At 37.6% G+C, this 144,120-nt stretch overlaps 3 protein-coding genes and 1 pseudogene across 8 annotated transcripts in view; 3 read left to right on the top strand and 1 right to left on the bottom strand.

Moving 5' to 3' along the window:
- ly86 (lymphocyte antigen 86) overlaps positions 1–3,663 on the top strand; it is a 7,669-nt gene extending 4,006 nt beyond the window's left edge. For both annotated transcript variants that reach the window (XM_041247892.1, XM_041247891.1), the window contains exons 3-5: positions 1,463–1,591; positions 2,397–2,449; positions 2,750–3,663. In XM_041247892.1, coding sequence (XP_041103826.1) covers positions 1,463–1,591; positions 2,397–2,449; positions 2,750–2,833 — 266 coding nt within the window. In that variant the 3' untranslated portion in view covers positions 2,834–3,663. The remainder of the gene's footprint in view (positions 1–1,462; positions 1,592–2,396; positions 2,450–2,749) is intronic.
- Positions 3,664–35,865: 32,202 nt separating this feature from the next.
- LOC121314518 (ras-responsive element-binding protein 1-like) lies at positions 35,866–98,669 on the top strand. 2 transcript variants are annotated; one of them, XM_041247890.1, is made up of 12 exons: positions 35,866–36,323; positions 70,932–71,054; positions 71,845–72,017; positions 73,921–74,010; positions 75,077–75,240; positions 85,323–85,464; positions 86,146–86,285; positions 92,356–92,545; positions 92,669–95,339; positions 96,216–96,380; positions 96,865–97,620; positions 97,956–98,669. In XM_041247890.1, exons 1-12 carry the CDS (start codon positions 36,284–36,286, stop codon positions 98,423–98,425), a joined length of 5,124 nt encoding a protein of 1,707 aa, XP_041103824.1. In that variant the 5' UTR covers positions 35,866–36,283; the 3' UTR covers positions 98,426–98,669. The 2 variants fall into 2 exon arrangements, with proteins under 2 accessions (XP_041103824.1, XP_041103823.1); XM_041247889.1 differs by having other exon boundaries at positions 71,818–72,017.
- Positions 38,984–42,900, top strand: LOC121315204 (annotated as a pseudogene).
- A 19,634-nt stretch (positions 98,670–118,303) lies between the features above and the next one.
- LOC121314517 (translocon-associated protein subunit alpha-like) lies at positions 118,304–127,233 on the bottom strand. Of its 4 annotated transcripts, none has more exons than XM_041247884.1 (9): positions 127,082–127,233; positions 125,015–125,127; positions 123,776–123,905; positions 122,610–122,872; positions 122,269–122,345; positions 121,757–121,835; positions 121,479–121,572; positions 120,681–120,695; positions 118,304–119,654 (listed from the first exon to the last, which is right to left on the bottom strand). In XM_041247884.1, the coding sequence occupies exons 1-9, from the start codon at positions 127,155–127,157 to the stop codon at positions 119,587–119,589; spliced, it is 915 nt and encodes a 304-aa protein (XP_041103818.1). In that variant the 5' UTR covers positions 127,158–127,233; the 3' UTR covers positions 118,304–119,586. The 4 variants fall into 4 exon arrangements, with proteins under 4 accessions (XP_041103818.1, XP_041103821.1, XP_041103820.1 ...); XM_041247887.1 differs by having other exon boundaries at positions 123,809–123,905; XM_041247886.1 differs by lacking the exon at positions 120,681–120,695 and having other exon boundaries at positions 127,082–127,231.
- Between the last annotated feature and the right edge of the window lie 16,887 nt (positions 127,234–144,120).

The raw sequence follows: 144,120 nt of genomic DNA, 5'->3' as shown, positions 1-144,120 counted from the left end.
ATATCAGGGATCGTCAGCGCAGCTCATTTGGCCCACAGACAAACATGTGGAAAAGTCTAAGGCCTGTAATAGTTAAAGGGTCTGCAGAACCGGATTATGGAATTTAAAAATGGTAATAATAATAAAATAAAAAAAAACTTCAGTTTCATTCAAATATAGCAGCTTGATAAGATTTTAATTTGAAATACAGTAGTTTTAAAAACATTTAAAAAGATTAAATGCAACTAGGCATTGTCAATTACTTTCAATTACTTTCATTCAATTGAATGAAATTACTTTTATTCATTGAAAGCCTGCTTTTATGGTGGAGACATTAAGCGCTTTCAAGCTCTAAACAGTGCAGTTTCCTGGGCTTCACAAGATTGTATATTTTATAATTCATTATAAACTTCAGAGTATTTTAAATAAAAAAAAAAAAATCCCCAAAAATCCATAAAAATCCATATTCACCTTTAAAAAAAACGTTATTAAATTCATACCTCCAGAAGTCCCAGGGTTAGGAATAAAAACCTCTAAATCTGGAGGGAAAACCTCTGATATGGCAACACTGAGCACCTAAGAGAGGAAATAACCATATTGGGGGGGGGGACTCTGGTTGGCCGAGAGTCAATAACAATGTATCTGTTCATGTTTATCTGTTCAATCTTTCTGTTCAACTCCACCAAACAGGGGAGTTTACCTACTTGGTTATTTACCACTACACCACAGACCTGCTGTTTAACACCTAAATCTGGGGAATAACACAAGGATACAGCACAGTAATGCAATACTCATATTGTTATGGTTCTGAAGTCTTTTAAATGGTACTATAAATGGAACAAGGCTAAATTTAAGTTGCCAATTAATTCTGCCTACTTCATGACCAGAACACCACTAAGAGTGCCTATCTGATTCCATTTCACACATAGTCGAGTGAGTGTATACTTCCAGCTCAAAGTGGGGTGTTTGTTCAGCTGACCTGTAAGTTTGTAAGTTTGCTGTTCGTAATTCTGAGGTTCTACGGTAATGGACTTACTATAAAACATAATTATTAAGATGGCAAAAGACAGCTCTAGTTTCTTTTATATGTTATTATTATTATTATTATTATTATTATTATTATTATTATTATTATTATTATTATTATTATTATAAGATTTTTGTAATTATGCAAAATCATGTGTTTCTGGCCAGAATTTAATCAGCCTTTATTTGAATTTATTGGAATTTATCCATGTAGAAAACAAAGAGAAAGAAGGAATGGATTTTCTTAACTCCACCTTTCCATTATTTAACTTTAGATCTTTATGTTAATTGTTTACTTGATCCCTTAGCTTAGGGATCCGATATAGGTGATAATAACCAATCTACGCTTTTGCAATTGTTTTGTTTTTGCTATTGTTTATAACCACTTATGACGGCTCCCTAAATTAAAGTGTTACCAAAGTATCTAACATATTTTGTCTGCTATTTAAATTTGCAGGGCAAGATATCAAAAATCTCTATCTTACTATTGAGGGTTTTGCCAATGGGAAACCTGTCATACAGTTTCATTATACTCTCTGTGATCCCAGCTTTGAGAGGTTAAGTTTTTGTGGAAAAAAACGAGGAGGTATGTGAATGTATTCATTTTTAATTTAATGCTTGTAAAATTGAGTGCAGTAGTATATAGCACAGCGTAAAGCACAGGGAATATCCAAACTACGCATGCTTCACCTTACAAAGGTCTGAGAACTCATTTTGGTTAGGTCCAAGAGCAAAGTCATAGGGTTTATGAGGGCGACAGCTGAAATCAGCAAGCTCATTTCATTTGTGAACTGACCCAGATTAAAACCATGAATCAAGATCAGTGTCTATACCTTCCAAGTTTCAAATCAAAAAGGCAGTTGCTGGAAGAACACTGCACCAAAGATTCAGGGTCAAGCAATATAAGAAAGTTGGATGTCTGGTTTTAGATACATTGTTTATCAGTGTAACTCAGAGAGTATTGGTCGAGTTAAATTAAAACTTGGAAGGCATGAAAATCATCCATGATCAAAAATATGGGTGCATGCCACATACAAATACAAATAAGTCACCTGCAGAAAAAACAGCATGCATTCTATAGCAATAACAAGACCATCCTAGGACAATGCAGTTACTTATTGTCATTGTATATAGACATAAATTAGTCTCCAATCTGCTAGAACTAAAGATGATATATCAAATAATTTTGTAGTTTTTAAAAAGTATATGATATTGCGTATATTATATATATATAATAATATATATTATATATATATATATATATATATAATATATATATATATATATATATATCATAGTAAAATGTTGCTATATGATTAAACAAAAACAGTTTCAGGGATTAATTCTAACAAGGCATATTTCCTTTGATGACACTTCATTTTACATTTCAGAACTTATTTATTATGAGGGAGCAGTCAAAATACCATTGCCAATCATTCCTCGGGTAAGTGTTAGCAATTTGTATGGCCATGGCTACTGTGGTGGATTCCAGGCACCAAGGCACCGATTTTATTTGTGCCTAATTCAATGAAAACAATATTGGACATTTTATATTTAAAAAAAGGCATTCATTCAAGTTTTTGAGACAGTGTACAACACAACACATTCTGTGATATATTACTGCGTATATGTATGATTGCAATGGGTTTGGAATCCAAAGTATTAATATCCAGTTAAACACACGCTTACTGATACAGCACATCATGGACAACTGTTTTTTTTTTTCTTTTTTTCCTTTCCACAGGGGCATTTTGACATTACCTTGCTGCTGCTGAATCAAAATCACTTTGGTATTGTGTGTGCCAATGTCACCATCATCAAAACATAAGACCAATGCAACTGCATGTGAGCTGGACAGAAATTCTGATACAGCCTGAACAGTGTCATTCTTTTAACCATACAAAAAAACAATCATTTCAACCGATTTCAATTTAATGCCTAAAAGTTCACTGACAAATATAAGACACATATTTCTTATGTTACACGGAAATTATGTTGAAAGACACAAAATCTAAATTTGGCAGCAGGCGTTACCGGAGAATATTTAACTAAATGGTTTGTTTTATCAATTTAAAAATAATATCTTGAATTTTCCACTGGGGTTAATTCAGTCCAGGTGAAGTCTTGCAATGTTTACATAAACAAACAGACTTGTACCAATGAGTTACTGGTAAACTATGAGGCTTGCATGTTTACATTACAAAGGAAAAACATACTCTGCAGGTCTGAAGACATTGAGAAAAACTAAAAAATAATTTTCTTTGTTTTATGATGTTTGCTTCATTCTATGTAATTTTAAGTGCTTTTACCTGTATTCCTTTTTTTTGTTATTTATTTTTATAAGTGTTTGAAGGCTCTGTTCAGGAGCTGCTCTTCAGGTCTAGTTGCCTGCTGTAGATACAAGTAACTTGGTCTGTCAACGTGTCATCAGTTGATTTTCAGTCATTCTGAATGGTAAGGGGGTTACAGCGGTGAGGTGGTATACAAACTGGGCATTTCAAAAACTTGGAAACAAATCATTAGACTGTCCCACATGTTCATCATTCACCGTCACTTCAGATTCATACTCAGATCCAGCCCTACTTACATCTGCATGTTATTAAAATATACAAGTTTTAAATCAAGGATAAATGTAAAACTCTTTGAAATAAAATGCCATGGCTGATTAAATTTGAGCTTGCTTTTTTTATTTTTTTATTTTTTTAATAAAGCTTCAGTCTCATACTTTGATGTGCAGTAAATGTACAAAATAAAGTTTCCAAGCTGTGAACAGCGAACCACATGGCTAGGAAAGTCTCCAATCACCAACACAGGAAACATCATCCAATCAGGAGATGCACATCAGCACTTGTGGGGTTTGATGTTGTGGCAGAGTGCCCCGCCCCTCTGCGTAGCTTTTGTTTTATGTTATGTGTGGTGTGTATGTATTGGTGCATGGAGTGTGGATTATGTAGCAGTGATTTAAAATGTATAGTTGTATTTTTCTTAGTGCAGGGATCCCTTTATATATTTATCTGACACTGAATTTCACATATCAGGTTTGTAAAGAAGGCTTTATTCAGCTATAGCCAAAAGTTTTGCATCACCAAGAATTTTAGGAATGAGACATAAAAAAAAAAAAAACTATATGAACATAATTTCGATCTTTTATTTATCATCATTTAATTAAAGAAACTACAAAATGATATTGCAAAACTCTAATGGAAGCCATAATAGTAGTACAGTATTTCATGTTAGATTTCAAAATGTCACATTTTTCAGTTTTTGTTAGTTTTTTGTTGATGTAACATTATTCAATATGTTAACGTAACATTATTCAGCAAGTTTTGGAAGCAAAATGTGAAGCAAATGCTGAAAATTATAATTTTTTCACTTTGAAATTTTGAGGAGACACTGCCTCCCTTGCCCCCTTTGAGGAGCCTCCACTGCATTCAACCACTTCAGCAACCCAGTTAGTTTGCACTGTGTCTGAAATAACTTTCACTATGCTGTTGTTAAAGCTAGTGTTATTAAATAACGGTTTGCTTTATCTGTTTTGTATTGTTGAATGAGTAAGAGGGTAGGAATACAGGGCTCTTCCCTGTGTTACTGACATACATATTCAGAGCAGATTCAGATCACAGCTTACTCACCCTTACTAAATTTAATAGACCCACTATGGGCATTGATACTGGCAGTGGCGACTCGTGGCTTGAAAAACTGGCGGCACAGTGCCCCCACCCCAAAAAAACAAATGCAGCGAAATCGTGCTCAAACCAAATGTCTGATTTTAACCATTTTTATGTAAACATTAAGCTAGCTTTCTAACATTACCAGATCTTTCAACACAAACAGTTCTACGCCAGATTGTGACAATCAAGAGCTGCAAACACCACTTTACAGGCAAGGGTCTCTTATCGACAGCTGCACCAGCACTAACCTGAGCGTTTGAAATGGAAGTATCGTCACAGTCCTGTGTTGTTAATAACATTCTGAACTACAGAAGTGTCAGGTTCAGTTTCTGTTGATGTCTCTGGCGTTTGTGGTTTAGCTTTTTTGTTGTAGAAAAACTCCAAACATAGCTGTCTTTTTGCCATTTTAACAGGGCTACATCAAATTCACTCAGTTTTAAGCACATATTTTCGCTGACTGAAAAAGGGAAAGTCTCACACGAGAACAAATATAACAGTGAAGGGTCTTAGACACTTTTGGTTATGTTCTTAATGTTTGAAAGTTTGAAATAAACTGCACACTTACATATTCTCTACCTGCTTACGAAAAACATAAAAATATATATTTTTAATTTTAGTAATAAACCCTGGCAGCAGGATGGAAATGGTTACTTTTTTAAGGTGAGTAATCACAGTGGTGCAATTGGCAGCCTGATTTCTTATTTGTGCATTGATGTTTTATTTTCACAAAATAAAGATTAAATACACAAATACACATTAAAAACAAAAAAACAGATGCACATCAGATTTAAATTTCATAATATGATAATAAATAAAAATAACTATATATAATTTCATTCTTACTTATAGTTGTTCATTTTTGATTAACTAACATTTTGTGTTCAAAGCAAAGCAAACCATTTTATTTAATCTCACCAATCCTGACTAATTTAATTACCGTTTGACTGGCACAGGACTGCTAGTGGTAGCTGCTAGCTTGCTGTCTTCAGATGGTTCATCAACAATTTCTTGCTGTTTAGACAAATTAGGGCGACCAAAACAAATAGCAAATTTTTAAATAAATTTTCCTTTCCCCAACCGCTGTCAGGACATAATTCACATCTCTCACTCACTGTTACGTCACGTTGTGCATCCATTTGGACTGTAAAGTGTAAAAGCTGTGTGTATTGTCCAATCAGAAGAGTTCAAGGTTGAACCTCTCACGATTGACAGTAAACAGCCCAATCACAAACAGAAATTTGAAACACGCACTTTGGCAGACAGCAAGCATGTCATTGGTCAGTTGTGAGTGGCGGTTCATGTGTATACTAATGGAAGGCTGTACTGATTGAAGCGTATTAAGGCCACCAAAAAATTTTTCAGCATTTTTTTTTCCTGTAATGCAGTGGCTAAGCCACTGCCTGGTAGAAATCTGGGGGGGCACGACTGCTCACATGACCAGACGTGCCCCCCCCCCCCCCCCCCCCCCACCCCCCCCCCCACCCCCCCTGGGAGGTGCGGATAGGCGACCTCTACTAATGATGATGTAATTTGGTGATGAAATCTTGACCTTGTCCGGTCTAGATAATGCTAATCAGATAAGCCATGGCTCAATCTGTCAGACACCACTTCATGTTTTATAAAGCAGATGGCTCCTGTCACATAAGCTTAACTATTATCAAACTAAATCAATCTTGAAGGTGTGCTTTCTCTAAAGCTCACTGGTACGCTGTAACACATGTAATGACTCCAGTCCTATAGCGTGCATTCTCAGTAGCGTATACAATGCATTGTAGGGAAGCCAATGCTAGGAAATGCTTGCAGTGGTGCTTTCATTACTTACACAATCCTTCCTTGTGGTTAATGTCATTCAAGTGTTGTCTGTATTTTCCTTGGTAATTGTGCAGTTTTGTTATTATTACATTCTGTATATTATATATAGTATTTAAAGGTAAAAGGGTTGAGTTCCATCTTTTTAGGAGTTTTCTTGATTGGGAAAGTCATTTAAACAATTTCACAGTTCGATTATCCGAACACTCCCTGGCCCCATTTAGTTTGGGTTTTTACTGTATATACTTGTTAGATAGGTTGGCAAAACATCACCTTACTATTATGTCAATTACTGTGTGTTCACATTGGGTTTGTTACTCAGATTTGGTTAAAAAATAAGAATTTGCTTGCAGTTCACACTTGCCTAGGAGTGTACTACAAATGAGTTTGGTTGTGAAAGAGGTTTTTTGTTTTTGTTTTGTTTTGTTTGTTTGTTTGTTTTTTGGTTAATTTCTGTGTTTTTATTTCAGGACTGGGCTCAGTTGTGTTAACATTGCAATTTGCAAAATACTTTTTTTTACGAATATATTTCTACTCCAGTCTGTCAAAAAAGACAAGTATTTTATGACTTTGTATGTGTTCTGTCAAGATCTGCCTAGATTTTGATGTCCATTTGTAAAATTTCTTCATTTCTTTCACTGCAATGCAATCACTACTACAGTGATATTACTGTACATTACTAAGTGCAATCCTTGTAGTTGGTGTATCCAACAGCTATGAACAGCACAGTCAATTTAAATGCATATTGTGCTTAAACACATACAAATTATACAACAAAGTCCAATTCAGTTTTTAAAGAAAGATCAGACCAAGGTAAAATGTTCAAAATTTCAAAAATTAAGCGGGGGCACTTATCTGTTAAAGAGAAATACTTTTATAATAGACTAGTAAGATTAGTAAGCATTTAACGTTGCAGTAGTAGTAGCCGCAGTGGTAATGGTAATGAAAATAAAATAAAATAATAAAAAGCTCCAGACAAAACACTAAAGCCTTACTTTGAGGTCATACTCCCAGCACTTGTTAGTGGCTGTGCTGCTTGCTACAGGTTCTGCAGTCACAGAAAGCACATCCACTCTTCAGGAGCTACATGTAATATACCAGGCAGACAATGTTCTAAAACAAGACATTACTCTTAATCACTTGTCCTGCTGCAAAGCTCTTGCTTTATATGTTTGTTAATCGAATCTGAAGAAATTGAGCTTATAATAGTTTTTATGACAGATTTAAAACACTGCCATTCAAATACTGCAAATCGTTTGACGGCGGCAATTTATTGGGCTTTACTTCTAAACACAGGCATTATTTCAGCAAGTTTTCAGTTCTTTGGAAAATGGTTGGTCTCAAAGGACAGATTAAACAGAGTGGTCAAAGGGGAAATCAAATATATTTGGCAGATGTGGGTCAGTATCATCACATCCTCCAGCTTTTCATATTCATTGTGTTCAGCTGTTTCAGAACTTCCTGACGTGGGAAATTAAAACCATTAATATTATTGCTTTGGTTATTTGAATATATCAATAATTCATGACTTGTTTTTTGGTAAAATAAAAGGGAACAATGAAGGTATAGTATAAAATATTCATCACCTCATTGAACATTGCGTGCCAAATCAATCGGTAAAACAGCATTGCAGATTATCTTTCTTTTATTTCACTGCTGAGAAAGGCGTAGGAAGGAAAACCGAATGGGGATAGCTCACCTCACCTAATCCCAGTTCAACAACCCCTACTGGTCAGGAGCCCAATAAAGCCAGACAGAGGAAACATTTGCATTGGCATTTCAAACTTTGGGTAGAAAAACAAAAGTGATTAATGAAAAAATGTACTAATAAATTATGAAATTCTAAAGTTTGTAACTTTAACTTGGAATTTTCTTGTTTAAAAAAAGTATTACTCAAGAGGAACGTTTTGAAAATATGCCATTTTAAACTGTACGTGAACAGATCTATCAAACTATCCACCTAAAAAGTATTTATTTTTTTATTCTTGAATTATTAGGCATACCCCATTGTTTCTGTTATCTTTAATGCAATGACTGACCCGAAATATTTCTACCTGACAGTTCAGTTTTTCATATTGCATTTTATAGTGCACTAGAATGTATCAGTACATATTATTCTGGCTGTGGCACCATCCCTATGGTGTAGTCTGGCTACTGGTCAAATTAGTTCAATTATTTTAGTGTCCTCTCCATTTTGCTGACTAAACCAACCAACATATGCTATTTAAAGGAACCTGGTATCTGAGGTAAAATTGAAATATATAACAACCCATTTCACTAAGGAAACATTTGACTGTTTCTTTTAGTGCTGCTATTGGCTGCATGTCCTGCCTGTCAGATGCCCCATGCTATTGAATCGGATTAGGTCTAGATTTTATGATCATTTGGAATTTAGCTGTATATGTATATAGTATGGCTCATCTGTGTTACAATAATAACTTCAGTCTCAAGATGGCACTTTAAGAAATGTGACCTTCAAGTTAGAACTCTAATTTTGCATTTATTCATTTTTTGACATTTACAAGCATTGTCTCTTTCTCTAACAGAATACCTCTTTGTTTTGAAACTACAGAATTTAAATTACATTTGTATTTATTATGCATGAGCTGTAAAACACAGCCTTTTACTGTTATTTCCTCTTCAGTTTCATAATAACAACATGCCTTTCAAGTGATTGTGGGTGGCACGATAATTTCACTATATAAGTTTCAATATGTAGTTTTAAAGAAACACACAATCATGTATTTTTATTTTAAAAAGTGATATCTGATACTTTCTTACCCTTGCACCAGGTCATTTCACCTAAGCTGCATCTTCTGAGTCATGCATCTTATTGGCTGGAAAAGATGTCAGTCATTTGGTGAATCAGCTGGTTAGTTACTGACTCGGAAGACTATCTGAAAGCAGAGACTTCTTTAACCTAGTGTAGTACCAGATACCAGATGGTTATTTTTTTATTTTTTTTTTAAACCACACATTTGAGACATATACAGTGAATGAATGTGTAAATGGAGTAGAAAAGTTATGGAATTATTCTGTTAGCTACAATCACTTTAAGGAACAAAGGGACCCATTTATTTTAGTTTACAAGTGTTCATTAACAGGGCATTGTCCATTTTATAAGGAACTTGAAGCAGCAGCAGAAATAATTATAACAATCTTACTTTAGAATTGTTAGAAGACATTCCTTTCTTAAACATGTTGAGCAAAAAAAATTAACAAATAAGATTGTGGTTAACCAATATTTGCATTTTAGGTATGAGTAACTGACAAAAGAGCCGCTTAACCACTGCTTGATTAAAAATATTAAAATAACTGAAATTCATTAAGCTCTAAAATTAGTTGTATCAGAAAGATAAGATGTTCACAAATGCATTACACAACTTCTTAATGAATGGTGAGTTTCATTTCCAATAAATTTTCAGATCCAAAAAGGCAGGGCATTTGTAGAATGACCCATTTAAAGCATTGGACGGTAGCCATCTTGCCACTTATACAGCTGTAACTGAAACTCAGAGACCTTACCAGCAAAAAATCGCAAAGTAGTAAGTAGACATGCAAATTTGGATGAAGAACAATTCAGTTAACTGGAAGATAAATTTAAAAACAAATCGCTCTTTATACTCAGTCACCCTGACTTTGTCACTTAAAATGATATATATTTTAACGGTTAGTAAATGCTACAGAAAAACACAGAAAGGCATTTCTGGACATTATCCACCCCTCTCAGACACATACCTTGAAAAATTAACTGAAATCCATTTCAATTTATTTTCCTCCCGTCTGTTCTGCTCAAATAACGTGTGCACTGTCAGTGACGGTAAAAAAAAAAATAACTCAAGGGCCGTTTACACCATAAGCGTCGTGGCAGTACCGCGCGTCAAATGCAACTGTTTTCAATGAAGGTGGTCAGGAGGTTCCATTGCGAGGAAGGAAAAAAAAAGTACAATGGAGGAAAAGCTCGTGGCTCTGATTTCTGATTTTCCAGAGTTGTACAATACAAGATTAAGTAGGTCTGAAATCTGCTTTCATCGAACCGGCGCTCCTGTATCAGCCCATGATATTTGTCGTACATTTTTCTTTTCTTGGTGATGCCAATAACGCACAGTGATGTTACCTTTTTTTTTTTCTTTCACGGGTATAGCAGGGCGTTCGCAATTATCTGTTTTTGTTTTCTGTTCATTGTTCCAGGAATTGTGTTGTTAGATGCACAGTCCCACTAATTGTTACTGCATTTTCAGACCCTCCCCCCTCCCAAAAAAAAAAATGATATGATGGAGTGGAAGTAGTTAATCATGTGTATAATTCTCAATAAATCAATGCATAATGATGCCTTTAACTCACACTGTCTTTGCCGATACCCAGCAAACTAGAAAAAAATTACAAATAAATAAATAAAATATCTCAATTATATATATATATATATATATATATATATATATATATATATATATATATATATATATATATATAAGTTTTGTCTTTTTTTGTCGTTTGTTTCTGTATAAAAGCAGTTTTCCCTTCCCGCTGGCATTTACTGTTTGTTGCTTGTACATGCAGCCGTGATGTAACAAAAGACAGCCCACTGACTTTCCCCTGCCGCTTTCGGTGTGAACAGTGGTCTGCGGCGACTGCAGAGCGATGCGTAAGGAGGTGATATGTGCGCTGCGTCCGGTGTGAACGGCCCTTTAGTCTCAATAGTGCTGTCTCAATTCCGCCCCCTGGTGTATCCTTTCAATGGCAATGTCAACAATATCAAAAATACAGATGTACTTTCTTTTGCAAGTTCTAATAAAATGAATTTACTCAGCTTAACTTAACGTGTAGTTCAAAGTTATAAATGGGATATGACATAACTAAATATTATTACACGCGTTTTGTGAGTTGACAAAGTCATACTGCCATTATCATTTTATCAATTACAGTTAAATCATTGGTTTAATCTGATTGAACACTGTCGTTTTTTGTAGGTTTTTTTTTATGTTTTGGTCAATTTCCTTTTTTTTCTTAATGACAGCCTCGATTCCCCCCCTGTCTGCGACATTTTTCTAGTGGCAACTATCATAAGCTCTTGATTCAATTTGCAAATGTGTTGATAATTTGCTTTGAACCGATGCTGCAGCTGTTTGATGGCTAACTTGCCACTGTAAAGCATACAGCATTGTGAGTGTATTTGTGAGAAAATATACACGACCGGTGAACAGTAACATTTACTATAAACTTTTTAGAACTTAAAAAAAAAACAAGAAGATATTAACGTAATCAATCTGTTTATAGAAGCGTTGGATTTTTTAATTGTAAATATAGTATTTGCTTCTAATAAGTTCTAGTATGGACAGGATTTAAAAAAAAGTATGGACAGAATTTATGTCATTTTAAATTAAATGTATATAATCTTCTGACATTTAGAATCTTTAAATGCTGCTCCACGAAATATTCGCTTCTCATTGGTCAGTTCCCCTAGTTACGGCATGTGCAGCGCCAGAATCAGATCAAAAAATCTGACTCCAGTGAGCTCAGATCCGATCCTGTTTTTTGATCTTGTTAGTACAACCTGCCCCAGAAGTTAAGCATGGAAATAAAATATTATTGACTTGTTAGTGGAAAATTGATAAAAGCCATTTATTCCATTGTCATTAGCATCATTAGATTGTAGAAAAAAAACTGTTCATGAGGCAAACTAAAAATAAAACATTGTAACTTCAATGCACGTTTTTCCTCCTTGCAGAATAAATTTGTGGATTTCCCCCTTAATGTTTACATTTGAAGTTCTGCGGTCCAAGTTTGCATGCAATTAGCTTTGAACTTGATAATGTCTAAAACTATTAATTAGATGGAGAAAAACCATTGCTGTTATTTTCAGACATAATTCCATAAATCTTCCATAAGTGCTCTTACATTTGCTATGTATGGGGGCAAGTTGATCAAACTAACTACTGAAAAGTCCTGCTGTTGAATTCATTGAAACGTCCCAGTACTAGAGTAGAGTACTAGGGTCAGAAATGTTAATGCTGGACAGTGCAACCATGTTTTCACTTTATAATGTAACATTGTGTGATACTGATGTAAATCACCATACACACTGTCAAGCATGTACAGTACAGAGCTCTGCTTTAGTAATCTTTGCCTTTTTTTCTCTCTCCTCCCTGCTCTTTTCTCCTACCACCTTCCCCCACCATAACTCTCACCATATCACCTGCTCTCTTTTGTACAGAACCTCACAATAGGTCAGCTGGTGAAACTGAGCCTGAAGCAAGATTATCTCACAGGATCTTTTCCCAACAAGACTCTGCTGTGGATCAAAGGTTACATTTCAGTAACCTGGACATGAGTCCAGCGCCCTGGCTGTGTCCATTCTTAAACAGTTAAAGGTATGTATATTATTACAGGTGTATTTTATCTTTAACAACAGTCAGACTGCCACGCTATGCAACCAGAGAGCTAGCCATTCCATGAAAACCCATATCATTATGGTGTACTAGAGCTGGAAACTAGCACACACTCATTGGTTTGCTAAACCCCTGGGCAAGTTTACAACACTTGGATTAATTTAACCGGAAAGTCTTTGTGTAAGTGACTAGAATTTGAATGGAAATTATTTAATTCCATTTACTACTTATTCCTGAATCAGTACAGCTTCCTGAACCATTGTGACCAGATGAAATTCTACACAACCAGCCTGGATAAACATAAAAACTACTACAGGCAACTGGAGTTTCAAACAGTACACTTATTAGCTTTAGCCATTACTCTCTGGACTTGTTGAACCACAACACAATGTGCACGTTTTATGTGGGCCTGTCAAGAGTCATGCTGAAGCTTATTGTAATTGTAGTTGTTGATGAATGTCTGTCAGCACTAATGATCAATGTAATCATTTTCTGCCATTTGAGGAAGATACAAGATGCACAGGAATATAAATTAGCGGATACTGCCTACTTGATAACTGATCACAACAAAAGGTTAAGACTTCCAAACTGAAGAACCAAACAAGATAGAGGATCAAGGAGGCGATTCCCACTCTGTATTGTTTTTTTTTTTTTTTGAATAAACCTAAATTACTGTTTTGCTGGATTATCTGTAATCTACAAAAAATGAAGATGGGGAAAGAAGAATGCATACACATTCTTGCTTGCATTCTGTCGTGCTGCAGGCTGATAAATACAATGTAAAATACTTCAGGCAAGGTGACCCAACCCAGGGATCATCTAACACTTCATAGCCCTCAGGAAACCTGGAGACTGTATAATTACATGAACTTACTCTTCTCTGACAGTCCCTGAAATGTTAACTGAACATCAGAAAACCCACCTCTTCAAAACATTTGTTTTAGATAAGCAAATTGTTATAGTACGTTTAAACTGGCTGTTAATTTGTAGTGTGCTGTTTATATATTTACTATAGTGCATAGTGTGCCGGACAGAGGAAATATAAATATACAATTAAACGAGACATTTGAGACAATCTTAGTCACACTTTTTAGATTCTAAATGAAAAGAAATGATGATTAAATGATTAAATGTGAAATACATCATTTACAATATGAGTCGCTGTTTTTTTATTTCTACATGATATGAAAAAGAATGAAATCACATCTTATCACAAGGCGAGGCACCTGCGATCTTGTGACACGCCAACTTTCTTAGCAACAGCCACCTGAGAAACCATAGGAGACTCCAACTCCTTCAAGAGTTCAACGTGGTTTACGCAATTTACACAAATCACAGCGTAATCACACACTCACTGCACTGTGCTACACGAACCTCTCTTGCTTTGAAAAGCGATCTCCGTTCATCATTTGAAAATACTGTATCCCAATTAAACAAAGTGACGTCCCAATTAAACAACATAAATAGCAAAGGAGAGAACCGTCTCCCAGTTGCATCACATTTAAGCAGAAATCTTGATTATCAGTAGCTTGATTAGCCGACGCCGACTGTGGTTACATTCTGGTCTATAAGCTGTACTTGGAGATTTGTTTCAGAGCTGTATCGAGGCCACTGGGGCGACAAAATATTTTATCTTCTGACTTTGAAAAGTCACAGGGATATGATAACTATACAAACAATGTTATACAAAATTAGCCTACCCCAAAAAGCTGTGTTAAGGTATTTAAAACCTGTAAAGGTTGCTCTGGTTAACTACATGCACACATGACTCCCTCCTAATACCTTTTGGCCATTTTTTTAACTAAACTGAGATCCTCCTGCTACTACCAGCAGCAGCAGAGGGGTACTGTATGAATGGCATGTAACTGTAAACATGATTAATGTAAAAATACATTTGACTTGAGATACCCTTGAATCACAGGGTCCATTTGACATATATTTGTTTTAAAGCACCACCGCAGGCAGCTGGAAGCAGGTCCTGTGCAGAGAATGTTTTCTTCAACCAAAATGCTGACATAACATGAGCAGCACAGGACTGAGCTGTTAGACAGCAGCTGCCTGAAGCAGCAGAGCAAAGACATTACAACATTCAGTGAGAAGTGTGTGTGGAGGACATACAATATTTTAATTTAGTAACAGCTAGTTCTCTCTGCACTAAATTCCATCTAATTACTTCACTTGCTTGGAGTAGCTTTGAGCTAAGAGAAGCTGTCTAGAAAGACCGTAAGCATCTTACATACATCTGTTCTACATAATCCCTCCTAACTGGTGCCTGTGTTCAGGGGTCTGAGGATGAACTGTTTTCCATGTGTGTTGCCATTTGGCAGGAATAAAGCCACATTCACACAATCCAAAAGGGGCTCTTCATTTTGCATCTGCTAAATCTTCACAGAATTTCTTCAGGGTTTTGCTGACAGCCATGGCCGTGCAGGTTAATAATGTGGCTTTTATTGATCGTGAGGGCTACCTTTGCAATCAAACTGAGGAACCCCAGGCACACTGTCAAAAATATAAAAGCCTTATTTTCGTATGATTAGATGCTGACATTTTAATGTACATATTTTTTTTCAATAGTTTCTGATATAAATCCCCCTTGTTCCCTATTATAGCCTAGTGTATTCCAAGCCCTGCAAAATTGAGGTAGGCTAACATAGAGCAGGCCAAAAAATTGCAGATGTAATGATAGAAAAATGCACACATTTATCAGAACCTCCCAAATTGTGAAATATCTCTCAGCACCAGGATATGTGGTACATGTTATCCTGTTACGCAAATCACCAATGTACAGCTGCTTATATATATATATATATATATATATATATATATATATATATATATATATATATATATATATATATATATATATACACACAAAGTGGCTCTCAAAATTATTCACAACCCCCTTGGACGTTTTCACATTTTATTGTGTTACAACATGGAATCAAAATGGATTTAATTAGGAGTTTTTGCCACAGATCAACATAAAAAAGTCTTTAATGTCAAAGTGAAAAATAAAATCTACAAATTGTTCTAAATTAATTGCAAATACAAAACAGAAAATAATTGATTGCATAAGTATTCCCCCTTGAGTCAATATTTGGTAGAGGCACCTTTGGCAGCAATTACAGCCATGAGTCTATTTGGATAAGTCTCTACTAGCTTTGCACATCTGGACACTGCAATTTTTGCCCATTCTTATTTGCAAAATTGCTCAAGCTCCGTCAAGTTGGATGGGGACCTTTGGTGAACAGCAATTTTCAGCTCTTTCCACATATTCTCAATTGGATTGAGGTCCGGGCTTTGACTGGGCCACTCCAGGACATTAACCTTTTTGTTTTTCAGCCACTCCAGTGTGGCTTTAGCTGTATGTTTGGGGTCATTGTCCTGCTGGAAGATGAATCTTCTCCCAAGTCCCAGGTTTCTTGCAGACTTCAGCAGGTTTTCCTCCAGGATTTCTCTGTACTTTGCTGCATCCATTTTGCACTCTATCTTCACAAGCTTTCCAGGCCCTGACGCAGAGAAGTATACCCATAGCATGATGCTGCCACCACCATGCTTCACGGTAGGGATGGTGTTCTCAGGATGATGTGCGGTGTTAGGCTTGTGCCAAACATAGCACTTAGCGTTGAGGCCAAAAAGCTCTACTTTTGTCTCATCAGACATAGAATCTTCTTCCACTTGGTTTCACAGTTTCCCAAACGCCTTTTGGCAAACTCAGTGTGAGCTTTTTTGAACAATGGCTTTCTTTTTGCCACTCTCCCATAAAGGCCAGTTTTGTGAAACACCCAGGTTATTGTTATCGTATGCACAGAGTCTCCCAGCTCAGCCGTAGAAGACTGTAGCTCCTTTAGAGTTTCAATAAGCCTCTTGGTAGCCTCCCTGACTAGTGGCCTTCTCGCCAGGATACTCAGTTTTTGAGGACGGCCTGTTCTAGACAGATTCACAGTTGTGCCATATTCTCTCCATTTTTTAATAATGGACTTTACTGTGCTCCGGGGGATATTCAATGCCTTGGAAATGTTTTTATATCCTACGCCTGATTGGTGCTTTTGAAGAACCTTATTCCAGATTTGCTTTGAATGTTCCTTCATCTTCATGATGTAGTTTTTGTTAGGAAATGTACTAACCAGAGGAGACAGGTGTATTTAACCTGAAATCATGTGAATCACCTTAACTGCACATAAGTGGACTCCATTTAACTAATTGAATTCAACTAATTATGTGACTTCTAAGTTATGGACTTTTTTGTGTTGATCAGTGGCAAAAACTCCTAATTAAATAAATTTTGATTCCATGTTGCAGCCCACTCCAAAAAAAATAATGATTTTAGTGATTAAAGTCAACTCATTTGGTACCCAGAACATACGATTTAGAGAGACATTAAATACGTTCTGTGACAATATGGTCAATATGGTGCTTATTAATATCAAACTTTAAACTTTGTTTTTATGGTATAGGGGAGTAAAGCACAGGGTTACATGTAAATAATAATTGCTTAATTGAGGGTCTAATGTAAGTAATACATGTATAGTGGACATTGAGTGTATTGAGAAATAAATTAGAAATACCAGATATGCAAAGGAACTCATTTATCTACATCTGTGTAGTGTACAGAGCCTAGAATAATAATTTGGTTTTAGTTAGTTAGTTGTAAAATGGGGAAAACAGGGGCATGACAAGTGGATGAATAGTCTGAGTACCTGAATCTCACTGCAAATAAAATTGTGAATTCAAGGACCACTGTGTCACCTCTCTTTAAAGAACAGCAAGCTGCCTAAAGAAAACCAATAATTTGTCTACAGTCGGGTGGAAATGTCAGCTGACCAAAAGGAGATGATTAAGACTGCATGTTATACTGTATTATACACTGACAAAGAGGTAAAGCACAATTACTCAAACGCTGATTGCCGGCAGATTATGAGCACACTGCATCAACCAGAACATTGCACAGGAAGAAACACAGTAAGGATCTTCACCAAGAACAGAGACTAGTGTTGCCACTTTATTATGAACACTCCCTTCTTAATAAAATAGCCAATATCGATGGCAAATCATTTTATATTTTCTGTATCAGTTTGTGTTTTTGTTATGCATTTCAAAATTTTTGAATTTTTGTAATTTCACAATTACATTTGGTCTTGTATAAAAAAAATGCTTATATTTACCAATACTGAAACAGCAGGGGAAGAAGTCATCTGACATAAGCCTGGATCACCTGAAATTTGATTAAAATAAAGATTGAGTTTACTGGCATCTATTCACAGATAGCTAGTGTCTTATCACTCTAAAATAGGGCCCAGGGCATCTCAATACTTGTTGACAGTAGATGTAAAATGTGTTGCAATTCCAACCAAAAGCTAATAAGTTAATACATTAAAAGAGTTCCCCTTAAAATAAAGCATGACTACATTGCATTTCTTAGATCCATAGTTCCAAACCTATTCCAAAATGGGTATTTAGGGATTTATTTATGGACCACTGCCAACATGGCAAGAAAAACATACATACGTGTCCTACTAACTAAACAGATCATTCAAATGGTGTTCTGAAACCCTGTTAATGTCCTACATATTTTTGTAAAGTGTCTAGATTGCAAATGCCAGCATGTGGGTACATTTCAGCAGTGATTGATTCATTATAAAATTAATGATTTTTGTAAAAGATAGATAAATAGCAACTACAGTAGGATGTTGTTAAGAGGTTGTTGGTTGAGATTCTGTGCAATCTACAATGTGGTATAGAAAATGAATGTCTTGTCATTGTGGGAATGGGGTGGGACAGGAATTTTGCATATACTGTAGTCATTTCCTGCAAGGTCACAACAACACTTTGTATTAGTTTCCATTAGGAAGTGAGAAGGGAAGCCGTTTGAGCATTGGAAGCTTGCTGCCGGTAATCAGTAAGAAACTTGCAACACTTATTTCTTTAAATCATGGTGGTATTCAGTTCCCAGTATAGCTAATTACATTCCTCTGAATATACCTGTGGATGGGCTGTGTTCACAAATGTTCCTGACCTTCAGGGGATCATTTGCATAATGCCATGATGTAATCTCCGGCAATGAAGTTGTCTGTCAAAATGACTATACATTTTTGTTTGCTCTTCCAAGTCTCTTGGAACACAGACTCACTACCCACCAGTCACTTCATCACTTCTTATCTTTCTACTGCATCCCCCTAGCTCCCTATTTACTCAATGCTGAGTTGCTTATCCCATGACAAACAATAACTTACTATTTGCCAACAAAACCTCTGCAGCACGCCTTCACATGGTAAACAGACGCCTCCCTGCACACTCCTCCTGCAGTACCGTACCTGTCGTGACAAGGTCGGCTTATCAGCATATCTTTCTCTCAATGGCTTCTCCCAAAACATGCTCCCACTGTGGTGATAACAGGCCTCCTGTAGCTTATGTTGTTTTGGGTTGTCTTGTAAATTGCATTCTCTGCCTTTCATAGCAAACCAATAAGGGCTCAAGCCTGGAAATATAAATAAGGGTCCTTGTGTTTCCTTGTATTCCTGGAATAACTGAGTAATGCACTAGAAGGCTGGTTACAAATGATTCGTCACCTTATATTTGCTGAAACCAAGGAGTAGATTCAGAGAGTACCCTGAAGCATTTTCAATACCTCCTATACACTCCAAAAACAAGATATTTTAGTAAACACTAAACACTGTAAAATGTATTACACAACAGTCTTATATATATATAATATATATATATATATATATATATATATATAATATATATATATATATATAGATGCATGACCAAGACCACATCATGCAGAATAGCACCACACTCCATGTTGGTGATGCTATTCTGCAAAACCCAAAATGTCATACAAGCAGGTATGGATGATGTGTGAGGAATGGTACCGTAGGCTCCAAGGATTTGTAGAATTGTAGAATTGTGATGTGAGAATTTTTTTTATTTTAGCATCAGCGCTTCAGTCATACCTCAGTACTGTGTCTGTGTGCCTCCTTCCTGGTCTGACGTCACCCGTAAGCCATTGTACCACATATGGTGTCATACAGCGCCTTCACAAAACTCAGGCCAGGGAAAGTACTGTGGGCACACAGTTTTTTTGTTTTGTTTTGTTTTTTGCTGTTATTTTTGTGAAGAATGGGAGAAATGAAAAGGGGAGAATATATGGAGTAATGACATGACCACCAGCGGCCTTGCATGCCTGGAGCATGGGCACCTCCCAGACGTGTGCCCCTGGGAAGACCCGCTCTTTATGCAGGCCTTCCTTCAGGGTGAGGTGGAAACAACAGAGGAGTGGATCCATCTAAAGGCCATACCATCACCGTAGATGGTCAAGGACACCTGCCTATCTGCCTAAAAGGGGAGAAGTGGTGCTTTGCTGTCGGAGAGGTGGGGCATGTGTCACTGCCCAAACAGGTCTAAGTGAGGCACCGGGCCCAAAGAGGAAGAATGTAAGGAGCGGCCATCTCCAGAAGAAGGGGAAGAAACCAACCAGGACCAGCTCCAGCGCCAACAGTGCCACAGTTGCCACGGCCAGAATACCCAGTTGGAAAACTGTAAACTTCCTAACTATGTCTGAACATGATATCTCATTGGATTAAACTGAGTGTGGGATAATATATTAATTAAATAACAAGCTGGCAAGAAATTGAGCAATTAGTTTGCTGTATAACTTTCCACATATACTGTATTTACAGTATAATCGTAAATCTCAAAAAACTACTCACTTCTAAATCTTTTGTAGTCATTTTTGTATTACTTTAGTATAAATACATGTTAATTTGGATTCATATGTTGTTTTTTTCTGACTTTATGTGAACAAAAAGACACACATTTGCCCCTTTTCCCATTGGAAATAGTGATTAGTCATTAGTCATGTTTGTATTACTTTAGTATAAATACATGTTAATTTGGATTCATATGTTGTTTTTTTCTGACTTTATGTGAACGAAAAGACACACATTTGCCCGTTTTCCCATTGGAAATAGTGGTATTTTGAAATATCACTGTCCTGGTCACAAAAGCAAAGTTTGTGTGGAATAATATCCATTTTCTATACTTCTGGGGCATAAGCAATTAGGAACTAACACTTACTACCCAGGAACAAAAATTGTGTTACATAGTGTTATTAACTGAACAAACTTTAAATAACAAATCAATGGTTTCACTCACCTCAGTGTCTTTTTACACTAGGTTACCCTGCTATTACATGTGGGAAGAGTTTGATACAAATAGAAAGATAATAATTATAAAGTATTTCTAGAATGAAATAGTTCTGTGCTGTAATATAGGTAGTAAACAGTAAATATATGCATACATAAAACCTGAACACAGGTATAGAGATCATACTGATATTGATGCTGGCATTTGTTTTCTCCACATGGGAATCCTAACTGGCTTACTCTATACCATGCTAGTTATGGATTCTTTGACAGGCCTATGGAGAAAATATCAGAACCAGTCGTATAATACCTGGGGAATTACCCTAGTAATCTGCAACAAAGATTGTCTGGTGTGCAGGGAACCGCTGCTTGAAGAGAGCAGATCATCAAGAAAAGCACAATATATAGACTTCAGTGAAAGTATGTTGGGGTCTGTTTTGGAAACTGCATTTAATTCTAACAGTTCAGTTCCCTCTACTGGTTGGTAGTTTAAAAGTCATTCTTTGATACTCAAACACATTACTCGGGTACTTAAATACATTAAATATGTTAATGAAACAGATCATTTATATAATCTCACATTTTGCCCCACAGAAGAATAGTTTTCTAATGTAAGCCTGTAATATTTGAATGATAAACTCAACAATCCAATACATATTGCAATAATGTCTCATAACATTTGTTAAGGAATACCCATGTTGTCAGTCCCAGCACCAATAACCTGGCTATCCTTTTGTTTCAGCTACAAATGTTATTTTAAGTCTGGTTATAAATCATAACAAAAAAGTGATAACAGATACCAATATAGTATTTCTTCAAAAGACTCACATTGTTCTCATAGATGTGATCAGAGTGTGAAGAAAGAAGAAATGTTCTTTAATTTTTTTTTTAAATAATCACAAACAAACAAGTATGCCAGTTACATAAGTGAAACAAAACTGAACCAGGTAACTACAGACCAGTAAGCCTGACTTCTATTATATGCAAACTTATGGAAACTATAATAAGATCCAAAATGGAAAATTACCTATATGGTAACAGGGTCCTGGGAGACAGTCAACATGGTTTAGGAAAGGGAGATCGTGTCTAACTAACTTGCTTGATTTTTTTGAGGATGCAACATTGATAATGGATAATTGCAAAGCATATGACATGGTTTATTTAGATTTCCAGAAAGCTTTTGACAAAGTCCCTCACAAAAGATTAATTCTCAAACTGAATGCAGTTGGGATTCAAGGAAACACGTGTACATGGATTAGGGAGTGGTTAACATGTAGAAAACAGAAAGTACTTATTAGAGGAAAAACCTCAGAATGCAGTGTGGTAACCAGTGTTGTACCACAGGGATCAGTATTAGGTCCTCTGCTATTTCTAATCTACATTAATGATTTAGATTCTGGTATAGTAAGCAAACTTGTTAAATTTGCAGATGACACAAAAGTAGGAGGAGTGGCAAACACTGTTGCAGCAGCAAAGGTCATTCAAAATGATTTAGACAAGATTCTGAACTGGGCAGACACATGGCAAATGACATTTAATAGAGAAAAGTGTAAGGTACTGCACGCAGGAAATAAAAATGTACATTATAAATATCATATGGGAGATACTGAAATTGGAGAAGGAATCTATGAAAAAGACCTAGGAGTTTTTGTTGACTCAGAAATGTCTTCATCTAGACAATGTGGGGAAGCTATAAAAAAGGCTAACAAGATGCTCGGATACATTGTGAAAAGTGTTGAATTTAAATCAAGGGAAGTAATGTTAAAACTGTACAATGCATTAGTAAGACATCATCTTGAATATTGTGTGCAGTTCTGGTCACCTCGCTATAAAAAAGATATTGCTGCTCTAGAAAGTGTGCAAAGAAGAGCGACCAGAATTATTCCGGGCTTAAAAGGCATGTCATATGCAGGCAGGCTAAAAGAATTGAATCTGTTCAGTCTTGAACAAAGAAGACTACGTGGCGACCTAATTCAAGCATTCAAAATTCTAAAAGGTATTGACAGTGTCGACCCAAGGGACTTTTTCAGCCTGAAAAAAGAAACAAGGACCAGGGGTCACAAATGGAGATTAGACAAAGGGGCATTCAGAACAGAAAATAGGAGGCACTTTTTTACACAGAGAATTGTGAGGGTCTGGAATCAACTCCCCAGTAATGTTGTTGAAGCTGACACCCTGGGATCCTTCAAGAAGCTGCTTGATGAGATTTTGGGATGAATAAGCTACTAACAACCAAACGAGCAAGATGGGCCAAATGGCCTCCTCTCGTTTGTAAACTTTCTTATGTTCTTATGTTCTTATACATCCCCTGCCATGGGACGTACGTATTTCTGATTCTTAGATTTTGGCATTTGTGACCAATACTCTTAAGGGAAGAAAATAAGGTCCAAACCAAGCAAATCTATAAAAAAAAAAAACTTCCCTCGGGAGACAGGTTTAACCAGTAGATTCAGGAACATACTATACTATGTCTTTGACATAGTTGGGCTGGTACATTGTACTGAAATACATGACTATATGTGGCTCAGCTAACAACAGTCATGATTGTTTCAACCATTGTGTGAGTGGAGTGTTAAGGGAAGTTTGCTGTACATTTTTCCTGTGTGGACAGTTTAAACAATCACTCAACATGTATAAAAAACTGTAACTGCTATCAAAATCTATCTTTGAGACTTTGTTTAGAACCTTGCGCACTACCAAAAATAATAACCTAGCACTACTGATGCAGTGTTGCTTGCCATAAGAGAAAAATAATTACTGACTAATTGCAAGAAACATTTTAGAAGGGTAAAAAAATCTAATCTGAAAAAACGGCTTATAATTTTTAATGTATTATGAACCAATGTCACATCGTAATAGCATTTAGCATTCACTACTGTCCGAGTATGACCTTTTCAGTTAATTAACTCGGTGGGCATAACTAACTGGTGGTTATTATCAGAGAGATGTTAACATGCACTGTACCAATTTATTAGGAACTATAAGGAAATAAAAAAACCTATAATGAAGCCTTGTTATGTAAAGAAAATATCACATAATCAGCTGGTGTTTATCAGAGAAATTGATTTACCAGTGTTATATTATAATTATACTGTACATCACTAAATTCATACTTTGGTATTAGAAACCGTATTTACAGAAACAACCACCAGACCGGAATCTGACGAGGATGTCACCAATGAGAAAACCCCCCAGAAAACCACGTGTCACCCCCTCCAACTGATATTCAAGAAATAGCCACCCTACAGAGACCCCTTCCTAATGAAGAGCACATTGAGACATATCTGTTAGAGCACCACACACAATTAAAAACTATACTGACCACACATTTGACATCCTTATCCACATCATTAGCCAGCATAGATAAGACAGTGAGCTCATGTTCGTATGGACAGCAGCATCAGAATGAGATTCTGTGAGGCTGTGTGGTGTAGTGGTTAAAGAAACAGGCTTGTAACCAGGAGGTCCCTGGTGCAAATCCCAGCTCAGCCACTGACTCATTGTGTGACTCAGAGTAAGTCACTTAACCACCTTGTGCCCCGTCTTTTGGGTGAGACGTTGTAAGTGACTGCAACTGATACATAGATCACACACCCTAGTCTTGTATCTTGTAAAGCGTTTTGTGATGGTGGTCCACTATGAAAGGCGATAAAGATTATTATTATGATATATTAGGATCTTTTAATACATGAGATGCATTAACCAAGTGCTGAGGGTGTGACAATTTTAATAATAACCTTAGGAAACACCCTGTGGAGTGGCACAGCCTTCACTGGCTTACATAGAAACCCAACCATAAGATGCCATATTAAAGGCTTGATATATGCGTTGCATGCAAGCCAATGATTGCAATATTTGTGGTGCAAGTAACAGCAGGATATGCTAGACTGCTGTGCAGTAAGTTTAACTCTCATTTGTAATGCTATGACCACAGCAGTTAAACAACTGTCTAAATATTCTTGTACTTCTTCACATTCAATGCAGTTTAACTACAGTTGTGTCGTATTGGGTGTTTGTCTACCTGAAGCATGTTTCATTTTCTTATAAACTGTGAAATGAGCAAAATGTAATAAATCCTAGTGGATGCATGGTCAAGGAATAAATATAAACAAACTGGCCATGCATGGAATAGCTCTATGATGAAAATATTAGTAGTAGCACGTTTAAAATGTGCTCTTCTAGCGCAATCTACAAACTTTATTAGGCTGCCTAATATGATAATGAAGGCATGGATATGTGCCCAGACAGAAATTATAGCTGTTGGTCCATTTGTTCATACAATTCAATGTGAATATATCAATTAGGTTATTCCCGGGGGGTGGGAAATGACAAACATACAGTACCAGTGATCTGATTTCTTTACCAAGAAAAATAATTGCTTTTATAACATGAAAGAAGACTACAGAATCTGAATTCTAAATCTGAACCAGTATAAAAACTCATGCTAATTAATTAGCATAGCACAGATAATACACAAAAACCAAACCAATTAACACATGAGGGCACAATATTTAATACACAGCATTTGACTTATAAATCTATGGATTTAAATGTTAGCTGTAAATATCGGCTATGGCAGTTTGAAATGTTCTTTTTCCAAAGCTGTAAAATAAAACTTCTTTAATCTACAAGCTCCAACATGCTACAAATTTTGGAGCAAGAATATTTATATTTGTCTTAGAGAAGGGCATAATAACATGGAGGTTTCTGGGAGGAGGAAGCTTTGTGTCACCGCTACTATAAAACTATGCCTTGGGGATGTAAACAAACTGGACTGAACGCTAAACTGTGCAGAAAACAGACCTCATGGGGCCATAGTGTTGATAATATTTAAAATATTTCTGAAAACTGTAGCTTTCCACTTGTTATAAGATTCTTGTCCTGCCTGCTGGCCGGCCGAGTCATTCTTAATCACTGTATTGCATTCAATTAGCTCGGCCAGCATAGGGGCAGCTATGGCCATAGGCCAAAAGTTTAAATGTGAATGCATTGTGTATCTGTCGGCTATCATGTTCATGTTGGGCATAAATGTTTGCCAATTGTTCGTGTGTCCATCAGGCATATCTTTTGCAATCAACACATTGCTATTTTCTTACTACTAAGTGGATGTCTCCTTTTTGAAATGTGTACTGCCATAATAATAACTTTTTAAAAAATCTGAATTTATTCAGTGAATGCATAAAGATGGATGGCTAGATACATCAGGTTAAACTAACGTCTGAGGGTTAATGAAAAAGCTGAACAGAGCAACAAATTAATTTTCACACACACACAAACACATATATATGTAAATATGGTGTGTGTCAAGTACTTATATTAGGCCCTCTTTGACATTTGTAATTATGCAAGTACCTTGAGTGTAATAGGGATAATTTATTTATATTCCCAGATACACATTTTTTGTATGTACAGAAACTAAAAATAAAGTAAATCACAGCCTGGGTGATAATTTGAGAAAAATTGTTTACATTATTTTGTTGATCCTTTCTGAAAAACTAAAGGTTGTCTGGTTTCCATGACAACTATTTCTGTGACAATGGCAGCATGTGACCTCTTTCAACAGTAGGTGATATATATATATATATATATATATATATATATATATATATATATATATATATATATATATATATATATATATATATATATATAAAGCTCTGGAAAAAATTAAGAGACCGCTGCAAAATTATCAGTTTCTCTGGTTTTACTATATATAGGTATGTGTTTGGGTAAAATGAACATTTTTGTTTTATTCTATAAACTACTGACAACATTTCTCCCAAATTCCAAATAAAAATATCGTCATTTAGAGCATTTATTTGCAGAAAATGACAACTGGTCCAAATAACAAAAAAGATGCAGTGTTGTCAGACCTCGAATAATGCCAAGAAAATAAGTTCATATTCATTTTTAAACAACACAATACTAATGTTTTAACTTAGGAAGAGTTCAGAAATCAATATTTGGTGGAATAACCCTGATTTTCAAGCACAGCTTTCGTGCGTCTTGGCATGCTCTCCAACAGTCTTTCACATTGATGTTGGGTGACTTTATGCCACTCCTGGCGCAAAATTTCAAGCAGCTCGGCTTTGTTTGATGGCTTTTGACCATCCATCTTCCTCTTGATCACATTCCAGAGGTTTTCAATGGGGCTCAGGTCCGGAGATTGGGCTGGCCATGATAGGTTCTTGATCTGGTGGTAACCTGGTGGTACAAGGTTGTCCTGGAAGAAAACTTGCTTCCTTCTGCTCTGACAATGTTCCCCAACTCTGTGGATTGGTTTTTCCAGCGGGACAATGCTCCATGCCACACAGCCAGGTCAATCAAGGTGTGGATGGAGGACCATCAGATCAAGACCCTGTAATGGCCAGCCCAATCTCCAGACCTGAACCCCATTGAAAACCTTTGGAATGTGATCAAGAGGAAGATGGATGGTCACAAGCCATCAAACAAAGCCGAGCTGCTTGAAATTTTGCGCCAGGAGTGGCATAAAGTCACCCAACATCAATGTGAAAGACTGTTGGAGAGCATGCCAAGACGCACGAAAGCTGTGCTTGAAAATCAGGGTTATTCCACCAAATAATTTGATTTCTGAACTATTCCTAAGTTAAAACATTAGTATTGTGTTGTTTAAAAATGAATATGAACTTATTTTCTTTGCATTATTCGAGGTCTGACAACACTGCATCTTTTTTGTTATTTTGACCAGTTTTTCTGCAAATAAATGCTCTAAATGACAATATTTTTATTTGGAATTTGGGAGAAATGTTGTCAGTAGTTTATAGAATAAAACAAAAATTTTCATTCTACTCAAACACATACCTATAAATAGTAAAACCAGAGAAACTGATAATTTTGCAGTGGTCTCTTAATTTTTTCCAGAGCTGTATATATATATATATATATATATATATATATATATATATATATATATATATATATATATATATATAAATATAAAATATTTACGTATTTCATTAAAACACCAAGTGTTTGAAACGGTTCTTTAGGTCAATGCCACATACGATGTCTAATAGGGGTAGTGTTTATGTACCATTTTCCCCCGTCAAATCGTCTTTTAGGATTTTGATTCTTTCTGATGGAATGTTTTATATACCTTACAAAATATATCACTGTATATATTATATATATATCTATATATATTCTATATATATATATATATATATATATATATATATATATATATATATAGACTATAACTATTGAATCTTTGGGAATATTAACAACGGGAAAATTTACAAATGTTAAAATTTACCATTGTCCATAAATGTTAGAAACAAACAGATAATTGAGAATAATCAATCTTACTAATACTATGTCACTTGAAATCTAATGTACAGCATACATTCTTTAAAAAAATAAACAAAATATGAAAAACACACGGTAGACCTGCATTGCAATTACCCCCAAAAAAAAGATCATCAGAAATCCAAAATCTTCCATGTCTACCTATACAGTATTAGCATTTCAATGCTAATTTAGGAGTTTGAAAAAGTAAGTAATGTTGTATTGTACATATAAAAAAAAAAAAAAAAATTAAAAAAGCATTCAAGATGGAGTCAAGAATTTGGGTCTCTCAAACCCTGTTGCAAGAAGTACTGTATACGTAAACAATGTGTGCTGATCCTGGATCTGGATCTTGCAGGCTTTTTCCAGTACTATTTCCAATGAGGAATTGCAAAAATAAACACAATATTGGGAAAAAGGGACCCTGACAACTAGGAGTACTTAAGTTCCATCAAATAGTAGTTTTGCACCTCTGGTACTTGCATTTTTGACACTCTATTTTGCAATACAAGCTCTATTGCAAGTTTGATATCTGTTGGCCATGGATGGAATTTCCAACAACATTTGAAAATGAAAAATATTCAAATACATCTATTGCAAACAAATGCATTCATATGAATACAATACACGTTTTCATCTAGCTGAAATCACATTGTTCAGTTGTTTGTGTGCTGTAAAAAGAGGATGGTGCTACACCTACTGGACTGCTGGAGGAGCAGTTTGTTTTTCACAAGCTTTCCGGAATATAGTACAGTTCTGGCATCCCTATAACGCAGTGATAATTTACAAGTTTAGAAATACTAACAGACACTTTAATAAATTAAATAACAAACATTTCGACTACAAGTCTTTACCAATGTCTTCAACAAATCTCAACACCCCAGTGTGACTTTAGTGCTAATTTCTAGTTTCTAATTTCTTTTTCATGAAAATTCTTATTGTACAGAAAACACACTAAAAGCTGTGTTGTTCTGTTATATAAATATTTTCACTCAACTCCTTATTCATAAGTCTTTGACTCATAACTTATAGGCATGTATTCTAAACATCTGTTAATGAAGACCAATATTCTCGATCTCAGACAAACAACATAGGTGTACTGTAGCATATATGTGTTACTAATGGCTTACCTTGACCAAAATGCCTGCTTATTTCAGCCAGTCATTTCACTGATGTTACAATATACTTTATTTATTGCATATAATAGATATTGTCACTCCAGTCAACTTTCCAGTCTGGAATGGTTTTATTCATCTACAACACATTTTGTTTTTTCAGCACTTTTTTTTAAATACATGACATTACTTTTCACAAATGATTTTTCTGTGTTTTGTCAGTGAGCTAAACTAATAATATTCTGACATAAATTCATTGTTTCATTCAATTTTATTTTTGAAAGGGGGGGTAAGCTGCAACACAAATCTAACAGCTTTAGTTTTTTTTAGGCTATGCATAAATTCTACTTGTTATAAGTAAGTGCCTGAACAAGCTTCCTGTCACCCTAAATTGTTTAGTGTGTGTGTGTGTGTGTGTGTGTCTGTGTGTGTGTGTGATGTTGTTAAGAACATTTCTTGAAGTATATTTACATATGATTTTCCTTTCAGTGAGTTTTTCATTAATGAAAGTCAGGAAGGACTGTTGAACTTTCACCTCTTTCATCTCTGAAGCACTGGATGCTGATTGGTTGCCTTCAATGCTGGCCCACAAGCCCCCCCAGCTAGAATGGAAAAGAAGACATCAGTACTCCTTTGATTGTAGAAACAGCTTTTTCAGGGAGTAGCCTGGAACTAAAGACTCTCACTTATCAACAATAGGAGCTTATGTGTACCTGTAAAAGAGACCTATTTCTGTCACAAGGAGGATGCACTGTTTATAGAAAGAAATATCGGCAGCTTGCTTTTAACTCTTGCAGTATGTTAAGTTTGTACATTCAGTCTTCCAGCATCAAATACACAATAAAGAAACAGGGTTGGGCATACTAGATGCTAAATTAAGTGTATTAGGATTTAACTATGTAAATAAAATAAATAAAGGTAATCTTTCAGTGTAATTTGCCATTCCAAAGTGATGAGTTCCAGGACTGTACGTTTTCATGTTGTTTATTTTATGAATCCATCTACACACACCTAAACCTTTGTGAAGTTACTGAAACTGAATGCATCACTAAATATAATTTACCATGGCTGTTTAGTTGGCAACAAATACATATATCTGGTTGAGGCAAGATGTAATATGTAAGTTTTGAATAGGGTTGTGTCTGAAAACAGATTTATCCTGTACAATTCTGGGGAGTGGAAAAAAAAGAAATAAAAACTAGGAGAGGGGTCTGTGGCACCAGACTGCCCAATATCATTAGACTAGGATGATAGGATTAAGTTTCTTGATAACAGTCAGACCAGGTGTTAAAGTGAGAGTAAACAAATATGCAAGTCATATAACCTATTGCTTAAACAGAACTAATTTACTAATTTGTGAAACAATTAAAACAACAATAAATAAGTAAATAAACTCAAATCATGAAAAAGTAACTGCTACTATCTTGGTTATGTGTGTTTTAAACAATAATCGTATAGTAACAACATCTCAAAGCATGCTTACGACATTTTTATTTAAAATGTTATACGAATAAAAACGTATTCGTTCTTTCTTTTTTAAAACTCCGTAATGGTACTATCAAAGAAATGGCGATTCATTTAAATTGTTATTTTTACTATGGTCTGAGCAAAAGGATGCTGTGTGCTACAAAACGGCATTTTCTGCATTTGGTTGAAAGGAAAGGATACTTTGAGAAAATGTACAATTGCGTCAAATTAGCAATTACAGTATTACGAGAACTGAAGTGCAGGAGATTCCGATTTTATTTTAGCGTTTGCATTAAGGAATGCAGGCACCGCACATGCCATCATAACCAGTCCTGCTGCAATTTACTCTCCACAGATATAGCAGATCTGGTTGCAACAAGACGTTGTGCCAAATTTAACAAGGCAGTTTGAAAAAAATGACTTTGGTGATTTAATAGTATATGTATGCCATGCTATAGGGATATAATTACAGTGAAAACGGCACTGCCGCTGTGCTTTTGCTAGCGAAAGTAACACAGAACAAGTTTGCAAATACGTTTTAACCTAGTACAGCATTCTACTGGCGCTAGAAACCGGTTTCTAACCACTCCCTCAACATTTATCTTTGCATTCCCCCTGCAGTACAGTTCAAATAGCTTTGCGATATCTCTTCTAAATTCAACGAGACTGGTTCTATTCTAAAAATGCAACACAAGATAGAAACGGTTGTAAACTTGTAAAGATATAACTAACTCATATACATGTTGTCTTCCTGCACTGCCTCAACCAGCAACAAAGTTAACCCTCGCAGCTGCTTCGTGTTTCTTTTTTTTTTCCTCAATCGCTATAGAAGCGGTAACTACGCTTGCGCGACACTGATCTGGTACCCTGCTTGTGAGTAAATGTGCAACAGGTCATAAACTTCAATACAGGAAAACACAAAGCACGAGGAGAGACTGAGCTTACGTGGAAGATGCTGAAACCGTATTTCCAGAAGGCTTGTGAATGTGAAAACAGTTTAAAATAATTAGTCACCATATTATTAATATATATTCACTGTCTAAAATAAATATATTATACATACATTATGCTTGTACTCAACCTGTATATGATGACGTGAACAACTAGCAAGGTCAATTGGAATTTACAATTTCATTGAGATAAACAGCGTAACTTTTAAAAATAATTAAGAATAATGTAGTTGCATTTGCGTGTGGATTTATGAAACCACGCTCGTACGCTTTTGTAAGGTTATAACTATTCTACATTTAAAATGCCTTTTCTTCATAAACGTTAAATACATCGACTTTAACCAAACGTATTATACTCATATCTTAACTATGTGATAATAATAAAATAAACGTTGCCCCTTAACATAAGTGGAATGTTGGCGACTTCCACCAAAGGTGGGGCATTTAGTTACACATCCATCACCGAACGGCAAGACAGTACAAACAGGTGTTCATCTCATGTGACTGCGAAGAGGGGGAAGGGTACACAGATATGCCATCAGAAATGCAACAATACGTGCATTGCTTCGGAAATTTAGCAGTCGCACGTGTAAAATTACGGTAGGAGGGTTGCCCTAAAGAAACAGAATTCAGTGTAGTTTTTTCATGATTTCCAGATTTAGTAATTGGTGTGGGAGGAAATCGGCGAGGCGGTGAAACTAGACTCAGCCCCTGGCTGTTGTAAAAGAGAGTCTCCATGTCTCATCCGTAAACTGAGTATCAACGTTGATGATGCCCAGTCTTCCTGTTCCTGGTTACCATGGGGGATCATGGGTGATTGATCTTTTGTGAAATTTCGATGAGGTAAATTAGTTCCCCTAGCAACAAAGTTAGGCTTGGATGCCTGCGACAACGAATAGCATCACAGTAAACTGGGAAAAAAAAAAAAAAAAAAAGAGAAAAAACTAGTGTGTTTACTTCGGTGATTGTATATGCAGATGGAAACTGCGTTACGGGGTTGCATTCTAGATCATACATGTTTAAAGTTTCAGCAAATATCGTAGAACTTCTATATAAATAACACAATGATGAAGGTCGTGTGTTTTTAAAAATAAACAATTTAGACTGGACTTTTAACTTCGTGCGACTTTGAAATGTTAAGCAGACTGTAGAACAGTACAATAAATACAATATAATGTTATAATTTATAGTAACTGATAACATAATATTTATATTGGTATATATTTTAATTTGAAACACACAATCCTTACTAGCAGTTACACAGAAATGTTTAGGCATATTCCCTTAGCTAATCCTATTATTTTTCTGCATTCAAGAAGGTTATTAATTTATTGTATAAATGCATGCACTAAATGTCAGTTTAATGCATTTATTGTATCATTACAGTAAAACCTCACTTTAACAAAAATAGACCCCTCAAATATTAGGTCTATCCATAAAATAACCCATTCCACCAAGGTTTATTTGTCGTAAAGGCATTTGGGATACTACAACTGCAGATGCTTTTGCATTCATTGAAATAGGCAATTATCATCTATTTTGAGTTAATATCCCACCATAAAAGGGATTCTGCCAGCACAGATACAACATTATATGTCTCTAATACCGAAGGACCAGCATGGAAGCAATGGCTGCTCTGCAGTGTTGACAAATTGCACTTAACAACAGTGGCGTTGGAACCATTTTTAACGTGAGGGTGCTGAAAGCCATTGAACAAAACTGTAACCCCTGTAGCTGATGGAAGCCATGCAAAGCCAGGGAGATGCTACCACACCCTCAGCAGCCCTAGTTCCAGCACCCTTGCTAAACAATAATAATGGGAGAACTGGACCTAATTAAGTGTTGGAAAATGGCTACTACATCTTAAATGTCGCCAAATTATCTAAACAGTAAATCGCAGAATTTAGTAGACACACACAATCTCAGTCAGTTACAAACAAACAACAATATACATTGTTAACAGAACACAAACAGAACAAAAACATAGTACACAACGTCAATAGAAAATGTCACATTTACAGTTGAGTTTCAGCTTATTTAAAGTTGATCTACTCAGGGAAGTGTGAACTGTTTGTTCCAAACGCGAGGAGCACGATAACAAAATATCTGTGTCCAAAGAGTGTTTAGCCAAGGAATAGTTTAAGGTAAGTAATCTCATTCCATCTATTCTGCTGCAATGACATTTTGCATATACATAGTTATTGCTACTGAGAACAGATTTTAATTTATTTCTTTATGCTGCTGTGATTTAACAAATAAGTAACAATTTATAAGGGGTGGCATTTTGACAATATTTGTAATCATACAGCTAGTAAGGTAGCGAAATTCCTAAAAAAAAAAAAAAAAAAAAAAAAAAAAACAGCTGTTGAAATAAGATTTCTAGCTGATGATATACTATTCACAACCACACAACAATTTCAGGAAATGGAACATACAGTACATATGTCTACAAAGTGCAGCATGTCTAAGAAACACCCCTGTTTAATATTGTGTTTGAGCCCAAAGACTCACTTTTCTCATCTGTTTGTAAACCAGTCATTCAATGAACCTGTGTTTTACCACTATTACTGTGACAGTCCAAGTTGATTTTAGAGAGTGCCCTAGATATGAGCAACCTGACTGTCAACTTGTATTATATATATATATATATATATATAATATATATATATATATATATATATATATATATATATATATATATATATATATATAATATATGAAACACATTTATGTTACTTTGTATTCTATGTAGAGAACCATTCACCCAATTCTGATAAAATTTGGCAAGGTCATTAATTATTAAATGTCACTGAACATATTAGAACATGTGTACTAATGACCTTGCTTGTGATTGGTTTAGTTAGGAAAGCTATATCTAAGAAGACTTTTGCATGTACTTTTTTTTATTTTTTTTAAAGAAGTTATGCCTGTAAGTCCATCAATCCATGCCATAGTTTTTCCCGCAATGGAGGCGCGACCAAAAAATAAAATAATAATAATATAATAATAATAATAATAATAATAATAATAATAATAATAATAATAATAATAATAATAATAATTAATGTAACCTGGATATTTTGGGGGGGTATAATGTACAATGTCCCAATCGATCATTGTGTTATTAGCACGTAAATAGATATATACTATGAGACTTTTTTTTTTTGTATGATTAAAATTGTATATTGGCTGATTGTTCAACTTTAGGATACTGAGCGAATATTTATTAGAAAGGGATTGAATATAGTAAAAACAGGCACAAAAAATAAAAAATAAATCTACACTGGTCACAGTACTTGTTGGGGATGGTCATTGTATGTAAGTCTTTGGGATTCCATATAATTCAGAAACCTTAAGGGTGGGCAGCATACCGAAAACCACCCGTCGTATATCTATATCTATATATAATATTATAATATATATATATCTATATATGATATATATAAATTGCTTTTTGTCTTTTGCATCATTCTAGTGGTTCTAGTGGTGTATTATAGTAATTTTGGGGGGTGGGGGTAATGTTATTACAGAACCCATTTAATGATATTCCTCCCTTGCAGTAATGTGCTGTATAATCAAATGTACATGTTAACGATAACCGGGCACTAAATTATATTACTTACGTTGGCAACTTAAATACTACTAATAAAAACACAACAATATCTGTTCTTTAAGGACACCATTACTTAAATCGCGGGACTATGTTTGTATTGTTTGGTAAAGTTACCTATGACGAAAAAATAATAATAATAAATAATAATAATAATAATAATAATATAATAATAATAATAATAATAAAAGGCATTTCAGCATTGCAACTTTTTTCGTTCTTTCTACTGAGTAATAAAGGTGAGCTGAGAAATGTACACTCCCCTCATTCATAGTGATGCTGCCAGCAGCGTCCTGTTTAAATTGCGGAAATAAAACGAAAACTACTGGCATACTTCTCTCTTTTTATGTAAGAAAGGAGGTGAGTTGGGTGGTACCAGGCAGTTCGATACAACTTTTTTTTGTTGTTGTTGTTGTTGCTCGAGAGACCCCTCCTGCTGTAGAGATGATGCTTGTAACTGGCTGCAATGTAGTAGTGGCAGCCTCAGTAACACGTCCCCCTGGAGACTAGCAGGAGCAACACGTGATGTGTCTACTTATCAGGTTTAGGGAGAGGAGAGAGCAGCACTGTTAGAGACCGAGTGAGAGAGGAGTGCGAAATAAGAGGCTTTTTCAGTCTCCCACTCTTTCTTTCCATCTTCCGTGCTCAGGAAGAAAACGGGAGAAAGGGAAATAATAAGTTAGTAAACTTTGCACATCCTCAGAAACGCCATTTTGATTCCTTTCCGGAACAACTTTGCAGCTTTTTTTTTTTTTTTTTTTTTTTTTTTTCATCTTGTAAGTCCATCATCACCATTCACCATCATCATCATGTCTCGGCGCAAACAGCCCAACCCCAACAAAGTCAAACGTAAGTACACGGAACCCTTTTCAATGCAGCCTTCTTAACTTTTTTAGATTCTGTTGCAGAGCTACTTTTGTGACACACGAAAGTTGAAAAAGTTGTAAAGATGTTGTGGTGATGTTGGGTTAAGTTTTTGCAACTCCCCTTTCCTTCCTAGTTTCGCCTGGACCTGATGCTCATCCATTAACTGTCTGAGCTCAGGAATTTGACTTGGTCTTCCCCATGCACGTTTATTTTTAACTACCTGAGTAGTTTGGTAGTTTAAAAAAATATATAAACTGCAATCGTTGATATTCTTAGAACTTTTTCAGACTTTACTTTGGAATGATGCAGTTCGCCGAAGGTACAAAGTTTATTCCTTCTGTCGTGCGGAGCATCCATATCTATATGTACTTTGACCAGCTCTGCTAATGCGGAGGGGCCATGTGTCCTTTTGCGTTTTGACCTTGTCGAGTCTGTTGCTTGTTATTTAATTGTATACACTTACGTAATTTCAGATACTTTTAAACACATTTGATGTCTTTTAATTTAATATTTAGGTCATGTGACATGTCGTTAATCGGACGTAATTTTTTTTTTTTAAAAAAAGGATAATCTAGGACAGACATTAAGCATCGCCAGAAAATAAGGAAGTTTGACCTGCAGTAAAATATAAATTCGCTGTTTGATGATTTGCATTAATAACATCGTTATGCGATGCAAATATATAATGCACGTTACATATTGCTGATGGGTTTTTTTTGTTAAAAAATAATCACAGATAAGAAATTATTAAGGTCAGATTAGTCTTGAATGGCTGGAGATGGATTCCTTGTTTTGTGGGACGCTGAAAATAGTTTCACAGTGTGCAGATCAGGAATTGACAAGTTTAGTCTCTTAGGAAACTGCAACCTAATGGTTGCTAGGGCGGGGGGACTGAAGTCTATTAGCATTTTGCATTTTCCGTACAGTTGGGGTGAGTTTGTGGATGTTTTATGCATTCATTCTTTCACCTTTTATATGTCGTTCTAAATTGTAACACTGATCTGTATTTGGCTACCCCTAATGTGGTGTGCTTTTTATTTTTATTTATTTATTTTGTAAATGTTTATTATTTTGTTATCAGGCCTAGTAGTAACAATAGGGTGTTGGTGAAATAAATATTGTGGGTTTTTTTTTTTTTTTTTGTGTGTGTGTGTGTGTGTGTTTTTTCTCGCAAGAAACTTTTGGGTGATTTTAATATATAAAGAAGGAAAGTGATGACCTTGTGCAGCATATTTACCCACTTTCCCCTTGCAGTTTAGAAGATAGAATGAGAGCGAAGATCCGGACGAGCAGTTCACATTCCATTACGAAATTCTACACGGCTTTTGAGCAGACACACACACACACACACACACACACAGATACACACACTTTTACATCTGTAGTTTGCTGTCAGATAGACTTCTGCTGTGGTTGGCTGCAGTACTGGTGTGGCTGTTTGGAAAATTTAAAACGACTTTTAAGAATAGGTCGGTGCAGGGTTGGGTTGATTGGACTTATTTGTTGGATTATATATTTTTAGATTTTTCAGTATTTGGCAAAGTACTGTCCCATTATAAAGCAGTGTAAGCAGTATATTTAAAATGACAGCGTCCCTGGTTAGAGAGCTAGCTATAGCTGTTTAAACACATGTAATTCACAGTTGTTAACTGTACTGTGTGTTTTAAAAGTCGATTTTTATATCCTGGATAAAATCTGTGAATGTCAGTAAATCCTGTTTGCTTTTATGCTTGACTGTCTCTTTCAGTGACTGGTCTTGAGAGGTGCTTCGATTGAGCAAAAGTGCATGGTGTTTGTGGTGGATGTGCTAAGCTGAGCTTAAACAGGTGGTGCAGCCATTTTTGTTGCTCATTTTAGGTTAACTTTACACTATGACCTCAAGGTTAAGTGATTTCAGTTCTGTTCTGAGGAGAGGTCAGTATTATCAAGCCTATGCCATACATTACTAAGTTAACCATCATTTACTTTGGAAAGAGTATTCTTTAGTCAAAAAGATTTACTTTAAACATAGGTTACAGTCTAGAAAGAAAATCAGTCAGTTAACAGTAAGTCTGAGGTTTTTTGGCAATTTGAGTTGTGAGTATTTCGAAATACAGTGGGGTGTACTTTCAGAATCAAGGTGTACTGTTCTGGTTAGTACAGTTTATATTTCACAGTTGATTCATAACGTAAAACACTAAAGGTTAGTCTTATTATTTCATTATCTTTATTAATTTGTCTTTTTAGCTGCATCACAATGTATTTTTGTGAGGAGGTAGGTCTATCATCTAAGGCAGCTAGAGTAACAACTAAATAACACAGCTAAATTTAGCTCCATGGTAGCCTTTTTACACGCACATTCATTTATGAAAGAAACATTTTGAATTTTTTCAATGTAGTACTTGCAGAATTTTCAGGGTTGTGACTTGAAGTTGTGATACGTTTTCTGTGTGGGATTGTTAAATTGAGTTTTGCCCTCGAGTGCCCTTGACTGTGTCTCATTCTACAGTAGTTCAGTGCTCTTGGAGCTCCTGATGAATTTTGGACAGTGGCCTGTGCAGGCAGACCTGATGCATCAAGTTTTGCTACCCTTTAGAATATGAAGATTTTGTTCAGTCACTTCTATCTTTGTGTTTATCCAGAGGATGCAGTGTAAATTTACAATGTGGTAAAGCATCTGAACTGTTTAATCACAAAACAAGTGGAGATTTTTCATGTTTGGGAAGTTTTACCATTTTTAAAGGAAGACATTAAAGATAGAGCTCTTTTTTAATGAAGAGATTTAAAAAAAAAAAAAAAAAAAAAGTTTGGCTAAAGATGCAAATTATGGCTTGTAACTTTTTTTTTCCATTAAAGCCTTTTACAACCTTGCAGCTATCTGCCTGCCTAGCAGTCAATAGAGCAGCATTCAGTGAATAGTCTCCTGAGACAAAAGAAGTAGGTGACGGGTGGGGAGTGTTTGTTCAGTGCGATTCAGTCAAGTAGAACTAGAATACTTTGAAAAGTCCCAGAGACTGCCTAGCTGAATGACCCTACTGGGATTCACCTGTAATCTCTCAGACTTCAATAGGGTGGCATTAATAGGGGTGGGGAAAGCTATTGTATAGCCCCCCAGAGGTACTGCAAGATTAAAAAAAGAAACCCAACTAAGTTGCTGTTAGCTGACATCCCTAAGGACTTTTTGCACAGTCCTACAGTACTCAGCAACTAATAAAAAAAGAGTTACACTAACTCTTGTTATAAGATGTCTATTTTCAATAGACCCTTTTTATATATAAGTAAAACAGGTTAAAGCATGTGTTTAAAGTTTTGTGAATAGGACCAAGTTTTATATCTAAAGTGTGTCTGTATGTGTTTTGAAGTGACATTCAAAATCCACAAATAGAAGTGATGGAAAGTACCTTGATAAAGCCTGTTCCACATTATTATTATTATTATTATTATTATTATTATTATTATTATTATTATTAATGTGACAAAATAAAATGTACAGTACATCATACTGTACTGTACCTCTGTCTGTGGGTTCCTCCAGTCAGTTACTTTTGCACAGTATATGTGCTTAAAAGTTTAAAAAAATCTCCCTTGTTAGCCTGAGGGTTCAAATGGGTTTCCCCCTTTGCTTCTTCTCTATTTATAACATATCTATTTTAGATTAAGATTATATTCCCTTGCAGAGCATGGATGCAGGTCTGCAGGGAATGAGCTCCCCTGTGGACCATAGCAGTTGGTTTTAAATTAAGTGGTTTATTTTGATTAATTTTATCTGGTCACATTGAAGTTTCCATTAAACTTTGAAGCAATTTAGGATATCCAGTCCTACTGAGTAAACTGTACTGAACAACGAAGATACAGTGATGGTCCAATACATTTTAGACACAACAAAAGGCTCACTAATGCTGTACTGATGCTCATAGAATTCAATCACTGGAACCATTTAGGTTAGAAAAGGGGCAGTTATTATCAGCTATTATTGTGGATATATTTTCATACTAAAAAACATATTATATATATATATTATATATATATATATATATATATATATATATATATATATATATATATATATATATATATATATATATAATATAAAAATAATCAGCGAATGCCTTTATTATAATCCCTAAAAAGTGGGGAGTTTTATGAACAATTTAGAGCCGTCTTCTGCAGTGGTGCTTTTATTGGTGTAACAAAGTCACCTTATTTTTGGATGACAAGACAGCAATTGCACTGCATCATCTTTTTTTTTTGGCGATTGTGGTAAGATCATGTGAAACTGCTGATATGCCACTCAGAAATAAATGTATCTGGCCATTATCCAGTAACCTTTGTATAAATATAGTGGAAGAACCTTGGGCATTTATGATGCTGATACACTGAGTTCAGTTTGTAACAGGACACTACAGTTTGGAAACACTAATTGTTATTCGAAAATAGATTTCTTAGAATCAAGCGCCATCTCTGGGCAAGTGCAAAATAATTTAAATAGGTGAAAAGGTGTTACAAATGTAAATGCTGTCAATGTAAATCCATGCCACCTTCTAATTCAGCATGTCAGAAACACAAAATGTATTGTTTTTTGGTACAGCACATGTTCATTTTTTGAGCCTCAGAATTGTTTTTACAGTTTAATCTGAATTGTGTTCTGGTTCTAACTGGCCAGTACTTAAAAACAGAGTAACAGGTGCAAATACTAAGGGTGGATGTATTAAGATGGGCCAGTCGCAGAGCAAAAACACCTCAATTTGCATTTTCGTTGTGACAGTTAGCAAAGTCTATATTTTGTCGTATGTACTAAGAGAAAATATGGTAATGAAAAGAGCCGCAAAATACTAATTTAAATATTTGTTGCTTCTTCTTAGCGAAATCTCTAGCATACATTGTTCAGATAAATAGTGGGAGTTGAGTTGTGGTTTGTGGCTGCAGCAGAGGGTGCCTGAACGATAACATCCATACATGCAAGTGTGGAAGAATCAAAGTAACATAGTCTTTGTTAAATGTAAACATCATCTATACAATGTATTCTGTTCCGTATTCATTTTTCCTATTGTAATACTATTGTATATAAATTACAGGCAGTTTAACCCCATCAGATTCCATAGTGGGGCCCCAACCTTCACCCCCAAAAAGCTTTTCATAATCATACAGTAGCCCCTCGCTAAGTGGACATGTTTGTCCGACATAAGGAGATGTCGGGTTTAAAAACAATACAATAAAATCGTACACACATAGGCCTACATTTATTGTGCTGAATGTATATTAACAGACCATTATCTTGGGTCGTGGGTTATATATTCTTATTGCTTCACTGTTTTATACATTTATTTATATATATGGCTTAATTTAGTAATTTATTTGGATAATTTTAGGGCTGCAACGAAGGGTACATTTTGACCTTCGAAGGTTCGGAACACGTTAGCGAAGGAGGGTTTGAACCTTCGATAGTACTAATTTGCATAATTTACTGGTGACGTCACCATAACTGCTTATTTATATTTGATTGAAAATCCTATTATTTTACAGATAAGCCACATAAATTGAATAAAATACTATATAGTTCTATAAATACATTATATAGAACAGTAATCCATGTTTATAATTTAAATAAAAATACACATTGTTTATTTACACGCAATTGATGCGGCTTGCGAGCAGCTGACTTAGGCAAAACAGACTTAATTTAACAGTCACCGTTCCAAGCAGGTTATCAGTCACAGTCACATTTTACTTCTACTACTGAAACTGACCAACCCCATTCGAGAGAGCCCATTTTACATTCTGATCGAGACTTCGGGATCCAGCACTGCCCACGATGAGGAGAAACTGCACTGCTTCCTGCAGGAGGTCATGACCTTTTCCCTGGTGACTGATGGGACTGTGGCAACGGAAGACAGCAAAATCAAGACTCTGTGGGCTCTGAGAGAGTGCATCACGGAGTGCCAGACTCACAACGGCTCTGTGTACAAGTATGACCTGTCCCTGCCAGTGCAGCACATCTACCAGCTAGTGGAGGACATGCAGGAGCACCTGGGCACATGAGCCAAGAATGTTGTGGGCTACGGACATCTCGGAGATGGGAACCTGCACCTCAACATCACCTCCCCCTCTCACGACCCCACCCTCCTCGCTGCCATCGACCTCTACGGCTATGAGTGGACCGCATACCATCATGGGAGCATCAGTGCCGAGCATGGCCTGGGGCTGAAGAAGAGGAACTACATTCATTTCAGCAAGCCAGCCCCCACCCTGAGACTCATGTGGCAAATCAAGAGCCTGTTGGACCCCAGGGGAATCCTCAACCCCTACAAGACAATGCCAGACCGAGCCAGCACAGACTGAGCTGGGACAGGGAGCATTCAGCAGCACAGACTGAGCTGGGACAGGGGGCGAGTTCACCAGCCTCTCCTGCCTTTCACCTCTAGGGGTCTGGGGTTCAGTACGGCTGCTGAGGCACAAGGTAAGGGAGTTTGGTCAGTGGCATCAACCTTGCCCCAGGTGGACACCAGCTTTGTTTTCATTTTTGATTTTTGCCCTGCACTAGACAAAGTTTAAAAAATGTAGTTATATTGGAGTTATTTCATTCGGGCGCTCATAATACACAAATAAATCAAGACTTGCATAACAAAAGAAAAAAAAGCTACTACGACGACTACGACTAATAATAATAATAATAATAATAATAATAATAATAATATAATAATAATAATAATTTTATGATTGTAAAGTGATCCCAGAGATTGGATGTGCCTCCATGATACATCAGTAAACGCTTGCGCAGTTTGCATTCAAAAATTTTTTTTGGTTGTCTGAGCATTTAAGAAAAGAAAAATAATAATCCCAAATAGCAGAGGGGTTTCGAGACATGTCTTTCAATACAAGGCTTTGTTGTCAAGATGGCGAATGAAGAAATTTGCCTCTGGTTAACACGAGCTGGAAGGGGGAGGGACAGACGGTGCTCAGTTTTTTCGAAATCAAAATTTAGAATTGGCTTATATTTTGTATGGTTCAAACATATTGTACCGTAGCACTTCTCTTACACTGTCTTGTACACTAGGTATTCAGTTTCTGTTAGCAGAAAAAAGAACCTTCGATGGCTAGCGAATGAACCGTCGAACCTTCTAATACAGCCCTATTTATTAATTTTTTTCTGTCGAACAACTTAGTGGGCTTTTAAATAGGCCAAGCCATCATTTTTCATGTACAAACAAGATCGTGACATGTTAGTAAGCGACTAATCTTTAAAAAAGCTACATTGAAGAATAAAGCATTTTGCTGGACACACTATTACAATCATTATAACTGTATTTAAATTCATAAAGATGAATTGCTTCGGCATTTAAATGAAAAAGTAAGATTTACCATTTAAAAACCCTTTTAATGGTTTCACAGAAGAAGAAAAAAACGTAAATTAAACCAATTTTACTATTAACGCATTTCTCAGTTGTGATTGAGATACACAAATGGTATCAGTTGCATTTAAGGAGCGTAGAAAAATCGATGTAAAAAACCTATTTATAGACATATATGCGGTAATTTATAGAAAGCTATTTATTTAAAAATGGTCAGAACCCTTCCCCCACGATGGCTGACTTCCTGTTTTCTCTTGTTGTCGAGACTGCACATTGAGGGGGAAGCACACTACACCCCTTACACTGTGTCTTTTCAAAATGTTTTTATTTTAATCTTTAAACATTTAAACTATGTATTTTTTAAAAAGTTTTAACGTTTACTAAATTAAAACTGAATCTAGCACCCCTACTTAGTGGCCTAGATAAATAACAAACAATAGATCATGGTCCTATACCAGATGCTGAGAATGAACTGAAGGGGTAAGTGGCCATGTGTTGCAACTAAGGCACTGGGAAAACCAGAAATGTCACATAAATTTGTTTTCAGGGCTTGTAAGTACACCCTGACTTTAGTGAAAATTAGGTACTTGGGTGTTCTTCTCAAAAATACATTAAACACAACTGGGAGCACACGAGAAAAAGCCGACTGGGAAATGCCAGCAACAATTGTGACTGTTTAAAACATGCTTTCAAAAGTTTTTAACAAATTGATGCAATTATAAGTGTCACAATAGTCGGCAGCTTTAGTACATCTCATTATAATATTTCAGAACCCTCATTTGCACTATCTCCGTCCCCTTTTTGCAAATGTGTGCAGGAGCACCCATAATTACATATTCATCTAGACTTCTGACTCGTCTGCGACTGTTGCAACAGACTCAACACTTTAGTACATCTACCCCTAAATGTAGTTTAAAAAAAATAATAAATTGTAATACATTATAATTAGTAAGAATGTTTTTTTTTTTAGTATGTAAAGGGTTTGTCCCACACTAGCCGCTCATGTCGTTCACCTCTGGAGTTTTAAATCTGGTCCATATAAAAAAAGAAAAGAGTTTGGTGGTCCAGTATTTTTGCTTCGAAAAAACCTGACACAGCTTGCCACACTTGCAAAGCCTTTACTTGAGAGGACAGTTTAGTTGTGCATTTGTGCATCAGTAACTTATAAATGGGAACCAAACTGAACTTTTATTTTCAAGCAATATCGTGCAGTTTCAGTAGGCATATTAGATGATAGTTTGCAGTGTAAGAGGCACTCTTTTACAGTTTGATACAGCTGACTTATTTGGGGAAGCAATATATAGTAAAGTGATAGAGCTTGATAAGTGTATAAGGAAATAAACTGACTCCTGAGTGGATAAATATTTTTATATGTGGTTCCTGCAATACAGCAACTGTTTTGAAAAATGTCTGTGTATGTATGCTGTATGTACAGTATGGCACACTTGCTTTTTTTTTTTTTTTTAACTACACATGAAGGTGATCAATGTATACTGTATTTACAGCCATTTACAGCTTTGTATGTTACTAACAGACTACAGATTTATTCATAGCATCCAAAAATTATGTCAAATACTTACACTTATGCATTTCATTATTGAATGTGCTAACCCTGTTTCCTGTAAATGATCCACAAGCACACTTTATCAAAGCAGGCAATAAAGGTATTTTCATGTCCTTGAAATCAGAACTTATTTAACTTTCTGTGTAAATGTTTTGTAGGACTGCAATATGTCGGACTGTTTGTGATGTTATTGTCAGACACAATGGACTAGACAAAAAAAATAAAACACAATACAAAAACTTAATGTACAGCACAGTTCAGGGTATTGTATCTGCAAGGAAGAACTTTTTTTTGACATAAAAAAATTCCTTTTTTTTTTTAAAGGAATATAATTCATTCATAATTCTTCCTCTTAATTTAGAAATCTTGATTACACCATGAAATAAGTCATTTTAAATAGAAAGAATTCGGTTAAGTGGTGGTTGTAAGGTGAAAGTCGTGGATCAAAAACTGTCATCCAAATGTGCAAACATGAATCCTGCCATCAAGACAATGCTAACAAGCAAAAAAAAACAAACACCACACACAACTGCATAGCTTTTCAAATGCTTTCAAATTTTCAGTTTCAAATGCTTGCCAAACAGCACAGTGCATCCTCAACACAGGCACAATACTCCTCCACATCAAATAAGCCAGGTATTTATAGAGGGTTCAAAGTCTACTCGCTGATGTGTCATTACTGTGAAAGAATGCACAGAACACAGCCAGTACCTGGAGCCCATAGGCCAGTGGGGGATAGGACGTGAAACAGGCTGTGTACTTCTTGCACAAAGATGGAGGAAGTAACGAGACAAGAAGCAACAACTTTGAGTGTATTTTCTGCTTAAAAGGGGTCATGGGATTAAGTGTTTTTAACTGAAGCAAAATGAGAGATAGTGTGAGGAGAAGGGGCCTTTACTGTATATTTCAGAACAGTTTTCCCAGTGGATGATGAGGGGAGGGGTCTATCTTTACGTCCTTCATTTAAGGGAAGGAGTTAACACAGTTGAGGAGTGATGGGGAGAGGGAGAGGGAGGGAGAGAGCGAGCAAGCATGAGAGAAAGAGAGGTTGCTTCTCCCTCTTGCTTCTTGCTGACTAAACAGTTTTGTCAGCTGGCAGTTGCCTGCCTGAGGATTTGTGATAGCTGCTGGAGGTTGTGGGGGAAGGGTGGTACTCCCAGCCAACACTTGTTGCTTTAGTAGTGAAAGAAGAGGCATCTTTCTTACCTGCCTTTATTGAAAAGCTATTCATGGTGTAAGGGCAAGGAATTGGTTCCTAAAATAAATACATTTATAAAATACAAAAAATAAATTGATAGTTATAAAAGCATGTGCAATAAAGCCACACCACCTTACATTTGTTTTGTGTAATTTTAAGTTCAAGAAGTGTGCTCATCTGGCTTTGTTTTTTAAACCAGAAAACAAAGGTTTTCTGTTGAATAAAAGTAAGCCTACAAATTAAGTTGAGTTTTTCTATTACTACATTCTTGAAAATGGGCTTAGAACAATTTGGTATTGCTTATGTTAACATACAAAAACGGACCTACATAGAACTAGATGTTTTCATATAAACCAGTTGTTTTGGACTGGTAGGCATGCCTTCATTTACTATAGCCTAGATGGCCCTAGGTGGGGAAACAGACCCAAACATTTCCCAGTTCTTATGAAAAAGTTCTGTACCAAATTTAGTTAGTTACAAACTTAAGTGAATTGAAGCAGTTTCAAATGGTTAACTGAAAGGGTTGTTCCTAAGGCCAGTCAGTATAGTAAATAAGATAGCATGATAGTATCAGTAGTTACCATTCTGAGAATGATAGGATTAAATGTCAGCCTAAGGTTATTCTTTGGGCAACAACTTGCATTGTAGCACCTGTATGTTCTTTCGTCAGGTTTATACAAATGGAAAAGATCAATTTTGGGCAACAATTACTTCTAAAAGTACTAAGATAATATTATAGATGCTGTTCTACTTAGGAACCTGAGGATTTAAGACATTTTCTCATTTTTGTTGTAACAGTATATTATTGTGGATGCCTTATGTACCTACTTCTGAAGCAAAATGTTGTTTATATTAGTTAAATTGAACAAAGTAACAGTAAACTTGTTGGTTTTACTGTATGTCTGTCAATCCATCTCACTTCAGTCAATGGCATTTTACGGTTAGAGCCAAGTTAAACCCTATTTAATTATTGCTTCAACAGACTGAAATTGGAGTTACATTTTTTTCTTTTCTTTTACAGTAAATTGTAATTATGAATTGTAGTCATGAAATGAATAGTTACACCATAAGGGTTTTGTTGCCTCTGCTTCTGTAGTCGGCTCTTTTGAAACATCCTTTGGGAATGATGCTGTTAACCTGTGACACAAATCTTGAGTACAGTTTCCTTAAAAGCCAACGTTTTCTGTTTTGTTTTAAATAGTTAACTTAATGAAATACAATAAAAAAAAAAAAAAAAAAAAAAAAACACCGCAACTTAATTCCAACATATTGGTAGTGACTGTTTTTCAATGCAACATGGTGGTTATTACATGCATGCACCCACAAGCACAATACAGGTGTGTATGACTTGAGTGAGTGAGGGTGTACCTAAGAGCAGCAGCCAGCACTGCTCATTTCCTGTATAGGCTCATTCTTGGTGCAGGACAATCTTTTGCCACATGCTCAGAATGTGATATGTTAACACTCCTGTGAGTCCCAGAATTGCTCGCCTGCCGCTTGCCGTGTCTGCTTCGTATTGCCTGAAAAGGTGCCATTGTTTGTTCTGCAAACACTAGGTGCAGTTTGTTTCCAAGGTGACTATAGTCTTCTTGTTGCTTCTTGGCATAGAAATTCGCTCCAAACACCTGAGAGCATCCAGCCACTGAAAAGAGGGGAGGGGGTGGGGATTGAGGATTATTTAAATAGGAGCAATACCTGGGGTAGACAATGGACTAAGTGAGACTGAAACCTTTGGTTGAAAGGTGGGGTCTCTGTAAATGCTGATTGTACAGTTGTACAAAGTAAAACATATGAAGTTTAACTGTAAACTTAATGAAAGTAGTTTATCAGCGTTTAACGTTAACCGTAGTTGTGATGAGGAATTAACCAGTAAATGTGGGCTTTTGTAGACATTCTTGTAGCACCTACTGTGTTCTGAAAATATACTTTGTAATCTGAAGAAGTATAGGTGCATTTCTTTCTTTCCTTAGTGACATGGTGTACTCTCACTGTGTCACAAAATAAATACAAATAAAATTGTTAATAATAAAACGGTTATTGTCACTTGGTACTGTCTTTTTAGGAACATTATGTCATTATTACAAATTGTCAAGTGATTTGCTTAAATCGATCATCTGTCGAAATGAATTGGCTCAACACCCAAAAGTAATTCTGTACTTGAATATCAGTCAACATACTAATCCAAGTCTTTATGTTAATGATATTAGATATTGAAATTAGCCCTGCTGTAGATTTATTTCTTGTCCAACAGCACAACGCTGGTAATTAGTAGCAGCCACAGTACATACAGCACTTTATCAAAACAGTTTAACTAACAAGCCAGTACAGTAAATGAATGGTACAGAGAGACGTGTTTCCGTTGTCTTGTGGCCTAATCTTTTGTAAGAGCGCTGAGTTGATTCAGCTGTTGATTTAATTTTATTAAGACTTTCGTTGTCAGCAGGGCTGGGCAGAAGAAGACTTAACAATGCACACTTATCAGCTCAGTCGGAGGACCACAGAGACACCAGAAAGTGCACCACTTCAACCTGATCAAAGCGCAATTTGCCACTGAGCTTTACAACAAAAAGGTTTAATGGTTTTAGCAGATTGGTTTTTAGGTCCTTATTTTCTCTGTTCTTGCACCCAGAACTGAGATTGCACTTTCCATTCCGTTCTGCATTTTGTGATGGACATGTACTGTCTGCAAGGTCTGCAAAAGCAACGACATTAATCCAGAAAAAAAAATTAAAAAAGGATTTTTACCACTGAAGCACTAAGATCTGTAGATAGGAAATGCATTGCTGAAATACATTTTATTGAATATAACTAAAATTGCAGCTTGCCTACTGTAGCGTCTTGCCTAGTGTATTAATTGAGTAATCTGCTCTAATATAAAGAAAAATAAACAATATACAGTTTATGTCTACACTTCTGTGCTCAAGTTTTTTGTGATCTCACAGTACGTGCTGTCAGGATTTAAATACATTCTGATCTTGAAATGGACTCCAGAAGGTAGATTGACCAGTTAGAATACATTTGCATGGAGGATATCCTAAATATCCAGACTCTTGTGAACAGGAACATGTCGTGGGAGACTGCTTTGTCAGATCAGAATGTGCAGTAAATTACTGGTGGGGACCTCAACTGAACCAGCAACAATTCACTCTAAATTGGATAGTAACAACTGATTACAAATTTATCTGTGGAAGTTGTTGAAGCACAGTTCAATTCAAAATAATTGTTTGTTTCCTTGTTTTACATTAAGACATTTTTGGCATCGCTAGCCGACTCCATTAATGAAAACATTTTAAAAGCTAGTTCTGTGCAGTCGTTCTGTTCAGGGACACATACAGTACAGCACTGTCTCCTTGGTGGTTCAGTATGCTGGAGAAATGCTATGCTATGACACCGTAGGGTTTCATTGCTGCTTCACAGCAATAAGAATAGGGCTGAATTTGATAAGTTGCCAGTGGGATCAAGTGAATCCCTCCTAAAGGGGAAAACAGAAGATGCTTTTTTAAGAAAAAAGAAAGCAAAGTGTTCTGCTGTCTGCTTTACTGTGGTTCATTCACAGGTTTCAGTAAACATTAACCACTTTTATCAGACCTCAGAAAAATTAGTTCCACAAGGAACACAATACTGGGAGGAATACTTTGATTTTCTACTGAGGAGGGTGAATGCTGGTCCTAGAAAACTGTCCATCTTTATACAGTAGTTCATATTCTTTTGAGGGTTGGGGGTAAGTGGTGTTTGTATTGTACCATTATTGACAGAATGTCTCCTAATAAGTTCTTGTATTTGAAAAATGAATGGACTTTTAGATCTCGCCAAAGTAGCATGGCAACAAAACACATGCTAGGTGGGTGTTTGCATTACAATTGAACAATGATTAATGGATGGGATGAGTATATGGCCTAGACCCTATAGTGTGTAACCCCAGATATCCTTTAAGCTGTCTCTGAAGGCTGCCATGACAGGCATTTGGACATGTACACTCATCAGTTTAGGTGTACAGTATGTTTTATGATAATAAATGTTGTCTGTCTGTTTACATTAGTAGTGTTTGTTTTACTAACATATTGATTCATTATAGCAGTAGCTGTTAAAGTGTGTATAATAGTGCTCGTTCAATAAAGATAATTGATGAAGTAGGCAATATTGTCTTCAAATACTGTGATACTATAATTTTGTAAATACATTTTAAAGCCACTCCAAAATACAGGAAGTAAACCACTGTTGTGTACACAGAGTTTGTGTGATAATTATTAACAACATAATCCCACTTGGAGGCGATGCCAAAGGTGTGCATTTTTATTACGGTAATGTTGAAAAGATTTATCATATTTGAATCACCATAGACTTGATGATATAATGACAAAAAAGAACCGCAATAGACTGTGTGCATTTTTAAAAAAGAAAATTTATACAGTTTTTTAAGGAGAGGTGATTTGTCTAAAAAAATTACTCCACTTGATTCAGTATTTCCCTGTTTAAACTGTTCCACATTGATGTCCAACCAATAGATACTAAATTAGACATGACAAGTTGGTATTAGAGAAAAGTCACAATTAGACAGTAATTCAGGAAACTAAAAGGAGAGGGGTTCACATTTTAATTATATTGAAGTGCTTTCTGGTTCTATTCCAGTTACTGGTTTACTCTACAAGAGTCAAAGGATTTAGCACATCTTGTAAACTGGCCCCTAGGCATTAACTTACACTGTGGTTTTCTTTCAAAATCTATGGAACAGAAAAACAATGTGTCTGTTATTTGGGGTGGGGGTTGGGGAGTGGGTAAAGAAGCTGGAAGGCCATGATGTGGGAGCACTGGGAGATTCAGTCTGTGATGGATGACACCTTCTGCAGTAACAGTGCACTGCTGTCGGTCAGTCTCTGAACCTTGCAAACAGAGCTGAAGCAGCTGGGGCAAGTCTGCTGATTGGTCCAGCAGTGGCACATGGGGTGGGGAGGGGTAATGCTACCACAGCAACAGTTGGCTTACATTCTAGCCTTGTACTTTGGCCTGCATCCTCAAGCCTGTGTATAGCTGTGCAGGGGAGAGATTAGCTTGGAGGATATTGTTGGATAATAGTTTCTTAGGAAATACAGGCCAAACTAACTGTAAATTTCTTACCCTGACTCCTCCTCTGGACTTTCACAGTCAGCCATTGTAATACAGTACATGTGTGTATGTGTTTAAGGAAGTCCCTAGCTTCAGTAGTCATTCATTTAATTATTTAAGTTTCAGGGCCGAAACTAATACATTGCAGTACCACTGCAGTTTATATGTCTCCACAAGTAAATTAAAAAATAAATGAATAAATAAATAAATGCACTTAACATTCATGTTCTTTTTAAGACAGTGGTCACAACAGGGATAACCATTGTCTTTTTTCACAGTTAACGTCATTATTACTGTATAAGTACAAAAGTATGCCTAAAGTTACTAGGGCTGTCAAAGTAGCAATCGATTAATTGGTCACACAAAATATAATTTTTTGAGTAAGTGTCGATGATTGTACCACCCACATATATTTTTTGCTCCATTCCTCTCTCTTCGACGTGATTATTTTAATATCATTGCTGTAAAAGCGTAAAAGCTTGTGCACAGCAATTGAATGTGATTGGTAATTATGCCTTGGTAACATCAGGAGAAAAAAACAAACAAACAACATTCTCAACAAGCCTAAAGCAAGTTTAACATACCACAGGATTTTTACTAAAATATTTATTCCTAACAGATTACAGTACTTTGGAATCTATATAAACTAGACACGACTTTATGAAAAATATGTTTTTATTGACAGCTGCAGCATTATGCGTTGCATCTTGTTACTGTACTACCTAACCTTCACTATCTGTGAAAATGCACAAAGTGGAAATCCCTGCCTAAAACATCATCATCATAATGATAAATTGATTTACTTACTACAACATGCATACTTGCTATAGGTCAAGCTGATCGTTACTTCAAAATTGTGTTTAACATCACTGGTAGTTTTTTGTTTGTTTTTTTAACGTTATTGAATTTTGTTGAATATTCCTTATATAACAGTTCATTTTGAAACTCCAACAAAGCACAAACTATATACATTCAGTTTTCTTCAATGTGCACAATTTATTTACATGTTGTTTGCCAGTCGTCCTGTTCTGGATTCGAGGCGGCACGCTTTATTTTTTTTTTGTTTACATTGAACACAGGGGAACGTACTTACAAAGCATTTTCAAAACTGATTCGCTGGTAGGATGGGACCAGCAAATCAGGAAAAGACGAGCAGGCCCACTGCTCATCTGTGGCAGAAATACTGTAAATAGCAAGGCAGGGTGTTTGGTGCATTTTTGGTGATAAACTTAAATGATGTTATTGACTTTGTGCATCACAAAAATGTAATTGTTGAATCAATTATCCAGTATTTATATCGATGTATATAATGAGGAGTGGAATCGATCGAAAAATCAATTTTCGATTTAATCATAGCAGCCCTAAAAGTTACTCATGAAAAACAGTTCTTGCATTCTCCAATATCACCTCTGCATAACCTGTCAGATGCCACAGTGCTTGTTTTGTGGTCGAGCAGCATTGTACTGCACTGTTGTTGACGCCAGTCTCCAGTTGAACAGGATTGGTGAGGCCTGATGGGTAGCTCCTAGTCTCCATTATAATTTTCCATAACAAAACAGTATTTATCTACCTTTCAGACAAGTGGCCACACCTTATTCTGTCTGAACTTAGAAGGGACAGTAGTCATGCTTCCAATTAGCTGTTCCCTTCGAAGATGTCTACCTGTAACAATCTTCTAAAGAATGTGTTTTCTTGTTCTTTTCTTTAAAAAATAAACTCTTTTTTTCTACCACCCCCTCCTCATCCCATACCATAGCCCTTCATTGGTTCATCCTATTTTTCCCATACTAAATACTTGCAGTACTGTAAGTCAGACCATGTTTACAGATGAGTAAAGATTCAGTTTGGCCCCCTTGAGAATTGAGACTAAGGATTATCTATAATATCTTCAGTCTTTCAGAAAGTGGGGTTGATAACTTCACTTGCATCTGAGCTTTGTTGGCATTTAAACAAAAAATGTGTTTTACTGCTGGTTGTGAGAACTGGTAACTATTATTTCTATTTGACTTCCCAAATTTAAGTTGAATTCCAATGCTTTTGTGCCCATAGAAGCCAGAATCGCTGTGTTCAGTGCAATATGTTTTTGTGCACCACATAACTACTTAAACCAACATTTCCTGTAACTGAAAACCAGCCTGAGACTGTGACCATTTACTTCTGCAAAGTTAGCCCAGCCAGCCAATAGACATTGGCCTCCTTCAATTTATAGACTGAGCAGACGCTGCCCTAGCTCATGAATGTACCATTTGTTGCAGAGAGGACAACTGTCAGATGTAAGCAACAACAGCCTGCTGTACTTGTGACCACCATAAAAAAAAAAATTAAAAAAAAAAAAAAAAAAAAAAACTGTGGCTGGCTGCAGTGCTGAAGTTGGAGGTACTGAGAAAAATAGAGCGAAAAAGAGAAAAGCTTCCAAAAAGTGACGTTCTTTCCTTTCTCCGCTAAAATAACATGCATATAATTCACTGGCTTGTAACAAACACATTGTGTTTTTGTAGACGGTTACAATTAGTCCCAAATTATTTGAGCACATATTTTGTATATTTACAGGTATTTCCAGGCATTATTAATATTATTATGTAATTATTTGGTATGCACCTTTTCCACAGCAACTTACAGATGTTACAATGTGAAATCAATATTTAAATACAGTATAGTTTACGATAAGTGCAAATTATACTACTAAAATACAATATGAAATAAGATGCTATAAGTTGGGATTACAACAATTTATATCAACAACGACATATTAGTAGTGCAATAGTATAATTGCAGCTGGATAGTAATGTTGCTTACCTCAGGTTGTTTAGTTAGTATGAGATTTTACAAATAATTAAATTAGTATAGAAACCAGCATTGGATCTGTTGTTACTAAAATTATACTTAAGTACACAAACAACAGCAATTAAAGCAATTAAAGGTACATAAATACATAAATTGTTAGGTTGAAATGACTAATCTAGTAATTTTAGCTAAAAACAAAACACTGCATTATGGAAAATCTAAAATCTGTCAAAAGCACCTGTGCAGAATGACAGCTGATGCTTCTGTTGCCAAGGGGGTCGTTAACTGCCTTTAGCCTGCTTGACTTTTAACTCGCAATTGGCCAATGCCAAGCCAGCTCCTGGATAAGAACTCCTGAAAGTATGAATGACACAAGTTAAAGTTGTGTAGGCATCCGTTGGTCAGAAATCCAGTTTGTGATTCAGCTAATGCAAATATTGAGAACAACTGCATAAACTACAAATGAAAAATTCCTAGAAATTCAGGAAAATTTGACTTTTTTAAAATACATTTTTTACATTTGCTGTAGGATGAATGTTGCATGGTAACATATCAAATCAAATCAAAGTTTATTTATATAGTGCCTTTCATACAAAATTTATCTCAAAGCACTGTACAATACAAAGCAAAGAAAATCACAATACATTTGTGTAAGGATCCCAAGGTGTGTCACATACACGAAACTGCCAACAATTAGACCATTACATATGTTGGAAACAGAAATTAATGAAAACTACAAGAATATTTATCACTGTTACGGTATATAAAGCCTAATGTTTGCTTCAGTAATCAGTTTCAACAATTTCCTTATAAGATGTCATAGGGTTAAACATAGCAGTCAATAGAACAAGATAAACAGGCCTGTCACGGCACTTTGGCAGCTTTCTACATGTTGGAAGCCACTAATGCACCCGCCCCCAGTACTTTATCAGAAGATTTTCCACAAGAAATGGATATTCCGTGGTGTATGTGGAGCAAGCAAAAAACGATCGCTCTCTCTGTGACAACTGTTCCTAAATCATCGGTTTTGCTCTTGTCTGTGCCTGTCATTCTGCAGCATCGCACCATTCTTGTGTACATCCATGCCCTCTATAGGGCTTAGCAGAGAACAAAGTAAGAAAGAAAATTATGTTTTTGAACAGATACTAACTACTGTACGTGGGTCACACGAAGAAAAAATAAAATACTGTACTGATCTTTTTCTCATACGTATTGTATTGGTACAAGAATATCTTGAGTCACATGCATTTTCTCTGATAAGCAGTTTTGTGTTGAATATCTCTTTTAAATGACAGTGCAAGACCAAGGCTGCATGTGATGAATAACTGATCATCAGTAGATGTTACAAAGTCTCCAGCTGATCACTCCATTAAAAAAAATAAATAATAATTTTTACACAATACATGTTCATCTGCAGTGATGAACACACACATTTAATAACTTTTATGTTGTGGATTACATCAGTTCCTAAAAAGGATTCTGCACCCACTTGCCACATCCTCAGATTGGTTCACTCTATTGATGAGGTCAAAAGTTCAGAATGAAGTCTCCTATGGAATGCATTCCAAGGGCATTATAAGCCTACACTATGCATACAGTAGCAATTTTTTTTTTTTTTTTTTGGTGCACACCCTTCTATCAGGTACCTTCCAGCATAAAGCATTGTATGCAGTGATGCACTCATACATTACCACTAGTGCTTTTACATGGGCTAAGAATGATTAATCTTGATGTTACCACTGCGTTGTTAAAACATTTAGTCAAAATCAACTAGGAAGATACTGTAACATTATTGGGGGGGGGGGCAATATGGGCACTGCTGTTTTTGCATACAACTTGTGTAAGTACAGCATTGTGTGCTTAATTAGTGAGAAACCTAAATAAGCTGCTAATTTTTTGTTTGGTTGAAAGGTAAAAGACTTAACAATAACAGCTTAAAACACAAGTTCAAATGAAAAACAAATCATGTAAATTGATGTTCACTAGATCAGGATGGTGCTAGATAAATCTGAGCCGCTGTTCAGAATAAACTACCTCCTCGTTGCAGCATCGTCAGGGCCTATTATTATACCCTTTCTTACCCACTTCATAAGTTTATAAGCCCGTCCGTCTTCCCCTTTCTTTTTTGCAGACTTCTTTTTATATTGAGAAGCTAGTTCTTTGTCATGGCACTATATATGAGCAACTTGACAATAAAACACATTGGTTTGCAAAGGCAGTTAACAAAGTAAACACAAGATAGCTTGCAGGATAATGGACTGAGAGGTAGTGAGTCTAAAAAATAACTGTGTATGGGAGGGGACGACGACACAAATTATCTTGCATAGAGAAGTACTAGTGGCTAAAGATGGAGAGAACATCACCAGCTATCGAGGCTAATGTAATTAGTAAATGCAGAACTTATAAAAAAACTCAAGTTGTCAGAAAGATGACTAATATAAGTATTGCCTTGATTTCTGCTATATAGTCTCTTCCATATAGAGACGCAATACCACCCTCAGGGTTCCAAACTGGGACCCTCCCTTGAATTTACCCTTTTAGTGGTATAATCAGTAAATTAGTATGTAAACTAATTCTGTTTATACAGGGCTACAGCTATATGTACTGTATATGGTAGAAAGATATTTGATGTACTACAGTAGGTATACATCTTTTCATAGTTTACTGTACAGTTACTTAATGGTTGTATTACTTTTTTTTATACAGTCAATGAAACTACTAGTAGCTTGAAGTTTTATTTACCGAGAAATTCACAAGGCTTTCGCGTCAAAGTAAAAGTTTGTTGCTAAAGAGCCTTACCCTGTACAGTGTCGGGGAGGAATATCTAGTCCCCAGGTATCACAAACATCTGTTGACTGTAGAAACCTGTAATGGAACTGGTACCCTTTTTTATTAAGGGTTTTACATGCATACAGCACTGTGGTTTAATATACTTAGTCTCAAGTGAAAGTTAATATCAGAAGTCTGTATAATAGAAAAACCTCATCAAATATATTTCTTGTTGCCTGCTAGCAAGAATTTGTGAGCAGCATTTTTTGTGTTCCGTTTGTAGAGTTGCCAAATGTTCTTCTATTGTGTAGATTCCTGGTAATGTTCAGTAGATGAGCAAAAAAGCAGGAAAGGACCAGTAGTACTGTAGGGCTCTCTGAATTTCCACTGAATTTCCACGGAATCACAGAATTAGGCATTTTGGGAATGGAATTCCTTTAATCCTCGCAACTCCAGTTTTCTGCAGTTTTTTTTTTTGTTTTGTTTTGTTTTGCACTACACCTAGCTAAGCTAAGTTAATTCACCATGTAGCTTCATTCACATGTTTCTGCTGAAACGCAACACTGCGGCTGCACCTGCAAAGAAAAAAAAAAAAAAAACATGTAATGTTTCAGTAAGTGACAGAGCAAAAATAAAAATCTGATTATCTATATGAGGATGGTGGGATACTATTCTTCAAGTTTTGCTGTCATTCGATACCATTAAATATCATAATGACAGTCATAAACAAGACAACAAGTATGCAAATAAGATGGCAACAATGGCAAAGCACTGCATTCTTATATGCTGAAAAATTAGACCTAAGGTACTGTGCTCCAAGACAGGGCATTCCCGAGTAAGTAAGCCAGATTAATTGTGTATTTAATTTAGTGCTGGGACAAACACAGTATTTTAATGTTCGGATATTTGCTCATAATTTAAATATTCATTCGGCTATTCGTTCGTTTTTCAAAAAGTAATAAAAGCCATTATATATCTGAACACAGGCAGAGACAGCATAGCGGCAGGGGGCGTGGCTGTGGCCCCAGCCCCTGTGTGTGTGTGTGCCTTTATTTTACAAGAAGACGTTACAATATGTAACACGTTAAAATAGAAAAATATCCCAGAAGTAAAGAATAAGTTGTGTAGGACTTGCTTTACCCCAGTAAATTAACTACAAAACAAAAAAATGCCAAATAGCACTTCAATTTAAACGTTGTTTTGTTTATTCCAGAAATAAATAGTACATAAAGTTGATATAGGAAATTTATTTATTTATTTATTTATTTTTCATTCCTTGCCATTGCCGTTTCTTCACAGTAAACAGTGGCCATCGACACGTTTTCATAAAATAATAACACAAGGTTTACTTGTACCTTTTTGTAGGTGAACAAGCAAATGAAAACTGAAATTTAACTTTAAATGCTTCAGATATAAACATGGAAATGGCATTGTAAAGTGAAGGGGTGGGAAACCTCACCCTTTTGGTTCATGTTTATTACATTTCACATAACAGAAAGACGCAACACAGTATATTTATAAAATATATAGTCCATATAAAAATCACTGCACAACATTTTCAGGAAGTTGGGTAAGTGCTTGCCTTTTTTCTGTCTCATGAAATGCTGGCTCGCTGTAAAGCATCACAATGCATTTTTGTCCCAGATGGCTTTTCGTAGAGATCACTATGTGTGCGTGTGCGCATAATCTAGTCTCTTTACTTTTTGCTGTCGAAAACCTTTAACTAGAGGTTCAAGAGCTGTTGTTTTGATTCTTTAATATATATATATATATATATATATATATATATATATATATATATATATATATATATATATATATATATATATATATATATATATATATATATATATATATATATATATATATATATATATATATATATATATATATATATATATATATATATATATATATATATATATATGTGTATATATATATATATATATCTCTCTCACATGACACAACACTTTTTTCATTTGCCATTTTTTAAAACTGTCACACAAATGCTGGTGAGACGTAAATAAGTGCAAGATATTTTTGTCATTTCCAGCGGATATGAATATCTGATTTTTGAATCCGAATACATGTCAAAAAATACTCGTTCGGATATTTGTGCTTTAGTTAATTTATTTCCACGCTACCTGTCTTAATACAGCTATAATTAGCGAAGCTGTTTCTTAATTAAATTGTATAATCTGACAATGAAGAAATGAGCTATTTTTATAGATGTGTTCCTTAAAGGAAGTTGAATGTTTTACTGTATGAAGGATTTAGCCACTACACTACACACTGTTTGTTTCATAAAGACATTCTGTCCGGAGACACACGTCTTGTTAACTCTTGCAAATAACAAGGCAGAATTAACCATGAAACAGTTGGGAGGATTAATTATGCATTTACATTACTATCAGTGCTATTTAAATTACAATCAGTGTTTCATATTTTATCCTGATTATTGTAATGCCAGAAAAATGTTAAACATAATTTGTGTTGTACTGTACATAGGATTACTCTCACGTGACATTGCTGGACTGTTACATATTTTTTATTGTTGTTGTAATGCCTGCTAAGGTCTTTTCAAAACACCTTCATTTGTAGACTGAACTAGTGTTAGTGGAAGACTGGAAATATGATTCTCACAACTGTGCTGGACATTTGTTTTCTAAACTGTTGTAATATAATTCTTAGGTTTTCCTGCTTATTTTAATGCCAGCAATGTGCCAAGTGATATTTATAAACATTACGACAGGTTTGAAGTGTCTTCAGGTGCTTTAGCTATTATTACAGCAACAAGAGTCGTCTTCAGTCGTGGGTTTAATAAAAATAATAATTGTAATATTTATTAATGCCATGTTTAATTATTAATACATTTATAAAATGTGGTGAAAAAGCCGAATTGTCCATTTTTGAAAAATTGAATGTACTATTCCCAAGAATGGAAAATCAGTAGCCCTAGTACTGTAGTTCAGGGTTAGAAAAGGTTGCATACACTTCTTTAACAAACCCAATGTTAAGTCTACCCAGTTTTCGTAGTGCTACAGTACCAAATTACAGATTGCTTATGTCACAGCCAACATATTGCATGTAAAATACTCCCTTTATCAGGGAGAGGGAGTATTGGCCTATGTGTTTGAAATCTTGTGTTGAAAGTCAGTTTATTTGATTTTCTAAACACTCTGGAATGCATCAGTCATGGGGAACGAACCCTTTTTTTTTTTTTTTTCTGATTGCCTTAATTTAGCATGTTGCAGCCTGAGCTGTCTGCCCACCTCCTTAAAAGATGTCAGTTATGCTCCTGCCGCTGCAGTGCAGGAGTGAACCACTGATGCCCTAGAAAGAGGGGTGTGTGGTTCTTTGCAACAGGAGAAAGACTTTGTACTGTAAAAGCACTACATGTATCTTCTGTAAAGTGTGTTATAAGGCTAGCCTAGGCTGTCAAATGACTAACTTCCACATAGACTGGATTCAGGAGTTTTTTACTGCTGTTTTCAAAAGGGAGGTATTAAAAAAAAAAAAAAAATTGGTTGCCAAGCAACACCTGCCAACAGGTGGTGAGCTGTGAAAACATGCAGACATAAAGTTTAAAGGCTGTTTAATTAAGTTTACCCTACCCCCCACTCCCCCTTCCTGTTGATTTTTATTTTATTTTTTAGAGAAAGAAAATGTGTTTTAGAAGGAGAAAAGCAGTTTCTCATAGGAATTGGTTTTAAAAGGGTGTTGTTGTTTTGTATTTTGTATTCAAATAACTATTGTTAAAACTATTGTTGAAAATAAAACAGCGTTTGTTTATATTAAGTGCAAGATACTGTAAACAACTAGAAAAAAAAAAAATCTAACTTAGGTTCCATATCAGAGGTTTGATGGTACTCTACACTAGCATAATATAGTCACTTAAAAATGTAAATCGTGGAGGGTGTGGAGTGCTGGAGTACTGAGCATTACAGCGAGAGGCCTTGTTGGAGGTGCAGCACAGCTGAATGACTGTCGCAGCCTGGGGCAAAAAACATTCTCAGGTTTTGCAGAAGCAGCAGCATGCTGTCTGTTATACCTGGAAAAAAATGGTGCTCTGAACCTGTTAAAGCTATTAAACTTCAGCTATAGGTCCTTGGAGCAGTAGAAAACAATTATTGTATTAATTTTTCCCCCTTGTTTCCAAAAACTGCTAACGCTTGTTTTGCTCTGGGTGGAAACTCAGAGACACTGTAATTTGCCCCCAGTCATAAAGCAGCCATGGTCTGTGGCTGACAAGACTTTTTCAGCATGAATTATATTATTTTTACATTTTAGAGGATGTAAATCTAGTAATTTAAGGAGATTATCGTGTGGTGTGAGCTGGGTAGGTGGTGGTACAGTAGTAAATGTTGGTTTGAGTCACATGGTAGTTGATCTGTGAAAGTTAGCAAGGAGTTCAAGCTGTGCAATCACTGAGAAAATGTATCAATGTGGTAATGCTACAGTAGCAAATACGGTTTATAAAAGATTTCAAGACTTCCACAAATGTTGTTATGAACTGCATGTGAAATACTCGGACGTTCAGGCACTTCTATCTGATGTGATGCAGTACCAAATAAGCATGTACATGTTTACGTTACTGTAAAAGGACATTTAGAACCTCCTCTCTGTCATTTTTTTTTTTTTTAGCGTTGTAATTTGTCTGAACCATTTTGAAGGAGGAAAAAAATATTTGGAAAGTCACTTTTAAATATTTTTGGTGTCATCAATGTGTATTAGTCTGACATATCCTGGCTCTGATTCTATCTCGGTGAACTGAAAATAATGTGGAGTAGCAGGAGCTGCTGTAATGGGGATGCTATTATCTGCATCTTATCAGGCTGAGAATGACTTAAAGGGTAGTACGCTGAAGGAGAAAAGCAGATTGCAGCTTTGAATCATAAGGAGACATAATTCAGATATAATCAGTTGTTGGAGGCAAGCGGTGCTGTACATCTCTGCACTGTGCTTCAGAACAGACTGACAGCCTTAGGAGGGAGCATTGGGTTGCCTCTCAAAATGGAGAACAGTTTGAAGTGCACTGAATCCATTTCTTATGCGTTTACCCTCAGATTTAAAGGGTGTGTCACTTTTCAAAGTATGTGAAAGGCAGCAGTAAATCTACTCACCTTTTTATTGTGCATTGTTTTTTTGTTTTTTTTCAGAAGCATGAAATTATGTTTTTTAAAAAAAAAAAAAAAAAAAACATCAGGCATACAAAATAAGAAAAAGCTGTTCATCCAAAGCCTTGTGTTGAGTGCTGCAGTATTCATGTACTTACTGCATTGACCCATGTCATTATATAAATTGCCTTTCTGACAGACACTTTTAAATTAAAGGCTTAAATGTTGACTTGCTGTAGTTATGGTTTATTGATGACTGTAACTTTTCTCGGATTTCTTTCTGATGTTTTACCACTTGGAATTAAAACTTTTTTTTGTGGCCACTTTGTTAAAGAAAAAAAATGTGGATTGTGTGGAATGTTTCCATCAATTCAGCCTATCAAATGTAGGAACCTTTTCTGATGCCTCTGGAATAAATATTAATTTTTATATTTGTTCAAGTCTCAGCCATTTGTGAGTGGCCTTTGGCTAAACAAGGAGACAGGGCAGGCTACAGTTCACACAGAGTTATGTCAGTGGCATTCTAGATAAGGTTTGCTTTGGAGATCTTTTGTTGATATGTGCCCGTGGTGCTGTAACTTCAACCTTATTTTTCAATTTGTAAAGCTCAGCTACAGTATGTGAGTCACCCTCTACTCCCGAACATGATAACCTAACTTTGGAAATCACCAGTCAAAGAGTACTGCATAGGAAAGCATAACTGTATGAAAGCATCTAACTGTTTATATATAAAACATATCTACTACTGTAGCAATATATATGCAGAGAATATTAAATATATAGATAAGACTGTTCTGACTGTGGGAAACTACCAGAAGTTTCAGGTCTATCAAAATACACATTAGTGTGTTAGCAGTCATATGGAAAGTAGTTCACAGTCTACAAAGGGCCACAAATCTGTCATAATTAGGGCAAAAATAATTATTATTAAGGAGTCATATGATATTGATAACCTAGAATAGAGCACATGCCAATTTTCAGCAGTGCTGTTTTCTAAAGCACTAAGTGAAATGGGTTCTGAGAAGATGCTTTGTCTGGGCACATCTCCAAATCCAACTGTCATATTTAAATACGATGGACATCCCTTAAAGCCAACAGCAGGAAATGCAGAGCTGGGCTGCAAGTTGCAACATGGTCACCAGAAGATGGAGAATGTCCTGTTTCACCTGGGGGCTGTTTCATATCAAAGCAGAGTGGGATGGGAATGAAAGAGACTGTACCATTAACTTAAGTTGGGGATAGGGTCGGGGTTTAAGACATTAGTTAGCCAAACAAAAAGCTGTACTGTGTAGGTGATGGTTTTTGTTTTCTTGGCCCCATTGTAGGAAAAGTTGGGTATGGTTATAAGCAGATTTACAGGAGGATTAAGTGGACCAGAAAAAGATTGGCTGACTTTATTTCAGCCCGGTGGTAAGGTTTATTTTCTGGCATCAATATTTATGAAAAGAAAGCACTTTCCCTGAAGGACTGTGTAGCCCAAAACCTGGTTGGCAAAGTTTCTGGTCAGCATGACGTGTTTAAGCTGCAAGACTGTGAATGGTTTTTTCTTTGGTAAAGTGATGACTTTGTGAGAAAACAGTATTTGGAAATAGGGAAACACTACAAAATATTATTTGTAAGAAATACTGCATTTTACTGTGTGCCTTTCAATATCACATTCACTGCTTTAAGAAGTGAAGTCTGGTTTGGGTTTAATCTTCTAGAAATGCTGGGTTGAAAAAAAAAATAAAAAATTAATGCCAGATTTATTTATACTAGGGATGCAACTCTACTGTGATCAGTTTGTTTTTAACCAGTTGGCAGTCCATACAACCGAAATGAAAGTATAAAACCAAACTGCATTTGTGAAGCTATGGGAACGGGATATACCATTACTACACAATTATTTATTTTTATTTTTATTAACTGTGACACATTAATACAGTGTTACGTCATCACTCATGCAAATGTCTTAAACAATTAGCACAATGTAGAGGGAGTAAAAGAATGTAATAAGAGACATTAAACTTTTTTTATTTATTGTTTTCCTGGTACCCCCCCTCCATGTTGCTGCAGTCGGTTGTAAGTAGCAAATCACATGAGTAGAACTGTAGCTTATGTTTGGCGAACTTGCAATTATTTAATGAACATGTTGGTTTCAAAGTGACTGAGCTGTTTAAAATGAGGTCGTCGGCAATTTTTTACCCCGGTTTTTCCCCAGTTATTGTCTGTATCCTTGGCTCACCACTCGCAACCCCCCCTGCGCGCCAATTAGGGAAAGTCAGGCTGGAGCACGCGTCCTCCGAAACGTGCTCCTGCCAATCCATCATTTTTTGCACTGTGGATCCACAGTGATGCCAACAGACCTATAGTGCCAGAGGACAAAACAGATCTGGCGGCTTCACTATAGAACCACAGGCGCCCTATTGGCCACAGGGGTCGCTGATGTGTGGTGAGCCATGGATTCCCCTGCTGACCTCAGCCCTTGCTACCCGGGCAGCGCTTTGCCAGTTGTGCGCCGCCCCCTAGGAACTCCCAGTTACTGTCGGCTGTGACAGAGCCTGGTCTCGAACTTGCGATCTCCAGGATACAGGGCACATGCTGCACTCTGCGCAGAGCACCTTTACTGGATGCGCCACTCGGGAGCCCGAGAAAACACTTCTAATTTTGAAATTTCATAGATTTATGACAGAAAAAAAGAAAAAAAAACACGCTGCCAGCCCCCTCAAAAAAGATATGCAAAGTTTTTGTTTAGTATGTTGGTTTATTATAGCCCGGTACTATAATGCATATGACTAGGGATGTGGATAGGATAAGGTCCTTATGCTTGAATTCAGTGAATATACCAATAGAATCCAGCAACAAAGTTAACAGACAAAACAAAACTAATTTCAATGCATGGACAATAAAGTAAGCTACCTTAATACAAATAAACTGATCTGCTCGCAGGTGCATCTCATTTAAAGCAGCTTCCAGATATTTGTCCACACTATCCCTTTCACTTTTTTTCCAGCTTCGCCCAGTTTACTACTTTTCCAGTTTCACAATGGTTCGGGACCTCAACTAACATTTTATTTTCTTTCAATACTTTTGAATTGTTGTCAGTTTAGCATCATTATTTAATGTTTTAATTAGGTCTGCACAGGGTAATTTAACAGAAGTGACAGGCATCACAACATTTTTTTAAACTCAAACCTCTAGCTTCTGCTCTTTCACTTCTTAGGGTACATTTTTTTTAACAAAAGGTTGAGGTGTGGGTACGCAGGCCAAGTGCTTGTGAATGCCTGCTACTCTATTAACAGCACCAGCACCTTTCATCAACAAACCTGAGCACCCAGACTAAGGGCTGCTACCTACCAGACACTATGCGACAAGCGAAAATGTGCAGTGATGCAACAAAATTAATAGAACCTATACTTTTGATAAGTATCTTTCACACCACAGGCAACACGACAGGCGATGCGGGAGCCACACCAGGGAGAGGCTGGAGCGGCGAAAAGTAAATAAAATCGCAATTTTTGCGTTTTGTCATGCGGCAGCTAGGGAATTAACCAATCAGAGAACAGCTTCAGTGCACGTGGTCCAGCAAGGTGAAGCAGTAACCAGAGTGACGGAGGAAAAAATGATATTGCCGTTGAATAAATTATAAAGATATAGATTTGAAAGGCAGTATATGGAAGGAATGGATACGCATCTGGTGTGTGGCACCCTTAAGTATGAAGCTGCGGTTATCACTAATGAGAGCAGTCAGAATCAGTCAGGTAAGTCTTGTCATAACTTTTGCTTTATGTTGCCATATTTAAATTATAAGGGATGTTACTCTGAACTGTCTACATGCCACAAAGTGTGCAGTGAGCTCCCGAAAATGTTCCTGGCTTAGTGACCAGAGTACATGAGCAGAGTGGAGCGCTCATAAACGCCGCCCCTCGCTCTCTTCCTCTTTTGAAACAGCTCGCTCCAAGGCTTTTATTTCCCCGGTCCGCTCTGCTCCGGCAATTCTAATTCTGAAGCCAGCTCCACTCACCCTCCGATCTGCTCACATGCTCTGCTGAGACTGACAACACTTTTTTCATTGTACAAAAAAATTGTTTTGTCTTTGTTTGGAATTTTATGAAAATACCGGTTTTGGTTTGGGAAAATCATAACCGTTGCATCCTTAATTTATACATATATTTAATCAGTTGTTTGCTTGCATAACTCTTTATTATTGAAAGGCTGGATCCTGTGCTTCAGCATAAGAATGTCTGGTGCTCTGTGTCTCTGCTTGTTCTGTGGAGTTTGGAGAAATGTGTAATAAATGCGTGCCATGTGGCAGCTGTCTCCACAGCTCTGCTTGTTTGGCAGTGGTTAATCTTGTCAAACTCTCTCTCTCTCTCTCTCTCTCTCTCTCTCTCTCTCTCTCTCTCTCTCTCTCTCGCTCTCTCTGTCTTTCTGTCTGTAAATAATAATTCCACACAAAAACAAATCTGCAGTAGGCAAGCCTTGTTTAAAATCCTTTAGTTAAGTGAAGCAGAGCTCTTATCAGCCTCTGTGTGCTGTCAGTGCTACATGGCAGAATGCTTGCTATTAAAATGCACTGGTTGACACTTTCCGGGTAGGCTAACTGAGCAGTGAGTACAATATGAACTGCACATTTTCACTTTAGTACAGAGGTTGGCTTGACACCACAGGGGGCAGGAATTGTTCAGGCAGTGTAAAACTTGTCACCCTGGAAATGAGTACAACAATGTGGAAGCACGGTTATTAACATACTGAAGCAGGTTTGGCTATTAGATTATCAAACACAAATCCTACTGTAAGGGTCATACAGTAAGACAATAAAAGAAGAAAGTGTTTGTTTTTGACAGCATAATTTTTTGTTTTTTTTTAATCTTTGGCAAATACAGTACACATTGGATTGGTTGTTTGTTTGCCCTGTTTGTTTAGTTTTTTTTATTCGGAAGATGCATCAACAGTACTCATTTTTTTGCACTAATGCTAATGTAACTACATTAGTAGTATAAAAATGCTTTTAGGCAAGCGGACAGGCTTTGCATCAGTTGTCTAGTTCTCTGCAGAGCCAGCTAAAAACACTCTGACCTCCTCACATGAACATGTGATTTCTGTTTGGCACTGGAGATAACCGAGCCTTCCTCTCTACTGCTAGGTTTCATTGTTTCCCTGATTTGGTTTTACATGGACATGTTAACTAAGGGGGCCAGTGGAGTGATGGCTAGCAGCAGATGCAGCTCTCACAAGTGTAAGGAGCTTCCAATAGCAAGTATTCCATATGCAGTGCAATACAATATGTAACAGAGCTGCTCTTGTCTGAACAAGGTCACAACCTGGGCAGGCTAAATTACCCTGGATGATGCTGGCTTTTCTTGGTCATTTTCATTTCTGCAAGAGCATCCCCTAATTATCCACCAGTCAGAGGAGCTACTGCAGACGAGCTTATGAGAGAATCAAATCCTAGGCTAATCTTATGAACCATTTGCTGAGCTACTGTAATTCTGCTTTCGTGATGGAGAAAATACTATGAGACTCAGCTGTTACTGTAAATGATTAACACTAGACGACCCGGAGATATACTCATACCTAGAAGCCCCATCACAGTCTTTCTGACGGCTGTATTCAAAACACTGTAAATAGTGTAACGAAAGGAGAAACAGTCGGATGTAATTTTTTTTTTTTTTTTGAGTATGTCACAAATATCTGAACAACTGAAGCAAATATCTGAAGCAACTGAAGTGTGTGTGTGTGTGTGTGTGTGTGTGTGTGTGTGTGTGTGTGTGTATATATATATATATATATATATATGTGTATATGTGTGTGTGTGTGTGTGTGTGTGTGTGTGTGTGTGTGTGTGTGTGTATATATATATATATATATATATATATATATATATATATATATATATATGAACATTTATTTTACAAATCAAAAGAAGAAAATGTAAATAAATAAACATGTTTACAACATACAGATTTATAAAACTGAAACAATAGCAGTACATTTTTTACTTTCAACAGAAATCAGTTTATTATCAGATGCGCAAAAGCAACTGAACAATGAGGATAAATAAACTTAAAAGAAAACATTTTACAGAAGCACACAGCACAACAAGTAGATATAAAATTATTTTACTTTTTTCTGTTTTTTTTTTTTTTTTTTTTTCAACAAAAGGGTATTCCTTTACCTTGAGTCTAAGGCTGTTCACAATCAACACAGATAATGCACTTCTCCACACCGCCTTTCTGCACAGGGCACATCTGTCCTGAATTTTTAATTTTATTGCACTTGACAACCTGGCGTCTCTTGCGGCTCACAACGGGGTTGCCAGCTTCAGCTGTGGGTACTCGCTTGGCAGTCTTCCTCTGTTCCAAATGCTTCTTGTGAAGTTCCTGTGCTAACTGTAAAATATATTCTCTCCTTGGTAAATTCTTCTCCGTACTTTCTTTGTAAAGTACCCAGGAGTTGATGGCTGCTAGGTCCAATACATTGTAAAACACCTGAACAGACCACCATCGGGAGCCAGCTTTCACAGAATACTTCCGTGGCATCTGATCCAAAACATCAACTGTATTTTTTGTTGCGTTGTAAAACTCTACGGTCTCTGGTATTTATTTTCACTAGTCCTGATGCTAATTGACTGACCAAAACAGCGCACCTGGTAAGCAGGCGCCAGCCTTTGAAAGGAATGATTGAAAAACAATAGACTTTCAGTCATTCAGAAGTGACTAATCTGATTACAGCTAAACACATTACAGACTGGTAAATAAAAATAATAAAACAGAACACCGTTTTGTATAATCAAAATATAATTGTTTTCTGTGACTGCTCCCTGGGCTTTTAGGTATAATGTAATATGTCTCCTTTATTTCTGCACTCCTGCATTTTATGCTTTGTGAGAATATTTAATACATACGGACAGAAAAGTTCATGAGAAACCTCCAAAATGACTGCTAAATCTCACTTCAAAATTGTATACTATTTAAAAGAAAATAGCTACAGTGGTGTTCCTCATGTTTGTTCTCTAAAAATGAAACATATCACTCACTATTCAAGTAAGCACAAAACAGACATTAATTTGTGTGCTTCAACAGATGTTTAAAGTACAGTTTACCTTTCAGTCTGATTTTTATTTAAAAAATAAACAGCATGCAGTACCATGTTTCCGTTGGTCATTTGGGGATTGATTTTTGATACAGTGTGCAGCTCCCACAAACAGAATCTGGACTGTTCATAGCAGTTACCATATTTACTTGCAGCAACACTGCACTTAGTAGTTTTTCTGTTTTTTGTTTAAGACTTCAACCTAAGTAGCTTGTGGGGATTTGTGATTAAGGCTTTTGGGACCACCCTTTACTTGCACAGAGATATCTGCTGGAACCACCCACTGTGCTCAGTGATATGAAAGACACACATAGTTGTACTGGAGAGAATCAAATGTGTTGTTTTAGAAGCAGCCTAAAACTCTGCCCTGAATTCTCTTGCGGAAGATCCTTTTTTCCCGTAATCCAAGGCTGCCTAAACTTTATAAATTCAAGCATATTTGTGGTTACCGCTTTCAGTTTGAACATTGTCTGGTGAGAAAACACAAAGTCAGATGTTTGGAGATTTGCTTGAGTCAGGTTTTATCCAAAAAGAGGAAGTAAATTCAGCAAATGCCTTCCTGTACAGAGCAAACGGGAAGCAGCAATTGGCATGTGTATTACTGTTTAAATCTTAAATAACCCTGTCCGTTGTGTGAGCCAAGCTACCCAGATCTGTTTTAGTATACAGGATCTCATTTATGTGTCACAGTCATCTAGATGGAAACAGTAACCCAGGGATAATACAATAGAAGATTGAATTGTGCATTTCTTAAAGAAGTCTCCCCCAACCCTAGTTGTTTCAAGGATCTGAGCTGCCTGTTGATTTTGTGTGTTATTTATCTGTTCCTACAGCACAGCTGATAACAGCTGGGCATACTATCTACTGTGCTCTATGTTTAACTCTTCTATGGCAGAAGTAAAGCACATTCTATTTATCATTGTATTCTCATGTGGAAAAGTTAAACTAAGTTCTTGACTGTACATTACCTCAATTTCTTACAACTGTTATTCCCTTTTCAAACTCCTTTGCAGGTCTAACCCTGAGTAAACTTAAGAGTAACAGCTGAGGGTTAGGAGCCAGGACATCCTGGGATCAGATCTGAAGGGCTATAAAACTGTTTGTCCTTTAGCTTCACAGTCAGTAGGTTACAGTATTTTATTTAGGCAGTCAAATTTTACTGCATACAAACATTCCCATTGAAGATTTAAACCAATTACCACAGTATTTTTTACTGTCATTTTTACTGTGACTGTTGCTGTAGCAATTGTGTTGTACTGTATATAAGTTTAATTGACAAGCATTTAGTATATGCTACAATATCAAGTGTTGCAAAAACAATAAAGTAGAACCCTGCATTTACACTGTTGGAGATTAAACTAAATAACTTCTGGACATGGTAATTGATTTTTTATTTTTATTTTTTTAACTTACTGTAAAAGTCTTTGGTTTGATTGCAGAGACAACTGAAGGTTGTTTACTGCCAGGCAACTGTTTGTTGGATTATACGAGAAATGTGTCCTGTGGTTCACAGCCTTAGTTGGACAGGTGTCTGCATCATAAAACACCTTCATCAGTGGGCGCTTTGCCCACTGTCCCACAGATAATAGGGCAGCCATGGCTGCTAATGTTTCAGTCTTTATTTATTCACCCTTTTTTTCTTTCTTCTTTCAGTAATGGAAAATGCAGCTGAAGCCAAGGCAGATGTTGAGGTTACTCCCGCTACAGCTCTGGCTGGTGAATCTACAAACCAGAAAGAAAGTCTTGCCACAGCACAGGCTGGAAAGGACAGTGGAGGTAAACGTGAGGCACACGTAGAAGTGACATTGTGGGCCATATGTATAAAGCACCAGAATGCTGGTTAATCAAAATGTATTAGCACCACTATACACATAATGGCTTATGTTTCATCAGTACAGACCAGTGTACAGAATCTAAAAAGGGAACACTTTCATTTTTATCTGTACACTTCAGAATAATTCAAATGTGTGGAGAGAGCCTGGTTTTCTTTTGGCTTCTATTAAAATGAAAGCGAGACCCTCGTTGTGTTTATTGAGTAAAATGTGCATTGCAGTTGAAGGAAAATCAAATTTTTCAACTCAAAGGGAAAGTTTAAGAACAACAGCACCAGTCAGTTCCTAATTTGCAGTTTCAGCTTTGCATAGATTGTGAAATTCTTTTGCCCTCAATTTATTTTTATGATTAATTTCCTTTGTTAGTTTTCTGCTTCACTGTGGTCCAGATATTGAGCTCTCTTTTGAAGTGTATGTAAACTGATGTAGATGATGTAGTATGTCTTTAAAAATAAAAGTATTAAAAAAATATTGCAACGGAGCTTAAAGGCAGGTATTGTTTAAAATCAGACATAACCATAAAACAGTCAATTGTAAATAATGCTAAATATACTAGGGTCATTCTTTCACAATCATTTCAACTAGAAGCATTTGATAAAGTCCTTGATAATGTTAGTCGAAACGCTATTTAATTGCTAAGCAGGTGCAGTGTTCTGTATTGCTTCGTTATGCAAGTTTCCGCTAATGTAAAAAGGGATTCTCAACAGGTAAGAACTGTAAATCTCTTACCCCAGCCAATGAAAATGGAGTTGGACCCAGCAGTTCCGATGGTGTGGACCTGTCCTCCATCAATGCCATGATGTCAACAGTAATGGGTGTGGGGACGATCGATGGCAACAGCGAGAACTCACCACTTAAAACTCCAACAAAATCTCCTGGGCCAAACCGCACTGGCAGACGGAACCAGGTACAGAAGACATTAGCGTGTAGGAATTAATATGTTGTGTTCTTTTTGAGGAATAACTATTTAATTCGGAGCAAGGCATAAAATCTGTACAATACGTGACGGGTTATTATTCTACAAAGAGACCTATGCCTGTTATTATCTCAGTAATAGCATCTCAGTGTTGTTTATCTCTGGAGCATGCTATTTCCTGTATGACCAGGATGTACTTTTTTACTGAGATTTTCACATTATACTAGCTTGTCAGCTATCAACATGTTCAATATCTACAGCCACTTATCATTTGTGATATGTGCAGTATACGGCACAGGATTCTTTCTCATCCCAGTCTCACAAACATGGTACACAAGTCAAGTAAATCAGTTGTTGTGTTAATTTCTATCATAGTTTACTCCTTTTAAAATATTAAAATATTTGCACAGTGCATTCAGTCGACATGGAAATATTTGCAGCTAATGGAAATGATCTTGAGCAAATACGTTTGAGGCATGGAGAGGGCAATGGTCCATTTCTTTAGAAACACTTTCTTTTTGCAGTTGTACAGAAAAATGCTGCAATAACTTAGATACTTTTAAGTGCATGCAAACATGTAGGTGTCAGCAAACTGAGGCGGATAGTGTCTTTGATAGTTATTCATTTTGGTAAATTATTATTGTGAGAAATGTGCTGCAAACAGCATTATAATAATTGTTTAAAAGGCACAATAATGTTAAATAAGACCACATATGAATTTTATGCTTCAACTTTTAGCATTGTTCATGCTCTTTATTTCATTGACCAGGATCGTGGTATGTACTGCTCAGTGTGCTGGTATGGGAGTAGTTCTAGTTAATGATCAGCTCTAGAGTCAATATTAGCTCGATCAGATTGAGCCCTCTGGTGTACACTGATCTGTGTTTCAAGGTGAAACAGTAACCAGACTCAATTAAGTTAATACCTGAACCAAAAGGCAGGTGGCTGTTGATGACAGGCTTGGCTAATTTTAAAAGAAGCAGATAATAGCAACAATAGAGTAGAGAACCAATAATTTTAGCCCAATATCCAAAAGACCTAAACAGTATTATTTTTTTAATTTAAGTCAATGTAAAAAGTAACATGGCAGCACACATGTCTCTATACAGTGCCTAACTGTAACTAGTTCTCTGTTATTGACTTGCCAAAGGAAAAATAAATATTGTAATGTCCTCTGTCTTCGATGTACAATATGCTAGTGCAATACTTTGGTTTATGTTTAGTAAGTCTCAGCTTGGCCACATTATCTGATTATAGGTGGGATGAGAGGAATGTTCTTTACAGCTACAGCCAAACTTTTTGCATCAGCTAGAATTTTAGGATTGAGACATAATTACAAATAAAAAAAAAACTACATCAACATAATTTAGATCTTTTATTTAACATCATGTAGTCAAATAAACTACAAAATAATCTCAGAAGTCTTCTGTAAGCCATAATGTTAGATTTCAAATTTAGTCGATGTCTCGTTTTTCAATTTTTGTCGTTTTTTTCGTTAAGTATATGGAAAACTACATAGCGGTATGTAATTCAATATGTTAACAGAACATTCATCAGGTTTCATTTGACTATATGTAGCAAAATGTTTTATTTCTATAGGCTGATACAAAACTGTTGGCCATAGTTGAACAGTAGCAGCCATCATCTAGTAAAACAATTAAGTGAAAATAAATAAATAAAGCCAAACAGCATGTGGTATAGAAGTATTTGTAATACTGTCACCCCCCCAATCACTCTTATTGTTACTGATGACAAAGGACAGCACTTATGATGGGCATCACTCTACTTATACTGAGCCTGCACATCTGTTTTGCTGCCACACAGTTTGTGTGTCTGCTCGTGGCCTACCTTCAGATGATGTGGTTTACATTTTGATTTGTCTCATCTGTTACAGGAAACCAAAGAAGAAAAGTCCTCATTTATTTGTCCTTTGTGTGAAAAGAACTGCATGACACAACACCAGCTAACTATGCACATTCGACAGGTAGGCCAACTTGGACAAGTGGTCCTTCTTGCCACATACTTTTACTGCCAAGCAGACACCATTTTAGATTTGTAAGCATCATAAACCATGGAAAGAACATCTTTGCCTATGCTATTAACACATGTGAGTTTGCTCACCGCATGATCCAGTAACTTAATGAATATGAAACAAAAAAAAATAACAGAAGCACTTTTCTCTTTGAAACACATTTTCGAATTACAATTCCACAAATTCCTCAAATTTAAGTTGCACAACGTGTAACGGAAGGTCAGATGGTGAAATGCAGAAACAAGAACAGGATTCCTGAGTAGATAAATCTGAGTGCTTTTCTTTAAAACATAATAAAATGTGAGAACTTCAACGGCTTTGTGGATAAACCCAGGTCTTAACATCTGTCTGGTGCTCAGGGCTTTGTACTTTGACACGTTTCTCCATCAAATACTCAAGGACAAAAGTGCATGGTGTTGTGGGTTGAGATGAGAAGTAGGTAGTCAGAATGGTGGGGAAACCCAGCATGCAGTCCTTTATGTAGAAAATTCAAGTAAACAAAAGGTGATGGTGAACAGAGTTGTTGTTTTAAGCTTTGTGTAGTAGCTATGCTGATTTAAATAACAGTTTCAGGCCACTGTGTCAGTTTATCTAAAATTAGTTAAGTCATTCCATGCCATTGTGAGATATACTGCTGTTGAAAAACAATGCCCTCTGTTTGTTTTCAGCTGGGACCCCCTTTTGAAGTGGCTTGACCCACTGTGTGCAAAAACATTATTGGTTATATATACAGAATATATAGCTCTGTCAAATTTGACACTAGAAACAGATACATAAAACAAACTACAGCATTTTGTAATCTGACCAATTGACTGAACAGGTAATGACAAACATAATACAAAAATATGTAATAATGTTTGTTAAACTAAGTCTTGTAGAATATGTCATAAATACCTCACAAAAAATATATATATATATATATATATATATATATATATATATATATATATATATATATATATATATATATATATATATATAAAGATATACAATCTTCCTTCTTCTTTCCTTCCTGCAGCACAACTCTGACAGTGGTGGCGCAGACCACTCGTGCAGTATCTGTGGGAAGTCGCTGAGCTCAGCAAGCTCCCTGGATCGCCACATGCTGGTGCATTCTGGAGAAAGGCCTTACAAGTGTAGTGTCTGTGGCCAGACCTTTACCACCAACGGCAACATGCACAGGTCGGTACTTGTGAGCTAGAACCTGTTTACTGCCAAGTGCTGCACTACAGGCTTCTGTACTTACAGTACACAAGTCACCCATACATTTTTACATCAATCTAGAAAACTGTGACATGCATATGCGATTTATGTATTACTTTAAATTACAGTAATTAATTATCAGTGTATGATATGCAGCTATGCCAAAGGTTTTGCATCACCCAGAAATTTGGAATTGAGACATAGTAAAAAAAGAAAGAAATAAAACTGTGTGAACATAATTTAGATCTTTTAACTTCAAATAAACTACGAAATGATATCGCAAAAGTCTACCAGAAGCCGTAATAATAGTACAGCATGTCATGTATGATTTTGAGATGTCACATTTTTCAATTTGTCAGTTTTTTGTAAGTATATTTTGTAAGAAAACTACAAAGCGGTATGTAATTCAGTGTGATAAAGTAACATTATTCAGCATGTTTCATGCGGCATTATGAAGCAGAATTAGTTAATTCTAGTAGTGATGCAAGACTTTTGACAATGGCTGTAGAGAATAATTGGTAACTATAAGCTTTTATCTAATACTTAGTGGGCATTGTTTATTGTATACAAATTCCTGTCTTTGCAATTCAAACCACAGTATTACTAAATAATGTAACTCATACTGTATGCACATTGCTTAATACAAAGCAAAACTGTTGAATATAATTTGTTGAAGTCCAACCGAAAGATAATTAATACATAGCTGTGGAATTAATGAAGAAGTTATTTTAAAAAAAAATTGTTATATAACTGTCTGAAAACAAGGAACTGCTTTTGCGCATTCACGTTGACATAGCTAAATGCAATGCCATAGAAAGATAACACAAGAGGAGAGTTTGGGGAATTAAATGTAATTGGTGTGGCAGTTGTTTGAGAAACTGGAGGAAGTGGGAAGATGGCTTTAGACTCTCCCAGTAATGGTATCTTCACCCAGCAGGCTTTGCTGATTGGAGAGATAAACAGTGGCTTCCTGTTCAGCTGTACATGTTTACCTACCTACAGCTTAATGGCACAATGTTCACAAGCAACCTAAATTACAAGGAAACTAGAAATTCGAAAAATAAAAACCTCAGGAATTAATGAAGATGTAGAGGTTTTTTTTTTTCCCTTTCATAAAAACAGGACTTGTTTTTGAAGTGACGAAAGGATGTGTGTTACTGTTAATGGTTCACTCGCATGGGGCTCTGGGTTTACTGTTTAAAACATGTTGCCAATCCTGTTTTCAAAGGAGGAAATGTGAAGCAATAGACATGAAACCTTAGTCCTACTGTGGGGGTATACTTTTACACACTCTTTCATAGGCACTAAACAGGCTATAAAAGCTCAAAACAGATTCACATCAAAATCTGTTCTTTGTTGCATCAGTTTTTTTTTCTTTCTTTTTTTCTTTGCAGAATTGAAGCAGCTGTTGATATGCTATCTGTGTGATTAGTTGTGAATACCTAATCGCATCAATAAAATGAATTTGCAGGACATGTTGGGTCTAGCTAACTAACAAACTTAAAAGCACTGCCAAAATAAACTGTAGCACTGGGAGAAGCTTCTATATTATTGAATCCAATTGTTTTTTTTTTAAATAGCCTAATACTATCTTTTTTTTTTATTTTGCAGTCTGCTTTTATTTACATTTTCTGTTTATTTACTGGGCTCTGTATTTGTTGTTGTCTTTGAATTCACATGTAGCTAAATGGCAAATACACCCAACAAAATGTTTTTGTTTTTATTTAGCCTTTGTTGTTGTATAAGTACAGACCACGTTACATCATCTTCATAGTTTACATAGCTGCAAAATGTTTCTTTTAGGCCTTGCAATTTTAGAGAAAAAAAAAAAAAGCATCCACAAAATTAGACACTGTTTCTTTAAAATGTAGCAATCTTTCATTTACACTGTGTGCTTGTTAAGCAAATATGACTAATGAGAATCGTGATAGTTTAAGAATCCCCTAAATTAATACAGTAAGTGAGAATAGGTTTAAATATGTTAGTAGATGCATGCTTTCAGCAGTTTCAACATCTTTCTGTGCTCAAGCGAATGTGGAATGCAAGCAAGTAACAAGACATTGCATGTAGCAACAAAGAGCCCTTTTGAAATACATTGAAGAACTAGTAAATATTCTGAGTAATATTAAAATAATTAAATCTGTGTAGTGATATAGAAACCACAGTGTTGTGAACTGTGGAGTTCAAAAAAACAAAACAAATAAAAACATAAAAAATAAGATGGCATTAACTATATTGTACAGCTGTACATTGTTCAGGGAAAATACATCTCTTTGCCTTTTGGCATTATAAAGCATTTAGCAAGTACTTTTTTGGTATACTTACCTGCAATAGCTTTTACTCTGAAGAGCGTGTTTCCTTGGTACAACCAAAAAGAACCACAGAGAAAGGGCTGCCTGCAGTAGCTGCTTGTGCTGTGTTTGTATCTAACTCCCCTACTGGTTGTACTTAAAACTGCAGTTGGCCTACAAAAAACTAGCATAAACAAAACAAATAGTTAATTGCTTCTATATTACTCTGCTTTGATTTTTAAGTTGGCCTTTCCTAATTGCAGTCAAATTTACCTGGAGGTTTAAAGGGTGAGCAGTACTTAAAGAGGCTTGCTTATGTTGCCTTGGTTTACAGAGGGTTGATGTGGCCTGCGTCTGAACACAGACCGTTCACGGAAGCCAATCATTAAAGCCCTTGGCAAACCCTTTCTAGCAATAACAACATGCATGTTTTTTTTGCAGCAGTTTTTTTTAATTGCCTGGATGTACAATTGGTACAAGTCCTCATATTGACCTAATTTCCTCCTGTTTCCTCTACTAGAATAACTACAATAGGCCTCAGCAGGTTGTCCTGACACAGTAAATTATATACATTGGCTAGTTTCCAAAGCAAAACTTTGAGTTTTGAAAGGCATCACCCTCTCAAGTGTCAGTTTAGGAGTTGTACATATTTTCTTTCAGAAGCTTGCACTTCCAAGGGTAGTTGTCAGTGCAGGAGCAGGCAGACTGGGCTTTGCTTGCTAATAATAATGTGGCCTTTCTAATAAAAAGCAAGACAATGAAATGTTAGGCTGGTTGCCATTCATTTCCACACTCACACACACAGGCTTCATAGATTAACTTTTCTGTAGTTTCACATTTACGCACACCCTTGCAAAACCGGCACAGCCAGTTCAGAACCAACGTGATGTAGCTGGTAGACATGCTTGTCCCTGGCTACACTTGTTGTAATCTGTCGACAAGCTGTGTTTGACCTTTACCCTAAGAGGCTTAGTAATCAAATCCAGCTGGTAGCACCTCCCACTCACCTTCTATACTTAAAGGTATACTACACTCAAGATTAATTTAGACTGGTACCCTTGTCTCTATTAAACAACCTTCCATTTCCCTCATACGTAGACTAGAAATGCAGACCACATTTCATGTAAACGCAATATACGGCAAGTGGCAATCTCCCTTGAACACCTTGAAAGAAGATGGCCGTCCAGCTGTGTCTGTTTTAATTTTCCTCTGTGATATATTTCCTGACAGATGACAGTGTTATACTCCAAACTGTCTTTTTTCAGCATGTCTGAACAGGCTTTTGGTAACAACAACAGTTTGTCTAGTGCAGTACAGTACTTGCAAGTGGGACATTGGAAACTAGCCTAATATTACCAAAGAGTGAATGTGACTGTAAGTTGTTGTAGTTAGACACAGTATATATAGACATGGGAGTGTGATTGTGATGACAACATAAACCAAGAAGTAGTACTGTTTTATATTGACATTGCCCCCCTTGCTCCCATAAACATGGCTAACTTCTGGCCTTGTTTAACCCTCTCATTAAAGCCCTTGCTAAGGGTGGATATTTGATTCCTTATTCCAGCATAATTGATCAGCATAGCCAAACACAGTGGTTTCAGAACTGCTGTCACTCTATAAGCCTGTAGGGTACTTTTGGTCAGTGGTTTTCAACCCTAGTCCTGGGGACCCCCTGTGGCTGCTGGTTATCATTCCAAGTGAGCTCTCAACTAGACCCTTAATTGAAATGATAATTTGCTTAATTAGACATTTTTAGTTGTTTTCAGCTCTTAAACAGTTGCAGAGTTCAAGTTACTACTAGAGCCCAGTGAAATTATTTTTATTTGTTATAATTTTTTGTTTTATTTTCACAAATCTCGTTTTATTGCAGATACACATTAATAAAAACAACTCAAATAGAATATCAGTAATACTATTAAATATCATGTTTTAACTACATACATATTTTTTATTAAACATTTTGTGCTTTTTTTTATAACATTATGACCCATCTAGACCATGAACAGAAAAATATTTAAGTTTCCTTAATTTCTCATTAGCATCAGTAACTGTAACATACAGCCCCCCACTCTTAATTAACTGCCTATTTACAGTAAATATTGCCCATGCCCTCTATACAAATACAATGATATCAAATACAAAAATATATATTTACTCTGCCCTACTATTGTGGGGCTGTCATAATAATTGTACATACAGCGATAGGAATTGTATTTCAATCTTGGGGAGGTATACCAGTGTATAACAGTATACAGCAAGCTTGGGGTTTCTCAGTATTTAAACACTAAGGAAAGGAGATTCATTCATTCAGATTAATTCAAATCCAAAACAGCATTTGCCCCAGTGCAAAGTTTGCACCACTTGAAATAAAACAAAGAATTAGCATACTAATACAGAGTACAACCAAACAGCCAAATTTTCCCCAAAAGGAATAAACCACTAATGCTTAATGACGGTATTCCAGCCCACAGTTGCAAAATCTGCACATCATTATTTTGTCACCGTTTTTATGCGCGGTTAAGGCATTTTAAAATCAAATGTCTCTTCTCTTCCATTGCAATTTTAATTCCCAAACGAATCGCTCCAAATTATACACCTGTGCAAGTGCTAGTCAGAGCTTCCCTTTTCCTTCAGACAGTGTCTATGGTAACGGCTGAGCCTTGACAACTACGATTGCAAGTATTTATATAAAGTATTTTTTGTATAAACGCCCCAATTTAAAAATGTAATTCTATTGTAGCGATCAGTGCAGTTGTATTTGTATACTGTAATTCCTGCTGTAATTGTGTTCCCCTCCATTTCCCGCTGCTTGTTTGTTTGTCTATCCTGCGTGTGGGTTTGTTCTGTATCTCACCAGTGATTGGCTGATGTTTGTCTGTGCCCTCTGGTCCTAGTGTGCGGCTGAGAGTCAGTGGAATGGGCAGCCAATAAGGGGGCGGGGCTACGGTGAAAAGAAGGCTCTGCAATGCCATTTTGTGTTGCTGTTGTTGGTCTTTTACCTGAGTAGCTGGCTGAATTATGGTCTCTTGTGAGAAAAAGGCCTGCTGAATAAAAGCCCTTTGGAAAGAAAGCATCTCTCTCATTTTCTGCCACCTGCTGAAACGCTAAACTATATTTGCTTCATAGCGATTTTTCGATTTTATTTTGTTTTATTTTTGCATGTTTTATTTCATTTTATAGGTTTCATTTTGTTTTATTTTGTGCTATTTTATATTTGCAAAAAACAAGGGGCTCTTCTTATAACCATTCTTGCTTTAGGTGAATAGTCATCACAGTATCAACCGTAGTGCTACCATTATCTAAACGATGGTTAATCTGGTCCGAGTAAATGATTGACAACCTCTAATCTGTTAGTGAACAGTATACAGTTTACATTTTTCCATTATTGAAACTTTTTATCTACAGTAATCATCTAAAACATTTACTTTAACAAAACATAAATTAAACCCTTTAATATAATTCATTTGAAACACTCAACATATCTGTTTTGAAATTAAATAAAATTAAAAAACTACTGTGTGTGCTGCTAACTAGCATTTTCCAAGTCAGTAAACCCCCCAAAAATGAGTATTTTATTACATTCCTAAATATCCTAGTAGTCAGCTGGTCACCCAGTCATAGAAAAGTTGTTTCATCTCCTGCCAGTGGTACCATTTCCAGTTTAATGGTTGGGGCGGGGTAGTGTAGTGATAGAATATCTTCAGATACAGAAAGAGCTGCAATACTGCTGACAGACCAGCGACCTATTAAGACGCAACACTGCAAATGGATATAAATAAATGTCATGCAAGATAATCTCCTTTTAATACATTCCTTGGGACCAATGCCTGTAAACAATGAACAAATCCTGCTCTACAGGTTGCACTAAGCCGATGGTTTTCAAACTTCTTCTAGTTTGGACCCCCATTGTAGTGACTTGGGTCTGCCAAAAAAAATCAAGTCAAGGTGACATGCTCCACACTCTAGTTTGGCCCCTTTACTTGCTTCCCCAATGAAAACTTGGGCGATCCCTTTTTCATGTTTTAACTCGCAGCCCAGCAGTCTCACTATTTCCAGAACTCCATGCAAGATTGCACCATTGTGAATGGGTGACCGAAACTGCATTGTTATAACGATGAGCAACTCGCATTACGAAAGGAGTTGTGAGTGACCCATCTGTGAGTCACTGCTCTAATGTGTTACAACTCTGACAATCAGAGAGTTCAAAAAGCAACCATCATGTGTCTAACAAAGGTTTTCCTTTTAAGTGCTTTTTTTTGTCAATTGCTACCTAATTACAGAGTAGTTAGACTACCACAGCTCTTGAGCAGCATAACTGCACAGGTAGCTACTCTTTTACCATAAAAGTCGAGCTGAAACTTCAACCTTCGATCAGCTCACACTTTTAAACAGCCAGCCTATTTCCCCTCCTCTCCCTCATGTTGAAGCACAAGCTTCATTGTATGCATTTGGGGCTTAATGGTCCTTGGAGGGTCATTTTATTCAGTCCCCTGTTTACACCCACCAGGCAAAGCCAATTTTGAAAGAGATAATCAGCTAGACTGCCTGTTTATGGTTAGAAGCCCTCAGATTTGCTGGGGTTCATTCAGTTGATCTAAACGGCGGTCAAAAAGGATACAAATCCACCAGTGTTTATATCAGTTAAATAGACATTAATGTGGATTCTGTTATTTTTCATATTTACTCCAGACTAACATATTTACACATGTAAATCAGGATCAAAACATATATTTAATTTACAGTACTACTTGTTACCATGGAAGAGAATGGGTGCTGTTATAGAACAAAAAAAAAAACAAACAAATCTGCACCTGTTTGTGAAGGCAAAGTTGGTAGCACATTTAAACATTGTAGGCTAGTTATACAACACAAATGTATAATAAGATTCCTGTTAAGAACAAATGAATGTTTGTTGCTGTTTTCAGTTGATTTACGGGTCATTCCCTGGCAAATCAGGACACCCCAAACACAGCAGATCTGCTCAAAACCTAAAAACTGTGACCCTCTCTAACTGGTCCAATCAGTTTGAAGTTTGGAGTCTTCCAATAAAAAAAACACCATAGGTAACCAGTTTCATTAACATATGAGGCAGTGCTGTGTTAAAATGACTCTTGGGTGTCCTGATTTGTCACAGGATGACACTTGCAGGGTTTGCCTAGCCTATTCTCACAACCTATCATAATGTTTTGAAAAGGTAATTGTGAATGGTGTAACGCAGTGTTGATTGGATTCTGAAACCATCAGTTAAGTACAAGAGGCCTAAAACACATAACCTGAATGACAGGAGTACAATGCGCTGTATGGAATAATACATCCTTTTATATTAATCACTGTCGACTATTCTCTCTTTTTTGTCCCTCAAATGAAACCCTTGGTGGTGGAATGGTCTATCTCATGACCTCTCCACTAAGCTATTGAGCCTTCTAATCTCCCCTGTGTACTTGATACTATTGGCCCATTGGAATCGAATGAATACAGACTCTTTTCCTCTGTAAACATCAGAAACACGGCCTTTATGTGCCTTTGTGCTCTGAGTATAGTACGTCTCATTTGGGTGGTTCCCTATTTGTAAAAACAACAACGGCAAAAGTAACACTGTGGAGTGAGTTTGCAAAGACAGATTCTTAAGCAAAGTGTTTCTACCCATTGCATGTTTATACTCCAGCATTGCAAATACTGTACTATACAGACCTTACAGAGAAGGATTTTATTTTTAAATCAAGGTTTGAAAGTCAGGTCCATAATAAACGTATTGCTGTTATTTTCACTTTTATATGATAGGAAAGTTGCATTTGGTAGAGGAGCAGCAGGTTAATCATCTGTGTTTAGTTGCTGTTGTGTGAAAATGTTCTTATAATCTGTGTTGGCATGGGTCTCAATCTGGTACAGTTTAGCTTAAACAGATATATGACACACTCTTTTAGTTCCTCTGGAGAGAAAAAAGGCACTTTAGAAAGACTGGAGTGTAGTGAGACAAGTGGACTACTGACATTTCTATTTCAGGCAGCTCATAGCACATCAAGTAACCTAACCCTCACTTTAACATGTGCTCAGCCTGCTAGGACCTTTTATTACCAAAACTACATATGAAAGGGCCTCTTCAACATCTCTTAATGCACTGCCATTTTTTCACTGTTCACCTCTGTTACAATCCAGAGAAAACTGTTGAAATGCCCAACTATAGCATGTAGGATAAAGTATTTTTGACAGCAGCTCATACAAGCTTTATATTCCAGACTAAAATAAACATTGTCTTATTAAGGTTTATAGCTGACATATAGTGATGGTTTAACTATCTTGATTTTACCTTAAAATCCTGAATAGAAAAAGATTTGGAGAACATTTTTTTTTTTTTCTAGAATAATGTATTTGATGCCCCAAAGAACACACTAATTACCTAACTGCCATTAAAGCTATTATTAAACTTACTTACATTTAAACTAACCAGATCGCTGCTAATATTTATCACTTTAGAGAGATATTTTGGCCTTTTGACGTAATTAATTCTTTAAATAATCAGATTTGGTCATGGAGATGTTGGGGAGTGACAGGAAAACTGTTGGAATATGGTTCTGTTTATTTATTTATTTATTTTTATTTATTGCATTTATTTAACGCTTTGTATACGAAAGTATTGCAAAGCACTGTACAGTACATAGCAGGGGAAAAAAAGAACAAACCACAATACATTTGTATAGCATATCATACATACAACTGCCATAATCAGACCATTTAATTAACAGTATACACATCATAATACAAAATAAGCAATTTTCTGAGATAAGCAAGCCATTTTATAAAAGTGCGTTTTTAGTCTTGACTTGAAAACTGTAACAGTCCCGGCTCCCCTGACAAACAAAGACAGAGCATTCCATAATTTAGGAGCTTACAAGAAAAGGTCCTTTCTCCCATGTTGCTTTTGGAATAGGAATAACCAGTAGCCCCTCAGAGATCTGTGATCTCAGAGAGTGCATTTAAAAAGATACAGGGTCAATAACTCCTGCAAATAACTAGGTGCTAATCCATTCAGGGCCTTGTAAGTTAACAGTAAAATCTTAAAATCAATTCTGTACTGCACAGGGAGCCAGTGTAAAGAGGCCAAACGGGTAATTTGTTCACTTTTCCTGGTTTTAGTCAGAACTCTAGCAGCGGTATTCTGAACAAGCTGCAAGTGGAATACCCCATGTTTTGGGACACCAGAAAAAAGTGCATTGCAATAGTCAATTCTAGATGAAACAAAGGCATGCATTAGTCTCTTGGCATCAGATATGAAAATAATTGGTCTAAGTTTGGCTATATTTCTCAAATGGTAAAAAGATACTTTAGTAACTTCCCTACTATGAGTCTGAAATGATAGATCAGGATCAAAGATGACCCCCAAACTCTTCATTTTTAGCTTAAGTTTTGATGAGAGACTCTAAGGGTCAAGCTCATGTAATCCCACATTTCCTTTTAGATGGTTCTGTGATCCCACTAGCATAATGTCTGTTTTATCTGAATTAAACATTAGACAATTCTGTGACATCCAATTCTTGATGTCTGTAAGGCAAGTAACACCCAGGCAGAAGACATTTTGGCTTTAAGGACATATATAGCTGGGTATCATCAGCATAGCAATGGAAGTTAACTCTGTGTCTGTGGATAATGTCACCTAATGGTAGCATATATAATGAAAACAGCAAGGGACCTAGAATGGAGCCCTGTGGAACACCACAGACAACTTCCGATAATGCCGATTTTATTTATAATTGTTTTGTGTTTTTTCAGGCACATGAAGATCCATGTGAAGGACCCCAGCACTGCAGCCCCCAGCCCCCCCTCTCCAATGAAGCGCAGGAGGCTGTCAACCAAGAGGAAGCTGAGCCACGAGGGGGAGCCTGTGAAGGAGGAGGAGCCGCTAAACAAGAAGGTGGGTGGCTTTTGTCCGCAGTATTGCAACTGAGAGCAGAAACCAGACCTTTCTCGTGTTTATCAGTTTACTTCCAGTTCCTACAGCAGGACCTTTTTTTTTTGGTGTTCAGTTAGTTAATTTAGTCAAATGACCCCTCAAAAATATAATTGGAAACGTGTATTAAGCAGTTCAAGACTGTCAGGATTTTAAAAATGTTTTTAGTCCTTTTTAACTACATAAGTCTATATCATGATCATTCCTTGTTTTCCCTGTATAGTCTGTTGAAATTACTGTCATCTAATGAGTTAAAAGGCTTTGTCTATTTAATTTCCATGCCTACATTCTGTTATATCTTTATGCAAAAAAAAGTCTCAGTTCCTTCAGATCTGTGTCTGGTAGAGGTGTCTTTACTTCTGCCAGCACTGCAAGTTCCTGTTAGGAATACGTTTTAATTAAAAGCCTACAGCTAAAACTTTTGCTGTAGGCATGACTTTGTGTGTGTCTGTGTGTGCCTCTGTTTATACCTATCAAAGTGCATTTGTATATTTTATGTGTGTGTTGTGTATTATGCTCATCCCCATAATCATGTTAAAAAACGCAAAACCGGTACCTTAGAAGAGTATTCTTTACTTTGCCGAATGAAAGGACCATTTAGAAGCACAGCGCTAAAGTTGTGCTTTGTTTCCATTTTCCCCAAAGGTAGCAGCAGAGAGCCTTGCAGACGAGCAAGAAACTAAAGCAGACAAAGAATTATTGCACTGTCCCATCTGCTTCAAGACATTTATATGCAAATATGGGCTAGAGACACACATGGAGACTCATCCTGATACCACACCCAGGTAAGGTAACGCTTGAAGGAGCAAGGTAAACTGGTCATGCTGCTCTTTGTTTATCGGACAACGCTTCCCATTTTACATCTGCTATTACTTTATTAAGACCAGAGACTGCAGTTTCAGTCCTGGCTGGTAAGGGGCCACAGAGAAACTATGCCCCCTAGCTGGCACGCACAGCCACTTTATTGAGCAACAAGAATGGCCAAACACAAGCTGAACACCCCTGGACACCGGCTGCTCAGAGAGATCCCAGCATTGGAGTACATTGCTAAATATAGTGTGTTTTGTAGGCTGAATCCCCCAAATGGCATTTTTCCATAACATGAGAATAGTTTTCAAAACCTGTGACGTATCTGGTATGGTATTAAAATTCCCATTACAGTGTTGACTAGATTATTCTGTTTTTTTTTTTTTTTTAATAGTATCCACTTAAATCGCCACCTTTTTACACATCTAATTAAGGTCATAGTAAAGCCTGAGGGTCATATTTCAAAGCTAATAATGAATAGTGAGTGCTATGTTCAGGAAAAGGAAATTTGGAACAGATACCCGCTTCTTCAGAAAATCCTTTGGGATAGCATGTTTCTGCAGATTTCCAATTTGCATACCTGCCAGAACTTTCACTTGAAACTCATCTTCTTTCATAGCTGTTATCATTAACTGCCAAAGGACACTAACACTTGCCCTTGTGCAGTTAATTTATGCAAATGTGCTGTTTGGCATTACTATATAAACCATGACATTTTGTTGCAGATTAGTTTTTGATGTTTTTTTTTTTTTTTAGTAATGTGATTGTTATTTATGAAACATACATGGGGAAAGAATACTGGGGTTTCAATAGGTTTTCTTGTTTTACTGCTAAATTTACCTATTCTGTAGATTTGATTTTTTAGCTTGTAAGGTGACTACCTTCAGAGTTTTTGTTTAGAACTGTGTGGCTAACAAGGTGGGATTGAAACGCAGTCATGTTTGGCTCCCCAGTCCTCCCCAGCACTAACAATGAGGTCACACTGTGCTTTCCAGAGTGTACTCTGAGAGAGCTGCGGGAAGGGCGGTGTGAACGAGATAAGTGACGAGGAGAGAGCTGCTTCAGCATGTCAGCACAGAGTTGCAGAACCTGTCTCTTGCTGCAGGGCATGTTGTTCCCAGGCTATTCAAAAGAAGGCTAAAGAAAAGAGCAAACAAATACATGCAGGCTTTGCATACTGGGGGTTGGGACTAATTAATATATATATATATATAACCACCCCACAGTGCCTATATATTCAGGCGGATGTAACGTGAACTGGAAGTGAATACATTGTTATGGACATTGTTATTCTAAATATTTCGAATATAGTGCATACTGTATATAATCATATCAATTCAGTACCCTGGGAAACTGAATTTAAATAAACAAGTGAGTGAGTTTTTAGTGTATTAAAGATATTGGTATTACGACTCCTTAACATGGTTTGTAGTACCGGTTGTACATATCCATCTATCCTGTTAATAATTTATCAACACAACTGATTTAACTTTTTGTTGGTGTACTTGTGGTACAGTATCAGATACACATGTTTTATAAATGGGTGGTTCCATGGTTGCCAGTAGACAAAAATAAAAGCATTCCTGCTTGTGAAGGATGCAATTTCATGCTAAATTATGGGATTTTGTTTTACTTATGTAGTTAAAAAGGACTAAGCCAAGTAAAATAAAAAAACAGATAAATAAAAAGAAAAGCAATTGCTCACTTTTACTAACAACCTTTGACCGCTTTCAATTGCCCTTTCTAATTTCTGATCAGTATACTGCCAAGTTAAGATAGTTAAGCAGAACTTTGTTCCATTAGACCCTCTGCATTTAAAAAAAAAAAAAAAAAAAGAAAAAAGAAAAAAGACTGAGCTGTACTGAGATAGGGGGAAAAAAAAAAAAAAAATGAGGCAACTGTTCTGCTGTACGTAGGAGTGTTCTGCCTCGGCCTTCTGTTGTGTATAACTAGTGATGCACTGCACTGTAGTGCTTTGTAACATGACACAGCTCCTTGCAACTTCCATTTTGTGATTCAGTCTCCAGAAGCATGCTCAGACTGCATCTTTTTGTATCTGACAGTGTTTGGCTTCCGCCTTCTTCGTGGGTTTAGGCAGTGTACAGTGGTTGGTTGAGGGAAGAGGTGGCCCACCCCCGTCGTCCCCCCCACGGGGGTGGTGGGGGTAGGAGTGAATTAGCAGACAGTAAGGAAGCTTCCTACAGCGCACAACTGCGAGAGATTAGTGCAGCTGTTTAGTGTTTGTTCAGAAGGATGAGTTGGAAGGGTGGTTTATCTTCAAACTTGGTGCACACTGCACACTTCTAACACTCCACAAAGATCAAGACAAGGTTTTGCTGGTCTCTTCCTCCCTTAGGTGTTTTGACACTAAAGTTCCTTTTTTAATTAAATAGAGATATGTTAAACTGGCTTTTGAGCAGAAGGGAAACCTTTTTGGAAATTATTTGTTAATTTAAAAAAGGGGGTAAAAATAGATAATTTCACAGATTACCAAATTTCATTTTTATTTTTCTAATTACAGTACTATTACAGTAATGATTACAGTAATAATTCTCTGGTTACCATTTGAAATGTATTTTAGTTCAGGATAAAAGTGGCATGCTGACGTCCTAGTTAAAATAAATACAAAAGTAACAATCCATTGGTGTAAAGTTCGTGGGCATTTGCGGAGATTCTGGAATAGTGTAGCCGCAGAGTTCTGAATAGTCATTCAAGGGTGACGGCTCCTTTCACAATTAAAAGTGAATATCTAACTACAAATGTTTGTTTTGTTTTTCTTTTTTTAAGTATATCAATACATGGAGTACATTTAGAAAGCAGAAGTTGTTTGCACCATATGTTAAGCATTTGCAGTTTTTCCATGATCTCCCACTATCATTTGACTGGTACTTTCAATAAACTGTAATTCATGCAAACACTAAAATCACTGGGAGGAAGGGGCTTATCAGCTGTTAGTAAAACAAAGAACAGTGTTAAGATGCTTTCTCCTAAAGGTCCTTGTGAACAGGCTGGCTGTAGGGGTGACGTCAGGCCAGAAAGAAACACTCACATCAGTACTGGCAGGTGAAAACTGAGACACTGTGACGCTCAGTGCGTTTAATGACACACAGAAAATAAAGTGCTGAACAAAACAGAACACGGCACTTTGGTCCAAACAAAACAAACAGACACTAACCAACAGGGACGAACACTAAACAAACAATTACCGTGCTGGTCCTCCAGCACAACGTAGCAGTTGCTATAAATATTATTATTATCTCCTCACTCTCTCCTGTTCGTTCGCACTGAACACACAACCCTGAGTGAGTAAAATGTGCATCTATGTGTACTGTTGTGCTGGGATTCAATTACTAATTAATTATTCACTTGAATCCCAGCACGTGAACTAATTTGTGCAACCCCATGCTCACATACTATTACATACTGTAAATGCATGAGAAGTGAATTGCAATCCCCGTGCCTAAATACAACTATATATTTAAAATCACTTGTGATACACAGACCCATTTATATCCCGTGCACCAATACCTGTACACCAACATTAACCTACCACACACAACACAACACAAAATCCACACATGGGCGGGGCACAACGCCACAGTCCTATGTATAGTTTCCCCACACCCAACACTTCAGTTTAGACTGTAGTTGATGGCTGTTTGCGTATAAAAAAAATAAATAAAAATTTGACCAGCAAGCCAAAGGAGACCACGTCCTCAATAAAATAATATGTTGATATGTTTGGGTAGTATGCCTATTCTGTAATTTGTATAATGAAAATAACTGATTCCTCATTTTAAACAAGCTTCTGGTGGACAGTATGACAAGTTATTTAGTTACAGAGAACATCTAAGACCAGATTGCTAAATTGAGTGCAGTTAGTAAATGAAAATAGTCAAGTTTGCTTTTGATAACTGTAATTCCTCATGTTAAATTCTATATGAAACAAAGTTAAGTAGCTACAGGCTTTAGCTAATGCATACTTGACTTTTTTTCTTATAGTTTTATCTGTTGATACATTATACAGCACGCAGTATAATTGGTGAGTTTTTGGGTTTTTTTTTTTTTTTTGTTTGTTTTTTTTTTTTTTTTAAATAATTTGAGCATTTATTGTGAGAAACAAGTAAAAGTACCGATTTAATACTTTTAATAACTTATCAGGGTTTTTGCTTTTGAGGCCTACCTCCCCATCCTCAAACATCAGATTAACAAATTTAGGGTGTTTTGACACAGGCAAGTCTTCTTGTCCACATACCATTTTGTAAATTTCTGCCATTGACTACTCTTTAAGAGTGTCAGTACAAACAAAATAACCTGTGTGTTTGTTAGGCAAGGCTTGCAGTTTGTGTGTGCGTGTGTGTGTGGGCGTGCGCCGAGAAGAATATTAGCATTTTGTTCATTCACTAATCTGATGTTTCACAAGTATGTTGCTAATTGGAAGTGACAGGCCTGACTGAGGTGGCCTAATCCTGTGAGTGCTAGAGGTTGCTGCTGTTACTGCATCCCACAGGAGGAGGGCTGGCTTTACAATGACCTCCATTGTCCTCTGACCAAGCCCAGTGCCAAGACAAGGTGCCACACACTTTAGCTGCAGCTTTGGGAGTGTCTTGTTGCGCTTTAGGTGTCTTGAGTTGCTTTTGACTTCAGTTTAATGTGCAATACAGTTTTTCTTAGTGACATTTCTTTTTAATGTCTTAAGATTTTTTATTTGGTCACTAACTATTGAAATACTACACTGTTTTTTTTTTTTTTTTATATAGGACGGGATTAAAGCACATGTTCTTATCGAGAAGCTTAATGGTATACAAACATACTAACCCATGTGCAACTCGGTAAAGACAAATACTATACCCACACGTCTCCCGTAGACTAATTTCTACTGATAACAACTGCTCTGCATTAAAGCAGCACGACCGAAAAACAAATAAGTTTACATTTCATAAAAGATTTGTACCAATTAAGCATGTTAATGGTACACAATTGCTAGACACAGTAGAGGCAGAGCCAAGACATTGTGAAGTGACAGTGAAGATAAAACAGATTAAAGTGCTAGAGCCACCTATTCATATCCCCATAAGTAGCAGTGTGACAAGAGAGCCTGTGTGATATATACTACACAGTTGCTTCTTTCAACACTTGATGAATACAACGTTAGTGGCGGTAGAGTTGACAAGGCTATCACTGCATATGCTGGTCTCTGTGAAAAGCTTGCTGTATAGAACTTCTTAGTATAATAAGCACTTGAACAATAATGAGTGATAAAAGGAGATACTTGCTTAGAAAAACTGAAACTGTTTTTTTTTTTTTTTTTTTGGGGGGGGGGGGGGGGGGGGGGGGTTGTGTTATCGAGAATGTCTTACAGATAGGATAGGTCATGCCTTTGTAGATAGCCAGCAAAGAAAAACCTTTGTGGGTTTGATAATTGAGATGTTTTCTATCTAAAAAAAACTGTGGACCTGCAAAGCAGTATTAGTTTACTTTAAGTTCTTAGAAGTCTGAGCTCAGATTTATTTTTAAAACTCATCACACGTTCTAATCAGTGCAAGGTTCAGGGTGCTAATTGCATTCTGAAATAACTGTTAACTGTTACTTCAGTAAGATATGTTGTTGTTATTCATATTTTGTTATCAGCACCTAACTGCACTTAAATCATATTATGTCTGTTTTAAAGATTATTTGGTAATGCATAGTGTATTATTTGTAAATGTATTAAATGTAAAAAAGATTTAAATGCATATTATATGTGTACAAAACGATATCTATGTATTTGTATTTGGTCTTGTTCCAATATTGAAAGAATTTGTATATTTTAACTCTGCATTATTAATCACATTGTTATCGAACTCCATTAACCAATATATAAGTTCAATGACAGGGACTTTCCAAAACCACGAGAAACCATTTTACAACAAATTTAAATGGCTCTACAAATAGGCCTTCGATTATTTTTTTTTTTTTTTTTTTTTTTATTTATTATTATTTATTATAAGTGTGTGTATATTATTCTAAGGGAGGAATAAGTGAAAAATGCCTTTTCTTTTGTTCAAGGTGTGACCTGTGCTGCATCACATTCCGTACCCATCGTGGTCTGCTGCGACATAATGTCGTTATCCACAAGCAGCTCCCCACAGACCCTTCAGGCAAGCCATTCATCCAGAACAACCCCTTGCTTCCAGTGGGCTTCAATGATCTGGCATTCATTGACTTCTCCTGTCGAAAATTTCCAAACATCGCCCAGGTACCAATTACCAGGACAATTCCCATTAATCCAAAACATCCCCATATATTTTTGGTGAAAACATTGTGTACTGTTTCTGTTTTTAAGTCTTCTCTTGCTTGATTTTTTTTTTTTTTAATACAGGTCTGGTGCGAAACAAACCTGAGAAGATGCACTAGCAAATTTCACCGGTTTGTTTGTGAAACGTGCAATAAGGCTTTCCCTCTGCAATCAGCCCTTGGCCTCCACTTGGAAACCCACAAAGGACCTCAAGAAGGCGGCAAAACCAAACCCAAGAAGGACTCTTCAGCTCAAGTGGAAAAGAAGAGCTTCATGGCATCTCTGGGTTTGCAGCACATCTCGGAAGTAAAACCAGCCGAGGAGGACGAGATGTGTGCTGAGCTGGAGAATATCAAAGTAATACGGGTTGAACCGCCCAAGTCTAACCTACCTCAGGAGGCCAACTGCGCCACCGGGATGAACCTTCCTCTCCCGTCACAGTTCGCTCAGAACAACATGAACGTTCTGTCGCTGCAACCCTTTCAGAAGGGCTTCATCATCCATCCCGATAACAATATAGTGGTGAAGCCCATCTCCATTGAGTCAGGGGTGGAACTGGCTGACATCCAACAGATCCTCAAGATATCTTCCTCTGCGCCTACACATATCAGTCTTCCCCCTCTTTCCCAGGCCCCTCCCACTCTGACACAGTCTATCTACAAGCAGATGCCAACTCTGAAGCCAAAGCCTTTGGTGACCCCCCGTACAATGGTGACAGCCTCCACCCCGCCCCCTCTCATGAATGCCCAGCAGGCCTCACCAGGCTGTATCAGTCCTAGCCTACCCCCTCCACCCCTCCAGCTCCTTAAGAGCCCAGTGGAGTCATCCTCCAGCAACGAGAGCCTGCAACACCAGCCAGTGCAAGAACCCAACTCCTCTCAGCTGCAGGTTAAGACAGAGCCCACAGAGATGAAGACACAGCTAGAAAAGGACAGCATCATCGATGCCCTAATGCCTATGGAAGTTGAGAGGAAAATCAAGCAGGAAGTGAGTGAGGAAGACCTTAAGGCCATCATGGCAGAGACAGCCAGCAAGAAGGGCTCGTGTGTAAGAAAAGGAGTTTACCCATGTCGCTTCTGTGACCAGGTCTTTGCATTCTCCGGTGTTCTCAGGGCTCACATCCGCTATCATCTGGGCATCTCACCTTACCAGTGCAACATCTGTGACTACATTGCCCCCGACAAGGCTACACTCATCCGCCATCTGCGTACACACAGCGGAGAGAGGCCCTATATCTGCCGCATCTGCCACTACCCCTTCAGTGTCAAAGCAAATTGCGAAAGGCACCTACGCAAGAAACATATGAAGGTCACGCGCAAGGAGATTGAGAAGAACATTGAGTATGTGTCCTGCTCCACAACTGACCTGCCCGAGACTATGTGCACCGTCCCTGAGACTGCTTGCCGGTACTGCGGGAATGACCTCAAGAACTACCGGGCTCTGCAAATCCACATGAGAACCCATAACGGGTGTCAGAAGAAGCCATTTGAGTGTAAAGAGTGTGGTGCTGCCTTCTTGGCCAAGAGGAATTGTATTCACCACCTCCTCAAGCAACACCCTCAAGTTCAAGAAAAAGAGATTGAGGACCACATCTCTACCACAGATCCGACTGCTGAAGTGAACAAGGCTGGGTCCCCCACACCTAACCCCAACCCCAGTGAGCAGTCATCCTACCCTCTTCCCCAGAACGGACTGGTTTCGGGTGGTTTTATCCCGCACCCTATCAAGATTGAGCCTGTGAGCTGCTTCTCTGCAGACCTGGATCAGCCTCTGGATTTTTCCAACAAGAGCAAAAGCTCTGGATTTGTTACCATCCAGCAGGAGAGCCGCATTCACTCGCCCCAGCTCTCCCGGTTTCATGACAGTTCCATGGAGCCCATTGACCTCTCTATCCCAAAGAGCACTGGTAAAATGACAGCAGAATCACCAACAGAGATTAAGAAAGAGCAGCCCTCGTCTGTGACTGACTATCTCTTCCCATCCCACACAGTTTTCCTAGGGAAAAGTGACCTGGACAAACCCATGGTGGCGAAAAATTCCCAAGCCACTTTACAAGCCCCATTTCAGCTCTCTCTTCCCATGGCTTCTTCGGTTGTGATTAACAACTCCACACTGCTACGACCCATAAGGCCCAAACCATTGCCGTCTAAGCCTGGCATGTCAAAGGAGTTACCCCCCTTGGCTTCCATAGCTCAAATCATCTCCTCTGTGTCCTCTGCTCCTGCCCTCCTGAAGAGAGAAGCTCCCACTGCTAGTACCAATGCAGTCAGTGGCACCCCAGAAACAGAGAAGAATGCAAAACTGAAGGGACTGCTCTCAGTCACTCCAATGCACTCTGATGCTCCTAATGATCCCAGTCTGTTGGCCGACAGCCCAGATGCTTCCCAGGATGACTCTCCATTGTGCATGTCTAAGAAAAGGGGCAAAAAGAGAGCAACAAGAAACAAACCCAAAGCCACCAGCACCAATGTGGTGGACCTGGAGTCCAGTGGAGAGTTTGCCAGCATCGAGAAGATGCTTGCAACCACTGACACCAATAAATTCAGCCCATATCTGCAGTGCACCTCAGACATCAAAGAAGAGATGGACAGGAGGAATATGAGCAGCGAGGATGAGAAGGAGGTGCCAGATGAAAAGCTTATGAAAGGGAAGAAGAATGCCTATTCCAACTCCCTACAGAAGATCACCTGTCCCTTTTGCCCCAGAGTCTTTCCATGGGCCAGCTCACTGCAGCGCCATATGCTGACTCATACAGGTATGGTAACTCCTTGTTAACATAATTCCTTGTTCTTTGTATGTTCAGAACATAGTACAAAATACCCTACATCTCCACAACCTTTGATTTGTCTTTATGATGATGGTAGGTAGCACGCTTGTTCTTTTTTCTAATAAAATATCACAGGTGGTTTGGTTTATTGCTCTGCCAAGGTGACTGGCACCCTTCAGACTTTGATTAGTAAGGTTTTTGAAAATGTGTTAACCTGGGTATGTTTGTGTTGCTGTTCTGTATGGTTTGGAAACAAGCATGTCTTGAATGAGATTTTACATTATTTTCATTTGAGTGAATAGTTGCTGGAGATGAAGAAATATGCCATGCAGTTAAGAAACACTGAAAATGTTACCAGAGTTCTCTGTCTAAGCAGTAATTATCATAAATAATTAACCGAAGATAGGCCTCTTACAACTAATACATTATCTACAGCGTGTTCAAAGTGCACAGCAACTCAAAAGCTGAACTTTATGGCTGTGTTTATGGGCCGTTCTCAAACATGTGAAAGAGGGCCTATCTACTACACAGTAGCTAACCAAATGTGCGAGTTAAACGTTCAAAATGTTCACATCATTCCTTCTGCAGCTCTTAATGTCCATACCCAGTGTTACCTTTTGGCCATGGTCAGGGATTCATTAATCCATCATTGTCATTTTTCCATCAAGTTTTCATGTCATTTCCTTTTTACCTGTGAAAGTGAGACACCCACAGGGTAAATGTTTTCTCAGGGTCACAAAGTAGTACTTTTCAAGAAATTGCATGTTACAATCATTGACCTTTTTTAAAAAAATGTGTTTTATTTTGATACGTAACAGTGGACAGTGGTCACGTTTATAATCTGTTCATTTTCTTGTGCTGTAGGCCAGAAGCCCTACCCCTGTCCAAAGTGTGATGCCTATTTTTCCACCAAGTCTAACTGTGAGCGCCACCTGTTGCGTAAACATGGAGTTGCCAATCGCTCGTTGAGAAGAAATGGCGCGATCCCCAAATCTAAAGTTGATGATGAAGGATCACAAGAAAGTGCAGGTAAATAACACTTTTAAAAACCTAGCATTAATACCAAAGGCTCCTGTATCAAAAACACCTGGTAAGCAGGTCAAGTTTACTGTTTGCCTGAAATCTCCTCCCCAAGTACAAGCTAACTGCAAGATAGCAGTGTTTATTGAAGTACTGTAAATAAGAAAATAAAAATACTTTTAAAAAAGAGTAAATCTTACCTTAAATGTAAAATGTGTTTCCAATTCTTTGAGATTCCACAAATGTTTAAATGTTGGAGCCTAAGGATGTTTTCAAATTTAAAAATAATATTGTTATGGAATTATTGTCCCTGTGTATAGAATCAATGTTTCTCAAACATGCTGAGATATTCCATTATGTAGGTATATGCTGCCATCTAGTGGCGTGAATTAAATATTAAGTAATTCCAATTCAAGTAGAAATGTAAAAAGCAACGTTTAGTCCATATAATTTGAGGAAAAAGTCTTTGATTAATCTGATCATATTGTTTTAGAGAGTAATTCGGAACCAGAATTGACATCAGAAGATGTACTCGATCTGACCACTTGTCAAAAGGAGCATGCAGAGTGTCTGCAAGGAAATTCAGAAAACAAGGATGAACCGAAGGACGCTGCTGTTGAAGAGCAAGAGCCTGATGAAATGGAGACTGACCCCAGGCCCCAGACAGAGGACCCAGAAGATGACACCCAAAGCAACAAAAGCCTGGACTTGAATTTTGCAAGCAAGCTGATTGACTTCAAGCTGTCTGAAGGAGACCAGAGTGGTGGCTGCAGTTCCCAAGATGACACAAAACACACATGTGGCAGCTGTGGAAAGAGCTTCAAATTCGCTGCTACGCTGACCCGCCATGAGAAAGTGCACTCAGCCAAGGGCCAGGACAAAGGCAGGAGTGGGAGAAAATTAACCAGGAAGTCTGCTGAGGCTACTACAGATGACGTGGCTCAGGAGACAGATACATTCAGGGAGAAGGAGGCTGAGAGCCTGGAAAGAACAAAGGAAAACACCTTGGGAGCTGAAAGGGAAAGCGAGGAGAACGTCAGCTGTGCGGAGAGTGCTTCAGAGGATGAGTCGCCGACAGAGAAAGCAAATGACGAGAAAAGCGACGAAGACAGCAGCAACCAGAAGGAACCAAAGACAGGTGGGGCCGGAGGAACAAATAAAGCAGACAAGAGGAAGAAAATCTGCAGTGTTTGTAACAAGCGATTTTGGTCCCTGCAGGATCTGACACGACACATGAGATCTCATACAGGTAAAGAAAATATTCAAATATTATCAGAAATTAAAAAAATACACAGTTGCATCAATAGAATTAATAAAATGTGTTTATTAATTTAGTGGAAACATTTCAGTTTTTTTTTTTTTAGTCGTAATGAAAATGACCCCATTTTCCTGTTTTGTTTTAGTGGGTTGAACCAGAACATAAAACACAATATAGGTCAGGCTAGGTAGGTAATAGAGGCTCCTAATCCCAAAGAGTCCAGTACTTATTACACAAATAACAATCAAGTAGAGTTAAAGCAGCAAGCTGTCTGTGCTGAGACTGTCACCCACCCTGCTGACACTGTTCCTTCGTTGTTGTTCAAGGTGAGAGACCCTACAGATGCCAGACGTGTGAGCGCACTTTCACACTGAAGCACAGCCTGGTGCGACACCAGCGCATCCACCAGAAGATGCGTGGGAGTGAAGAGGAGGGGGCCGGCAGCGAGAGCGAGTCGGCACACAGTGGCACCAGCCCACCCTCTGAGAACGAGTGCGAGATCATCACCAGCATTACTACCCTGGATGAGCCGTCGACAGGCACCTCGACTGCCGCCGCCACCACCACCACCGCCAGCCAGCCTTCACCTAGGGCTGAGAAATCCTCGGAGCAAGAGGGGGAGGCAGAGGAGGCGGAGGAAGAAATGGGGCAAGGTCAGAGTGAGTCTGCAACCAAGTCTGCCGCTGAGACACCAAGCAACTTCATTCAAGATCTGCTGGACATGCACAGCAAGCCCACTATAAATCACATCCTTCCATCCAACGAGCCTGCACCACATCTTTTGGAAGTAGAGTGACTGCAATACCTGTGTGAATATTCAGAAAGCACTGCTTTTATTTCTGCTACAGCTGGCAATAGGAGTAGATACACAGTGCCATAAATGTTATGTCAAAAACTGTGGACTGTATTCTGTTTGGAGTGCCTTACTACTTTTCTAGATCTTTGTATCAAATAAAATATTATGAATATAATTTTTTTAAATAGCATTTTATGTAATTTTCCTAAAGAAATGAACTTATTGAAGCATTAAGAATGATTTACAGTACCTATTTTGTGTGTGATTGAAAATATATATTATATATATATTGATATATATATATATATTATATATATACTGCTATATATATATATATTTTTTTAATGCAGCCTTTCTTAATCTGCTGAAGCTACAAATGTTTATTTTTTGGTCTGGAGCTCCAAAATTAAGGCTTGAATATGACTGCACATAACTGGAAAACAAATAAAACAGAAATATATGGAGGGAAAAGGATTTCTCAGTATTGTAATCCTTTTGCTAAAGAGGGTTTTTTCATGAAACTGATATACTGAATGGGTTGGGGTGGGGTGCGGTTTTAAAATGGAATCCGAATAATATAATATCTACAGTTCACAGCTTAGCTGTTCTTTTTTAATGTATATTTTTTTTTCAGTAATGTAAGAATTTGATATTCTCTTTTACCAGAGAAATGTGGGCAATATTTGCCTGTTATGTCATTTAAAAAACCTAGCCTTTATGTACCATGTCTTTCTAGTTCACTGATATAATACATTTTTTTTTGTATAAAAACTATGTTGGTTGGGTGGGTGTTTGGGTTCAGTGGCTTAGGGATTTGCAAGCAGGTCAGCTTTCCAAATGTGCAGTTTGGAGGGGGGGGGGGGGCTGCAGGGCAGGAATTCAGCAGAGACATTGGAAGGAGCTACTAAGGATCTTTATGAACAGAATCTGTTCAAGTAGAGCTGAGCTGGTGGCTGGATGTGCGAGGACTGTTAAGTCTTCCAATTTTTTTGTTTGTTTTGTTTAAAACCGATTCTGCAATGCTCACAATCTGGAAGCAGGATCTTGCTCTGTTTAAAAAGCATGGGGAAACACTATACTTAAGGGTTTATGTTTGGTACTTGAAAAATGTATCCTACTGTCACTCTACATTTAGTCTACTGTACAGTATTATAGCTGTGCATTGCCTTTATAGTGTTATTAATTATGAAAGAAAATAACCTGGGTGTTTTTTTTTTTTTTTTTTTTAAAGAATCCTAATTTTCTTAAGGCTCAAAAAGGCTAACAGATTTAGGAAACTCCTTATTTTCATACACCCACAGCAATAATAAATCTGGCACCAACCAAAAAAAAAAGGAAAGGTGATGAATATATTTTCCTTTAAAATGAACCCATCAAAAGATGGGTAAATGTATTTGCATTTAATACGTTCCCAAATATACATGCCCAGTAATCTGGGGAGAAGCCATTAATCAAGCGTGTGCTGCAAGATATTTATTTACAAATCACAGCAAATGATGAAATGGGGGGAAAAAAATTGTCTCCCTGTGTCAAACTCATGCTAGCAATAATCACTGTTGATTTGAAGCTTTACTTAGACCTTTATCTATATTAGTAGGTCATGTGGTCTTGTCACATTTTTGTCATTATTATTAGATTGACTGAGAAATGTATTTTGTTTTCTCAAATATATAAAAATAAACTGTGAAATGTATCATGTGTTAAACTATGGGTGAATCTTAGACTAGTTTTGCATGTCAACCTAATTTTGTTATTTTTATTATTTTGTTTGTTTCTCCTTTTATGTTTATTTCTTCTCTCAGGGCTTTTACAGTATGCATATTCAAAAATGTTCAATTTTAATCATCACCCCCCCACCCCGAGTTGCAAATGGAAATAATTCAATCACTACATTAAGCACTTGACTGTGAAAATACACGCCACAAAAGCAAAACAAAACCTTTGGTGTTGATTGGGTGCTTGGAGGTGGCAGTTTCACTTCACTGTACTGCGTTTTAACAGTTCTTAGAAAAATGCTTGTTGCTTTTCTCTGCTCAAGAAGGTATCAGTTTGATGATTGTGTAACCAATGAATTGCCATTAAATCACTGTTGAAGTTTAGAATCCATATTAATGTAAAGGGAACTCACACTGCTGCTACGTGCATATCAGACTGGTTAACGCCACATGAACAGAGCATCACATGCTGTGCGTTGGTACTTTACTTTCCTTGGTATTAAATTGTACAGTACTTTCAGAATTCTAAGCTGTTCTGTATCAAATCATTTAAACAATAAAGGTATATAAACTAATGGTGCTTGTGCTGGGTCTCTAATTTACTTTATTACTGTATGCAGCTACATCATAATGAGGGAACTACTTGTAATGGTTCTGAAGCAAAATGAAGGGCCTACAATGTAAAATACATTGTTGTTCTTGGAGGTGTTAAACACATTACCAAACATGAGTTTTTAATAGTTTAATGAATATCACATTAATTCATCAAAATGGACTATTTAAATAAATCATGAGTTGAAGCTCTGAGAGGGAGGAGTGCGTGATGGAAGAAATGACACAAGTTTCAAGAGTTTTAATGAATCACACAGTGTATTGGGTTCACACAGGTGGTCGTGTAACACACTATTTACAAAAACAACAATCTTTTCCATCCCCCGATCTTTCGTGCCATTCTTGAGGGGTAATGTGGTCGTGTACCGACCCTGTGTTTGTTCCCCGGTCTCCAGCAATCCTCTTCTCGGCTCTGGTTTTAGAAACTCTCGTGAGACACAATAACAACAACAACAGTGTCAGCTCTGTCTGCATTACTGTGAACACCACGCGACCAGACTCCACCTCCAGCCAGGGATCTCTCGCTATTCCACACAGTCTCCTTATGTACCAGAGGCCAAGCCTTTATAAATCTGTCACAGCCAACAGCCACTGCAACCATTAAAGTGAGGTCATAGGAGCAGCTTCCTTTAGTGCCTCCACCTTTCGGGAGGTCAGATTTCTCTCGAAATGAGAAGGGTTGCAGTGACAAGTATCATCTTGTCACCTGGGCCTCAATCCTTCATAGTTGCCCATTTATTTTATTTCCATGTCAAAAATGCTTATTTTTTATTATTGATTTGTTATTCTAACAGTATTCTGACAGTTTTCAAAGTAAATTTTGCTTTATTTTTTTTAAATAAACACTTTATTGTTTTTGTGAAAAATGGAAATATATTATTTCAATGGAACTACACCGAACAAAAATATAAACGCAACATGTAAAGTGTTGGTCCCATGTTTCATAAGCTGAAATAAAAGATCCCAGAAATTTTCAGTATGCACAAAAAGCTTATTTCTCTCAAATTTTGTACACAAATTTGTTTACATCCCTGTTAGTGAGCATTATTCCTTTGCCAAGTTAATCCATCCACCTGACAGGTGTGGCATATCAAGAAGCTGATTAAACAGCATGATTATTACACAGGTGCACCTTGTGCTAGGGACAATAAAAGGCCACTCTAAAATGTGCAGTTTTGTCACACAACACAATGCCACAGAAGTTTTGAGTGAGCGTGCAATTGGCATACTGACTGCAGGAATGTCCACCAGAGCTGTTGCCAGAGAATTGAGTGTTCATTTCTCTACCATAAGCCGCCTCCAACATCGTTTTAGAGAATTTGGCAGTACGTCCAACCGGCCTCACAACCGCAGACCACGTGTAACCACGCCAGCCCAGGACCTCCACATCCGACTTCTTCACCTGTGGAATTGTCTGAGACTAGCCTCCTGGACAGCTGATGAAACTGTGGGTTTGCACAGCCAAAGAATTTCTTCACAAACTGTCAGAAACTATCTCAGGGAAGCTCATCTGCATGCTCGTCGTCCTCACCAGGGTCTTGACCTGACTACAGTTCAGCGTCGTAACCGACTTCAGTGGGCAAATGCTCACCTTCCATGGTCACTGGAGAAATATGCTCTTCACGGATGAATCCCTGTTTCAACTGTACCGGGCAGGTGGCAGACAGCGTGTATGGTGTCGTGTGGGTGAGCGGTTTGCTGATGTCAACGTTGTGAACAGAGTGCCCCATGGTGGCGGTGGGGTTATGGTATGGGCAGGCATAAGCTATGGACAACGAACACAATTGCATTTTATCGATGGCAATTTGAATGGACAGAGATACCGTGACGAGATCCTGAGGCCCATTGTCATGCCATTCATCCGCTGCCATCACCTCATGTTTCAGCATGATAATGCACGTGCCCATGTCGCAAGGATCTGTACACAATTTCTGGAAGCTGAAAATGCCCCAGTTCTTCCATGGCCTGCATACTCACCAGACATGTCACCCATTGAGCACGTTTGGGATGCTCTAGATCGACGTGTACGACAGCGTGTTCCAGTTCCCGCCAATATCCAGCAACTTTGCACAGCCATTGAAGAGGAGTGGGACAACTCTATGCAAAGGAGATATGTCGCACTGCATGAGGCAAATGGTGGTCACACCATATACTGACTGGTTTGCTGATCCATGCCCCTACCTTTTTTTTTTAAGGTATCTGTGACCAACAGATGCATATCTGTATTCCCAGTCATGTGAAATCCATAGATTAGGGCCTAATGAATTTATTTCAATTCACTGATTTCCTTATATGAACTGTAACTCAGTAAAATCTTTGAAATTGTTGCATTTTGCGTTTATATTTTTGTTCAGTGTATAATAACAAAATAACTATTTACAATTGCATCATTATAACAAAATAAATAACAATAACAATATAAATAACACCTTTTTACCAGTGTCCACTTTGTTAGAACAGCACACTGGCCTGCTTGTTTGGGTTTGGCGGTATGTGGTTCAGAAAGTGATGTCCAGTCAGTCGTAGAGGGTTGGCAGTGTTGCTTGGTCAACCCTTGGAAAACACCATGTTAGGATCTGCATACTTCTTCATCAGCTGTTCAATTACTTGCATCTGGAATTCCAAGAATTCAAGATGTGTGTGACAGAGAGTGAGAGGATCTGAGCTGTAAATCTCCCTCCTGACGCAAGAGGGCGCTAAGCAGAGGTACTTGCACACCTGGCCATCTTGTTACAGGGCGGAATGACCATATTAGGGGACAAGATTACCGTGATCAGCTGTGCTGCATTAGACAACTGGCAGGTGTGCTGAGTTGTGCTGATCATGGGGTTGAGTCTGCTGGCATATAAGGGCTGTCATTTTGCACGTGCAGAGCTTTTGGAGGTAACACGGAACCTGGGTTGCTGAGCCATTTGTTTGTTTGCTACGTGTTTTTGATTTGTTTATTGTCAGGACCGGGATCAGAGTGAGTCGTCACGACAAGGAGCTGCCACACTACTGCCAGCACTTTCATCTTGGACACCACACACCCCGCACAACTCAACTGGACATGTCAGCACCTGAGCATCTGCACTTTCCACCTCCCCGCAAGTGCTCAATAGAGCTGAGAGGAACTCGCTCTATTGGAACTTATGATTTGTATTTATTTTTTTTTGTTGCTTTGGACTGCGCCCTGTAAATAAAACACACCCTCTACCATTGCTGGTATTAGGATTATTTGCACCTGGACCAGTGACTCTGTGACATCTGTTTCATCACCACACCCACCGCACCTTCACACTGTATGTGGAAAGTTCTTCTCCAACGGCAGAAAGGCATTCCAAAGAGCCTGGTCTACAAGATGCTGAAATATTTTCTTGTAATATTTCTTCTGCTGCTTTCTTGTGGAGGGGTAAAATGAGAGCTCCTGGTCACTCTGATCTAGACCTCCCATTGTGTTATTGTAGTCACAAACCACCCTAGGCTTGACTACATCATCCCCCTGTGTGTTCAGCAGAACTGTTGTTGCAGAATTGTGGATTGTGCTCATAAGACAGTTTTTGTCTTGCCATTTCAGAGCCATCACTTTTCCACATTGAAAAGCAGCAATGTCCCCTTTCTTCAGTTTCTCCTTTGCAAAGCCTGTAGGTAAATCTTCCCTGTTGCTCCTGACTGTTCCATAAATGTCAGTTTTCTCAACCAACAAATCAGCAAGTGTAGGTGACATGTCAAAATTATGTCACACAATACCCCTTCCCCAGCAAACCGTACATCAAATGCAAAACCACTTTTGTGGAGATTGGATGTTCATTGTATTTCTCATTGTAAACTACCTTGTCCAGTGTAAACAATGAAATCACAGATGTACGCAAAGAATTTCACTCCAAATCTGGTTCTTTTTAAAGGGATATACTGTTTCCATCCCAGACACCCTTTGTACATCATCAAACGTTCATCAATGCTGACGGCTTTATCTGGTACTATAAATCAGGAAACTTGTGTCACAAATTTTAAACAGTGTCACATATCTTCCACAGTTTTGGGTTTGGGTGCGTATCGCTGTCAAATGTTGTAGCAATTCACTTGCTCCATAAAGTGGGTGTAAATTTCACCCACTTGTCCCTTTTATTAGGGTCAGTAGCCTGGCCAGGTTAAAACTCAAATTCCCATAGTTCCTTGCTATCACCTTCTGTTCATCCTCTCCCCCCATTGGCTCATTCAGATATCCACTCCTCCAATCTCAGAGCTCTTTAGAAGCCAAAACCAGTATTACAGCTGGCTATCTAGGCCAGGCAAGAACTCCCTTTTCTCTTTAGGAATCCATTTTACAAACAGCACATTACTTAATTACAGTGTAACTAACTTTATTTTAGATAAATACAGGTGCATCCATTTACTATTTTTGTGTTATTTTGTTTGGATATTTGTTTAGTTCACTTTGCTTTCTTACTCACCCGTACCTTCCACCTAACTAAATGTCTCTGCAATAAGTTGTTGTCCTTATATTTCATTTATACATTATAGTTTACAACAATAAACTGTTTGTTCGTGAAATTGACACCTCTGACGTCCCTGCTTTTGCTGTCTGTCACTCTTGCTGACTTAGTTAGTTATACATATTGGGCCAGTAGTATCTCCCTAGAGAGAACAGTACAACTGCTTCTCAGTTGTGCAGAGTGATCGTTACAATGTGTCATTATCTGTGAAGTGTAGGTACTTCATCAGCAGAATAAATCTGATTAATAAATCAGAATAAATCACTTTTGCAAAAATTGGTGTGTGAATTGTAAGTCATTTTGACCAGTACCAATCCTGACAAGGTTTCCTGACAACTCCTTATAGCATCAACAATGAAATAAATTCCCTCTTTCCATAATCTGTAGTCAGCATACATTTCTTGCTCCGAATGCGGCCGTCTAGCTGTTTTTCTAAATTCTTGTTCAGCAAATCTGTTTGTCTCTGTTATCAACTGAAACAAGGGCTCATCAAAAAACAGCTCAAAATAAACTATATATATATATATATATATAAAAAAAAAAAAAACTAGCTGGCATCTATACTCACATCCACTGTAATCTGCGATGAAGCTGTAAATGGGAATCTGGGAGGAGTGAGGATAATATTTTCCTGGTCAATTCTTGTCCACATCCTAACATTCTGCAATGAAACATCACTTTTTGTATCCTCGTTTTCACTGGATACCAGACTTTCACTGCTACTGTCATCACTGCCACTCTCCAAATCTATTGATTCATCACTTGTTCAATTTCATGATAGTTATCTTCCTCCTCAAAACCACTACTAACTGTTCTCTTCGTGCTGCAACTTGCCATTTTCTTTCTACTGCCTGCCGTGTGTTACTTGCAATGTGCTTATCGATGAATGGGCCGATCTGTAAAGCACATTTCTTAGGCACTGCTGCCATCTGCCAGTAAAAAAAACAAAACTGCACCCTTGATTTAGTACAGCACGTCAAGACTTTGCAGAAGCACAAAGAACCTCCTGCATACTATTCTGACGGGAGTGACAAATTTGGACACGCTTGTGCTCCATGTGGAAATCGCAGGATAAGCAGCTGTGTGGTTTAGCCATCTGAGATGGGCATGATTTGTTAACAGAGTGAAGGGCTGTCCCACGAGGTAGTACTGCAGGGCATTCATCACCCATTTAATTGCTAAGCACTCTTTCTCAATGACCATCTAATTTTTTTCTCTGGGAAACAGCTTACAGTTGATTTAAATTACAGGATTCTCCTTTTCCTCCACTTGCTAGGACGCACCGCCCCCAGATCAACTTCTGATACGTCAGTCTGCAAGATAAAAGACTTTAAAAAATCTGGACTTATTAATGCAGGGTCCTGAGTCAAGCATTTTTTTAACATACAGTAGTCTCTGGCTAAGAGAACACCCCTCGGGAAGCAAGCAAGTGAAGTGCTCTCTAAGACGGAGTTAGCCACAACACACAATATGAATCAATCAATAAATAAATACATATGTATTACTGTCGCACAGGCCACACGCCATGACACACGTGCATCAACATATGAAATGAACTGAAGTAAAAGCAAAACAATAGGCAAGTGTATGTTAATAAACTGTAATAATAAAGTAAAATTTATAAAGCTAAAGCAAAATAACACAGTCAAAAAGTTAAAAATTGCTATTTACTATGAAATTAGTTGGAGGGTGTGTTGGCAGAGGCAAAAATAATGTTAATAAACTTTCAAACTAAATTAACACAGCACCCCTACTCACATTACAAAATGCAACAGCAACATACAAAACATGCACAATATTTAACAAAATGGTGAAGCAACTCACCAGAACGGGAAGCACCAAATTTCTCGGTGACTTGTGTCTGATTCAGGTTTTTTTCAAGAGCTCAAACAATTACCAAATTTGTGTAGCATTTTGCCACTGGAGTATCCTGTCCATAAGCCATTGAAATATGGCTGGTGCTCCATGTAGACCAAAGGGCATTGTGCGGAATTGGAAAAAACCCTGTGGAGTGGAAAAAGCTGTCTTCTCACGGGAAGTTAGTGTCAATGGTATTTGACAATAACCTTTAGTCAGATCGAGCGTGGATATATACTGTGCCTATCCCAGTCGCTCCAGCAGATCATCTACCCAGGGATATGCGTCAAACTATGCGGGATATGCAGCGAACTATGTGGGATATGCGTCGAACTTGGGAGTGGGAATTAACCTTTCTAAAATCGTCACAGAAGCAAATTCTTCCATCTGGTTTAGTTACCAACACTACCAGACTGCACCACTTCCTCCGCGAAAGCTTGATCACCTCAAGTGCTGGCATAGCCTCCACCTCCTTTACGATATCCCTCTGTCATTCTGGTACCCGACACATTCTTTATCTCACCCTCACCTCTGGTTTCATGACTGTAGCATGTTCGATCAGATTTGTTCTACCCGGTTCTTTGAAAAAACATTAGCAAATTGATTTATTAACTTTTTTAGATCTCTTTTCTGTCCATAAGTTAGATTCTCCCCCATTGGGATGTCTATTTGTTGTTCTGTGGATGTACAGGGACCTAAATCAGCCTCCGATGGGAGAGGGGAGATGAACAATGTCTCTCTCTCTCCAAGCTTTTAGTAGATTGATGTGGTAAATCTGCTTGGCCTGGTGTCGCTCCGGCTGACAAACTTCATTATTTACAGTTTCAATTTTTCGAATTACCTCAAAGGGACCCTGCATTTTGTTAATAGTTTACACTCCTATGTGGGGAGAAACAGTAACACCCAGTCGCCCAGTTAAAATGACCACTCTTGAGCATGCTGAGATGCTTGTACATTTTCCTTTGCCTATTAGCCAATCAATTTCAGGCTATACCTCAGTTTGAGCACATACCTGACAACATTGCAGGCTCGATTTTGATTTGATGCCAAGCCTTATTTCATCAAATCCAGAATACCCCTTGACTGTCTCCCATAGAGCAACTCAAATGGAGAGAAGCCGGTGGACGAGCAAACAGAAGGAAGGAAACATTTTAACCCCATTTCTTTGTATCTCTTTCCACAAAGCATCTCAGCATTGGTTTTAGGGTTCTATTAAAATGCTCTACCAAACCATCTGTCTGGATAGCGTGTACCTTGAGCAACTTACATATTTGCTGGATGCACTCTGACATAAACGAAGTAACTTGGTCAGTGAGTATCTCCTTCAGTATATCCACTGGTGAAAGCATTTTTACCAATTTGTCCACCACAGACTGTGCACTGATACTGCGCATAGGAACAGCTTCAGGGTAACAAGTCGCATAGTCCACAATAACTAAATAATGAACCGATACCCTGAGTCTGTTCAATCCAAGGGCCTCACGAGATCTACTCCAGTACGATCAAACAGAGGCAGTTAATTGGTAGAGATATATATATATATATATATATATATATATATATATATATATATATATATATATATATATATATATATATATATATATATCACTTCAGGGGTTTAAATAATACAAGCTATAAGTTTGAATTTCTAGACATTATGACAATACAAGATGAAAGCTAGCCGTCCAGAAAAGTGAACTTATCAAAAGGTGGGGTGCACACAACATTTCCGAGCACTTTTGAGTCTTTAACTTCATGATGTACTTGGTACAAGTTTTGTTACATTAACAGTGGAAAATATGTTCATAATGTGTTGACTGCTTTTACATAGGAACACTTAATTAAAGTAGGTAAATGGCTTTTAAATCAATTCCCATTAAAGGGGTAGCTGAAGGCTTTGCCCATGTGTTTTTATAATTGTTAATGACACCAAGACCTTTACAGATGGTAAGTTATTTGAAAAAACAAACTATACTAAACGGTATGTGGAGAAAAAATAAATATACATATCTATGTCCTTATTGATATAGTATATGGAAGAGCTGTTTATTTATTATGCAGTATTGAAATGTTAAAGCCAGGTTTCATAATGTGAGAAGGAAGGGTACATGTTACCTTAGTAGTGAATCAGGCTGTGTCATGTAGTGACACAGGAAAGCTTTTGGTCTAATGAATGATTGTTTCTGAAGAATCGTCATTAATGCCCACTATGCCTGCACAGTAATGCACCTGTAACACAATTAACTCATCTGTGAGCTTTGTTGCTTTAAACCATCACAGCTGTCCAGAGCAAATATTTTCATTAAAGGAATACTTTATGCCCTGTAAAGTCTGCTTATTTTTTATCTGCATCGCTTTTGTTATCCTGTCATATTGGTTCTTAATCTGCCTCAATATATTTTATCAGTATATTTTAGTCCTATATAAAAAAGACAATTAGGGATGTACAACAACAACAGTGCATATATTGCTCTTTTCAAGACCAGGTCCTCTCAAAGCACTGAACAAATTTTAGCAGAACAAATATTATTAAAATATGGGTTATATATTAAAAAAGTTTAAACCTTTAAGGACCGGTATTGTGTTAACACAATCATACTGAAGTGGACTTCTGGGACCGCAATTTTGTAAATGCTTTGATGGTTTACAGGGCCACCGTACTTTGCAGTACAGGCTTGAAACACATATCAGTGGATAGGGGAGGCAGTGATGTTCACTTCCTGATAGTTTTGTGTGATGTCACTGAGAGGGGCATTAGTGTCTAAAAGGTAGAGACAGCTTACAGCAACCCGGCAGAGACAAATATTAGAACATTTATTCTGTCTCGTGTTTTAATACATATGTTTTTACAACATTTATAAATACAAAGGAATGAGTGGCTAGAAGCATATACTATTATTTCATTCACTAAAATAATCAGGTAGGTTTTTAATGTGTATTATGTCACTGCAATCACTTAGATGAAATAATGTCAAGTAATTTGCCCAATCATCAATAGTTTTCAACAAAACTTTCTGGAAGTATTGTAAGGTCCCCCAGGTCATATAATCCATTTTTATACATGTATCTCAAGCATAATCCATAATAAAAAAAATACTTTAAAAAAAACACGATGCTACTAAAAAAAATAGATTTTTAGTGAATTTTTATAGGGAGAGAGTCAACTACAGCCAAAAAACACCTGGTCCTGGGGGAGCATCCCACTGAAAAATGTTTAGTCCTGAAAGGGTTAATAAGAAACATTTTAGTAATTAGTTAGCTTACAAGGCAGTGTACCAGGAAATATGTTTTTAAACAAGATCTAAAAACAGGAACAGACTCTGCTTGTCTGACCAAATGCGATAAAGAATTCCAAAGGCTTGTGGCATTTAAAACCATGGAAGTCGCAGCAAACTGGCATCCTGTGAGTGCAGTGTACGGCCAGGGATGTATGGAGATAATAATTCTGTGAGACATAATGGAGTAAGGCCATGTAATGCCTTAGCTAAGGAGCAGGATTTAAAATCAGCGCTAAATCTTACTGGAAGCCAGCGTAATGAGGTAAAAACTAGTGATATAATCATATTTCCAAGACAGTTAACACTCTTGCAGTGGCATTTTGAACAATCTGAACATGTGATAAAGCTTTTTCAGGTAGCTCATTGCAATAATAAATCCTAGAAGATACAAATGAATGGAGTCTTTCAGCATCAGACAAAGATAGATAGGACCTGAGCATGACTATATTTCTAAGATGACAAAAGGAAACTTTAGTGATGTTACGAATATGGGCATCAAAAGATACCACAGGATAAAAAATAACAGATTTTGGTTCTAGAACAAAACAACCAACGACAAAGCCTGGAAAATGGCTATTCATCAGCTGATGATAGGAACCCAGAAACATTATCTCAGTTTTATCTGAATTTAGAACACTAACATTTTGGTGTATCCAAAGAGGAATCGGGTTTGACAGACAGCTAACATGTGCTGAATAATAATTACTCCATGGTGCCAAATAATATTGCCCAAAGGCAAACTAGAAATAGAGATGAGCAGGAGATGCAAAATGGAGTCCTGCAGGATGTCAGAAGCGACATTAAAAAACACTGAACCCCCTAATGAAGCAGCCTGTTTTCTGTTTGAAAGATATGAAGAGAAGTTCAAGACAGTAACATGAAAGTCTACACAGTCTTTAAGACAGCGAAGGAGAACACAGTGATCCCCGTAAATTAAACTGATTGAACTATTATTACAGTATACATTTTTGTTTAGATCAGCCTGGTTTTACTAGCAGCAACGCCCTTAGTGCTTTTAATCTACAGCCATTGAAATTTCAATTGGTTTATGCTTGTGAAATAAGGTATACTGTAATAACAATACTTCAATAATAATAGTAATCAAATCTGTTTCATTGACAGTGTTTTGCTGTGAAGCAACTAAATTAGCTTTTAAATCCCCAAGTCCTAAAAGCAGAATAAAGAACAGGAAAACAAGAGTGCATCATTTTAATAATTGACAAGTCTTTATTAATGTTAGTGCAATTACGAATAGTAATTGTAATGTTTGTCAAGCTTAATTTTTTATTATTATAACTTTATAAAATATTGTTTAATAAAATGTTGCACCCTCTTGCCTGTTTTCTACATTCTGTATGCAGTAAAACCAGTAAATTAAAACTAAACGTTAAGACCCTTTCTATTTACAAACTGCAGGTGTAGAGCGAACCATAATCTCATGGGACTGAAAGTCCTTGCTTAAACAGTACCCAACTTCCTGAAAATGCTGTGTAGTGATTTTTATATAAACTGTATATATTATATATATTTTGTTGTGACTTTGTTATGTGGAATGTAAAAAAGGAGAACCAAAGTGTTGAGTTTTTTCCCCCCTTCACTTTACAACGCATTTCTATGTTTATTTTATTTGAAGTGTTTAAAGTTACATTTCAGTTTTCATTTGCTTGTTCAGCTAAAAAAAGGCACAAGTACGCCTCATGTTATTACTTTATGAAAATGTGTCGATGGCCACTGTTTACTGTGAAGAAACGGCAATGGCAAGGAATAAAAAAAAAAAAAAAAAAGCCTTGTCAACTTTTATGCAGTTTTAGGTATTCAGTTTGTGAATGTAACTGAAGACACATGTGCTTTCAGTCGCTGGCTGTAAACCGATGCTGCAAGTCGAAACAACATCAAAATAGGTTAGTGAATTACAGTTAATTTGATAGTTAAAATCGTTGATTGCTAAGGTAACCAGACTGCACTTAAAAATTGTAATTTAGTTTTCCTTAGTGTGCTGGGCTGTGTTGAATTTTGAGACTAATTATAAACTTGTGTTACGTATACAGCTCTAGGCCTACAGAATAGTATAACTTGGCAAACAGTGCCTTAGAACTCCAGCCGTTCTATGCACCAGCTGTCTAAGGGCCACGCGTTCAAGGGCAGTCTGAGCTGCAGCAGTCAGAATGAGGACAGGTGAAGCGAGGACCTTTTCCTGATCTCTCCCAATGGCTACTAGAGGTCTCATTCCCACCTTGACATCTAACATCTGGATCTCCTAGACAAAGCATGCTCACTCTTTCTCCCTTCCTAGGTTGAACACTGGTAAGTACTTGCTTCAGATATTGTTACTAACTCCCTCTCCCCGGTGTACTGCCTGCTACAAACTATAAATTCTCCTTCCTAAATTGCCATTCGCTGTTTCTCAACAAACTTATAACTGATACCGTACTAATCTTGATCTTCTCTGTCTAGCAGAAACTTGGCACTCTGTAAACGATAAGCCCTTGCTACATCTATCCACCCCAAATGGCTATTTGCCCTTTGACAAGCCACGCCTCACTGGTAGAGGTGGGGGCACTGCTGTTATTGCTAACACTGTGCTTGCTGCTTCAACTCTCTCTATGCCAGCCTTCTCTTCATTTGAGCATCTTGCTATTAAGCTCCCCTCCTATGTCCCTCACCCTTCCTGTTATCTGTCATCCACCAAAGAATAACTCTGTTTTTATTGTTGAGTTCTGGCAATTCCTAATCTGCACTTCAACTGACAAAATTCTACTCCTAGGTGATTTCAACATCCATATCAATTTGCCTCCTTCCCCTCTAGTGACCTACTTTGTCACACTGCTGGACTGTCTTGGACTTTGTCAAGTTCCCACTCATACCCGTGGACATACCTTGGATCTGCTCATCACCAGGGCTCTTGATATCTCCAATCTCTCGGTCATGGATATCTCTCTGACCATTTCTTAATCACTGCCAATATTAATATTCTTGCATCTTCAGCCACTACTGATACGTTATTTCCTTCCATCTCAAAAATCTGCTAAATCCTACAATACTATCGGAATGTCTCTCTTCTTTCTCCCTGACTGACACTCTTCCGTTTTTGGTGATGTGGTGTCCCTCTACAACGCCACCTTTACTCAGATCATCGACATAGTTGCACCACTTACAACAAAAATAGTGAAGAAACATTGCAACTGTCCATGGTAATCCTGAATTCAGCCATCGATAAATCCACCTCCCATTCATTCTCCTCTCTTACCTGCCATGATTTCTCCTCTTTCTTTCGAAACAAAATCAACACCATTTATTCTATGCTCTCCTGCCACAAACCCAGTATAGTAGTTGACCACCTTGACTCCCCTCCTATTGCCCCTCCTGCTCTCTTCCTTCTTTTTTCTCTCCATTACTGATGTCTCCAGCCTACTGCTGAAATCAACTACTGCCACATGCCCCCTGGACCCCTGGCCAACAAATCTCGCCCAACTCTTTGCTTTACACCTTGCTCCTTTCATTATGAACACTCTGAACCTGTCCCTGGTCTCAGGCCTGGATCCTGCTGCCATCAAGACTGCCCAAGTAACACCACTGCTCAAAAAACCCTCCCTTGACCCAGCTGTCTTATCCAACTTACATCCCATATCCAATTTCCCTTTTCTCTTCAAAACTGTTGAAAGGGTTATAGCCAGCCAGCTGATGAAACATCTCACAGATAACAATCTTCTTGAATCTCTGCAGTCTGGTTTCCGGCCACCTCTTCTCTTTAAATTCTAAATGCTTCCCTTGGGTCACCTCATTTGCCAACATAGCCTCACGTTTCACTCCTTTGCAGATAACACCCAGCTCTACCAAAAACTAGACACCAGATGTCCCTCTGCCATGATCCGGCTCTCAGCTTGCATCCAAGAAATCGAGGCCTGGATCTTCAGCTCAACACTAACAAATCTGAACTTAATAATAATAATAATAATAATAATAATAATAATAATAATAATAATCATCTTTATTTTTTATATAGCGCCTTTCATAGTGGACCACCATCACAAAGCACTTTACAAGATACAAGACTAAGGTGTGTGAACTATGCATCAGCTGCAGAGTCACTTACAACAACTTCATCCGAATGACAGAGCACAAGGAGGTTATGCAACTTGCTCTGGGTCACATAGTGACTCAGTGGCTGAGCTGGGATTTGAACTGGGGACCGCCTGGTTACAAGCCCGTTTTTTTAACCACAACCACACAGCCTCCTAAATTGACCTATCTTTGGACCACACTCAAAGTCAAAAATAGACCGACATTTATCATCAGACAAACACCGAAAATGATAGGCTGAGATTGACGGTATCCTGTCAATTTGTCATGCACTTTTCATCACCAACAATTCATCACCAACTTCTCATCACCAACAATTAATCACCAGAGACAATTCATCACGGAGAATAACTCACCCATTAAGACCACAATATATCATAAAAGCTGTGCTAAAAACAAATATAGCTATAATAAATCATAAATAACAGATACAGTACATATTCACTTACAAATTATATAAATAAAACCCATTACGTACTTTTACTAGTTCATAACCACATAACTAACAAACAAGCAATAAATAAATAAATAACAAGTTTGCTTTTCAAACCTTTTATTTTTACACTAGAAGCCCCAAAATTTCAAACAACCTACAAGCGCCGAACCGGTCATTTTCACCTGCAGCATTTTAAACAGCTGTGATATGATAATGTATCATCCATGATGAATTGTCGCTGGTGATGAATTGTACCTGGTGATGAACTGCTCGTGATGAATTGTTGGGGATGAATTGTCATAGACCTGAGATTGACAGCAATGAGATGGCGTCCTCCAGTAAAAAACATAAGGGGAACAAAAATTATGATGCAACAAGATGTTATTTTCGATTTCACAGAGGCATTTGTTTGTGCTAACATCCCCCTGGAAAAAAATGATAATCCCAAACTACGTGCTTTTCTGAACAAACATGTAATAAATGCAGAAGCTATTCCTACAGCAGGTCAACTGAGAAGGGAGTATCTACTTCAAATTCCTGAGTTGCACAAGATGAAAGTTGTGCAACTGGTAAAGATGTCTGCCAGAGTATCTGTAGTTACTGCCGAATTTACAAATGCAAAAGATCAGTATGTTTTGCACATTTTATTTGTTCTCCAAAGACTAACGAATACCTAGAACGGAAAGTAATATTAGCCTATACAGTTAATCTGCACTCTGTGAATTATGCACGGTGGCACAGGGCGTTGTGAAATGTTTAAACGCATTTGATGTTAATTTTAATGTCATTGGATTTGTCTCTGATAATGTCAGTTACATGATTAAGGCATAGAATGACATTCTTTGAGGTTTACTGCCAAATTCAGTACATTTGACTTGTAATGGCCACATTATAGCCCTTGCCAGCAATATCTGGGCAGATAATTTTCTGAAAGCAGACAAACTGGTTGCAACCGTTAAAAAAATGTTTAAACATTGCCCAAACAGAAAACTACGTTTTAAAGACCACCTGACAGAAGCAATCCAACAAGAAGGCTGTACTTTACCCATAAAGTTGCCACCTGAGCCATGCATAACATGATGGGGCATTTGGTATTTTGCTGTGAATTTTTTTACACAGGTTTCATGGAAAAGGAAATGCACATTTCACCAAACACTGTAGTAAAAGACCTCCAGAAACTGCTTAAAGATGTGCAAACTTTAAAATCTCGACTCTCCCTAATTGCAACGCATGACAAAGAGACTGGTGGATCTGATTCAGTGGTTTGAAAGCCGTGAAGTGAGAGTCCACCAAACATATAATAAAGTTGCAGAATTAATAAATACACACCAAGCAATGGCACAAAAGGTACACAGCACAGATGCCGCAATAAACAAACTCCATGACTTTTCTGAAAAACTGGTTAATTACTACAACCCGGATCAATGCAAAAAGAAACCACGTTTTTTTTTTTTCAACCAGCTCATAACTTTCTGATGGCACTGAGGATATTCAACCCACGACAAGTGTGTTGTTTGGACCTGGAAGCCCTCCCATTATATTCTATTCCAGGATTTGATGCTGACTGTAATTAGAAATGGACAAATACCTACCATATGCAAAAAACGGCAGTAGAATGACTTTGAATTAATTTTGGCTTAAAGCTGAAGAATTATTTTCCAATTTAACACAGAAGGCTAAAATATATTTGTCAGTTTTTACCAATTCTGTAGATGCTGAAAGAAGTGTTTCTTCTTTTACAGAACAACGTTAATTATGAAAAAAGGCAGAGTTAATCAATTGATGATGCTTAAGTTTAATAGCAACATTTAATACATGGGGCATTTTCTTTCATGAAACAGTAAGTGACATTTAATGTGCTGCTTGTGAACAACCTTGCATTGTTATTATTATTATTATTATTATTATTATTATTATTATTATTATATTTGTAATATATATATGTTACAGTATTGATGTTATGATTTCAGTATTTTATATAAATTGTTCCGGGAATCAGTGCTGTTTTTCTAAAATTTTGTTGACAAATTATGTGTTTCTACTAGTAAACTGAAACATTTAAATAATTTATTTACACATTCTAAGAAATAATATTGAATAAGACGTATTAGTAATAAAGGGCTGCATGACATGAATAAATTAATCAATAAGTGGTTTAATTAAGCAGACTACATGACCACCTTGTGGTGGGAGGAATGAAATGCAGCCTAAGAAAGCAGGGCCCTACTCATGAGACACCACATCGGCGTCTTGAGGGTCCGTGGCTGGTATTTTAGTTATGCTCCTGTCCACAGCTTGGACACACAGTACGTTTTCGTTACCAAGCCCAGCTCATCCAACTGTTGTGATGAGGGCCTGTGCTCTGAGAAAATGACCTTAGCAAATGACACCGGTAGGCTACCAGGATGCTGTTACAGTTGATTAGCCTTGCAGCAAACGCACTGGCTGAATGGGCTCGCTTGAGCATCACCTCAGTGACCCAGCCCTGCTTGTTGGGGCAGGTAGAGTTCTTGGACAACAGTGCTAAATTAGGTACCTGGACCAAAGTCCTCAACCGTCAGAAATTGGGCCAGACCCAGCTTCTCCACCTCATGCACCGTTGCCAGATGATCCCAAGACTAGATTTCAAAAAGAAAATCGTGGTGAACTGGGAGCTTCTGTACGCCAAGACAATATTGCAGTGGCCCTCTTCATCAGCGGTAGATGCTCTGCCAACAGGGAGAGCTTAACTGCAGGGGTTGTGCTGTCAAACTCCACACCCTCAGACGGGAACGGTTCACCCACCTCCTCGGAGGCAGCAATAGACAGTGTGTCCTCCTTTGACTAATTGGTGCTTGTAGCCCCCTGGGGCCCCAAGGGGACATGCGGCGCTGAACATTCCCGGAGTAATTCCGCGAGAACAGTTCCTTAGTGGGAACAGCTGCCCAGAGCTTGTCCATTTGCTCCGAGTCTGACGATTGCTTGGAAAGATGACTCCTCTTCTTACTCGGGGGAGAAGCAGAGGAGGATGAGGAAGACTGAGGACAGTTTTCTGCCTGGGCGACTTTCTTGGGTGCATTGCCCGTTCTCCCTTGGCACAGAGCCATGGCATAATGACGCAGGCACGTTCAGCTTTTTCTGCGCACATTTTCTTTTGTGGGATCACGTTGTGTGGAAACTTATTAGCTCACACGTGTGAGTATATAAGGAATTTCAGTGTTTTTATTTTTTGTACTAATTTTAAACTTAGAAAAGAAAAAAACATATATGCAGATTGATGAGTAAGACTTGAATTGATTTTAGGCAGAGGAGACTTTAAAATACGCCTTATTCCAGAATAGACAGGTTCCGGATTGTAGATATCACACCATTCACTTTGACAGTGATTTGGTTGTACCCAAATATCATGCTGCAGTATACAGAATACAGGTACATACAGGGGCTGGATTAGATTTGTACTTTATTGTTCTTTGTATGCTATACCCTTTCATCATTTTACAGGGGGTAATGTAACAAACACAATCGACAAAGTTTAATTTGGCATTCTTAAATTCAATTAAACAGATGTGGAAAGAAATGTAAATTTATTCTTTACTTGGAATTCACACCACAAAGTATTCAAAAAAAAGGGGGGGGGGGGGAGAAAGAGTACAAAATGTACAATTAAAAAGTCACAGTGCAGTTTTTCCTTTCCTGATACACAGGACTACATTTCTTTTCAATTAATTCACAGCTGTGGGTCAATGTAATTTCTAGGCAATTATTATTTCCAGTGGTCTTTACCATTAAAATTATACAAAACAGCATTTTACAGAACACAGATGCCATCTTTCTGGTATGGTGAACAGCAATTCTCAGTCTTTTACATTCTCCCCCTTTTTTTTTTTTATTTTTTTTTTTTTTTTTTTTAGTTCTCTCCATGCAACTTACATTGGAGTATCATAGCCCAAAACTACTGTTGACCATGCAAAACAAAACCATTAAATGTATATAAAAAAAAAAAAAAAACAAAAAAAAAAACTTTCTGCTTCTCTGACACATGCTACACAACTAGCGTCTCCCAAAATCATGGACTATTTTATTTTATAATTTTTTTTTTTAAAGCAGTCAGCTGGTTCTACCATTACAAATTATTTCAGTTCAGAAATAGCAGCATTATCAAGACAAATTGCTAATTCTGCCACCATTATTATTACAAAATATCAGAACAAACCACAGCAGCTATCTCACGGCTGTTACTGGCTGGAGAAAGCCAGCATTTGTCCGAGAAGTAGTACAAACCCAGGGCTCTCCTTGTCATTATTACAATCAGTTACCAATCACAATTTCTTCAGAAGCACTAAAAACACTCCCTGGAGACAAAATGCCAAAGGCAAATCTTTATCAGAAATTTAACTTAATTGAGACAACACCCAACCCCAACCCCACCAATTTAGGTTTGTAAGATAAGCACAGCATTAATTATATTTTATGTCCGACTGTTTTGTAAAAATAAATAAAACAAAAAGGGAACGACTTCATTTATAAAATAAATTTGGAGAATGCATTTGTAGTGACATGTTTGCTGCAGTCATGACAAGGTATATACAGTTTTCTAAAATGGGTTTTCTTTCTTTATGTTGCTCAAGTTCATGGATTTATTTTGTGTGTATGCTCATATGGCTTTGTTGCACTGTCCTCGTTCTTGCTCACAATGGACAGGGTGAATTCTATCTTCCTGGGGCAGTTACTCATCTGACCCCACAGATCTCTTCTGCGCTCTTTTACGGGGCGACCTTCTTGGAGAGGCTTTATCTACGAAGAAAGCAGGCATCGGTATGTCACAGGGGTTTTGTCACCATTTAAACTCACTTGAACAAAAATTCCACATAAAAACAGATATTAGTTCCACACAGCAATGATTATAGTAATTATTACAGAAGGTCTTTAGATAATCAGTCCTTTGTTCCACCCACAAACTATAAAAAATGTCAGGCAAGGTAGTGTTCAGTTCAGGGTTCATGTTCCAGATAAAAAGTAGAAAGAAAAGGTTAGGGAAATTAAGAATAAAACTTCCAAGGTATGTTAGAAACAAATAAAATCACAAGGATATAAAACAGCACATTAAGGTCTCCACACGGGCGCGATGCGAATGGTCCTGCGATAAAATGGTACTTTCGCTGTGACACTACCTAGTGGTGACAGGCTACTCATCTGACTGTATCAACAGCTTGAACAAAAATCACAAGTCCGGTTATAGAGCTGATAAAAATGCAGAACACATAATAGCTTTTCAGAATAGTTATTTCAGTAAAGGTAAACAAATCATACACACCAGATATATCCAATTCCCTGGAAATGGACTGTCAGTTCACCCTCACTGCAGTGTCTTCATAATTTTTGTGCCCTTTATTGTACAGTTTCAGGTATTTTGACACTGCAAGGCTTATCTTTTCTTCCGCTACTGTTTACTAAAGGCACGCAAGGGAAGCTGTTGCTCATTGCCACGCGACAAAATTGCAAAAATAGGACACCAATCCTATTGTGTGTTGCCCATTGCATCGCAGGCAGTGTGAACGGCTCGTATCAAATACATATATTTATTTTTTGTCGAGGTACAGCGTGTCGTACAACACATTTGCTTGTCGCATCGCGTCCAGTGTGTGGAGGCCTTTACAGGCAACAGTACCATGATAAAGAAAGACTATCACCAAAAACCTCTGCAAGCAGAAAGCAACTCAACAGCTGCCCATGCACTGTTAACATATCTAAATGACCCTCAAGATCTTTATTTTATTAAAAGCTACACTATACATCCTTAAGGAAAAGTAGGAATCTCACCTCGTCTATTTTGCACTGAAGGCACAAGGAAAGGAAGAAAGCAAAGCAAGGCAAGAGAGATAGCAGAACATGTTAGAACATTTGCAAATCAGTCACAAAACTTATGTAGAAAATTATTTGTTTGTGCCTAGTGTATAGTGTGAAACGGAGGTCAGTTTAGAAACCTTCCTGAAAAGGCAAGGTAGAATCACAAATCAGTGGCAGGCAGTTACAGCAGCAGTTAACTGATTCACATTTGTCGTCACACTCTGTTCAGTAGAAAATTACCCTTAATGTTGAATTTTCTGTCAAAGTGAGTGGAGGCATGTGTTAACAGTCATTTAAATTTCAAACTCACACACATCCATTCATTAAAAGGGAGACTTGATTAAGAGGTACCTACAGATGTTTTTATATGTTACTTTTGTACTTATTTCACATTTTACATTGACTTTCTACAGTATTGAACTGCAGCAAAATAAAAAAATCAATGCAAGATCCCCGTGATTAAATGTTTAGTGAAATAGATGCCATTTAGGATTTTTTTGCTTTTTTTGTTTACCGTTTAACCTTTACAGTGTTAGGTTAAACCCTTAACATATCAGGCATGAAAGATGTGACACTAGTAGATGTGTCAAACTAATCTTTCAGGGAAAGGAATTAGACAAGTTGGATTTCTGTAGTGTGCTTTGTCTAATGCAATCAGGAAATATGAGGAAATACAAATGCATAAAAAAGTATTACGGTTTTAGAATTACTGCAGTTTCAGTAATACTTTATAAATCATCCTGGAACAAACAGAATGAAAGCACAACTTACTGATTTGGTTCAGAGTTTCTTGAGGAATCCAGCTCATGTCAACATCATTGTGGTTAGATGTACCCATCTCTACCTTGGTAGCTGGTCTCCGCCTCTGAAGACAAACATATTGTACACTGTTTATTTCAAGTGTTATATAAGACTGTTCTAAATATGCATATTCTGCAAGAAAAGCCATGGCACTTGCCAAGCTTGAGGTAAGGTAGTTAAGCTTTTTAAAACCCAATATTGCCCTGTGTTCTCAAAGCAGAATTGTTTTTATGCATTTCTTAGCTTACCTTTCTAGACTCTAGAAGCTGATGCAGCCCAACAATGACAAGCAGTCCAAGACCAGAGAGGAACACGTACAGGAAGACTCTAGGTAGAGGAAACCAATACAATATTAAAGCTATTTACAGCTATATAGTATATGGATAGACCTATTTAATGGACAACAAGATTAGCCTTTTATACATCTTAGAATTGTGATGTGCACCTATACAACTTTCATGTGTAAATATATTGCAATTTTAAATATATATAGTTAAACAGATAACTGGTTTCCAGATCCAGATTAGCACTAATCCTGGACTACCTAATGTTACCTTAGATAAGGTAGTCCAAGAGTGGCGTTAATCAGGGTTTTTGAAATGAATATTAACTTCAGGATGCATCCTAATTTAAATGAACACAGAACTGAATTTAAGAAAACGCAAATTTAAAAATATTAACTCTCCTACTTTGCTGTCATAAAAAGGTAGCAAAAATAGTTGTGTGATCGAGGTCAAAAACTTATGATGAAACCACTCACGTTTCTCCATCCAAGCCATCTTCCTTCTCTGTGATAGTGACAGTCTGGTTGAAAACAGCATCTTGGAAAACATTTCCCTGCAAAATATTTTGTAAAAACCATATTTAAAAATGCAAGAAATTTGTTAAAGGATTTTTTTCTGCAGTGCAAAAGGCTTAAAAGGGCACTCTGAATTGCCAACAACATTGTAAAGTTGATTGTAAAGTGATTATGGTATTCCACCAGCGGCCACGGGACAACTTCACATTCCAACTGGTAATTCTGCATGGCTATTTACTACTTGGAATGACATTTGACTGGATAATTCATTTTATTGCTCTTAATCGCTTTTCTTCACTCACATTGGTGTCCTTGTAGTTGAGGTTAATGACAAGGCCAAAAGGACGACCTCCCATGGGCTCGGCTGGGATGAAAGAGTACTCGAAGGTGGCCTGTCTTTGAGACTGCACCACTGTGTTGAGCTGCAGAGCTGTGAAGTTCTGGATGTAGAACTGATAGTCCTGAGGGTAGCGGAAAGAGGCATCCAGGGATTCCACCACAAAGTCTTCGCTGCCTTTGTTGGTAAAGCCAACAAGGAATTTCACAATGTTGTTTGCAGGAAAATCTAAATAACAAAGCCCAAGTCTGAGTCAGAATATAAAAGGAGAGGAAGTAACATTCAGCAGAGTTTAAGGAGTGCACCATGTAAAACACACTTACAGGAATTTCCAGAGGAAAAACTTGGCAGCACTTGGAGATCTTAATCCAAGGTTAATCCTGGTATAAGCACATTTCAAGTAATTCATGGAATATCATCATGCATGTACAGTGACAAAAAGGTTAAAGCAATTTATTATGACAGAATGTAAAAAACAACAGAAAGCAGCAACAGATGGGTCAAAAATGACAATTCCAATCAGTGCCTAATATACGGACTGCAGACATAATTTAGCAACTCGTATCCGTAATCACATCAAGACAAGAGTTATGTTTCAAGTCTATGAACATTAATCACTTAGGAATTCAAACTGCTGATTAAGAGTTCTGTAACATTAGGCCTGACATTTGATTATTTTTGGAAATATATTTAAGGACTGTAAGAGAGTGTATACACATTCTATTAGATTAAACAGTGCTCTGATGAAAGAAAATACATTCCAACTCCCTCAAACAGCAAACTTGATTTAACTAAATAGAAAATGGCTTTAAAAGCAGTCATTTCACCAATTACAGCATGCACAATTATCAGGGCAAGACTGGCAGATAAGATTTTTTTTTTGTTCAGACATATTTTAGGAAGAAGTGAATGTTAACCTCAACACATCTATATGCCTATTAAATATCTCTCAAAGGTAAATTCAAGATACCACATAAGCATTATAAAGTTATTTTAAAATGTTTTATTTGCGACAGCAACACCACATGCAACAGCCTTGTGGCTTTTCATTCCATCAAAAAAAACAAAAAAAATAAAAAAAACAAATCACAAAATAAAAACCTGGATGGCATCAAAACGGGCACCGTGTACCTTGAGTGTCTGTCCCTCCCCCGCTGGACCTACCCTCTCCTTTGACAAACAAGATGGTTGTGTCAGCATTGGGAGAGGCTTTGGCTTCCCCCGACGTTGCATCTTCCTCCTCTTCCTCTTTTTCCTCAGTCTGATACAGAAATTTCAGAAAATAGTAATATTAACCAAAGAGATTTCAATCTTTGCTGCATACAAGCGTAAAACAGTGCATTTCAAATTCCAGTTTCCCCTCACAAACATAATCTAACGCAGGCCTTAAGGTTAATGTTGGTCTACTGGCCAAAGCTTACTGTGGACCAAGTGCCAAAATGGATACTTCAAACACTTGTGTGATATTATTTAGGATCCCTTTCCACTAGAAAGGATAATGTCAAAGTACTACAGGCCACATGCCAAATTAATCTTTAACTATAATCATGTAGGCAGAGACAGCTGAACTGAGCTGAACAGCTCAAACTGATGTACGGTTATAGATTAAACAAAAAAGGTTTAATATTGATGGAAACTGTATTTAGCAGACATAAGTTGTCTGCTAAGAATTGTTTTTTTTTTTCAGTTTAGCAACAAAACAACCATATTAAGAATGCAGATTAGGGGGTTTACGAGAAGAACCAGGTTGTGATTTGACAGGCAAGGTGAAAGGGAAGCGAGAAGTATGTCTGTCTAAAGAGTTTTTGGTTGAACTCAAGAACACGGACCCTGCTTGCACAGGATATACTGCTGTTGACTATATTTAGCAAGTTATATCTTATATAACTTAAGCTTATAGCTCACAGCTTCACGATGGCATATAAATTTAGGCACAGAGACACGCTCCAAGTCCTCCTGGCGATCTTGAAGGTGTGTGCCAACGCACTCAGAGAAGGATAGGTTATTGAGCTCTACCATTACTTCTGTAATAACTCGTACTACGTTATTTTGTATCAAGATAATGATTAAATAATGTGTGTAACTTGATTATAATCAAATACAGGAACCATGTTACATTCATAAATACTGTCTGTACATGAATCATTAGAAATTATAAACTAAAATAAATATACTACTTTCCTTAGCATTTTTTTTTTCTTCTACTGCTGCTCTAGATATGACCCTACCAGAAATAAGTCAAGAGTATTTGATAGGCCTTTTATCTGCTAGGGTAATGCATCCACCACAGACAAATTAGGTTGATTGAAACTGTATTCATTTTAAAAATATCTGCAACCCCCCTCCCCCCCAAAGGACATTCTTCCTCACCAAATCTGTAGTTTCATCATCTTCTACTTCAGCTTCATCATCCTCATCCTCTGCAATAATATCTTCTGCTGCCTCCTCATCCTCTGTAGCATCTTGAGCTGCCACAAGGAGTCCTGCAGAAATAAACCAAAAAGCAATCAAAATCTGACATGACCAATAACACAAACCCAGATTTAATGAAAGCCTGTAAATAAACTGACTCTGACCCACTTTAAAACAAATTAATATTCTGCCATATGAAGGTCCTACTTTTTCACAGACCAAGTGCCAGATTTTTTTTTTGCCAGAATTGCAAAGCTTTTTGTGCACACTGCATTAACAAGTCAGTTAAATATGATTGAAGCATCGAGAACTGTTTTTATTATTTAACCCCTCCCCCCTCCTTGATTTACTCCAACAAAGTTCAGTGGGCATTGTCTGATCCAAAGCCAATTTCCTCTTTTACATACAGGAACTCAAGAGCACATGTCAGTGGGTTACCAGCACATAGAGGACAAAAGCAAGCCCTGCAGATGCCTGGCCAGTAGAGTCCACTGTAGAATGATGAGAAACAGTTTTGCCTCCCTAACCTGAAGATGAGCCTGAGCCAATGTGATACTCCTTCCACAGTCCCCAGCGATGACCAGCAACTTTACATAGCCAGGACGCAAACCTGCGCTCCCCTGACTAAGACACCGTACATACCACACACTCATGCTTTTACCAGGTAAGCCACACTGAAACCCTTCCATCAATTTATTTTCTTTGGGCTTGCTGTTTTATTGTTGCACACTGTAAGAACTACTGTTATATGTACCAACAGAAGCCTCAATTAAGGAGCTATGTAAATCGCGATATCACTGACTGCACAGAAATCGTGAAATTAGCCTAATACCGCAATTTCTTAAGAAAAAAAAAACATTTGTATTTCATCCAAAAAAAAAAAAACCACTAAACTGTACAGCTCTGCTGTGTATGCTATTTACCATGCACATAGATTACGTCATGTAACTATATGCAATGGAGGTGGGAAATTAATACTACACACTGTAAACAAGAAAATTGATGTCTCTAAAAAGCTAAAATTGTGTCTGCAGCAGATAGCGTAAAGTAGTATATAGCAGGAGTTTTACACATCACCCTGTTGGCCTTCTTTTGTAGCTTCCCCACATAGATGAAGACATTTCTGAATCAACATAAAACTCCTAGGGCTTTTTCATAGATTCCTTCTTCAATTTTAGCATCTCCCATATGATATTTATACATGATACTGATTATTTCAAATTCAATAATGGGATCATGGAATCTGTCCAATACCGATATAGTTGATTTTATAGATTTTACAATAACTAAACAACAACACTACTACTGATAATATAAAAACACGTTTAAATCAAGCACAGCCCAATAGAGGTCCGGTTTCTACATCTTTCAAGGCTGAGTGTCACTAGTATGTATTCCACTACAAAGAGCGGGTAGATATTCCCACATTCCACTAACGGTTCTGTAACATAAGCCAGACAAGAACGTATTCCAAATATTTTTGTTGCAAATTTGTAACGAAATTTCGGTACACAATGTGACTACCGTATAGTCGCCAATGATAGAAGGACACGTCAGCGGCACCTCTTTGCAATGGCGAACTAAGGTTTTTTGATTCCGTGTAGAAACGAATTCAAACTTATAATGTATTTAGTTTCACAAAGGAACAGTTCATTGCGCACGCAACGGATCAGTTTAGCATTAACTGAAAACAGAAAATATATTTTTCCTCCTTCCTCCATTAGTAGCTACCTTACCTACGGTACATAAAATCGAAGTACGCTATAGTAAAATTTTGATTTCCCACATGTAACACTATATATTCAGACACAATTTGCAACCTCTTCAATTCCCAACTAGTATAAGTGCTGTACGATCAGATAACTAAATATTTAAGCTGAACTGGACGCTTTTTCATTTCTCAGTCACTCATAACTGGAACACACTGGTGCATTATTGCCAGACAAGGTCTAAAGAAACCAAAATCTAAATATGTTTCCTTTCCTTTCAAAATTAAGGATTTTTTTTTTTTTTTTTTTTTTTTACCTCTGCTGTTGAAAATAATAGTTGCAGGGAACGCTAGGAGGACGAGTAAAATCAATTTTGGCAGTGATTTCTTCATATTTTCTGACTGCTGCAGATTGCGCCGTGGTGTTGTCTTCCCTCCACACCAATTCCTACACTTCGCAAATGGCGTTTACTGCTCATCCGGAAATCGTGCACTCTAAACTCAAGTCAGAGGTCACGCTTGGCCACGCCTCTAATTACGTTGTCTACTGCATATGGACAGCACGCACCTCCACACTATCGAGGAGACGTTACTTTGGAATCCAACCTAGTTTAGACTGTAAAATATTGTTACACTGATTATTATTAGTACACTCAAGTCATAGTCCTGTCCTGGTTATGTTCATAGTGTATATTTTAAATTCATATGTTTATTATACTATCCTCTTCCTACTACTAATATTAATACAGAATACGGATGGGGTAAATCAAAGTAAAACATCGTAAAAATGTGGTGTAAAATTACTTTAACTTTACTTAAAGGATAGAAGCAAGGGTCTTCTTACTCACCAATTAACACATTTAACCATTATTTTATTTTTTTGAACTAATGTTTAATGCAATCCATCTTGGAAAATAGCAACAATGGTCAAGCCTCATTTATCATGCAGAGCTTGTTCGCTGGTCTCTAAGTTTATGCTGCTCCAAGGCTTACTGCTGTCTACACTCTCAATTTAATTTACAGGAATTGTGGTATAATCGCTTGCATAGACCAGTTGGATAACTGAAGACAGGACTGAAATATTTGTCTACTTATTCATTTTACCATATGCTCTGGATTAAGACAGTATTCTGAATGTCCTTTCCCTTGACAGTTAACTATGGTGGACTGCACCTGTAATTAAGGTGACCAGATTTTTAAGTCTTTAAAGTGGGACAGTACGGAAATATTGTGAATAACTTCCAACTTCTAAGCTACGGGGAAGCTGTTGGGTTTTAATTTTCACTTTGGCAATGTTTGACCTATTATCATATTGAAAGTGAATGCAGAGACTTGTGATATTCAGAACAGAATCTTTTACTTTCAAAAACTGTTTTTGTGATTAAATTATCTCACTGTCTTTGTAATTTCATTTCTACACAACAAGTATAATTATTACATTACACAGTAGCAATTCAATAATATAAAATTCAGAGATTCTATTGTATTGCTGATTATTGCTGCAAATCTAGTCCCTTTTCTGTCTAACTACATCTTCTCTCTTTGATATCCACTTTCCATCTTGCTCTCTCTATCTCTGTGCTATCCTCCTGTGTCCAATCTGCAAAACAGGCCCTTCGTGCATGGAAACATTACATATCTCAATATTTCTATTTATTAAATGATTACTTCATAGAATCTATTTTTTTCAAAATATTTAATTTCTTACCATTTAATATGACATGCTATTTGTTCTGTATATTTTTTTTCTATTGCTATTTCTGCTTGGATCATTAGTGTATCGTGATTATTAATATTTTTTCAGCCACTTTCTACTATTAAACTATTGCTATTAAAGGTGATGAAATGTGTTAAATATCCTATCTTCTGATGGTGTGCAATACATGAAGCTGACTAATCAGCTTTTCTGAGTTTTCCATAGAAGCTGCCCTGATTGCTGAAACAGGAATTTCCTTCTGAAGTAGTTATTAACTATGGTAAATAGTAATCCACGTAGGCAAACATTTTTCAGTACCAATCAATGAGCACGAGAAAGTGTCTTCTGACAATCTAAATAATAGGTAGCTACACATTTCACCAAGGCTAATTTCTTTGTTTTTGTGAGTCAACAGTATAGGCTGAGACATGGATCAAAGTGTTATAAGATTAAATCGTATTCCTTTTCTGATCAAATGAAATGTTGTCACTTCTTTACTTACAAAAGGAAAACTATTTCATCTCCCTTAATATAAGCATAAGCATTAGCCTGAGTAAAATGCGCAGAGAAGTTCTCAGATTGTCAGGAGACGCTTTCAGGAGACGGGTGGACTCATGCACAGCGCTGCGGTAGGCTAACAGGATGAGCAGCAGTTGGAGGTCCCGGTCCCCCTGGTGCGTGCAGGTGGTGATGGCTAGTTGTGCACCCAAGGTGCGGTTAAAGTGCTTCACTAATCCGTCGCTCTGAGGCTGAAGAGGGGTGATGCGCACCCCAAAGTGACCTGTTCCGGGGGTCCCATGCACGGCGGCCAAGACCTGGCCTTGAAGAGGACAGGGGACTACCAGCTGCCATCGTTCCTCACTAGTGGCGGGTTCTAGCCAGCGGCGCTGCAGCAGTCCATCCTTGATGGCGATACCTTGCCACTGAGACCAGAACATCTTGGTCACTAGGGAGTAGCTGGCTATGTCTTCCCAGCAGGGTCGGGTGCCTCACAGCAGCTATGAAAAGTGGGGATGCAGGTCGGGTGGAGGGGCGATAGAGATCTCCTTGCAGGCAGGCAAGCTGGTGAGGCACTCGCTGCAATTGCTTTCCTGTTGATCCCGTTGCTCTCTCTTTAAACAGTGGTGGGAGGCTTCAGGTGTGCAGGGGCGATGAGATAAAGCTTCCACGTTGGTGTGTAGCTTCCCCACTATGTGCTGGATTTGGAAGTCAAACACCTGTAATTGTTCCAGCCAGCATGCCAGTTGCTCCTCAGGCTCCTTAAAGCTGACCAGCCACTGGAGGGAAGCATGGTCTGTGCGCAAAGTGAAGTGTCTGCCGGTGAGGTATACACAGAACTGTCTCAGGGCGGCAACGAAAGCTAACAGCTCTCTTCTGGTGACACAGCACCTGCACTCTGGTTTGCTGAAGGCATGGCTGTAATAGGCAATGACCCGCTGTCCTCCTGGTATTAGCTGTAAGAGGACGGCACCCAGACCCTGATCGCTGGCATCAGTGTCGAGGATGAAGGTTGCATCAAAAACAGGGGGCAACAAGATAGGGGCACCGATGAAGGCTTCCTTGAGTGTGAGGAAGGTGACATCACACTTGGGAGTCCAGCTGAAGGCTTGGTGCTTGTGGAGAAATTGATGGAGTGGTGCGGCGATGGTGGCGAACCAGGCGATGAAGCGCCGGTAATATGAAGTCAGGCCCAGGAAACCTTGCAGCTGTCTTACGTTTCCTGGGGGGGCCAGCACTGTACTGCCTCTATTTTTATTGGGTCCATCCTGATCCCATCCTTAACCCTTAGCAGTCCATTTATTCAGCACTTGTCAGGCACGTCAGGTCCAATTTATTTTCATACGTGCTGCTTATTTTAACGAGCTGTTTAAAATATTTTTTTTCAGAGTAAAACCGGTTCAAAAGACATTGAATCGCAAAAAAACACCCAGTACTGTATCTACAGCCAAGCCCCACCCCTTGTTCACTGTATTTTTCACATATCTCTTTATAGACATGCATAGTGATAAATCCTCTCCTGATCACCTGATCTCGTTTTATCACCAAACTCCTCAGTAATGCTATCCATGTCATTATTTTATTACTATAACTTATCAAAAAGCTATGCAAATGTCTGTGATGTTCTTTTAGCCCTGGATGCAGAAGCAGCTATCTCCTTTGTTATGTCCGTGTTATCTCTGTAGTGGATGGGGCCATGAGAAACTGCCTTTTTTCTGGTTTCATTAGGCTCCTATCGGTCTCACTGGGCCATTGAAAGGTTTTCTCTGCTTTTTCCGGAGAAAAAAAATGACTAGAGACCTGTGCTTTACGTCCTTTTGATTATGTCGGACAGGGTCCGACATTGGACTGCAAGGGGTTAACCACACAGTGACCCAGGAATGTGACCTTGGGTCGCATCAGGCGGCATTTGCCGGGGTGGAAATTGAGTTCAATAGCTTGCAAGCTTTGTAAGACAGTGTGTAACAGGGAGAGATATGTGCTGACTCTGCTGGCTTGTCCACAGGGCTGCAGGAAGAGGGTGGCAGTCGTCCAACAACCGCCTGTGAGTCATAGCAGTGACATGGGGAGGTGGGAAAGTGGGACTTTCCTCCTCTCTGAATGGCTGGGAGGCGAGTCTTGGGGGATTGTTGGTCCTATAAAATAACGCTCTGTTGTTTCCTCAGGTCTGCCTTTGTAGACGCGCTGTGTGTGTGCGGAAGCGCTGGTCGAGGACGGAGAGACCAGCTGAGAACAACGAACAAGTCAGAGAGTGACAGCGGGGAACCCTTGGGCAGACCCCGAACTATTGTTTAGAGCAGGCAGGGAGCCGACAGAGTAGGATGGTGATCCGGGTCTGCGGGTAGTGGAGACCGGGATAACGCTGCCGAGTGCAGCACCTTTTATTTGTAGTTTTATTACTGTTTTATTTTCCCTTGTTCTTTTTGCCTTCTGTTTTCTATATTATTTTGAGCACCTGCGAGTGCGCTCGCAGTTATTCCTCTTACCAGCTTTGGTATTTCCGTGGTGCTGTTTTTATCATTGTTGATAGGCAGCCCACGGACAACAGTGCCCTCTGTGGGTAAAACCGTAAAAGTTCTAAAAATAAAACTGGGCACCTGGGTGGTGTTCCAAGTACAACTGTTCTGTCTCGTGTGTCAGTGAATTACCCACCACCCTTCCACACAGTGCGTAGGTGGGTCAGAGCTTCTTCAATGGTAGTGGCGTGGACCAGCAGATCATCAAGGTGAGCACCCAAACCATCAAGCACTCAAATGTGGCGGGAATGTTGCAGAGTCGGAAAGGGAGAACTTTGAAATGCCAGAGGCCGTGTCCGGTGGAGAAGGCTGTCTTGGGGGCGAGTGTTGGCTTGAGCTCCACCTGCCAGTACCTGCTTCTCAGATCCAGGGAGCTGAACCAGGCAGAGCCAGCAACCAGGTTGAGGGACTCATCTATGCGAGGCAGCAGGTAAGAATACTTCTTGGTGACGGCGGCGGTAATCGATGCAGCATCTCCATTCACCATCCTTCTTGGGCACCAGGACAACAGAGGACGCCCAGGGGCTGCTTAATGATTCGATGACGTGGGTGGCCTGCATTTCTTTCAGCATCTGGTTAGCTGCCTCTTGTCGAGCTATGGCGAGACATCATGGGGGTTGGCGAATGGGGCAGTTGTCTCCTGTGTCAGTGGAGTGCTGCACTAAGTGGGTGTGCCCCATCTCTCTTGACTGTGTGGCAAAGAGTTCAGGGAACTCGGAAAGCAACTGTCGCAGCCAGTCACATTAATTACGGTCCAGTCCAGCACAATTCTGTTCAGTAATCCTCCAGATTTGCACAGCGCTGTAAAGCTGCTGTTTAAATCCTCCAGATTTGCACAGCGCTGTAAAGCTGCTGTTTAATGGTACTGGTCGTTTAACCTTTAGTCACATCAAATTGTAAGTTAGATATGGTACTACTAACACACTGCATGAAAATACACAAAATGAGCTTCCTAAGATTCTGGGGACAGTGGGACCAGTGTTCCAAAAGTGGGTCTGTCCTGTCCACCTTACCTGCAATGCATCTTCAGACAGTCGTGGAAATATTTTAGGGTAATACTGTAACACACATATAGCTGGGCTATTAAAAAGGTCCTAAAAAGCAAAAAAATGTGCCAAGACAACCTCCACCTTTAAAAATAAAAAGCCTGCCTCCCTATTGTAAATAGTATAATTCAATGTGTGTTTAAGTTCCCAGTCTCCATATGATTATTCCCAGACACTGTAGACTTGCCCATTGTTTATTAGAACCAATTACCATGTTTTGTTTTGTTTGAACAGTGTTTGGTTTTTATTTTTTTAAAACAAAGGTTTTCCAAAATGTAACTGATGGCAACATAAGGACTTTCTTTTGCAATGTATTTAGTTGTACACGCTTTACTATCAGCATCAATCAAGCTGCGGATTACAGGAGCGAATGTTACGTACTTTTGTTTTTGTTTGTTTACAAGCTCAGCACTCCCTGTATTGCATCAGCAAGCACTGAATAGTTAAAATGCATTGAAGCCCAGCAGGGTCTCACTTGCTTTGGCTTACCCTGCAGTACTGTTCAGAATTTGCAAGCTTTCTGTAACATTTTCTCAACTTCTGTGATTGATTTGAAAACCCTACAAACAGCAACTGTTAACCTACACAAAGCAAACTTTATTGCTTATTTCTTAATTAGACAACAACACCAACCAAAAAAAAACTTAAAACAAAAACAAAAACAAAATGGCAGAAGAAGATACACACACACCTGCAGTACAATTCAAGGCTATTTTACCACCACATTTTACTGGTGATGGAAGTAAAAGTTTTTCTTAATGGGTCCGTGTGAAAGATCGAATGACTCTTGGTGTTAGATCTTCCTCCCGACCTGTGAGGGCGCAGTGTAAAAGGAACAGAGTACTCTGAACAAAATGGCATGACAATTTATTCCTTAGGGTAGGTGGAAGTCGGTCATTTAGGAAGGGGGCTGAGCTACGGCACCCAAACTCAATGACTCGAACAGGAAACGGCATGGCATCCAAGGATTGGAGGAGCGTATGCGCTTGTTAACCTGGGGGTCATGAGCGAGGGTATAAATAGGGGGGCATAGTGTAATTGATCTGTTCCTTGGTAAATGGTTATTGTTTTACCCTACAAGGAGTCTGTGTTGCCGTATTGTGAACAGTGAGTTTTGTCTTGTGTTTGTTAGTGTTTGTTAACTGTTGACTACCAGTAGCACAATCCAGAGCTGCAGCGAAAGCCAGCATAAACCTGTGCATCACTTTCACCTCTACATTTCACAGAGAACTGTAATATACCACAACCACTTATTCACTGTCACTAAGAACTGTATTTGTGTTTTGTGTTTAGTGTTGGTGTGTAAAACTGGACTTTTGGTTGCGGGTCAAACCCGTGGGATTTTTACAAACTGAAGTGATACACGCAGCTGTATTCACTTCCATCATTTATAATTTACAGGTGTTTGCCAAAAGGCTCTGGACATTGTAGTCTTTTCAATTAACACCCTTGCACCTGTTCATAATTGTCTGTGTGATTTGTACCTGCACTGCACTCGCCTGTATCGATTCATCACTTTATCACAGGCCGCCAGTGTTACTAGTCAGGAAAAAGGATTGGCTCATAGAGATTTTGTATTGATTACAGGAAGCTGAATTCTGTTACCATCAGGGAGGCCCTTCCCTCGCCATGTGTTGATGATAGCCTGGATGCTCTGTCTGCTGCCATTCTGTTCAGCACGCTTAAAATGTCCAGTAGCTTCTGGCATATCCAAATGGAGGAAAATGATAACCGGCGATGGGCTATAAAGTATCATTTTATGGTCGTGTCCATTAGGTTTAACTAATGCACCACCAACATTTCAATGCATAGTGGATTTAGTTTTATGTGGTAAACATTAGTTTACCTGGATGACACAATTGTCTTTAATAAGACATTTGAGGACCACCTCTATAGCCTCCAGAAGTATTCTGCAGGCTTCGTCAGGCTGGTTTAAAACTGCATCCTAAAAAATGTCAGCTATTTAAAATATCTGTGCTATGTTTGGTACATGTTGTTTCCAGACCCTACAACTATAGCAAAAGTCCTACAATGGCCTCAACCAGCTACTGCTTCAGAGGTAAGAGCCTTTATTGGTCTCTGTTCGTACTACAGATGCTTCATTAAAAGGTTTGCACAAAAAGCTGCTCCATTACATAAATTGACACAGAAGCACGTGGAATGACGAATGTGAATACACATTCAATTTCTTTTGACAGGCCTTGTCAGAACCACCAATACTTACCTAAACAGACTTCAAACCGTTTATCTTATACACAGATGCATTACATGATGCTGTTGGCTCAGTACAGGCTCAGGAAAGTTGTGTAGAAAAAGTTGTTACCTATGCGAGTCATGTGTTAACGTCTGCAGGGTGCAAGTGGTCCACGTTTGACCGAGAATGGTGGGCTATAGTATGGGCAGTAAGACATTTTTGTCATTATCTATTGGGATGTCCTTTCACCATTGTTAATACCTACAATCCATTAGTTGGTCTATAGAAGCTACCAAATTTGCATGACCTTGTCTAGCTGAGTGACCATGCCAACTGCAGAAGTAATTTGGCACCACGCTGGAAAGGTCCTTGTATTGTGATACAGCCTCTACAATCTTAGGATCAAAAGGGTGTCCTGTATCGCATCAGAGACAGGATGGACCAACTCAGGTGCTGCACCGCCTCGAGGATCCACCTGCAGCAGCCAAACATCATCCCTAAACCTTGATTCTCCCTATTTTTGTTTTTCAGGTATGCAACGCTGAAGTAGCATCCCATTTGGAGAAGCTGTTCTGCGTCTATCTGCTGTGCCACCTGCTGTGCTGCCTGTGTCACCTGCTTCGCTGACTCTACCAATGACCATGGTTTTGCTTCCATCCACATTGGAGTCACCACATTTAGATGATCCGAGCACTGAGCTAGCCCCCCTCGCCATACGGACACTGACTCAGCCCATTTCACCTAGACCACATTTCACAGGTCTGTTCATTTACGTTCCCATTTCAAGGACTTTGTTCTTAGTTAATTCACTGTTATGGTTCTGCTACTGTATGTATGTTTTTCTTTTGTTGTTTTCTGATAACACAGTACTGAAACATGGACGTTTCTTACCCATGGTACGACTATTGTGAGACGTAATAATTAATAAAGGGGTTACTACATTTAGTTTGGCCTCCATAGTTGGAGAGGAAGGGAGGAGTTATGAATACTGGGGAGACGGAGTGTAGTTTGGAGCGAGTCTGCCATCTTTTTTTTCCTTGTTATGTTATCCTATACGCAGGTTATAGCTATGACATCAGCTATCGCTGTTCTGTTTACCTGAGTGCTCAATCCTTATGTGGAGTTCACTGCTGAATAAATCCTATTTCGGAGGTTGATGCACAATCCTATCATCCTGCCTGATTTATCCTTCACGCTACTGACCCAGAGAACAGAAGGTAACCCATGGCCTTACATCATCATAATTATATCACAGCCTTTTTTTCTTATTTAAGTGTGGTATAATAATAGATTCAACTATGTAATAATATATCCAAGTAAAATAGATTTTTGTTTGATATGTTACACTTTTGAGTAACTATTGTGTGGTTTTATTGGATTTCTATGCTTTTTAGTCAGAACTTATGGTTAAGTTTCTCAAGATGGTTACAACTGAATGCAATGCAGATGCCAGTGTTTTATACAATAGTATAAAGCAATTCTATGCAATCTATATCTATGATAAAAACTAACAGGGTTGGAGTTATGATAGATCTCAGGCAGGCTTCATAAAGGTAACTATACATTTTATATCATTAAATATAAAGATATATATTATATATATATATATATATATAATATATATATAATATATATATATAGTATATAGATTATCTCTTATATATATATATTTATCAGAGGAATATGTAAAATTTACAAGAAAATTAAAATTGTTGCCTGTGTGTTGGAATATTGTTTAAAAATTGTATAATGCAACAAAAATAATATATTAAACAGTTGATGTGTGGCTGAAAGTTTCTCACTGATATTTTACCCTTGCTCTGTCAAAACGACAAGTTTCTTAGTATCTAAATAGCTTAGAGGGAACGCTGCTCACTTCATATTTGCAGGGTTATATGAATATTGCATGCTAAATGTTCATTGGCCCCTGTCCTAACACAGCTGCCATTTTGAGGTCATTTGATTTTTTAAACCACAGCTGTAGAGCCAGTACAGCTGAGGTTCGAAATCCTATTGTGTTTTGTACAGTCAAAATCGTTCATTATTCTTATTTACATTTTTAATATATTGTAAACTAACTCTGTAATCTTTATTTTCATTGTTAACATCCTGATAACTTTTTACACTTATAACTTTAAAGGCTCTTTTCAAAATGACCGTTCTAGTGCACTGACAGTGTAAGGATTGTTACCCACATTGTCAAACAGGTACAGCAATAACGATGTGATACGGAATAGAAAAGCGAGCTCTTGTTGTTATATATTTTTTACTGCTTTTCCTGCAGTGATTTAGAGGACAGATTTCACTCAGTGCACTACAGTGGCCATTTTGAAAAGAGCTTTGAAACAGACTTTAAAGTTATAAGTGTAAAAAGTTGTCAGGATGTTAACAATGAAAAGAACATTTACAAGTACATTACATAAACAGTTATAGGAACACATGGAGATGTATAACGTTATATTTTTCAAAACCCTGCTACTTGCTTATTCTTTATTTCATTTTTAAAGAGTTTATTTAAATTAAACAGTTAAAATAAAAAAAAGTAAACCTCTGTGATGTTATTACGTTATCAAAATGTGACTTTGCCACTTTGTTATTGTAAACAAAGTCCCCTCACATTTTTTTCACAGGAATAGATATATATATATATATATATATATATATATATATATATATATATATATATATATATATATATATATATATATATATATATATATATAATATATATAAACATGTTATGTCTACTTTACTATTTCTGCCTGAAATACACAAAAGAAAAATAAAATCAAACTTTTGTGTGACAGGCAAAGTAAGGCCTTCCCAACCTATTCTGGAACCCTGTTCTAGGTAATGCTTGCATAAAAGCAATAGAAAATAACACATCATTCAGTGGTATGCATTTGATCATTTGGGAAAGTACCACAATGGAGAATTTTTAACTGTTCCCAGTCTGTGGGGCACGACCATCCACATGCATTGGAGTTCCTTCGGAAGGACTGTGCCAAAATTAATGGTGGGTGGGCCATTTATTTATTTAGGTGGATTATATATATATATATATATATATATATATATATATATATAATATATATATATATATATATATATATATAAACATGTGATGTCTACTTTTATACTGTTTCTGCCTGAAATACACAAAAGAAAAATAAAATCAAACTTTTGTGTGACAGGCAAAGTAAGGCCTTCCCAACCTATTCTGGAACCCTGTTCTAGGTAATGCTTGCATAAAAACAATAGAAAATAACACATCATTCAGTGGTATGCATTTGATCATTTGGGAAAGTACCACAATGGAGAATTTTTAACTGTTCCCAGTCTGTGGGGCACGACCATCCACATGCATTGGAGTTCCTTCGGAAGGACTGTGCCAAAATTAATGGTGGGTGGGCCATTTATTTATTTAGGTGGATAGTCCCTTCATCTAAGTCTTATACATTGGATTTCTGATTCATACAACACAAGTAATTTAAACTTGATGAATCTGTGCACTAAAAACATTAACAATATTTGTTATCCGAAATGGTCAGATGTGTCGGGTTATGCTTAATTTGATTTGCTATTATTTTTGATATCATATTTTAAATAATTAGCAAATTACTGTGAGTTTGCACTTTGAGAAAAAATGTTGGAAGGCAATATTCTATCATTCCTGATTTAATAAAAATACAGTAATATACATTTCACCATCTGTCTTGGACAAAATAATTTCACTTAAATATTCACAATTAACATACAAATGGTAAATGGAGTGCCTTTATAATATATACGTGTCATACATTTTACTACAGAAGGGCGATTTAAATTCTACTATAGATTCCAACAGGTGATGGTGGCTATGTAAAAATCTTCTTGTAATGTGTCATTAAAACCACCAGGTGGTGATAGAAAACATAATATTTATGTGCAGTAAAAACAAGCAGTCAACAGTTCTGGAGAAAACATTGGCATTTATATTTTCTGTCATAATGTCCCTCGTTTTTAACATTTTATTCTTATACTTTACACTTCCTTCACAGCCTTCTCCTCGACAAGTGAAAAAAAGAAAATTTGGAAAAGGTGACCAGAAAACAGTAGCCACCGCTACCAGCAGCGTGTTGCGATTTTAAATGAACATTTTTATGATTACAATACAGATAAGAGGCACAAACCTAATCCATAGTTAGGAAAAGGGCATTGCAGGATTACATACAAAAATATTCATGTGAAAAGTATATTAACCTAACTGTTTTACCTTACTGGTTTTACCTTACAAGAAAAGTGGTGTTGTGAGTTTTATTATGCCTATTATAACTCTCTCCTTTTGTTATATTGTGGGATTGGTGATATAGGCAATGGAGGAAGCTGCAGAGGAAAGATCCAATCAGGAAAAAGTAGATGAGTTGGATACTACATTAACGTTTTAAATTAGGCCAATAGAAACCATTGTGTAATTTCTATTTGTAGATATTATTGTTTTCTTTTTGGTAGTATTGGACAGTATTCAGTACATATACTGCATGGAAAGGAAAGCAAAGCAAATTGGTTTCACTATTACTAAACACATATCCTTGGAGATTTTACAAGATAACTGAAACACAATTGTGTTTACCAGTTAAATTCAGATTTCAACTTCCCTTCATCTGAGACTTTCAGATAATAATAATTCTTAAACAGGCTTCACATATCGAACCCTTGCTTTGGCCTAGTACCACTGTATCTGTTTTGCACTGCTTCACTATCATGTTCTGTTCTGTCTGCCAAGTTTGTTCCAGTTATATTCCAAGCCTGACAAATTGACAAAACCAGGTGACCATTCCAAGAATGTTCTTTACTCTTTTAAATAAGAGAATACATTCCAAACCATGTTGGAATGACCTGCTGGTGACCCATGTCAGCTTGAATCCTTTTAATTCCCTGCAGAGATTATTATTCTTCACTCCTTTTTTTCCTATGTACTATACACCAGGTGTTTAAGAATGCCTACATCCCAAGAACCCTGACTGAAGTAATTAACTACTAGAGGGACGTCGACATTGAAAATGAAAGAAGAGGATGCAGCCTTGAATGTACAGCATGAAAATGTGAGTCACAGGCTGGGTCATGCTTAGAGACAGTTTTCCAGAAGGCATATTCTGAGTAACAATGTATTGATGACTCTTTGGCGTTGGGTGATTGATAAATAGATAACTCTTTGAAAATGTATTTTACAGAGTTACCTGAGATACAGAAATTAGAAATACACCATAAATAGGGCCCTACTCATTTCACAGCCGTGAATAATGTGACACAGCCTGTGAAATCAATTCTGTACTGTTTTCTGCCTGTTTTGTGTAGTTTTACACTAAAATCCAATGAAGTTACATGTACAGTTATAGGTTCTTGGTGCGATTCTTAGCTTGTTTCAATTTAAAAAAGAAAACTCATCAAGGATTTATTGATTGACACGACAGCAGCCAATCACTGGGCTATACTCACTGATTGGTAGACACGGACATCCGGGGAGGGTTTAGTATGACCATCAGATCTCAACTGTTAGTACCGTTAGGCAAGTCAAATTAGACATATATTTTAAGATGAGTGTCAAAATAAATACAAAAAAAGTTCTACAGTCACTACTGCAACGGATCGTGTAATAGTTTGGAAGCCAAATATATTGTAGCGTGCACGGGGTAAGGCAGTAGCAGGGCTTGTAGGTGATGTAATCACACACGTAGACATAAGCCCAATATACACTCCTTGCAAAGGAGTGCAGCGGTATCAGTGTTATGCTTCAGTGAGAGAGGTCCCGGGTTCACACTTGCCCTCCACCTGTGTATGAATTGCCTCGCCCTGTGTGACGCACCTGCCTGCATTAACTGACATCACCATAATATACAAAGTATTTCTATGAGCAAAAAAAAAAAAATTAATTAAAAGCAACCTGCAAGACAAAAAATAAATAGATATAATTTCAGAGTCTTCACATTTATATATTTTTAGCCTTTGGATATATTGTCCAGCTACAGTCCTGTCCTTCTTTGCCCAGGCTTGCACAAGGCTACCTTGGCACTGTCTGTCAATTCCAACAAACACAGTGGAAGCAGAGAGCTGTCTAAACAGCGACACTGCAGAGAGAGAAAATGAAGAAAAATACAGTTGCAGAATGCTCCAAGCTTAAACCACTGGCTTAAGTAATGTGTGACCTGTTAATCAGAATAGTTTTTCAGTTACTGTTGCATATAAAGACACTTAAAACCAGAACAGAAACGCAACAATTGTAGAGCGATCCTCTGGATTTCAGTTTCTTTTTCTGATAGCGTTTCTACTTTGTTAGTTACATTCTTTTGATAACTTTAGGACTTTAAATGTTTATATTTTGCCATTTGTAACTACATGTTGATGCTTTGTTACATCACCATGACATTTAAGATTTAAATAGTTGAAACTGTGACATGTAAGATTTTTTAAATGTTATGACTGTGAAATTTATGAAAATGGGCCGTGAACTTGGTAGGGCCCTACCCATAAGATTGTCAGTAAAGCTCAAATGGAAAGCCAGGACAGCACTGTTTAGATGTGACAAGTCTGCCAGGTGTTTTTTATTTTTTATTTCTTGCATACTATATACATTGTTTATTTGATGTGGCCTTTCAGATTGATTTGTGAAGTGACAAACAGGAATATTTTATATAGGACTGCTACTAACATACTTACTCTCTTTTGTGGTTATTGGGTCCTGTACCAGGCACTGACAGGAGTTTGCCTGGAGTACAAACAGTAATGTGATATATCAAACTGACTCATTGTTTGCTAATGGGGGAGGGGGAGATGAAAGATAACTGGCTGCCCTTCTAGTAACAGTGGATTTTAACCTCTGAAAGGAATGGGAGGGCATTCACAACAGGTACTAATCTCCATAGAGATGTTTTTTTTTGTTTGTTTTTTTTTTACTTAAAAATCTATAGTTGCCTCATCTACATATAGAACCGAAAACATTAGAAAATTTATGAAAAGCCTTATCACTTATTAAACATACCTGTACAACCTGTTTACGACTTTGTCAGCCTGCCACCGCCATACCTACTAGTGTTAATATCTGATAGCATTGAAGCTGGCAACTTCAAATGTTCTGTGGTATGTAACATCTCTAGGCAAAATCAGGGGTGTGAAATTAACAAACAAACAAACAAAAAAAGTCATCTACTTGACCATTCCCTATACACAAAACACACATAAAAGTAATATATTATTTCTGTTATTTTGCTTTTATTTAACAGTGAATACAATCAATCAATTGTTGATTAATAAGCATTTGTGCTTCATGAAATCTGATACAAAGTGGCGCTGGCAGCATTATCACTGGTGCCAGGCTTTCTTCATTGTTTTTTTTCTTTATTCTGGCTTTTTTCCAGCAAAGCATTTTATACTATGCCCCATAAAAACTACGAGGTATGACACAGGCCCGGTTTTTGGGATTGAACCACTTAACAGTCTCGCATTTTGATTGGTCCTTGTCTGTCAGAGTAATATGACGTCAACACGAGTAGGAAAGCTTGGAAGCATTTTTAACATTATGATCGGAGAGAGAGAAATCTGCTTTCCAGAGCCTTTCCATTAAAATATAATGCGGCATTTTGCTGTACTAACATAACAAACTATGGGTGACTATTACTTTATATAAGGGTCTGCTGTTTTGAGTGGTTTCAGTGTCTTTTATAGACTTTTATACAGATCTGCAGTGTTAGTCCTTTCCTGTTTCCTTGAGAGTTGAACAGCAGTGTTGGAATGTGTACAAAACAAGGCTTTTAAACATTTCCTTGCCCTTTAATTCACACTTCACGGGACATGAAGCAGAAAGGAGCAGTTAGTAGGAGAGAGTGCCGGTAAGAAAGGACCGGACTTAGGATAGACAAGCTGGCGAGGTCCTACTCTAGTAGCAGACAAGCGGAGCCGGACATGGGAACTAGGATAGAAAGTGGTCGCTGACTGAGGGCGACGATGCCGACACATCCCAGGGGCAGAGGACCCAGCAACCAAATCAGGATAGAAAGATGGTCACTGACTGAGGGCGACAATGCCAACACAATCCAGGGGCAAAGGACCAAGCAACCGAAACAGGTTAGAAAGATGGTCACTGACTGAGAGCGACAATGCCGACACTACCCAGAGGCAAAGGACCCAGCAACCAAAAACACATACGAGGATTATGACTCGGGGGAGCTGCCCCTCGGAAGGGAATCCGTCCTGGTAGACTGGGACACAAAAAGAGACAAAGAGAGAGAGCAAGAGAGGTACTCAGCATCTGAGACTTCTGTAAAGGGGTGCTCATTAGACCCCCAATTGGCCGAGACTTCACGCTGCCTGGGACCTGAAATAAGGAAAAGGCACAGAGGTTAGTATGGGAGTTGAGCACAGAGTAGCCACGTTCCGAATTGATGCAGAGTATAGAACAGAGCCTCGAGTGAGGTAAGATAAGCTCAGCAGCTGTGAAAGGACAGAGTTTGGCCGGGGGGTCTGCTCTGACTCACATGGTAAGAACCCCCCTAAAGGTAAGGGAGGCTGATGCCTAGCCCTGAGGTCGGGGAAGTGAGACTCACTTGCCCCCCAAAAGACCCCCGGCTCTTCGCGAAATCTCCCACACCGTGAGACGGATAACATAAACATAAACAAAAGACCAGAAGGACAAGCGGGACAAACAGAGGGACTGTTACAAATTTAGTAGGATGTGACTCTGTGTATACCTGCTGCTCAGTGGAGAGGAATAAAACCCTTGAGGCTGATTAGGGGAAAACCTCTGGTGGCCCCGGCAGACAGGAAGCCCCCACGCCAGGCATACTAGCAATTTTAAAATGAGCAGCAACTATATCAGAGGAGGACAAATGAATGTAAGAACCCACCACAGAGGAGGACCAGCTCCCCACATTCTTGATCAGGCTGTGATTGATATTGACCCTCGCGGAGGTGGTAGCTGCTGGTGATTGATATGCACCTCGCGGGATTTGCATTATTTAAACGTAATGGGGGGGGGGGGGGGGGGGGTGTTGGGAGTTGAGGAGGGAGGCCTGCTCTGGAGGAGAGGGTGAAGTCGAAAAGGGAGGCCTGTAGCGAAGGTGGAGAGGTGGGTTTAGAACCAGTGACAAGTGATGATACTGAGTGATAGGAATCAATGAGTTACGGAGTGGGGGAACAGAGTGTCGGGGGGGTGGGGGGGGTTCCATGCTGAGATTGATCTTGGAGGTATTCAGCCAAATGAAGAAATAAGCATCAAAGGCGGCCAAGGGGCAGATGATCTCCATAGGTAGAGCTTGTAGGGGGGAGAAGCGGCCTTTCCGCAGAGTGGAAATGAGCAAATAGAAAATGTCTGTTTATATAAACAGGCAGGAAGGTGAGGCAGGGGGAAAACTCTTCCGAATCCTACAGAGGG

This window comes from Polyodon spathula, chromosome 4 (genome assembly GCF_017654505.1).
Source record: "Polyodon spathula isolate WHYD16114869_AA chromosome 4, ASM1765450v1, whole genome shotgun sequence".
NCBI lineage: Eukaryota > Metazoa > Chordata > Actinopteri > Acipenseriformes > Polyodontidae > Polyodon > Polyodon spathula.
This window is presented reverse-complemented; position numbering and strand designations above follow the sequence as displayed.

Excerpts from the sequence above, each read along its gene's own strand:
- LOC121314518 (XM_041247889.1), top strand. The coding sequence starts at position 36,284 with ATGTCTCGGCGCAAACAGCCCAACCCCAACAAAGTCAAAC. Across the intron at positions 74,011-75,076 it reads TAACTATGCACATTCGACAG|CACAACTCTGACAGTGGTGG; the intron begins GTAGGCCAACTT and ends TCCTTCCTGCAG. Across the intron at positions 92,546-92,668 it reads AATTTCCAAACATCGCCCAG|GTCTGGTGCGAAACAAACCT; the intron begins GTACCAATTACC and ends TTTTTAATACAG.
- LOC121314517 (XM_041247884.1), bottom strand. The coding sequence starts at position 127,157 with ATGAAGAAATCACTGCCAAAATTGATTTTACTCGTCCTCCTAGCGTTC. Across the intron at positions 122,346-122,609 it reads TCAACTACAAGGACACCAAT|GGAAATGTTTTCCAAGATGC; the intron begins GTGAGTGAAGAA and ends AATATTTTGCAG. Across the intron at positions 121,573-121,756 it reads AGCTTCTAGAGTCTAGAAAG|AGGCGGAGACCAGCTACCAA; the intron begins GTAAGCTAAGAA and ends GTTTGTCTTCAG.